Source organism: Dryobates pubescens, chromosome 12, assembly GCF_014839835.1.
Source record: "Dryobates pubescens isolate bDryPub1 chromosome 12, bDryPub1.pri, whole genome shotgun sequence".
In the NCBI taxonomy this organism is placed as follows: domain Eukaryota; kingdom Metazoa; phylum Chordata; class Aves; order Piciformes; family Picidae; genus Dryobates; species Dryobates pubescens.
In genome coordinates this window covers 22,796,028-22,914,857 of record NC_071623.1, presented here as the reverse complement: position 1 = coordinate 22,914,857, position 118,830 = coordinate 22,796,028, and the positions used below count along the sequence as shown (strand labels likewise).

The following is a 118,830-nucleotide window of genomic DNA, read 5'->3' as shown; positions in this document are numbered from 1 at the left end:
ACAGGAGGCTGGAGTTTTTCTAGTACTGTGCTGGCTGGGGTTGCGTGGGCCTGAGTCGGCTACCTGGAGGCAGCGGGCGAGGAAGGGTGCCTGAGCCCGGGAGTTTCCGCGGACTGGGGTGAAAGCGATGCCCACTTCCATCTTCACACTAAAAAAATCGCCTTTCTTTTTTCGGTACCCCGTAATCGTGTCGCGGGTGGCACAGGGCACACGCTAAGCCCGGCTCTGAATGGAGCAAAAGACCGGCAGTCGGGCGTGTTTGACCCCTGACAATGACCAATACATTCATGGTGGATGCACCCGCACTGTTTCCTTAAAGCTGCAAAACTGTTCTCAAAGTCAAGCGTTTTCCACCCGTGAAGAAGATAGTTAATCAGTGACTGCATTCGTGCTCACAATAGGAGCTAATGGTCATGAGAAAACTGCATGCGTGCTGCAAAGTGTCATTTCAAAGATATTAGCTAGCTATTGGCGGCTGTTTAAGGGCACATTTGTCAAGTACGCTGTTAAGTGCTGTAATCATGTGTTGGTATTAGTGTTAGATTGTGGCGGTTCGAGGTTCGCGGGCTCTTGCACGATGTGACATTTTCAACATGCTGGTTTTTAAGCTCACCTTTAATTGTTTAGCCCGGTGCAGCAGCAAGGGTGAAAAATCAGAAAGAAGTCTCAATGTCAGAGAAATCTCCCGGAAAGTGTATTTGGTTTTATTTCGTGTTTAGCTATTAAAATGTTCGTCGTGTTTGAGTAAACTAAGTACAGATTACTTCAGGAGTCTCTTCTTCCTGTCATCAATATATGGCTGTCCAGTGATAAACCTGTGTTAAAAGAATGTTTAAAGAGTAACAAGAACTCTTGTGCCACTCAGATTATGAAACATGTAAGGACGAGTTTCTGTGCAGTTATATGGCTGGTTTTTAGAGGAAGTGTTAAAATAAGTTCTGGTGGCAAAAGGAAATTTTCCAGATAGCCTTGTTTTCTATAGGTTAATATTTGATCAGAAACAGAACAAAGCTGAAAACCCAACAAAAATCACACACACACACACACACACACAAAAATTACCCATACACACAGAAACCCCAAAAGTCTACCTTTCACAATTTGCTTTAAAGAAAGCTGTTAAGCTAGAGAAGGGAAAGAGAGAATATCTATCTATCTAGTGCCAGTGTTTTGGCTTCCACCCCCCTCCACCCCCACCCAGTTTCAAGACGGTGAAGGACTTCATTTATAGCTTTTACTACTGTTCTTTTTCATGCAACTGTCAAAAGCATTTGCAAAAGGGTAGTTTGTTCAGCCATCTGAAAAATATTAATAGCAAAAATAGAATGAGTATGTGGTGAGAGGTTGAAAAAATGCAAATTGTCCGCTTCTTGCATCAGCTATAAAGCCTCCTGAGAAGCAAAAATTATTTCTTTAAGGGCTCTTGGCTTAGTGATAATGTGGGTTAGCATGGACTTCCTGCATTGGTGATTTAATTTTCATGTTTGAAACCTTGGTGTGAAATCGTGACAGCTGTTTCTATTGATGTTGAATACCTGACATGTTCCTTTTGGTATATACTTGATAATACGAATGCACCTCTCAGGGAACTGTTAATAATCTATACAGAGTACACAAAAATACCTTCCCAGGGCAGGGAAGGCTGCCAGTAATTGTGGAAATTGTTGTTAAACTTGGGTGTTGTTGCCTGTGAAAACTTTTATTTGTACTATATATTTACCTTTCTAGCATGTCACTACAGATTCTAGAGATGACTCATCTGCAAATTGAGTGTTAAATACTCTAGGTTTTCCTCTTTGCTGTTTATATATTCAATACTGCTTTATTAGATTTTGTAGCATGCTTGTGATGAGGCATTGTGAATAACTGGATTTTATGTGACCTATAGGTGTATCCCAGTGTGCTTCAGAATTGTCCAGTACAAGTGCTGGTAGCTGCAGTGCCTTGGTGCTCAATGGAATTTCTGTATTAGTGCTTTCCTTGCTGTATGAAGCCCCTTGCCCATTGACCTGCCAAACTAAAGTCTGGTGTAGTTGTCTCTGTTATAATATGGTCCTGGGTTTACCTGCAGTATAGATGTCATTAGGGTCTGTAGAAATATCCCTGCAAACATTTTGTTCATTGAGAACTAAATTCTGATTCCTCATGGACTGAATCATAGGATTTGGGGGTGGGAAAGGGTGAAGTAAATTAATTATTGCAGCTTTAGACCTAAGTCTTTTTTTTACTACGCCATGGCTTTGCAATTCAAAGGGAATCTGCTTTATCAAGATAGTATGCTCAGTAACTGAAGTAAAGTTTGCCACTGCTTGTATTGCATGGTGACTACCTATAGAGAGAAGAGGCAATCCTATAGCTTCTTAACCATAGAATCACGGAATGATAGAGATTGGAAGTGACCTCCAGAGATCATAAAGTCCAACTCTCCTGTGAAGAGCAGCATCACCTAGGGTAGTCTAGCACAGGAATGGATCCAGGTGGACTTTGAGGGTCTCCAGAGAAGGAGACTCCACAACCCCCTTGGCAGCCTGTTCCCTCACTTAATGAAAAGTATGTACTTGAGCTTGCAGTTGGTTTATTATTAAAGCTGCTTTTATAGCACCAGTGGAGATGATCAGAGGGCTGGAGCAACTCTCCTTACAAGTTCTGTTTGGCCTGGAGAAGAGAAGGCTTCAGGAAGACCTTACAGTGGCCTTCAAGTATCAAGGGGGCCTATAAGAAAGCTGGAGAGGAACTATTTACAAAGGTATGTAGCAATAGGGCAAGGAGCAATGGTTTTAAACTAAAGCAAGGTAGATTTAGATTAGACATAAGGAAGAAGCTCTTCACTAGGAGGGTGGTGAGGCTCTGGAACAGGTTGCCAAGAGAAATTGTGGATGCCTCATCCATGGAAGTGTTTAAGAGCAGGCTGGATGAAGCTTTGAGCGAGTAGAAGATGCCTCTACCCATGGTAAAGGGGTTGAAACTAGATGATCCTTAAACTCCTTTCCAATTCAAGCCATTCTTTGATAAATCTATAATGTACAATGTCCAGCATTCTTACATATTTGTATCAAGGATGGTCCTTGTCTCAAAGACCATGCCAGTCAATGTGGCTCATGGAGCATTTAATACCATTCTTATTGTTCATGCAATATGTATTTTAAAATACAGTTTCATATCATTTCATATGTCTTATGTTTAACAGTTTTGACTTAAGTTGCTACATGAGTTTAGTCTTTCAGCTTGCTTACTTTTGTTTCTGACAGACGGGCAATGCTTGGGCACACCAGTGAATGGAAATTGCTGTTGAGTACAAATGATGGCTACTTGATGTAATAATTCCTTTTGTCTTTCTAGCTGCTGATGAAATACATGTGCAAGTATTACTCAAGTTTGTTGAAATCTGAAATGCTTTTTAATTCAGTACAGTCATTGTCACTTTATACATAATGAAATAAGAGTTTAACTGAGTATGTTAGCTTAAGCAACTTTAAGAAGTTTTACATAATGATTTATCTGTCATTTTTTTCTTGTAGTAAGTCTTGATCTCTGAAGATGTTAAAAATCCTAAATTTCAGTCACTCTCCTAGGTTATTATTAGCACTGTGCATTGTGATTTCTAACAATGATCCATAACAATGTCATAGTCCCTGTTCTTTGATTATCTGTGACAACCTATCGTGTTTCTCTGACTCATTCCGTAAGGATTAGTTATCACTTGCACATTATCACTCTCTAATTTACTGGTGTAATTTTACTTATGGGGTGACTTTTTTAAACTAGAATTTCCTGGAATCCCGTGTCTATGGAAAGCAAAACTGGTTTTCCTGCTATGTACAGTATGTGGCTGTGACTTTATGTTCTTTGGTGAAATAATACTGTGTATGTTTACCAGGATTTGTAAGTATTTGGATTGTAATTGGCACTCCAGGTAGCTCTTCCTCACATCAAGAGGAGGAATTTACTTATTGTTCTCTGAGTGTTGGCATCAAATACAAGAGACACTAAAATCAGACTCCTGAAATCAATAGATCTTTGAAGGAAGTTTGCCTTTCACTGACTGTTTGTACTGTAGCAGGATTAAACTTGTATGCCTCACACCGTGTTCTGTACTTGAGAGTTAAACTGATGCCTAGAGATTCTGATTTGTTCTTCTACTTTTTGTATACTCAATAATTACAGGCAGGCCATAGTGAAACGCTGCCTGGAAAGACTTTTGGAACCTTCATTAGATGGGGAGTGTTTTACCTGCCTGCTTAGTGGAGTCAGTGTGCAGAAGCTTTGGACAGGTCTGGCTTTCAGTTTGATTTTACATCCACTGCAAGTACGCAGGCATAGTTGTAGGTTCTAGGTTCTAACCTTAAAAACTTTGTGAAGTTTAATGGCAGGTCACCATAAAGGTTCTCTCTTCCTGTCTCTCATGTGATAGATGTGACCAAAGTAAAACAAGGTGAATCTGCAGGCAGCCTTCTGATGCAGACAGCTGGATCTGATGTTTGCTGTCAGATGTTCGAGTTGTGGGGCTGTCTTTTGTGTTATTAATGAATGCCAAGATTTTGGCCTGCTGTAAAATCCTTTTTTTTTTTTTTCTGGCCAGAGGGTTTTGAGGCAAGTTGGAGCAGGGGAATGCATGGATTTTTGTCTTTTCTGGTGTTGAAAAGAAAGAAACAAAACCCCCAAACAAACTACCTTTTTCTTTCTGATACTGATGAAACAATATCTAAAGCTGTTGCTGATTGTTATCTAGCCACTGAGTGTGTGGCTTGTCTATGTCTGATGCTTAGTTTTATCACTTATTTTGATATTTTCCAGACAGGAGGAATCCTCTGCCTTTAATAAAGTATCTTGGACAGCTGTATGGAAATGGGATTATGCACTAATCCCTTGCCTCCAGTGGATCTTGACTATTACCCTGGTATTTACAGAGATTCCAAATCATGCTATAGCAAGATAATAAAATAAAAGATCAATTTGCAAGATTTCTCTACAACTTAAGTGAACAAAGGTTTTAGACTTGAAAGTTTATGGGATAGAATATTAACTTGGTAGAAGGCAAACTGCTATTTAGGTTTTCTGTGCAGTCTAGATTTGCTTTTGCCAGGAGGTGCATGAGAGCAGTCTTCCCACTTTGCTCCTCCATAGTTATTTCACCAGCCTCTTCTGGCCTGATGTGAGGCTGGCAAGATTACAACACTAGTCAAGGCTTTTCTTCTAAATGCAAGACTAAGATCAAAGTACGTTAGCATTCGCTTCCTCCTCTGGCAATCCAATACTACAGTACTGCTGTTCCTGCTAGCAGGAACAAACAGGAGTGAAAAATACCTTTTCTTCAAAAAATTCAGTATTCAGCTGTGACCTAAGGGAGTATGTGAACATGTGGAATTTAGGACACAGAGCAAGGAAACTGATAGAGGAAAGGTGCTGTATGTGATGGCTAATTGTCTAGGACATTATGTAGTGCATAAGAACAACTGCAACACATGCTTTCTCATTGTCACTTGACAGCTCAGTGCACAATAGGAAGGAAGTTGTTAGTTTTTGTAATAAGGAATCACAAAGCACTCTTCTGTTCTTCTTTTTTTTTCTTTTCTTTTTTTTTTTTTTTTTTTCAGTGAATCATGCATTTGGAAAAACCCTACAGTGCCAAGGCAGTGGCCATTCTGAGTTTGGCTCAATTTCTACACATGTAAGCCAATAGCAACATCTTGTCTCGTTCTGATCACTTTGTGGAACTTTGTTCTTTATCCCCTTCCTTGTTAGGTACTCTATAACAGTATTTGATACTGAATTCAATGAAGTTTTACTTCCAGTGGTTTTTTCCCAACCCTTCCATAATGGAGTATGAAGCAAAACACTGCCCCTGATGAGCTGAACAGGGATTCTGCTTCTTGTCTTGTTTGCTTACTTAGAAGAAAAATCAAATTACACAGTCAATAGAAGCAGAAAATGCTGTGTTTAGGAAACCAGCCTTCCGCTTACTGTTTGTTGTGACTAAAGCCTGGAATATTCACCTTTTCCAGTGCTAGGATCTATCTTGCTAAATCAGTTCTAAATAAGAGCAAACACTGATGTCCTTATCTCAGTTCTGTGCTTCTGAATTTCACTGAGATAAAGCTCTGGCAGGTTCCAATGGGTTTTGGTGATACATACATTATCGCGGTTCCTTTGCACTCTGTTCCTTGACTCTGTCTTAGCCTCCTACTGAAAGAAGCACCAGGGACTTTATCCTTTGTGATTATCATTAGACCCATCAAGCTCACTTTAGGTCTCAAAAGAGTTTGTGCCAAACATCTTGCAGGGTACCAACAAATAGCTGCCTATTGTTAGAATCCCTCTTCCATGTTTTCTAGGGTAAAAGGGGTTTTGGATTTTAAAGTGATTTCTGTGTGAGGATAATCTGTTTGCAGTATATTGTATAGTCTGTGTTTACTGTAACTCATTCTGTGTTACTGTCCTTGAACCTGTGCTCAAGTGCCTTATATTTTCTCTGTCAAGCATTCAAAAATGTGTTCAGTCTTTTTTACTTCCTCTGTAATGAGAGAGAGGTTTAACCAGCCAGAACAGTAGACTTGTTTTGTAATTATTTGCTTTTTAGCTTTTGGAAGTTGCCCTTTGTTGTTGTTGTTGCTTCTTCCTCATGCTGATGAGAAAGTCAGGATTTTTTTTTTAACATCAAGGTATTTGTGTGGTCATGTAGGCACTACTTCAGAAGATGGGATTTTAAGGCAACTGAAAGTCATGGGGTGCAATAAAATCCTGTGTACTAGCAGGAATACTTGATTTACCATGGGGTGTGACCACAGAGTATTTCAAACCAAGAGGGAATCTAACTAATAAAAGTTGAAGCATTTTTTGTTTTGCAATGTAGTGGTAAAAATTTCTTGTCAGGTTACACTTGAGGGGGGACAAAGAAATTCTGTGCAAGCAACGATTCCTAGACCTAAGTTTGTGGCAATAGGTCACTGTCTGTATAGGAGATGTGTGAACAGATTGCTGAGGTTCACTTGATTCAGGAGCACGTTTTCAATAGGTTTCTGTGTTGCTGCATCAGCCCGACAGTACAAATGTCAGATTCTCTGTGATTCTATTGAAGGGCTCTAAGAAAGGCTTGAACATTTTTCTTTGATATTGTTAAGTTCTGGTGGCACAATCCTTCTTTGTGGCATGTATTTAGCTTTCCAGATTTCGTCATGCTGAGCTTGGAAACATAGTATAAGGAGGACTTCCTGGACCACTGGCTGCAGCTGCTTCCGACTGAGGTGAATGACTTTATCTGGTTAAAATGCATCTTAAAGTATAGCTTTGTGTCTGTCCTTCCCCACTTTGCCAGCATTAGAAGGGTGTTAACAGTTGTGATGGCTCTGAAGTTTAGGAAGCAGGTTTCACCTTCCAGATGAAATTTCTTCAAGTTAAATGCATAGGCACTTGGATTTTGTTTGCTACTGTCTCTGGAGCGAATAAGTCTGCACAGTTTTTACTCTTTAGGTTTTAAAACGTGCTTTAGTTGGGGGGTGTTTTGTTTTACTTCTTTTACAGTTCCTGTCATAGCCAGAAGATGGCACTTATGTATGCACTAAGAAAGAGTCAATGAAGCTAATTTTATCCCTGCTGATACTGTGTTTGTAGAATGGCAGTAAATATCCTGGGTAAATGATAACTCACAGGATAAAAGATCACTTTGATCTTGTAGCACATGAAGGGCACAGATTCAAGAACAAAGTGCAGGAACTTGTTACTCCACATAAAAACTCCTTTAATATTCCTTATACAGTAATAAAGATCTGATATGCCCCGAGTTCAGAAGACAACAATCAAACAAAAATCCTGTGTGTTTTTTTTATTGGGTCTTTCTTTGTGGGTTTTTTTTGTAAGGAGAATAATGTGAAAGCAGTTTCTAGCACCTTTTTTTTCTCCTTTCTTCCATTCCAGATGAGATTTTGTGCTACACATTAAAGCCTGTTCTAAAGATGATTTCCCACTGATTCAGCTTTATCGCCTATGTTTTTTTTTGTACTTCTACTTGCCTTCCTTCCCAAACCTATGCTATTTATATCCTTCATGGATACCAAGTTGTAGTTTTCTCCATCATAACTAACCTCCATACCCATTTGTCATAAGCCATTCCAACCTGAACTGTTTTATGCCAGTATAATATTGTTAAACATCAGGAGCATTGCTCTAAACTAGTCTTGTTAAACAGTACAACAAATAAACCAACACAGCTCTTCTGTGCACTCAAGTTTGAAGGGATGGAGTTCTGAATTTGCACATAAGAGGATGCAGGGAAGGAGAACATAAAGTGGCTGCAATTCATCTAAGCAGTTTCCCAAGGCTGTCAGCATGTTTTCTTGCAGATCACGGGGCCCATCTAGATCGGAGCAGAAACAGGAGTGGTTTGTCTGGCCTGGTGTGCATGGGGTAGTGCTGCACTAAAAAAATCCCTGCACTTGTGCCTCTGGTGTTCTCACAAGGTCAGGATCCAGGCACTGCCAGAGTTTTGATGATACCAGTTGTCTGTTCATCACACTAACAGCCACAGAGACTGATCTCTCATGCCCTCTCCCTTTCACCTGCTGTTCCCCACAGCCTTCTTCCCACTACCACTTTTTATCACTGTTTTGTTTTGGGGGATTTACTTCCAGACCTTTTACTTTGGACTCTCTAAAAGCCATAAGCATTGTAGTGGAGAGTGCAAGCTTGCATACAAACTTTCCCAGATCATGAGTTGTTTCAGTTAGAAAAATAAGTGTGAAAACAACTTGAAAACCCGTTTCATTTGTATTTTCATTAGATGTCTTTTGGTAAGAAAATAATTATATATATACACATTCATACTGCACAATGGCCACTAACAACCAGATTTTCTACATTGCATGCAGAAGGATTCTTGCAGAGGATGGTTCATCCCCTGGCTCTGGTGGTACTCTTTGAGATTCAAGACAAAATTAAGCCATATCAAACCACCATCCCAGTCTTTTAAGATCCATATCCAAGTGCTAAGTTCCTAAACAATCAAAAGGACTCCTGGGCTTTGTGACTGCAATCAACAGTCTGGGAAGGGAAACCCGTTGGAAAATACCTCTGGTGTCAATTGTATGCCAGTGTCAAATAGCTCGCCACTAGCAGGAGATAAAAGTCTATGAGCTGTGAAAGGCAGGACTGCAAGGAGCACTAGGGGTGGCCTGGCTAGCTGCATCCAAACTGGCCTTAGGCAGGCTGCAGTGTATGTGCTGGAGTCCTGCCATGCCAGGTCCAGAGCAGGGTGTTGGCTCCAAGAAGACAGAGTTGTTATCCAGACTGCATGCTTGCTTTTTTTTTCTCCCAGGTCTCAGCAGTTCATTGATTGGATAGCTGCAGGTGCTTGGCCGTTGGGTGTGAGCCTTCTGCTGCTAGGTAATGTTTGACTGCTTGGGCCATAGGCTTCAAGCAGCTCTTGGCAGCGTGAGCGTACCTGCTACTAAACACACATCCAGCTGTGCCTTCTTTGAGCATGGACCGTTAGCTGAACTATTGCAGGCTTCATCTGCAGAACTCACTTGGTGTTTTGGCAAAGCAGAAATACAGTCATTTCTAATATAAATAATTATCAAAACAGGCTCTGCCAAGATAAACGTTATTCTGCATGTGTGAATCTTCCACTACTTAAACAAGTTATATGATGGCTACATTGTTGCATATGCTACTCTTAAAAAATCATTACTAAGAAGGGAGGGGTGGTGTGAGAGCCTGAGTTACATATAACTGAGATGTGAATGTAAGGTACTGTGAGAGTTGGGAGACCTGGCTTCTGTTTGTTTGTCCTACAGCATCCTTGTGCTGCTCTCAGCCACTTGGCTGTGGCACCTCTTCTGTCAGGTGTGGGTGATGGTCCCTCTCAGAAAAAGTCATTGCTCACTTTGAAGCCCCAGGCAGATTAGCTTTTATGAAGCAAGTAAAGGACTTTACACAGTCTGTTGCAAAATAAGAGGACAGGAAACCTCAATGCATATCAGTTTGTATTTGACTGCTTAATATATCATGAGATGTGTTTACATTTCATTGGGTAGAGAAAAAAACAGCTTTTGAACCCATTAACTGAAATTGAGTCTATCAAAATAGCAATATACTTGTTGAGATGAAATTTCCAGCTAATTGCTTAGCTGCCTACAAAGCATATGTGGGTTGTTTTAACTCACACAAAAAATCCTGGTGTGTGCATGTGAAGTTAGCATTCACTCATGCTGCGTGCTCATCAATCAGGTCTGGAGGTGGAAGCCCTGTGTTTTTCTGCAGAAAAGCAGTAGACTGTTTGGTGTCAGCATAAATTCTTTCCTGTGTGTCACATAGCACACCTAAGTGTCCTGTCACCATGGCTGAGGAGGAAGTGCTGCCTATGTACTTTACTGGGACAACCAGAAGGTTCTAGCTAGGGAGGTGCTGTTTTGCCTTTTTTGTTGTTGCTGAAGCTCTTAAAATCCTACTGTGAATGTAGAGTTATCCTTGGTTAGTTAGTGAAGGTACTGCAGGCAGCTGGCCCAGGCCTGAGTGGTAGCACATTAAGCTCTCAAGCATGATAAAGCCCTGCAGGGTGCTGGAAACTGGAGAATGTCCTTCAGCTCTGCTTGCTGTTCACAGATATGGGAGGCTTCACTTTTGTGGCAGTTCTAAAGTTCTCATCAAAAGACAACACAGAGTTGGAAATGAAAAGTCATTTCCCAGAGCTGTGAAAGCACTCAGAAGACTGTCCCACAGAAGTCCAAAGGCACAAGTTATGCCCTTGTGTCTGTGCCCAGGTTTGTATATGGGGAGGCAAGATGAGTGTCCAGGGGAAGGGACTTCTGTCAGAATACACCCACCTGCAAATTCCACCAGCAGATCCATGTGCAGCAGGGAAGTGAGAGAGCAGCTGCAGGTCCCTCCATCACCCTCCTGGCCCGTGCAGCCATTGCAGCCTGACCCATCCCATGGTCGTGAGTGCATGTAGTGTTTAGCCCCAAACCTTCCCACTTCTCATGGAAGCAGAGAAGTCATTTGGGTTTTTCAGTATTTTAATTTCTTGTTTAAAAAGGCAGTGTTCCTATGTTTTGCCCTGTGCTTTGTCCTAGTCCTCTGCAGACTTATATATTTGTACTGTCTTGCCTTGTGAGAGTTTGCTGTGGCTCTATAGTCCGGCAATATTTGGGTTTCTGCACTTGCTCTGCTGTTGCTATGTGACCAGCCACCACCAGCAATTTGCATGACCCTTTCTTTGGATGGTATTAATAAGGAGGAATTGGTGCCAGCTGTAGTTGGCGATGTGGCCATTTACAACCAGTCTTTTCCTCCTTGCCTGCCTCTTTCCTCTGGTATTGCTTGAAATGAATTATTGTATCTTGTTTCCTGTTGGGCAGCAGGTAAGAATTGAATATTGACAGAACCTAAGTGCCATGAGGTCATCGGAAACTATGAAAACGTGGTCAGAAAATAAGAGTTTGACCAAAGGTCTCTGTGACAAGCCCTTATACACAACTGAAAGTTGGAAGGCTCCATTAAACCAACCACCACAAAACAAATAAAAAAAAAAAAAACAGTCTTCAGGAAGCTAGATGGGCAGTTTAGATGCTTGTGAAATCTAACTGTGGTTTTGTGGCTTGCAAGGAACCCTTTCTATGGAAAGGTTAAACCTGATCATCCTTTGGGTAATAGCACAGTCCTCAAGGTGGATTTTCAGAGGTAGAAGTAGCACTTAGGTAGGTGATTTCTATTGTCTGTCAATGGCAATTTAGTACCTGATGGCAGTAGCTGCCCTTGAAAAGTCTCTTTCATAGCAGAGGAGCTTCTTTTTCTGTTTGTATGTTTTTCTGAATTTGAGCAGTGTCATTGGGAAGCTACTGAATTGTAGTGTGCTCTCCCCTCCCCAGCACTGCCACACGTCTCCTTCAGCAAAGTGTCTGGGATGCCATTTCCTTGTGGCCTCTGGCATGGGTCATCTCTTTCCAGGCCATCCTGTCCTGAAAGGTCAAACCCCAAAACATGCCTTAACCCAGACAATGGGTTAAGCACCTGTGAGTGTGCAAACCTGGACACTTCCTGGGGTCCAGATAAACATGCAGCATGTGTAATTGACTTTGTAACACACCTGTGAACTGTGTGTGCCCCTGGGCATGTTTGGATATGCCCCATCCTATAGGTTCAGTTATCATGTTTCTCTGCTACTAAAGGGCATTAATTGTCTTGGGACAGTATTTAAACCAGACAAAAAGGTAGGCAGTTTGCTTTGTTCTCACCCAGACAGCAACAAGAGCTGAATGCCAGAGTAGCAGCTGAAGAGCTTGTCCTAACAGGCAACAACTGCACCCGGGCCTTGCACCTGGACCAAGGCAGAAAGGGGAAAAGCTCCAAGAGAACTGATTCCCAGAAGAGCCACAGAAAGACTACAGCCCAGCAACAGAGCACACAAGAGAGGACCCCTAGCACTCTCTGAGCCAAGGAAAAGCTCCAGATCAGGAACTGGGCACAAGAGGAGAGAGGCCCTCTAGACCTCTCTGAGCCAAGGGCTGCCCGAATTATAGCTACAGCATCTGGGAGGACACCGGACAGAGGAGCAAGCCGTGAGTCCCCAGCTAATTTGCTACAGAATCCCATTTGTGGGAAACCACAGATTGTGGCACCTCTATTTCCAATTTGAATTGCTGTATTGGAAATTCTTAGATCTGTGCTTAAATTGTTTAACTGTCTCCATATGTGAAATGTAATAACCACAACCAAATAACAGAACCTGTAAATATACTTTGTAAATAAGTTGTGGCAGTGCTTGGCACCAGGAAATATTAAATACAAAATACATTAAAAAATTGCATTTTATTACACATCCTCAATATCCTTTACGCTTCTAGAGGTGTGATTTGTATTCTAGAGGATCAGTAGAATAGAATAGAACTAACCAGTTTGGCAAAGACCTTCGCGATCGCCAAGTTCAACCTATCACCCAACACTGTCTAATCAACTAAACCATGGCACCAAGCACCACATTCAGTCTCTTCTTAAACACTTCCAGTGATGGTGACTCCACCACCTCCCTGGGCAGCCCATTCCAATGGCCAGTCACTCTTTCTGTGAAGAACTTCTTCCTAACAACCAGCCTAAACTTCCCCTGGTGCAGCCTGAGACTGTGTCCTCTTGTTCTGGTGCTGGTTGCCTGGGAGAAGAGACCACCCCCCACCTGGCTACAACCTCCCTCAGGTAAGGGGGTTTTGGTAAGCAGCATTCTCAATATATTATATTAGTGCATTGTTTTCTGTTGACACACCATGAAGTTTGTTAACATTTTATTTAGAATACTAAGAAAGTGAAGCTTGTGTGATTTTGCTTTTGGTGCCCATTTTTGCATCTCAGAAACCTGGCTGTAATCTGGCACAGGATGACATTTATATTTGTTGTTACTGCTTAACCAGTTGGGTAAAACCTCAGCTATTGGAAGTCAAAACCTTTAACTTGCTCAAGGAGAAAGCCTTATATACAAAAATCCTCCTGTTACATCAGTCAGGTTACTTCTGAAAAGACCCTTTTGTAAGGAAGGACTTTAGTGATACTGTGTTTTAAATATATTTATGTATGGCTTAAATCCTCTTAAAACTACTCATTCTATTTGTTCAAAGATAAAGAGCTAGCTTTTAAATCCATCTTTTTTTTTCTTATCCTATATTACCATATTTTAGGGGACAAACTAAAGGAGTAATTATATCATAACTGTAAGTGATTCAGAATGCTGCAGTGCCCTTAATAACTATGTGCTTCGTTCTAATCTTGCTACGTAATCTTCCCTGTCAGTCAGTTGATTGGGTTTTTTCATATCCACTTTGACTGGCTGGCACAGTAAAACTGCTATTTATGTGAGGGGCTTGCAGGATTATTGGCATCAGAAGCAAGCTGATGAGAAGAATGATTGGACAGTCAATCACACTTGCTATTTCTGATCCATCTCTGGTCCTTCAGGGGCCAACAATTGCCCTGGGTCCCGCAATTGAATGTTCCTGCAAAATCAAGCTTGTTAGTGATGGCTCATACCAGAGCAGCAATTTTAAGCTGTGATCATCTCCATTCTGAAGGGTCAGGAATTTCACATAATATAACAAGGGTACAGGAAAGTCTGCCTCAGGAAAAATAGGATGTGCTTTATGTTGTATGAAGCCATCCGTAGTTTTGTCTTTGTAAATCATTTATCTCTCTGCTGCATATTCAGCTAATGTCTTTCCATGCTCTGATGGTTTGTTTTACAGAAGTCACTGCACCTAAGGATTTGTGAAATTTCAATTACTTGATTAAGAGGGTAAGCAGCTGATTGCCAGGCTCCTCCTGATGCCTTACAAAACATCTGTAAGTAATGAGAAGAGCAGCACAAGGTCATCAGAAGTTAGACGTCTTATTTTCCATGAATGAGATGGATATCCCTAACTGAAAGGCAGATGAAGCAATTGAGCCCTTGTCACTTTTCTAATGTTTTGTGCCAAATTCCGTGCACACTTGTAATGAGTAAACAAAGTTTCTGCATTTTGACTGCCTGCCTAATCACTAGGTATTTAAATATATCTCTAGGTTCATCACACAAGCACACCTTTGTCCCATTTCTCCTTCACCCTTCCACGTTTTGCAGCGGATCATCTTCACTGTAAGTCTGTGTCTCTCTCCCTTTCATTTCCTAACAACAAACTTGTGATCTTTGATGACAAGTGAAGCTAGGTTTGTCAGAAGATAGAAATATTTTATTAGATGAATGGGTATATCTGGAAGAAACTCCAGACAAGCTAGCAAAAGCTGATCAAACTCTATCTACTGATCGAATAAAAGATTCCAACAGCATTCACTTCCAATTCCGATGGCAGAACTTTCTCTTGACTCTCCCGTGGAGAATCTGATTCATTACAAAAGTATAATTCTAGTTTATAGTTTGTAATGCCAGATGGGCTACTGTGATGCTCTAGCCTGCCTTCCTGTTTGACACACATCATCAGGCTTCTTCCTGTTTGAAATACAATGTCTTTTAGAAGAAAACATCTGATTTCGATTTGAAGAATTCCAAAGAGGGAGACTTTGCTGTAATGCCTTACTGGGTTGGTTGCTGTGGTGGTTAATTACCCTTACTGTTAAAAATGTGTCTTATTTTATAGCTTGAATTTGTCTAGATTCAGCTCCCAACTGCTGGATCTCATTACAGTGTTGTCTGTGAGCCTGTGTTCATACTTAGGCATACAGACTCGGAGCCTTCACACCCTCCCTTTGCTAATCTTAAAAGGACCAAGTTCTTCCACTGTAAACTGTTTTATTTAGGTCTTTCTTCAGTCTCATAGCTCTTTTCTGAATTTTCTTCAGTTTACCAATTTACTCCTTGAATTGTGGAGAGCAGAAACAGATGCAGTTTTCCAGATGGGTTTACAGGACCACAGAGCACTAGTAGTTTATTTGTTTAGTCCTAGTTTTTCCTTTGTGCATGTACTGTTGGGCTGTTTCTAAGGTGGACTAAGCTGTTACTTTTGATAGGCAGAATACCCACCCAATGCCTCAGTCATGTTATTTCTTCTGGTCATTTAAGACCAGACAGGAAGTAGCAGGGTCTGAAACTGATACCAAAGCCAAAGTTTTCATGATTAATTCCCCTTCCCTGCCCAATCTCTCACATTCATCAGTAAGGTGAATAAATCAGTGCTGAATCAAGGGAGAAAGTCTGCTTGCTATATAAACAGGTGCAGAAATTAATAGCCTACTGGGTTTTGTAATAATCAACCTGATATCCTGACACATTCAACCACATCTCTGAGTATGCTGTAATCATGCAAATATACAAACCCAGAACCATCTCTGGGGTATTTTGTATTTTGGGAGGGCTTTTTTGGGGGGTTGGGGTCTGGGGGCTCTTTGGTGGAATTTTTTTTTAACCTGTAATTTTTTTTTCTCCATTTTTCTAACAGTCTACCAGTAAAAAACATAAAAGCTTTATTTGGACCTAGCAGGAGCTGCTTTCCACTTTTCCCTTGGAGGACTTACAAGGATATATTCACTGGAGCCTCTCTGAAGAAAATTTGTGAATAGCACTTTCTACACCCAAAATGGATTTGATTATCCCATATAAATTTAGGGCCAAATGTGTAAAACATCCTCACTAGGACTAGTCTGATTTTGTTGAACAGGAGTGTTCATTTGAGCACGGATTACCTATGTCAACAAATGTTTCAGAGCCCACATATGCTTTAGGGCTAGACTAAATGACCCCTACAGCACTAATCTAAAGAAGTCAGAAACCAGAAGGGAAAGACAAAAAAAGCTAAGAGTTATTTTCAAGCCAGCTTCCTGATTTTTGGAGGCAGGAGTAATGATTTTTAGGTGCTCAGATGAGTGTTACTGAATGGGGGCCTCCTTAGTGCTGGCTCTGCAGGTGAGCTGGCCCAGGAACCAGACAGGAGTGCAAAAAGCCAGCTGCCCCCCTGCCGGTGGGGTTAGGAGGTGGGTTTTAGTCTGCAGCTTCAGGATATTCATGTGGAGTCATGGCTGAAGCCAAACAAAACTCACTCCAAAAATATTCTCTCAGTATACTTGAGGTTCAGGAGTTCAGGACTACAGCAGGGGTGCCCAGGATTATGAAGATGGTTTGGACATCCCTTGTCTGATGGTGGAGTCAGCTGCCTGTTGTTTGAGGTTTGAAAAGGTGCATCTGGTGGTAGTGCCAGATCTAGGATGTCCAGACACTTTATCCAGATCCTGGAGTTGCAGCAAGGAAGTGCAGTGCCAGCTGCTGAGCACTGTGTCCTGCTGAACTGTGGTAACCTGCTTGTGGTTATGGCTGCCAGGATAGGCACTGTTGAAGAAGCTGCTGGTTTCTGTGAGGCTTAGTAGCCTGCCAGCCACTTTAACAGTCTGCATATTTTTCCTTCTGCTAGCACTGGCTAACTCCTATCTTCTCTCTCTAAGAATTTGATGCAGATCCTTCCCTAGCATCAGCAGGACCAAGAGACTGTGTGCCACAGCAGCAGGCAAGTTGAGACCTGGGGGCAAGAAACCTGTCTTTGCACTGAGGACATCAGTGATAGAAAGGGCAAGAAGATCTTGTGAGAAAGATAAATTCACCAACAATTCTTTCTTTGCCTCCCCCACCTCATCCCTGTTGAAGGGGAGAACATGGGAGTCCTTGTGGACAAGTTAACCACAAGCCAACAATGTGCCCTTGTGGCCAAGAAAGCCAATGGTATCTTCAGGTGCATTAAGAAAAGTGTGGTCAGCAGGTCAAGGGAGGTTCTCTTCCCCCTCTGCTCTGCCCTGGTGAGGCCACATCTGTAGTATTGTGCCCTGATCTGGGCTCCCTGTTTCAAGAGATTCAACAAAATACTGGAGAGAGCTATGATTCTATGATTAGGTGATGGGAGCATCTCTATTATAAAGAAGGGCCAGTTCTATTTAGTCCTGAAGAGGAGAAGACAGGGGATCTTCTCAATGCTTGTCAGGTCAGGTGGCAAGAGCCTGGGTCCAGTCTTATTTCAGTGGTGCTCAGTGATGGGACAGGGATCAGTGAACACAAACTGGAGCACAGTAAGTTCCATCTCAACATGAGGAAAAAGTAACTTGCTTCGAGGGTGACAGAGCACTGGGACAGGCTGCCTAGAGAGGTTACAGAGTCTCCTTCTCTGGAGATACCCAAAATCTGCCCAGCCATGCTGCTGTGCAACCTTCTCTAGGTGAACCTGCTTTAGCTAGGGTTTTGGACTAGATCTTGAGAGGTCCCTTCCAACCCCTGCTATTTTGTGATTCTGTTTGATAAATGGAGATATGGATAAATAGTCTAAACCAGGAGTCTTCCCAGAGCTCATACTGGTTTGTGCTCTGTGAAAAAATGTGACAGCACACTTGGGGTTGTTGATAATACTTCTAAGACTGAAAAATAAGCAAGAAAGTAACCTGGGGAGAACCAGATAATAAATGGGAGCAAGCATGGTTCAGATAAGCAGGCTTTGGCCAAGTTCACTGAGAGAGAGTTGGGGGTGTCTTCTGGAGGAGTTGCTGCTTGCTGCCATGGCTTTGAGGGTGATGTGTAGCTGTGCAGAAAGGGAACCATACAACATGGAGAGATTCAGATGTGGACTTAAACAAAGGTAGGTGGCAAATGAACTTTGGAAGGGAGGCTTTGCACAGTGCATCCTCAAGTTTTTTGAAAGGGAAACCAAAACAGGATGATAGAGCAAAAGAAATAAATTCGTGCTGCAGGAGTCTTTGAGGCAATATATGAAATGATTACAGAAGAATATCATGTGAGAGTTATGCTGTTGAGGTAGAGGTTCCTGATGAAATAACACAGTCCCTGCATACTGTATTTGTTTCCAGGCATTGGTTCCTGCAGTGATTCTGATGCTGTGAATTAGAGACCACCAGTTTGGACCAGTGAAACAGCATAGCTTGGACTGCAGATGCCTGAGGAATTTCCTCTTCTCTAAGTGCTATCTTGACAGCTGAGACCAGCCAGAGAGCTTTCGCTGACACACCCTGAATATGAACATCTGGAGAGCATAAGCTTTGCTTTCCTTATGAAACATCCTCAGCTCAGGAATTTACTTCTCCCAGTGGCCTAGTAGAGCCCATGTCCATTGACCTTCAGGGCACAATGTAAGGCCCATCTGTTTTTTCAGGGTTTTTTGCCTAAGGGTCTGGCAAGGAGAGTTATGGCTAACTTGTCCTGTGGGAGTGTGTGCAAGATGAACAGTGACCAGCCTGGTATGTATCTGTTCTTTTGGTTTTTAAACAATGTATATGTGTGCAGACTTTTAAAAGGAAATTAAACAATCATTTTACCTTACAAGCATTTTACAATAAATTTATTGAAATGAATAAACATCTCAGATTTTAACTGTGCTATGAAGGTTTTTAATGCTTCACTGAGAAAGTTTTCTCTCCCAGGCCAGCTGTTCTTGATCCTGCAAAGAAGGTGCATCACAGCTACCCCCATGACAACAGGCTGGCACGTACTGTATGTTCAGGATTAAACCAACACTGAATCATTAAATAGAAAAAGCCCATTTAACACTCCTTGTTAATAGCAAAAGAATTTCAAAGTAATGAAGAAACACTTATCTCTTGTTTTTGTTTGTTGTTTTTCAAACTCAGTCCAGCTACTCTTCCTTTAAAGTATGCAAAGGAAGAAAATGCAAGGCTGGCATCAGGCTGAGATACCTATTGACTGAAATATCTATGGACTAAAGGGAGGGTTGTAAAGTACACAGGTACTAATTAACTCTTGGAGGCTTTTGCCATAGGTGTAAAGTCTGGTGAGAACCAGAAGATGTCAAAAAAACTGTTAGAAGGTACCCTAGATCACAAAGGCATCATACTGTGTCTCAACCAAAAAGTTCTGACTCTGCATAATCATCTGTTTCCATTTGAAATTGGATGCATTCCTCTAAGTCATGCCTCTGTTTACCTACACTCAGCACGGCCGCCTGCTTCCTCCACAGCAGCATCACATCCTTCCTTATGTTGTTTCTGCTTCCACTACTCATCCTCTGCACCTGCTTCAGCTTTTCAGTGTTTGCAAAGCTCTAGAAGCAATAATCAGAAGTCACATCTCTGCCTGCTTACTTGCACATGCGGTTCTATTAGAACATGGTTCTCATAAATAAACAAACTGGGACCTGGTTGCATACTCATTCCCACACTTGCAGACAGCTGTGCTACCCCTTTCTTTTTGGCAAGTTAAGAATAATCCCATACAGATTTTTATGATAATCATGAATGTTTAGAGATTTCAGACACTGAATCCCATTTAGGTAAGATCATATGAACAGAATATGTATAACTAGCTTTATCATTAAGCTAATATCACTTGGGAAATGTTTCAGGGCTAGGCCAGGTCCTGAATGTATGCCATTCACCTGTAAAAAAATTGTGCACTTCATATTTGGCTTTCCCAGCTCTGAATTTTTGATGTGGTTTCACGAGTTAGGGAAGTTGTGTACAGAGACATGACTGCAGCAAGTTAAGCATGATTTGTGAATGAGATTTGCAATTATCACGTAGCAACTCTATCCACATACAAAATAAGGCACTTGGAAGATTAATGCTTTCAGCTGCAAAGTGCCAAGCTGATTTTTTTCTTTTGTAGCTTAGTAGAGGCCTGCACTCATTTCAAAATTTTTAATCTGATTAAATGTATGAGGGTTCCAAAATTCTAATTAACACTAATTATCCTAACAAAACTTGTATTTAGCAGTTTTGTAACAGGATTTGCATGCCACAGTCAGAATGACAGCTGGCTCAACTTTTTTATTGTTTTTCTCTGCCACACCTTGCAACTGGGAAGATGAATCACTCCTTTTATTCTTTTCATGGGTGAAATGTTCCCCAAGTTAACAGCTACTCTATTATGAGCCTATGGGAACCTGTTCATAGACAGTCTGAAGTGCACTTGTTACTCTGCATCTGTTAAGCACCAAGGAAGCCTAGGCCCAAGCTGAGATGTGCAGACCTGCTGTAATGGCCAAGTATCTCAAGCTAAAGCCAGCTTGAGCTTGATCTGTAAGCAGGTATTCAACCACATGTCACTGGCTGTGACCTGTGTTTCCACTCCTGTGGTACACCACTGCACAGTAGTTCTTACATACCTTAAAGGAACTCGGCTTGTCAGGCAAGAAGCAGGAAAGAACACAACTGACTTAGTCCTTGCATGTGTCTGGCTCGTGAGCACAGAGATCTTGCTGCTGTTGTCCTTGGAGAGGAAGTTTGCAGCAGGGCTACAGCAGAGCTAGCAAAGGCCACGAATGGTATGACCCAAGCACTTCAGATTCTGTCCTTAAGTAGGCAGCCTTCCCTAGCCCATATGTATCCCTGACAGTTTTGTGCTAGTGTAATGTGTACTTTTATCGCTGTCAAACTGTTTTCCAACAATTCATTCAGTCACTGAAAAAAAAACACGCTTCAGGCTTAAACAAAACACAGAAATCTTAGTTCAGGAGTGAATCACTGGTTTGTTCACATTTTAGAATGGATGTAAACAAGGTGTATGAAACCTTGCTTGCAAGAAAGCATTTGAACATCTGACTCTTCAACAGAAAAAACAGCGATTACGTTAGGTGCAAGTACACCCCAAACAAGGGCGGATGGTGCTCGGACTGCAGCAACAAAGGGAAACCCATCAGTCCTGTGTTTTACTCTGTGGTACTGGGATACTGATTTACTGCCAAGTAAAAGGAGAAGAGGTATAATCTTATGGCTTGAGGACATTCTGAATTTCCATTGTGGGATGTTACTTGCTTGAATGTTGTCTGGCATGACGTTGGCAAAATGTTTAGACTTGCACCAGGCCCATCTCAAATGTAAGGCTTTCTTTCAGATACATACTTATTTTCACTCCCATTATGCATTTAAATCAGTCTTGGAGCAGAATAACAGCGTGCCAGTGTAATGCCATAGAGTGAACCAGGAAGTCCACTAAAGGGATTTTGTCAGCATTTGTGATACCTCACATGATTTTCTGCATGATACACCAATCCCAGAGGTGCATAAAAGTCTGGTTTCCTCCTCCTTCACGTCATCCGTCACTGATATCTAAAAGCCTTTGAAGACACAAAGTATTTCACAGGCATAGTTGCACAATACTCTTGTGTTCTCTTTTATGTAAATAAAAGAGAAATTCAAGGTCTTAAATTTTATGACAGCATGCACTGTGAGGAGGGTTTCACAGCAGTTTAATTTCAGTTCAGATTTTTAACTTCTTAGTTAATGAAACGTGAAAAAGAGAACAACATCGATACAGCATCTCCCTGCTGTTTACTTTGATATTAAATTCACCTTGGTTTATGGTAACTCTGAGTCATCACACACACTCAGTTTTTATATTGGCTGTAGAGAACTATGTTACAGAAGCCACAAGACAGAGAGCAAACTGAAGATTTTGATGGAAGCACAGGAGAAGCAAAGCTTTTGATACTCAACAGTGACACACCACCGTTGCCAACGTATTTCTGTAAGTCAGCAAATCTTTTTAATGCTTATTTACATACTTTCCCATGTGTGTATATTCTGGAGATTTTTGAGGACAATATTTGTGCAACATATTTCAAATGCAAGTTTTAAGCTTGTGAAAGCTTAACTGTAGATGTCTTCTTTCTGCAGCCATTGACAAGTGAACTACATTCATTCTCTGTACCACTGTCACTGTCAGCTGAACAATACCTGCACTAGCCATAGGTAGGCACACAGGTCATAACAATATCATTTGTTGCTGCACATCATTGTCCTGCTGAAAGTGTTTTCTTCACTACTACTCATGTTGAGCATAAGGGAGAAAGGGCACTTTTTCTGAACCAGGTACATCAGCTGTTATTGTGGAAGTGCAAGTGAACTTAGGTTCTTACCGGTCTGAACTCAGGGATTTAAACACTGTAAGAAAACATGTCTTATAAATTCTTTCAGAACAAATACAAATACATTCTTACTTTAAAAAAAATCCAAGTGGTTTAAATTAATATCCCTGTAATAGCTGAAATCCAAACATTGCATTCAAGATCAGACTCAGTGTGACCCTGGGTAGCCTGATCTAGTTGGAGGTGTCCCTGCTCACTGCAGGGGGGTTGGACCTTTGAGGGTTCCTTCCAACCCAGTGCAGTCTGTTGATCTGTGATTTCATTGTTCTTTCATTCAAGGACCTCAGATCTTTTCAGAAGGATGAGTGAAAGCAATTAACATGAATTGCATATGCAAGTGAGCTGTAAGGAGGATTTGAGCATTCTAGGTAACAGCCCTATCCTTCCTCAAAAAGTGCTTGCAAAGCTGCCACCAGCCAGCTGTGCCAGAAGAGGCAATAGCATGGCAAGGTGAAGCACTTGTCTGATGGGCTCTCAGGCTTACAGTCGTTTCCTTTGCAGTGCCGTGTTCTGCCACTGGACTAGCATTTTCCAGTTCTGTCCCCAGCCACAGGGGACACAGTACTGTAGCCAGGAGACTTGGCTGTAGCATTTGACCCCTTGAAAGATTCAGCCAAGGTAGACACTGGGAGTTGGGCTCAGAAGGCTCAGTGTTCTATGTGGCTGTAAAGCTCCCAGTCTGAAAGCTGATAATAGGTTTTACTACAATATTTTAAAATGCTGAAGACATCAAAGGACAATACTGTCAGGGTAACTCTGAATTTCTTTGCTTTCATGGTTTTAAATCAAGCTCTAAATTATTTTTAGTAGCTTGTTATTACAGCTTTTGCAACCTGAAGACAGACCACTGCCTTTAATTCATTAGTAATTTCAACAGTTAATCAGAAAATGTCATTACCTAAAAAGACTGCAGCTCAAAATAAAGCACACTGGAGTTAAATTTAAATTAAAGCATGGCCAGAAATGAATGCAGCCTTTGATCCCCTTTCCATCCAGACTGCACCCTGATGGGCACAGCTGGACAGGATAGAAATTGTGAGAAGGCAGCAGTCTCGCCTGTTTAAAAGGATACTGTCAACTCATTAAGTCCTAAAGTTGAGTCAATTAAAAAAAATGTTCACTGGGTTCTTTCAGAGCTCTCCTAATGTTTGCTGCAATGGCCATTTCTTGCCAGTTTTATTTTTACAAGATGTTGATTTTCAGGTGTTTGACTGAAAAACATACCATTAACATCTGTTTAACCATCACAGTGGCCAAAACCATGTTTCTGTTAGCTGAGTGGGAGCTGTGAGCCTAAACAAAGGCACATACCTCTGTCTGTCTGAAAGTGTATTCCTTTGGGTAAGGGAAGGAAAGGGTCCAGTTTGTTTAGCAGTGGGTGAGGTTCCTCCCTTCCTCAGGTGGCACTATCAGGGAAGCAAACAAGGCACATGGTCTTAGCTCACCTCTCCTATGCCAGTAAGGATTTACTGACACTGAAGTGCACCCCTTTTCAGGCAGCCATACTTACAGACATGGAGGCCAGCGTGGGGTGGCTGAGGTGACTTCTATAGACAGGGAGTGAAGGACGTGGGTCTGTGTACACTAAGCATTGCTTGCTGTGCAGCACATCTTGCCATTTAAACTGTGAGCTGGCCTCCTGTTGTCAGTGAACATGTTCTTTACCTTACATCTCTTCCTGCCCAAGTGCACGCTGTCACTGTTGAGAAGGGCTACGCCTTTCCTCTGCACTCCAGCGCTGTGTATAAGGATTAGCCAGAAGCTGCATCCAGGCGTGTCTTACAGCATTCTATTGGGCAGCCATGTTTCCTATTTCCTTGTTTCAGTTCCCTGCATAAGACACACATGGGAATTCTTGCATTGTCTCTCTGAAACATGTAGTTTGTCCATTACAAGAACAGCTACACAATAAATACAGTTGCAAACTCTTGTTAGCATAATTATATCTTTAAATAATATAGACTATAACCTCTCCACAACTAGAAACTAATACATACTTTTTATTCTTCCAATGTAGCTGCAGTATGGCCTTCCCTTCCCTTCCCTTCCCTTCCCTTCCCTTCCCTTCCCTTCCCTTCCCTTCCCTTCCCTTCCCTTCCCTTCCCTTCCCTTCCCTTCCCTTCCCTTCCCTTCCCTTCCCTTCCCTTCCCTTCCCTTCCCTTCCCTTCCCTTCCCTTCCCTTCCCTTCCCTTCCCTTCCCTTCCCTTCCCTTCCCTTCCCTTCCCTTCCCTTCCCTTCCCTTCCCTTCCCTTCCCTTCCCTTCCCTTCCCTTCCCTTCCCTTCCCTTCCCTTCCCTTCCCTTCCCTTCCCATCTGTCATGCTGACCAGAGAAACCTGTGATGTACACTCAGGCTCACCACTGAACTATCCTGCCCTGCCACTGTCCTAACCTGTGCAAGGATTGAGTCGTCTGCCTTACAGACTGGTAAGGTATGTGACTGGCAGCTTCCCACTTCCAGCTTAAGTTCTCTCCTGGGCCACTCACATTTGTTGGGAGCCAGATTTATCAATCCCAGTTGATTCAGGAATGTGAGGGAGGTCTGATAACAGGGGTAATTTGTCTGAGGATGACAATGTCATGGCACAGTGTGGTACAAGGCTCCCCGCAGTGCCTCATTGTGCACTTCAACTTACATTTCTCTGGTGGCCAGGTCAGTAGAGGAGTTGTCTTAAACTTTTTGGCACTTTTACAAAGCCTGAATTGTCTCATCAACCCTGTTTTATTGCACAGCAGCACAAGCATGCTGCCACAGCCTTGCACCATGGGGGAGAGCTGGGGCAGACCAGTTGCCGTTAGGTGTGTGTCACATCAAAGGGCACTCTAGCTACAAGGAGCACAACTTCAGCACAGTTCAGCCAGAGTGTCATGGTTCTGTGTCCCTGCACCTTCCCACAGGGCACCAAACTTCTCCCAGGATAGTGGTAGGTCAGAAAATGTGCAGATTTTTTGCTTAAGTGACTGTGTAGTATAATATTTATAAATGTATCCAGAGCACAGGATGAGTGTGTATTTTAAAACCAAAATATTATTTATTGTCTTTGGAGCTTTTGTTTCTCCAGTTTCTGCCTACTGGAACAGTGCTGGATTTCTCTTTTGTTCTCAGCAATGGAAACATGCAGTATTTAGCCCTGGGGAATACATTTTGGAGGGGTCACTAAAAGTTTCAGGGAACCCAGAGAGGGATAATGGAAGATGGCCAGCTGGGCTCCAGAAATCTGTAGTGCAAATTGGCTTCTCTAGTTCTCCTTCCCCACATTCTGCCTTGCAGTAAGGGCCTTCAGCCCACACAGCTGTCAGCCACCACCTCCATGCAGTGTGGGCACCTGCTCCCTCTATTGCCACTTCTCTCTTCCCAACAGATTAGACACTTACCCCTACAAGGAAAGAGAAGGGGTCTGGGTAAGGACTACTCCCAAATGTGAGACAAGATTGGCATGACACCTGACATGGCCGGGCCAAAATGGCTGACAAAGAGTGTTTGGCTTGCTGCTGTGTGCTGGGTGGAGAGGGCTCATACCCCAACTGCATCCTGACCAGCCCTAAAGCCAGACCAGAGTATGTTTTAATCTGATCAAACGCAGCTTGGGAAGCCTGGACTGATACAGGAGGAGACTACAAATTGCTATCCATTATGACTGATGTGGTAAAATGATGACATTGCTCAGCTCTGGCTTAAATAGGCAAGTTTTACAAAAGCAGTGATGTCAAGGAAAGGTGGTGTGGAAGTAGCACATGCCAGCCAAAATCCGATTAGTGATGCAGCTAGACTTACTCCAGCAGAAGGGACCAGAGAGGAGTATGGGTCTCACAGTGAATGGATGGAAACAGAGCCGAGACAAAAGCAAAAGCTTATGGACAGCAGCATGGTGTAAAATTGGCTTGACATTTTTAAGGAGTAAAAGAAGGGCTCAAAAAATGGCATCAGGGTGTGTGAAGGTAGAGTTGTGCCAGCCAGCCCTCTAGTGGGAACAGCAGTTTCACATGGGGTGGGAGTGTGTTTGCAGCAAAGCTCTAAGCCGATTTTTATCAGGTACAGCTGCATCTTTCCAGGAGGTTTTGCTGACATAGCTTGCATCTGCTAGGGTGCCTGTGAGTTCTTTTTCCCCCCAAGTATTAGCTCACACAACTACACGGGAAAAACTTGAAAGCATAGATTAAGTTTAAAGATAAATCAGGGCTCCTTGAATACTTTCTTGCCGATAGCATGCTAAAGATAGGTTTTAAGTTAGAAGTCTTTCATGTCGTGAGGCATTTCTAAGAATTAACTGTTTTATTAGATCATTCACAGCATGAGCTGAAGGTTACTGGCATCACTGACCATCGGAAGCCCAAAGCAGGGCAGATGTGCCAGCTCTTTCTCATCTCCTATTGCTGCTCTCCCTTCTCCATGAGCCTCCCTTTGGCCACTGCAACCTCCAGCTAGGTGGAAGGGGGCTGGGCAGTGAAAATGGCAATAAACCCGTTTCTTCCTCCTTCCCACGAGGTGGGGAGGCTCAGTAAGAAAATGACAGTCCCCTGGACGCAGCCGGCGGCAGATGAGTGCCCAGGTCACCCCCTTTCTCCCGGTCCACCAGGCCTCGGAGGGCGTTTGGGGGGGATGCGTGGCGGGGAGGTCTGTGCTCGATACCAAACAGGAGGAGGACGCCGCCGGCAGAGGAGAGCAGGGGGCCGGGAGGCATAAAATGGAGAAGCGGGTGGTGAACGGGGAGAGGCGGGGGGTGGGGGGGGTGGCAGTGTGTGGCAGAAGCGGAGCCCGCCGGCGCCTCGGGAGCGACGGGCGGGGCTGTCACGATCGTGTCACCGGTAGCACGTTTTCCCGACACGGGGATGAGGAGAACTCGGGGCGTGCTTGGGAAGGAAGGTGGGGAAAAGCAGCACAAAAGATATTCCCGGGCAACAATAAAACAGTCACACGCAGACAGTCACGGCCCTGCCAGGTCCCTTGTTTCAATTCCATAGAGGGATGAGCTGCCACCCCCGGTTTAGGGTGCCGGGATTGCGGGGAGGAGGAGGGGCCAGTCGGATTTGAAAACACTCGAGCTGCGGAGTTCGGCTCTCATCTGCTCCCGCCGCGTGCGAGCGGCTTAAATTACCGCAAATTCAAACTGAATGAGTCCTCTCCCCCTCCCTCCGCCGGTCCCTCCCTTCCCCGGTCCCCTCCTCCCCGCTCGGCGCGGCAGCCTCACGCCTGGAGCCTCTGCCGGCGCGGGGCAGAGCCGCGACGGGCGGGCAGGAGGGAGGAGGGGAGGCGCCGGATCCAATGAGGGGCGGCAGCCCGGGGCACCGCGCCGCCGGCTCGCCCCAGCCCCGGCCCCCTTCCATTCCCGCTCCGCCCGCCGGCCCCTCCGCTCCAGCCTGGCCGGCGGCGCTCTCCCTGCAGCAACTTTCTCGCACGCCCGGTGACCGCCCCGCGGGCCGGGGACAGACGGCGCGGCAGAAGCAGCGGCAGAGCTAGGACTAGGCATGCCGGCGGCGGCGGGCGACGGGCTCCTGAGCGAGCCACCGGCGGTGGCGGGAAGCGGCAGCGGGGAGGCGCGGCGGGCGGCGGCGGGCGCGGAGTGCAGTTTCCTGGCCGCCTGGTTAAGCGCGGCGGCGGCGGCGCCGCGGGAGCGACTCCGCGACTTCCAGCACACCAAACGGGTCGGCAACTATCTAATCGGCAGGAAGCTGGGAGAGGGGTCCTTCGCCAAGGTCCGGGAAGGGCTCCATGTGCTCACCGGAGAGAAGGTACCGCACGGGACCGGGGTTGCCGGGCACCCCTCAAGTGGCTGCCGGTACCCTGGGGAGTTGCTGGGGCCGGGGGAGGTGTGGATTGGCGGGGTGTGAGATGAGCTTGGTGGGTCCCTGCCGGCCAGGGGAATAAGACTCCCTGAAGGAGACCCTCTGGAGGGGGCGGTGCGGGGCCCCCAGCTCATCCGCGATACCGCTGCACGCCTCAGGCTTGGAAGCGATTTCCCTCTTCGTACGGGGCGTTCTGTGGCTGCAGTGCTACATGCCTTGAAATACTTAGGTTGCCTTGATCTGGCTCTTTTGTTATTTCCCTTGTTGCATATTTTCTTGGTCTGGAATGTGTTTTTAATGGTGAGAATTGTATTGCTGACCGCCAATCACGGTGTTGCAGCCTAGTCGCGACAGTTCGGAGTGTAGGTACACAGAGGTACTTCCCGTTCGTCAAAGCGATGGGAGATACTGTGCGTGTCTGGGGACGGGATACATTTCGGCGGGTAGTTGCTGATGTCGCTGCGCGGCAAAAGACACGAGATGTAGCCTGGATGTTTGGTTTCTTTCCCCACGGTGCTGATAAAAGTCCGCGGAGGGTCTCAGCTTATTATTTATTGTCCAGAACCCCTCAGTGGGGGGTTTTACTCATCAATCAGGACTTGTCACAACGTTATGAAGAGTGGTAGGGGCTTGACTGGGTGGTAAACAGAGCAAGGATAACTCACCTAGAGCGCCCTGATGAAGAGTTATTTGAGCTGTCTGACTTCTGCCTCTGTTTTTAGCAGGAGCTTGACAGAGGGCTACCCCAAAGCAGGAAACCTTGTTACTGAAAGCTCCTTGGACCGGTGGAGCCAAGTGCAGTGTGATTTCCTCCAGCTCCAGCCGCGCTGGATGTGTGCTGCTGTTACAGTTGCATCTTGGCAGCTTGCATTCCTGCAGGCTTTGATTATTTTTTTTTCTTTTTTTTTTTTTTTTTCATTCCAGTAAATATGTCATGGAATAAAATTTAACGTAGGGCTCTGAATTTCATCATGAGAAAAATGATAAGGTTAGTGGTTATTAGCATACAGGAATGCAAAAAAAATAAATAAATTTTGCTCTCTTCTGTTACCAAGCATGTGCTTCTCCTTGGTAACAGATACATCCAATGATTCTCCAGTTGATAAAAAGCACATGCACATGCACACACACGTCCTTCCCACCTCCAGATTTTTGGATTGCTACATTTATCTCAGTCTGTTAAGAGGGGTGGAAAAAAAAAAGGACCCACCACACGGACTTCTGTCTCAGATGCCAGGTCTGCCTTTTTTTTTCTCTTTTTTTTTCCCTGTCTTCTCCCTTATTGTCTTGAATAACACATACTGAGACCAAGTGACAAGTGGAAACTCTTGGAGAATCACACTACCTTCCTGCTGACCCACCGTGTCCATCTTTGTGGACAGACATGATGATCTCTGAGCTCCTTCTGACCTGATCTTATACCATGAGATCAAAGGAACCTCTTGTTGTCTACTTCAGTAGGTGAAAGATCAGTTATGTCGTTTGAAATTGACTAATCAAAGGTACATCTTCCCAGCAAATCCATCTATTTAATTCTGGGTATTTATGGATAAGCAATTTTAGTTAAGAGATAAGAATAATTAATGATTTGCTTCAGGTTATGTCCTATCTCAGTGAGGTTCCTCCCTCTAACCAGAGGGTGAATGCTTTCTATCCTACACATGACCCCACATCAGAATTTCACCTCGAGTAGAAAGCTGATGGACACTCAGCATATTCTGGGCATATTCCTCTGCTGAGCTTTTGTGTGGCCTGCAGCCAAAGGCAGCTGAAATGTGCCCAAACTGGCTCTGCCTCACAGCTGCTGCTAGCTCTGCCTACATGGAGCCCACCATGGGTGACTGAGCTCTGCCTGTGATAAGAAGAGAAGAAAAACATCTGCTTACCCAGGCTCCTTTCTTCTGGAGTGTAAGGCTGTGTTGGAGAGGAGGCTTAGGCTGGCAAGGGTGGGAATGGAATTGAGAGCAAAAGCACAGGCAATGTGAGAGTGGGGACCAGTGGCAGCAGCTCATGGAAGGAGGTTTTGTGAGAAGATGACATTTTACATAAGAAATAGTTTATCTCCATAGCAAAATACCTCCAGAAGAGCATCCTGGTACATGAAGGACCAGATTTCGTTGATTAAGCTATATGTGTGCCCTCTGAGAATAGAATTGGTTTTTTAGAATAGAATAGAATAAAAACAGGCTGGAAGAGACCTTCAAGATCAGCACATCCAACCCATCATTCAACCCACCTAATCAACTAAACCAAGCACCCTATCAGGTCTCCTCCTAAACACCTCCAATGATGGTGACTCCACCACCTCCCCGGGCAGCCCATTCCAATGGGCAATCACTCTTTCTGTGTAGAATTTCTTCCTAACCTCCAGCCTGAGCCTCCCCTGGTGCAGCCTGAGACTGTGTCCTCTTGTTCTGGTGCTGGTTGCCTGGGAGAAGAGACCAACCTCTGCCTATCTACAACCTCCCACCTGTAGTTGTAGAGAGCAAGAAGGTCTCCTCTGAGCCTCCTCCTCGCCAGGCTAAGCAACTCCAGCTCCCTCAGCCTCTCCTCACAGGGCTTGTGTTCCAAACCCCTCACCAACTTTGTTGCTCTTCTCTGGACATGTTCCAGCAAGTCAACATCTTTCCTAAACTGAGGGGCCCAGAACTGGACACAGTACTCGAGGTGTGGCCTAACCAGTGCAGTGTACAGGGGCAGAATGACCTCCCTGCTCCTGCTGGCCATACTGTTCCTGATACAGGCCAGGATGCCATTGGCCCTCTTGGCTGCCTGGGCACACTGCAGGCTCATGTTCAGCCTACCATCGACCAGCACCCCCAGGTCCCTCTCTGCCTGGCCACTCTCCAGCCACTCTGACCCCAGCCTGTAGCACTGAATGGGGTTGCTGTGGCCAATGTGCAGAACCCGGCACTTGGATGTGTTCAATCTCATGCCGTTGGACTCTGCCCATCTGTCCAGCCTGTCGAGGTCCCTCTGCAGAGCCTCTCTACCCTCCAGCAGATCAACACCTGCCCCCAAATCTTGGTAAACAGCAGAGCAGGTGCTGGAGGGTTAGGTATAACAGTGCCAGCATCTGAGTCCAGTTGACACTAAATGCTTAGCACAGACTTCCCCCTCCAGACATCAGATGGCCAAAGTCTGGCTGGAGTTAATGGAGCTCTCTAATACATGACATCAGTAGCTGCATGTCACAGTTACCTTTTCTCATCTAGCTCTGCCTGCCTCTGTGGTGGGTTGAAATTTCCCCCCCAGCATTAACTTTGCCAGACCAACTCAGTTAGAAGCAAAGGAAAGCTGTATTTACAAGCAAAAACTGCACTCTACAATGGAATGCAATGAATATGTACAAAATATACAGTATTTACAACATTATACAGATACTTACAATTAGCAAACAACACGAAAATCCCCCTGGTCAGAGACCAGGGAAGCCCCCCCCTCTAATCCCAAGAGTGAAAGGAGCAGAGAGAAAGCAATGGGTTAGACTTAACTAAACAACGCAGCCAAGCCAAGGTCAGCCAGAAGCAGATTAATCTTTCCCAGGTGAAGCAAGCGGAGAGAGATCAGAAAAGAGAAAGAATTGCTTTGGTACAGCCTGGTTTATGGCAGATAGTCCTCCAATGAATTTGTTTAGAACAATCTTTCGTTTTCCTTTTTACACCCAATAGTGATTTATTTATATTTTTTCCTACTTTTCTGCTCAAAATCTGTAACTAAATTTTAAAGACATAGCCTAAAACCACCACAACCTCCGTCCTTAAACTTTTCTTGTCTTGTGGGAAAATCCCCCCAAAATGACACCGTGCTCTTCTAGAGGCTGGAAGAGAAGATAGTTCTCTGTTAGGGCCTGATGCTGTTTCTTCTTCCATGGGGTGACCCAGAAATTGGCTGTGTATCGTCTTCCAGTCTGCTTACTTGCAGAGGAAAAGTTAATCTGCAGGAGTGTGTACTTAATCTGCTCGCAAGTGGAGTTCAATAAAGCAAAGTGTGGAAACAAAGCCATCTCCTGTGGACAGCTCGCTGGATCAGTGTAATTACTGCATTCTTCCAAGATGATGTTTTATGAGCCTATTATTCCAGGATTAGTGCCTCCATGTATTTTGAAAAAAAAACAAACAACAACAACGAAAAGACATCTGATTTTTGTCTTGTAAACCTGCTGCTGAGCAAAGGCATTGCCTAATTTTCAATAAAATGGCCATAACAGTGTGAAGTAGGGGTGTTGCTAACATCTGGGAGCTCTTTTGGTTGAGCCCGGGTCCTTATGGCCACTGAGATATCTGACTTCAGTAACGGGGGCCCAAACAGGTTTTGATTTGCAGCAGACTTTAGCAACTGGAGAGGAGTTAATGCGCATTATTGTTTCAGAAAATGGTGTGTTTAGAAATGAAATCTGTGGATTAATGAGTCCCCAGCTAGGCTTGGATCCATCGTGCTGACACAATGCATTGTACAGAATCAAGGCAATGCGAAGCGTGTGCCAAAAATCTGCCATTACCTCACCCTGAAATTGCTAGAAGCTAAAGAGGTCTTCAAGAGAGCATGAGATGTTATATGCTTTGGGCCAAATGCTAGTTACTTTACCAGCTGGTTTTGGGGCAGCTTGATGGATGATGCCTTGTGAGTGACCTTTGTGGGACATGGGAATCAGCAGCTCCCATGAGCAGCTATGCGCGAGGGGGTGAGCTAAGGTGAGACTTTTAAACCTTCGCTATGAATGTCTTTAGCATTGGACTTGAAGTCAAGTCTCTTTATGGTACTTCTTGTGCTTTATGTTGCCATAATGTCAGGCATTTTAGTATTTTCTGGGCTTGAAAAATGTTTGGTAGTGCTTGATGCAATTAAATGTATTTTAGCTGAGTGCAGGAGAATGTTGAACAGATTATTCTTTCCATTGCTTTTGAGTAAAATTATCACAGTCTATAATCTGGCATTTTTTGGGGTAAAAGGCTGATTTGTCAGATCAGCTCAGGCAGTCTTTATTGCTAATGTTCAGAAAACATAGTCCCTCTATGAAGAGCAAGCCAATCTAGCTTTAAATTGTGACTCTGAAACCCCACTGAGTTAGCTGTATTCAGCTAACTTTGGGAGCCTGTGCCCAATATACTCTCCGATTGTTTCAAGTCTTCTGCTTGGGGCTCAGAAGGGTCAATCCCTGGGTAACAGAAGTTGGGCAAAGGCAGATATCTCATGATGATGACTTTTTACCTTTTTAGACAGCTGAGAATGCATTGCCATCACTGCAGTGGGGGTGATATGAGGCCCTGTTAGTAGACCAAATAGGTTATGTTGTCTGCTGTGGACTCCAAGGAAGTGCTCAAATAACTCCATATGCTGTTGCAGAGTGACAATATATCGAGCCAAAGTTCCTACAAACAAACTTGAACTGAGATAACATTAAACTGCTTTTAGGTGTAGTCTTTGGCACTACAAAAAAGAATCAGTTGATTTCTCATCCACCAAAAAAGCTGTTTGTTGTTTTCCTCAGTGCTATTATTAATCTCAAAAAAGGTACATTTTTAGTTGCAGTTAGTCAAGTGGCTTTCAGCAACAATGTTATTTAGTGGGAAGCAGCTGCTAAAAATACAGTTTACCAGCTTCTTCTGTGAGGGCAAAGCAATTAATATTAAACCCAGCCTTTTCACATGAGGGTTCATGTTCAGAATGCTTTTCTGTATGAAAAGGGTAGAAATATGAAAGTGTATTTGGGCACCCTGGAGGTGCTGGGGTGGGTGGGCTGAACAGCTTCCCTGCGGAGAGCTGGAAATGCCTCTTTCACTCCAGCAGGCCCTCCTCAAAAGGGAGAGGTGTTTCCAAAGGGCACCTGCACAGCTCTCACCTGCTAGCAGCATGTTATGCCATGTGTGTTAACCAAAATTATATGCTGTCTTAGCAGGTTCATTTGTGTGCATCTTGTGCTCTGCCTTCACTGTCCAAAGTGCTATTCGATGGGTGCAGTGAGAGCGGTGCAGCTCCCGGCCTTTTTGGTAGTTGTAGAGTGACCTGGGGCTGCCTGCCAGGGAGTCCATGTGAGAAGCAAACCATGCAGGTTACATGACTGCTCTGTATCAGCCAAGTAGCTGTCCTCTAAAATGCTCCCCATGACTAGGCACAAGCAGCATTTACATAAATGAGAGTATAGAGAAGTCTGTGTATGGTGATATCTGTCCCTGATCCTGCCCCTCACCTTTCCCACTGCACCTCCTTCCTTCTGAAGACCCCTTTGTCCTCTTCTTGGTTAGGACAGAGAAGGCTGCTCTCATCTGAGTTGGTCAGGAGCTCTTAACCTGAGGCAAAGGCTGGAATGACTATTTTCACACAGTTCTGTCATCTAGCAAGCATTTAAGAGTATATAGGCAGGTGGATGCAGAGAAGAATGGACAAAAACGGTTCCAGCAGACAGCAGCAGATGTCATGATACCATGTGCAGATTCACATGTCATGGTGTTTATTTTGCCCTTAGCTTTCTTGTGTTTTCCACCATAGACTTCAGGGAACGGAGACTTGACTTGGTGGCCAATGGCTTTTGGGTGTGTTGGAAAGTGACATTTTGCCCTGTTAATGCCCTTGATAACTGTGTCTTTCCCTGCAGCGTTGACACTCTTCATCAGAAGCCCTGATGGAGGGCTTCTGCTCTAGGACCTGTCATTGTCAGCCATGTCTGCATCTCAAGATCCAGGGTTGCCCAAGTAGTAGCACTGTCTTAAAATCTGGAAAATTTGTTTTGCACTCAACATAGTTCTAGGATCTTTGCTTTTGTCTGACTGCAGAATTCTGGGAGCTCTGCGTGTGTGTGGGCACTTTCAAACCACCTTGCCAACCAAATAAGCCAGGAAGTTAATTCATTGCAAGCACGAGTTTCTGAGGTGATCGCTCATCATTCACTTCAAGCCTTTCCTTTTTCTCTCTCCTCCAAATATTGTGAAGCTGTAGGTAAAACTGTGCAACTTTGAATGGCTGCATTGCTTTCAGAGGGCAAAGCCACAGGATCTTAATTTGAAATTTGATCTGTTATTTTGCATTCTTCCTTGAAAGAGACTTTGATAGCAGTTTCCTAGATGCTTTTGTTCTCTCAAAGTAATTAGTAGTTCTCTTCTTGCTGGCTTCTCTACATATTTTTAAATTTTATGTCTATCCAAAAAGTTTCTTTTGGAAATTGCTTAGTGAAAATCTCCACAGTAGCTTTCTCCCAGGATGCTGTTCACTTTTATTAACAGCTGCCAACTGTTGCACCTGGATGATAGGCTGCTCTTTATTATATGCACTTCAGGGAATGAAATGAGGTTGCTTCTGCAGCCTGGATTTTGCCATTTGCTTGCATCTAAGTGTTTGCTTTCACAGCTTTGACACTATTCTTTTCAGAAGGTGTCTGTGTTTGTGTGCAGATGCATAATTTGTGTTGAAACTCCTAAACATATTCTTTTGTTAACATATGATACTTCAGAAAATTACATGAAGGACAGTGCCATAGTTGCAGTGGCATCAGTACGAACTTGGCTGGAAGCAGGACCAGACAGTTGGTTGCTGTGTCAGCAATGGACTGTAACAGAATAAACCCAAACAGCTGATGTGCATCTACCTGCTCAGTTTGTTGTATGATCATCTGCTAAGAGTTTATCCACCTGGAGGACAGCTAGACGCATCAGGCACTTGTTACAAAGCCACACTCTTCTCTCTAATGCTTCTCTGTGTTGCATACTTGACATAAGCAGGAATAGGCTTTAATAGGCAAGAGAGCCTGTTCATTAGTGCAGTCTGTCTTCCAGGAAGATTGCTTTAATATTTTTCAGCTGTAGCTTGCGACGTGCACTGCAGTGAACTGAACTGATGCATATGTGGCAATTGCTTATCCTCTTGAGGTAATCTGCTTTCAAGTTTATATTCAGCAGTTTTAAGGATGTCACTAACAGTGCATGTCAGCAATGTGCTGCTTTTCGTGTATACTGTTATGATTTTAGTAATGTATGCAGTATTGGGAAGCCAAGTGTTTAGGTTGAATTGACACAAGGTGTAGTTCTTATGTGATGCTTACAGAATCACAGAAGCAGTCAGGTTGGAAAAGACCGTCAGGATCACCAAGTCCAACCGATCACCCTACTATACAAAGTTCACCCCTAAACCATAGCCCCAAGCACCACATCCAAACAACCTTTAAACACATCCAGGATTGGTGACTCAACCACCTCCCTGGGCAGCACATTCCAACATCTGACCACTCTTGCTGTGAAAAACTTCTTCCTAATGTCCAGTCTAAACCTACCCAGTCGTATCTTGAGGCTGTTCCCTCTTGTTCCATCACTAATCACCTATGCAAAGACACCAGCACCAGCCTCTCCACAGTGTCCTTTCAGGTAGTTGTAGAGAGCAATGAGGTCTCCCCCCAGCCTCCTCTTCTCCAGACTAAACAGCCCCAGCTCCCTCAGTCATTCCTCATAAGATTTATTCTCCAGGCCCTTCACCATCTTAGTTACCCTCCTCTGCACTTGCTCCAGCACCTCCACATCTCTCCTATAATGATGTGCCCAAAATGACACAATACTCGAGGTGTGTCTTCACCAGCACCGAGTACGAGGGGACAATCACCTCCCTGCTCGTGCTGGACGTGTCTGGATCCTTCTAGTTGTTCTTGCAAGTCTTGTATTTTTAACATATTTAATGTGTAAAGTTGTGTTCCTGTTTCTGTAGGCCTGTGTTACCTGTAAATGTCTTGGTAGCTACATCTTGCTTTCTACAGCTTGCAGTTTGCTATTTCTCCTTTTCCAGCAATGAAGTGGAGCATGCTACTGTAGCTTCATGCACTTCAGTGCATATAACACACTAGGCATCTTTGCTCCTCTGCCCTCCTGAGCTGTCTGCCTGCAGTTGGGAAAATGGAGATTATTAAGGGGCAGCATTTTTCACAAGGATATAACCCTAGAAGGAAAGCAGTTGTGAGATGGTGCAGCAGACTTTCTGGCGACTGAATTGTAATAGTCTGTCTAAAACCCAGGCTGTTGTGTTGTATGAACAATAATATAAAATGAGCTGAGAGTTTACTTGCTGACTTTGCTATTCTTCAAGTTTATTAGAGAAGCATCTAAAACTGTCCAAAGCTGGGGAGGTATCAGCCAGAAGAAGAATTGCAGGGATTGTTATGTTGGTGCTCATCTAGCAGGATGGGATACAACCGAACCAAAGCAAGCCCGTACTGGCTAAATTCAGATCATCTTGAGTACTCTGCTGCTTGCCATAAGGCCACACATTTAATTACTTCAGCTCCAGATTATCTCAGCTGTTATTTTCGGATAAGCTGAAGAGCGAAGAACCCCAGCCTCTGGATTCTGTGGCTTGTGCTGTGCTTTCCCAGTGTGTTGTCTGGTGGCTGATCTTCTTGACTTGGTGGTGAACTTGGTGATTTTGGTGGACTGATGGATGTCATGCTAATGAAGAGAACTGGGTAGGTTTTTCCAGTAAGCTTTGCTGGAGTAAGAGAGAAGTCACCATCAAGGGCTTGGCTGTGGGGCCCACACTAGGGCAGAGGTACCTATTTCTAAACTGACACGGTGACTCCCTGCAGTGTTGATCTGCTTTTAGGATTGATGAGCAGGATCAAACCTCATCTTTATGGAAAGAGTCTGGGAGGAGTTACCATGGTCCCCCTGCGAGACCACCTACAAAAAGTGAACGGAAAGCTGGTGCTACCCTGAACAGTTTTCTTTTCTGCCAGTGTTTTGCTCTACTCTTGCACTGCTGAGCTGAGTCCAACACCTTTAACACTAGGCCCAGCAAGGCTCTTCTCATCTGCAGTGCTAGATCAGTGCTGCTAGTGCTATGAGAAGAATCATTGCCACAAAGAGAACTAAAAAAAGATAAGTTATATATAATAAAATTCCTTTGCTCTCTGCCTGTTGTGGAAGATTGTCATGGAAACATTTTTTTTTTAGAGAATAAATTTATTTTCTGTGAATAATGTCCACAGAGTTAAGCATGAGCACACATTATTCATGTATAAAAACTTTATTGAAGACACCTTTTTCTTGGCACCCAGCAGTTGCAAATGTTTTATCTGCTGTGGTTTAAACCACCACAAAGGAAGTTGTTACCTGGACCTCAAAAGCAGTGGCTCTTGGGTTGTTATTTGTTGGCTTTTTTTTTCCTCTCCTAAAAGCTGTATTGCTGTTAAAGTGCTTTAAATCAGCGACACTTAGTCTTCCATTAGTCCAGTTATGCATTTGAAACAGGAACTATTTACTATGACATGCATTATGACTCCACGATCAGGAGAATGGGAAATGGCACGAGCAGCAAGGTTTCTTCTGTAAGGATCTGCGTTGGAGGAATGCAGTTTGGTATCACTCTTTCACTCCTCTGCCTTTGTTTCCCCACATGTAACTTGAGATCACCATCCATCTCACTGTGAAAGAAGTTTTCAGCCTTAGGAAGGCAAGTTACGGTTTATCAGAAACAGCTGCATGGGATACAGTTTGCTTGTGATCAAGGCATCAACTGTGCTTTGCTGTGCCTCAGCTCTGGAGGCTGCTTCTTGTCCTGACAGCCACACCTGTCTTGACAGGACCTCTCTTTTTCAGCAGTTGTCATGCTGGCCTCCTCTGTGAGTAGCCATCAGCTTCTGTTGATATGAAATAAGGACCTTGCTGGTCTGAACGTGTTTTCCATCTGCTGCGGTGATTGCACGTTAGGCTCCCTTTGCGTTTGTGTGGCAGGCCCTGAAGAATGTCTTTCCCATTAAGCTCAAAGAGTTTTCACATGAAGTGCTGGGTGGTGTTTCAGCATGTCAGTCTTACCTTATGAATGAAGGTCAAAAAAACTTTCTGAAAAACAGCTAATATTTGGAAAGTGATACTTGATGAATATTTTACTTGTCAATGGCAAGGCAAAATTAGCTGTCCCAGGCAAAGCAGAGATATGCTTTCTCCTTGTAGGGGATGTCTCTGTCCTGGAGGCTGGTTTTGACAAGCTCACAAGGATTTTTTTTTTTTGGAACCTCTTTAGTGCATCCTCATGTATCTCTGGGTCTGGCATTCTGCCACCACTACTTCTGTCAGTCTCTGTGTAATCTCTCTTGACTTGTCTAGATATCTTTAGAGGCCAGCGAGGTAAAAATGTGCTGCTTTCCCTCAGGGGATGCAGTTATGGCTACCCCATTAATTAGCTGAGCAGGAGAGCGGTGAAAGGTCACTGGAATTGGTTTCTGTCTGCCAGAGGCGAGATAGATCCCCTCCATGACCCACTCAAGACAAGTCATGTGTTCCTTCCCGTGAATGTGGCTGTGCTGTAGCCATACAGATTCCTGCTTCCCAGGCTCCTGAACTGTGCTGACCTGGTTGCATGTGTGCTGTATAAATTCTGCTTTGGACTTAGCAGCACCAAGAAAAAATGTAATTCATGGAAGTTTCTGCTCAGAGCAGCTGGCTAGGGGCAGACTTAAGGCATCCTCCTTGCCTTGAGACCATCTCCTGCAGGCTGCTGTGTGCTGAAGGTCTGGCCATTTAAGGTGGCAGAGATGCTACAAATATGTCTTTCTTTCACTTGTTTGAAAAGGGAGTGAAGCAGAAGATGAGAGGGAAGGGGACTGCTGGCTATATGGAAGCAGTGGTGCAGAAACATGTCCAGGAGAGGATAAGAATAGTTGTCCATGAAGTATGGCACAAGTATGACATGAAGTAAAAAGCACATTGAAGAGAAATATGGCTTAGAATGGCTCTGCATGTTGAAGTTGAGCTGCTCTGTGGAAATGGATGGTATCAGACATGGCAGTAGTCATGTGTTAAATCAGCAGTTGCTTGTGCTCTGTTTCCTTCTTGACTGACTGAAGCAAGAGGAAAAGCAAGGAAGAGCTGCAGAAGTACAGGGGTTGCTGTCCTGCGTGGAAGGGCACTAAGGTAGAGCATGAGGAAACCCTGAGGAGTTCATGCACACAGCCTTGGCATATTGACAGTCTTAAAGCCTTCGTGTAGTCTGTCCTTGCTCTTAGCATAGCAGGAGCAACTGTGTAGTAGATCCTTACAAACAGCAGTGCCTCAACACAGCAAGACTCCATCTACCTGTGGAAATATTCATCTGACTGTGCTGATTCAGTCAGCAGCAGAGCTGTGGGTGAATTGGGCTGTCTGCAGCAGCATCAATATTTGCATGACTCCTCACGACACTTCATGTCTTCTGCTCTGGGGAGCTCCAGCAAGGATGTCAGAGAGAGCTTGCAAAATGTACATCCCTTGATGTGTCTGCTGACGGCTCCCAGACTGTCTTGCCTGAGTCAGCCCTCATCCTTCTGTGTCATGCCTTGTCCCTGACACTCTCTGCACTGACCAGAGACTTCACAGGCACTGAAGCCCTCTGGGATCACAGCAGTTATACAGCCTGACTTGCTATAGAAGACAAGCCTTAGTATTCTCTTCAGGAGTATCTGTATCAATGTTTTGTTGAGCTGTTGCATACTTTTAAGGGGAGGGGGAAGGAGGGCAATTAAGATCTACATTAATGTCTGTAAGATAAGATGTTTCTATCATTACTTCGCTGTGTCTTAAAAAGGGATCATGTTTATAGCCCGAGTTTGTCCAATTTACCTTTTAGGAAGTTAATTCTTATTTTATTAAAGAGCTTTCTGTTATCAGAAATCTTTTCCTCATGTAGGTACTTGAAGGAAAATCATCAAGTCAGTGTTTAACATTCTCCTAATTAAATACTTTGAGCTTCACTGACTTGCTATGGCAAACAGTTCTTGGACCTCAGACTGTTCCTGAAGCTCTTTTTCAGAACTCTTTCCAAATTTTTACCATTTTAAAATTACTGGCACCAGAACTGGATACAGTAATCTGAGTGTCCTCAGTGCCTTGAACAGGTGTAATTAATACCTTTTCTTACTTTAATAAGCATATCCTGCTTATGCTTTTAGGGATTATGCTTAAGTTGGCTGTGGCATCAAGAGGGCTTATGTTCATTTGCTTATCTAAAGCATCCTGAATCCTTTCCTGCACTGCTGGATGCTGTTGTCTCTGACTTGTAGGTAATTTTCTTTTTATTCTCCGGCGATTTGATTCTTTCTGTTAGAGCCATCCTGAATCCAAAGTATTTGAGTGAGCATACTCAGAACCACTTTCTTATTTGGAAGAGTTTATATTTCTTCAGGGGCCGATTTCAGGCTTTCCTGGCTGTATCTAGTCTGCCAACACAGAGAGTAGCCTCCTGCCTAGAATAGTACATTTAGCCTATACTTGTCTCTATAGCAGCTGGTTTTGTGTATTGCTAAGCTCAAAACTCTTGGCTTATGCTGTCAGAGACTCAGAAGAAAACAGAATACTTGAACAGAAGTGACTCTACCTTTTTAGGTTGCTGATTTTACTAATATCAGGGCAAATACAAAAGAAAAGCTATCTATTCATCTGTCAGACTGAATGTTGTCACTCAAGTGTGAAGCAGAGATAATATTGCTTAATATAAAACCTGAATGCATCTCTCAACTGTGTAGATACTAAGCAGTCTTTTCACGGTGCATGTATGTGCACATCATGCACATGATTAACTTAGCCTCTATTCCCCATATTCCATTTGTAGCAAGTGTACAAGGCAAACATAAGAGATATCAGATGACTATCATGGCATGACTATCATTTTCTACCTTTCATAGGGTAGGTTCACAAGCTCACAGGATGTTAGGGGTTGGAAGGGACTTTTGAAGATCATCAAGTCCACCCCCTTTGCCAGAGCAGGACCATAGAATCCAGCACAGGTCACACAGGAACACATCCAGATGGGCCTTGAAATTCTCCAGAGAAGGAGACTCCACAACTTCTCCAGGCAGCCTGTTCCAGTGCTCTGTGACCCTCACAGCGAAGAAGTTTCCCCCCCATGCTGAGGTGGAATCTCCTGTGCTGTAGTCTACATCCATCACCCCTTGTTCCATCACAAGGTGCACCCAAGCAGAGCCTGTCCCCTCGCTCTTGACATCCAACCCTCAAATATTTACAGACATTCACTCAATCCCCTCTCAGTCCTCTCCTCTCCAGACCAAAAAGCCCCAGGGCTCTGCCTCTCCTCACAGGGCAGTGCTTCAGTCCCTTCATAATCCTGGTGTTGTCTGCTGGTATCCAGGGACAAAATTCCCTCTTGGAGAACTTCTTGTTGTTAAAATTTGTTATTTTGGTCTGAAAAGCACAGATTTTCCCACCAAGCAAAATGATAAATATGGAAAGGTTTCATTGTCATAGCCACCATGGTGCTTTGTTTTATGAAGTACTGATGGGTTTGGTTTTTTTGCATGGAGGCAAAGCCAACCAGGAACTGCAGTTGTGCATCATGGAAGATTTATGGAAAATACAGTGATTTTAAAATCCCCTTCTTTCGCCACCACCTCTCCTTTCCCACCATATCTGCCCCTTTCCACCCCCCCTCCCCCTTCTCCCCCTCAAACCCAGAGCACCTGGGCTCCGTTGGAGTCTCCTCCCACCCCAGGTGTGGCCACTTGGCCCTCCCCACCCACTCCCCTATTTAATCCCCACCAGAAAAGGCAGAAGCCCCAAACTGAGCCCTTCTGGGCTGGAGGATCCTCCTCTCATCGCTGGTGAGTGCCCCTGGGTGCACACTGGGTGATGGTGGTGGTGACAACAAAGGCCGGGGGGCCTGGTGGCCCCCCGGTTAGCTAGGAAGACTACTCCAATATCATCCATGGGTGTTGGCTGTCCTTACTGAGGCTGAGTTTCTCCATGTGGTAACTTGGCTGGTTGTGAGAGCCTTGCCCCTGGCTCTGGGATGGCTGCAAAAATGGTGGTGGTGGCAATCAATTTGTAACAAATTATTCATTTTGTTTGTTTCTGCTTCCCTTTATTTTGGTGACACTAAAGAGGATTTTGTCTAACAGAGCAGAAGAACAGGTAGCCCTGATGAGCTGATTTGAGCAGCCCTGGTGAAGAGGCAGGAAGCACTAAATAATTGGTTGGAAGCACTAAATAATTGGTTAAAACTCTTGGCTTCCCAGAAAAGAGTATAAACAATGTTGTCAGGCAACTGACAGAGATTCTGACACCAGGGAGTTAATTTTGAGGCTGTGTTTTCTCTAGCATGGATCTTTTTGCCTAGGTTTCTGATGCAGGTTTGCAAATACAGCCTTCCTCCTCCAGCAAGACAGCCCCAAGGAGATGACTGCATGTTTGTACCACATCCCAAAGCCCCTGCTTCCAGCACAACCAATGGACACTGCAGGGGATGTTCTTGAAGGGAGCACAGAATGTACCAGCTTGGAAGAAGCATTGAGTGTGTTGATGCTGGACCAGTTTTGTTCTGTGGCTGGGCTGAACTGCTGCAAGGCAAATCATCTAACAACGGTTTGATGTTCTCTGTGGCTCAGTGACAGCTGCCTGTTTGGTGCAAACAAGAGCAGGAAGTTGGTATTCCAGGCTGGTTCTGTGTGAGTTAGAACATGACACGACATCAGTTTATTTCTGAAGGGTTACACCTGTGTCCAGATGGAATAAAAAAACATGAAACAGAATAAACTAAAATGAGCAAAATGTAGCTCTAACAGAGCTACAAAGTCTGGCTTATCACTGTCACCCCTTCCAGCCAGCTGTGGCTAATGTGGTCACAGGTTCAGGGGAGGGAGAGGACACCAGGAATGAAATCTGGAACAAGAAACATCACCTTCAGGCCTCTTCTCAGCTGGTAAAAAGGCAGTGGCTGGCTGCATCTACAGGGCAGAGGGATTGCTGGTCACAAGGGTGGCAATTAGAGAATGACTCTAATAATGAGCAAGGATTTCTCTAGGGGTGGGCACTAGGCTGGTGAAGCCTGCTGTGAGAATAGGTCAGGGTTTCAAACCCTGGATTAGACAGAGATAGCTTTTCTAATCTTTTCTTTCTAACTAGAGCTTGACATCAACAGGGCAGATTCCTGACAGGCAAAGCTAAAATCCAACATACTACAAAACCATGAGTTTAATAGGGAGCTACCATAACAACACAGAATGCTTGCTTGCTTTTTGTTTTGTTTTCTTCACTATCAAAGCTGCCAGTTTCTTGATGTGTCAGGGAAAGGAGACGTCTGCCAATAGTTTACAAGCATGAAAAGCACACACACACCCCCCACCCCAATAAACCCACAATGATTTCTCAAAGTACCCAGAACATCCCACGAGGAACAATAATCAGCTCTGAAAAAAAGGAGGCTTTGGACAATACAGTTCCAGATATAGTTATATCAGGTTTTAAATGCATTAAACCTTGGTTAGTGGCTGAGCACAGACCCCCACCTCACTTAGCAGTGTTTCTGTTCTGCTCAACCAAGAAGATTTATAAGCAGGGGCAGCTTCCCTTCCTAATATGGGACAAGACTGTGGCTATTCAAATATAAACCTAATGTTGAAGACCTCAACTTGTTGGTTTTGACTGTTAAAGCCTTTCCTGAAAACTCACATTTTAAAGCCTAAGAAAGTGCTTTTCAAACATTTGTGAGAGCAACTCTTGGTTGCAAGCTTCACAGAATGTTAGAGGCTGAAGAGAACTCCAGAGGTCATTGAGGTCTTCCTATTACTAAAGAGTCTGCCTTTACACATTGCTGTGGATTTGGACAATTCCTGGCTTCTTTGAAGTGAATGGCTAAGATGTAAGCAGAATGGTTAGCAAGTGGTTACCTTCACATGATACTTGCAGAAATGCTCTGTGGTTTTCCTTGAAAGCAGTTCTTAGGAGTTCAATAGGATGCTAATGTTTGTTAAGGAATGGGAAAGTCAATCGGGATAGCCAGAGTCCCATCACCAAAAATGCCACCCTGGGCACCTCCTCATACAGTTTCTCTGAATTGGGTGGTATAGGCTGTAGGGTAATTTGGCAAAAGCTTGACATCAAGTATGTTATCTTCTGTAGTTTTATTGTGTTTAGTCCCAAGGTGAAAGTTAAGTTTGTAGTTTTGTGGTGGTGTCTGGACTTACATGTGTCTGATAGTCCTGAGAGAAGAGCTGTGCTTTCTGTCTGTCATGAGTGAGATGTGTGACTCTTTCTGAGGGTTTACAGTCTATTGATTTCTGGTACACGTTTGCCTGGATGATCCTTTTCTTCAGTGCTTTCTTTCTTAAGATATTGGAACTTCCTGTGTAACAAAAAAAGCACAACAACAACAAAAAATTCCTTTGCTGTACTGCAAAATTTGCTAAGCTGTAACAGCTAAAGGAAAGAATAAATGATGTCCAGTGAATGAAGCTGGCATTTTCTAATGCTTGGATTCAGTTGTATAAAACCCTAACTGAGATACCCTTGAAGAGATTGTCTTCAGGACTGTGTTGACAACTGTGCAGGCTTCAAAGTTAGGTCTGTTTAATATGATTTGAATTGACCACCCAAAATCACCAGCTGGTTTTGAAAACTAAGCTAAAGTTTTTGGGGATGAGAACAGTGGTAAATACAAGGCAAGCTGCAAGTGATGCCCAGACATCTATCACTGAAAGGAAGGAAGAAAACAAAATTAATTAATTGCATAAGCCTTCTTGGGCACTTCAAAAAAAGAGCTGGAAATGGGCTTGCACTAACAATGATGTTAAACACATACATGGTCTGGCCATTTGTCTCATTACCCAGACTAAGCTTAACCAGACAGTAAAAGGTTTATGGATTAGAATAGAATAGGATAGAATAAACCAGGTTGGAAGAGACCTCCAAGATCATCACGTCCAACCCATCAACCAATCCAACACCACCTAAACAACTAAACCATGGCACCGAGCACCCCATCAAGTCTCCTCCTGAACACCTCCAATGATGGTGACTCCACCACCTCCCTGGGCAGCCCATTCCAATGGGCAATCACTCTCTCTGTATAGAACTTCTTCCTAACATCCAGCCTAAACCTCCCCTGGTGCAGCCTGAGACTGTGTCCTCTTGTTCTGGTGCTGGCTGCCTGGGAGATGAGACCAACCCCCACCTGTCTACAACCTCCCTTCAGGTAGTTGTAGAGAGCAATAAGGCCACCCCTGAGTCTCCTCCTCTCCAGGCTAAGCAACCCCAGCTCCCTCAGCCTCTCATCATAGGGCTTGTGTTCCAAATCCCTCACCAACTTCGTTGCCCTTCTCTGGACACGCTCCAGCAAGTCAACCTCCTTCCTAAACTGAGGGGCCCAGAACTGGACACAGTACTGGAGGTGTGGCCTAACCAGTGCAGTGTACAGGGGCAGAATGACCTCCCTGTTCCTGCTGGCCACACTGTTCCTGATGCAGGCCAGGATGCCATTGGCCCTCTTGGCTGCCTGGGCACACTGCAGGCTCATGTTCAGCCTACCACTGACCAGTACCCCCAGGTCCTTCTCTGCCTGGCTGCTCTCCAGCCACTCTGACCCCAGCAGGTTTAGGCGTGGAAGTCAAAGTCTCAGGTCTTCATTTTGACTGTCTCTTCAGAATTCCCTCCACCCTGTATTCTGCAGCTCTGAACTTCATCTAGAATGGTCAGGGTGCACCAGACCTCCCGTGGCCCAGGACTGTGCTGAGAGTCAGAACTGCAGCCTGGCTTGGCATCATCTGCATCAGATCTGCCAGAGCAGACTCTCCAAAAAAAGAGGATGGGGGAATGAAAAAAGGCACATGGGGTTGTTCCAGTAGTTGAATAGTCTCTCTGATAGTTGAAGTTGCTTCTCTTGTGCTATGTTGGTCTCTTGGCCAAATCCCACAGTGCTTGCTGGATTCTTATTCAAACCAGTTTCCTCTCAATTCAGCCTGGATCTCCCTTTGGCAGAGGTCTGCAGGAACTGCCTTCCTCTTATTTAAAGTTAGAACAGAATTTGCAGAAGTAAACAATTCAAATAGTTGGGTGAGTGCAGCAAAAAGGTCCTCATAATGCCATGCCCTGAATTTGCAAGGTCACGTGGCATTTTCTGTTCTCTGTAAAGTTAAACATGTTATAACATTGTTTGCTAAGCTGAGGCCATTATTATGAAACTGTTCTTCTAGTTGTTATTGAAAGAATCTGACATGAGTATTACTCAGGACTGCTTGACTTTAAACTCAGTCAACAGGCCATTGAGAAAATCCATTTTCCAGCAGAGGGGAAGGCTTGCTGCTCTTGAGGTGCATCCTTCTGCCAAGAGGCAGCCTATGCAAACACATCTGATCTGGCAAGCAGGAAACCCAAGGCTGAACTCAGACCTGGGTTCCCCAACTGCTAATGTACTGTGTGGCTGAAGTCACTGCCAGTCATATGGTTACTTGCTTTTTGTTCAGGTGGAATACAGCCTAGCTGACCCAAGCTCAGATTCACCAGGGGAGGCTAGGCAGAGGGATAGATGTCTTTACTGTAAAACTGTGGCTTTGCAGCATGAAGTGGTGGGGAACGACCAACCAAAAAGTGGAAACCTTCTCAATTTTGTGTGTAGTTGAAAATAGATTGTATGGCAGACTTGGATCCACCTTCATCCACAGTATTATTGTTTTTGTGTTCAACCTCCTCTCTTTATACAACATTGGGTTTCCCATCAGCAGTAGATTGCTGGCATACTATGCCTTGAAATTCTTATTGAAGCACAACAGAAGTTGAAAAATAGGAAGCTTTCAAAATAGACTTCACCTACCATGAAGTATTAGTGAAGAGCTGGTCTGAAGGGGAAAAAAAATCTCTTAGTAAGACTGTGCTGCACTTTGACAAAACAAACACTGCTGCAGAGCAGTCAGGCAATGATCTAAATAAACCTTTGCACGTCCACTGAGTAAGCAGACATTGTTCCCTCACCAGCAGAAGTACTGCTTCCTGACCTGTGATTTTCCCAGGTGTTGCACGGGGGTTATAAATAGCCAGCAGAAGGGAACAGGGAAAGATGGCTTTAACTTCTGCCCACTGAGCACCTGGATGTTTCTCCTGCCTGGCAAAGCAGGTCCATCACTGACTCTGCAGGCTCAGAGTGCTGTCAGGCCACAAATAATGGGGTGCTGCTTAATGTGAAATGTGCCTCTTGCGTGGGTGTATGGATACTCTGGCTCCCAGCTTTCTCTAGGCAACATCTGGTCCTTTAAACCGTCTCTTGCTTTTCTTCAGGGCCTTGCTGTGACTGTTTTTGTGCAGTTTAGTGCCAGTCAGCTCCACCCCACCTCCTCACTCTTGCAGATTCCCAAACTGTCCTAAAACACTAGCTGGCAAAAATCTTCCGCCCATGTGTGTCGAACATGTGCCTTTGTTTGGGTGATGACACGTGCCTGTATTTGCTGATGGTGCTTTAGCCGCTTGGTTCTGTAAGCAGTATCACCAACTCCTCCGAGGAGCTGTGGAAGTGCTTGCACTTCCCCCTCACCTCCGCTTCAGTATGCTTTAGCCCAACCTGAACTATTTTAGTGAGAAGACTGAGATAAGCAGCAATTGCTCATATGATGTGTCACACCATAAACTTCAGGAAATTAATTCATTCCAACAGTGCAATTTCAGGACCTAGGAACCAAAACTACAGCCTGTTACCATAACATAAACCATTTATGTGTTTACACCACAAAGGTTTAACCAAAAGCAAAGTACTGAATGGCAAGAGCCACTGTTGCTACATATTCAGACTAACTGCTTGCTTTATAATTAACTTTATCATTATTATTTCTGTGCAAATCCCAGTCAAGAATTCAAGTCAGGAGATAGGCATGATGCAGGGAACAAAGAGCTCTTACTTGAAACTTGGGAGAGGAAAACTGAATAATTGGCATGTCTTGGGTGGGCTGTGGAAACTTGAAAGTATTTATTATGGTTATCTAACATCTATAGTATTCTCTTTACTGAATGCTTTTTTCCTCCTGCATGAATTGATATTTTCAGGTCTACATGCATACAATCTACACTGTACCAGGAGAGTGTGAAAATTAAATGTGTCATGGCACATTTGGTCTTAACTTTGGTTAAGCATAACTTAACTTTTAAGGTTATCTTAACCTTAACTTTACCTTGAATTAACTCTGAATGAACTCAGAATTGGGGTTGCTTAGCTAAGCCAGCCCTGGAGTAACTGAGTACAGAGTTTGATCCCTAGAATTCCTCTGTATGCTTCAAAGTTAATCGTAAATCAGACAAAAATCCAAGAAACCCAAACAAGAAAAAAATCCATAGGAGCTCTGCCTGACACTGCTGACCCCTTTGCACAAGCCTTGTACAATGGAATGCATTTCATTTAGCATAGCAAAGTGATCCTACAAGAGACCAAAGGAAATAGAGCTGCAGTGCGAGGGAAAGAGCATTGACTTAGGAGGACAGAAAAAGGAGTGAAAGGGGTAGCAAGGAAGAAGACCCAGGTGCAACAGAGAGGCACAAAAGCTAGAAGCTGTTGTGCAGAACATCCAGATGAAAGTTAATAGGCTGCTTGTGTGTTTGAGTCAACTACATTGTTTTTAATTCAGATATATAGAGGTTTCTTTAAAGACCCTGGCCTTTGAATAGCCCCTGAGACTGAGAGGGGGTGAATCTGTCTGATGTATTTTTGGGGCATCCTGTGCTGCAAGACAGACCTAGGAGAGGATGCAAGGTCTCATGCCTATCCTAAGAGCAAGCAATATCACACCACAGCTAGTTTTCTGCCTGCTGTGGGAGATACAAGTCTGCCATAGCCTTTCCTGGTATTTTACTTTTCTCTCTCCCTTCTGCAATGCTTTGCCAAAGCAAAACTGTTGTTTCCACCTTTGTCAGCTCCATCTGCTCTGTTCATGGTGCAAGAAGCCTTGAAGTGAGAATGGTATCTTGGAATCAAGGGTAGATCTGAAAGCAGCTTTGCTCGTCTGCTGGGATAGGTAGAGTAGCTGACCAAGTATCTGTCAAAATCTAAGACAAAATTTACCCTTAAGGCCCAGAAAGCTGATTCTTTGTGACAGCAAAATAGTCATCAAGTAGTCACATATCTGGCTCTGTCTCCTGGGTTCTGGTGGTTGTCCCTGTCTCCACAGCCATGCTCAGCCTGGACAGCAGATGTGCACACGTGGAGTAATGTGCTTTTTTGAGTCAATGAAATGGGGATAACTTACCAATGCAAGTAACAGATTACTGCTTTACACTATTCATACTCCATGGTTTGTATCCTGCAGCTGTGGAAAATGCCACCTTTTTTTTTTCTTTTCTTTTTTTAAACATGTTTGCAGAGATTGTGTTGTGCTGCCAGCAAACAATCTGGCATTTTGTGCCTCTATAACCCATGAATTTGTTTGTCCTTACCAGAATAATTTCTGTGGTTTGCTGTCTACATAATCCATGCAAGTCTTTCTGTGTTCTATCTCATTATATGGGAGAATGTACTAATTTAAGACTGTTTCCTTGGTGAATCACCTAAGGCTTTAAAAAATGGTGAAGTTAAGCTCTGATTTACTGGTGTTTTATCTTGTAACTAAATGAACTTTAATGTGGCTAGTCAGGAATGTAGCTTCCAGTTGTTTATGGTCCTGATGCTGCTCTGGGCTTCACCCAGGCAGCTGTCTTGTGTGGTATTCAGCCTTACCTCTTTATCAATGGTATTTCATCAGAATGATCTTTTAGCAGTAGAAGGGTATGCAGACAATAACATACTGAATGATACTGACTTCTGGCTCTTAGGACAGACTATAAACCCCCCATTCCTGTAGTTTAATTCTTCTATTCCTCTTCTAATAAAACCTGACTTAGGTTCTAGGTGTTCATGTCAAAAGGTTTGGATCTATTTTTGTTGTCATATTGCCAGACCATACTGTTTTGCAGCTTTTGTTCTTGCAAGGAAAACCAAAATGTTTGCTAACTTAACCTTTCCTTCACTTGCAGCAAAAGTAAAGGTAAAGTTGGTCAGACTGAGAGCTCTCATGTGCTTGTGTGCTTGGCACTTTCTCAAGCCAGGAGGGCACTGGTGCTGAAGCGCACTACCCCTCAGCGCTGTGGATTGTCACAATGTAGTTTGCCGTAGTTGAGAGTTAGTTTGCAACGAGTAGTTTTGTCAGCCCTGACGGGGGATGCTTTGTACAAACTGGAGATGGAGGGAAGCTGTTTGGGCTTGTGTCTGGGTGTCAAGGCTAGGATAAATAAAACTCTAAGGTTTTCCCCACATTTGTTATTTCTTCTCGTTGTGGAAGTAAGGTTATGCAGGAGATCCTATAAGGACAAATCAGGGCAGACAGTGGAGATGCGGATGCAGCATCTTTGTGCTTCCATCTGGCAGGGCAGATGTGGCATTTTCTGTGTGTTTTGTTGGACCTGTACCCACACAAACAAGGGTCTTTAACATCCTGTAAAATTTGTTGTCACACAGGAATACCAAGTACTGTGTTTCTCCGCTCTCATCCTCACAAACAAGCAGCTGTCACTTGGGTAATGATGGGCAAACTGCAGGGCCCGGGGGCGTGTGGTGAAGAGCTTCCTTTGTTGCTGAGCTCTGAGAAAATGCCCAGGAGGAGGATTTTGTGGTGCCTTTTGTTGCTCAGCTTGGCACAAGCTGTTAAATCTTTGTCTGGTGCAGATGACCTGGAAGTCTGCAGCACCCAATCTAAATAAGAAATGTCAATAAATAAGTGTCTCTAAATTTCAGGCAGAAAAAGGCAGATACTTTTATTGCAGCTATTTAGTGACTCCATTACGACAACAAAAGGAAGCAAATTCTTCCTGTATAGAACAGAGCAATATCCTAGATATCCTAGCCAGTCTCATCCTTTTGTTCTCATGTGGTGTTCTGAACCAGCAATGAGAAGGAGAGCACTTGGGTAGGTGCCGTAAGTTTCCATGCCATAGATTGTTGTATAGAGTCTCCTTGGTTTTATTATGTACCTTCATGATGGACTTCAGTTGACTTGGACATCTGTGAGGAGGTGTGTCACTGAAAAGTCACAGTTTGCCCTCTTGGATTTTGCAGAGTTGCTTGTTTCCAGGAGTCACAAGACAATCGTCTTTCATACATATTTTAAAAGAGAAAAAAAGTGCCAAGAGAGCAGGTCCCAAATTATTTTGGTTTTCATAGCATGTTTTCATTCTGTTTAATCATGCAAAATTAACACTTGGTTATAGTTGAATAACTTGTTATGGGAACATATCATCTGAAGTCATATATCCAAAGCCAGGAAAAGCCAAAAATGACACTTAAAGCTTGTCAACACCAGCCTGAAGACTGTGGGAAAAGAGAAAAGAAATGCCCATCATTAAGTGTGCTGAGTGTTTGGATGTGGTTAATGAGAGTGTCTCCTCTCCTTTGCTGCCTTTTTCCTTGCAGTACCTTTTGTCTGTCATCGTACAAGGAAACAAAGAAATTGTCAGTGGGGTTGGAAAAACAGCTGTCTCTCTGACCTGGGCAGTTGTGCACCAGCTGAGACTGACATGCTTTTTCTTTTCTCATTTTGTAAACATTTTGTTTTTCTTTAATATAAAATAGTGAATAATTGGTGTGACTGCTAGCAACCTCTTGTTTTTTCTTTAGGTGGCAGTGAAAGTAATTGACAAGAAAAGAGCCAAAAAGGACACCTATGTCACCAAGAATCTGCGACGGGAAGGGCAGATCCAGCAAATGATTCGCCACCCAAATATTGCTCAGCTGCTGGATATACTAGAAACTGAAAACAGCTACTATCTTGTCATGGAGCTGTGCCCTGGTGGCAACTTGATGCACAAGATCTATGAGAAAAAAAGACTCGAGGAGCACGAAGCGCGCAAATACATCCGTCAGCTTATCCTGGCAGTTGAACACCTTCACCGGGCAGGAGTAGTTCACAGGTAAGCTTAAAAACCCTCTCTGGCAAAATTTACCTCAGAGCCTCTAAGTGGTATTTTGGTATTTATTTGTAGAATAGAATAGAATAGAATTAACCAGGTTGGAAAAAACCTTTGAGATCATCCAGTCCAACCTATCATCCAACAATATCTAACCAACTAAACCATGGCACCACGTGCCCCATCCAGTCTCTTCCTAAGCACCTCCAGTGATGGTGACTCCACCACCTCCCTGGGCAGCCCATTCCAATGGCAAATCACTCGTTCTGGGAAGAAGTTCCTAACATCCAGCCTAAACTTCCCCTGGCGCAGCTTGAGACTGTGTCCTCTTGTTCTGGTGCTGGTTGCCTGGGAGAAGAGACCAACCCCCACCTGGCTACAGCCTCCCTTCAGGTAGTTGTAAAGAACAATAAGGTCTCCCCTGAGCCTTCTCTTCTCCAGGCTAAGCAACCCCAGCTCCCTCAGCCTCTCCTCATAGGGTTTGTGCTCCAAACCCCTCACCAACTTTGTTGCCCTTCTCTGGACACCTTCCAGCAACAGTGAAGAGATGTCCTTATAAAAATGTGTTTGTGATGGTTTTTTTTTGCTAGTCTTCATAATATTGTTTAGATGTTCATATTTTAGACATTAGAAAGTATCTGCATATCTTCCTTTTGAGCCACGAGCCACAGGTATTTTACCCCCAAGGGAGAAAGATAAAAGCACTTGCACAGAATTGGAGGTTAAATATGAATGCCATTTACAAATATATACAGAAATACAACAGGTAGTCAGAGAAAAGGAATATATACACAAACACAATCAGTTCAGGTTTTACTGCCCAACCAGGCCTCTCTGGGCCAAAACCCTCCAAAATCTGCCCCCACATCAGCCTCAGCCAGCCCAGCAGTAAGCCAAACTGCCTCCCCATGCTAGGCCAGAATTGCACAGCTAGAAATTAGCTTGCCTGCCCAACGCCACCGAAGGCAAAATACTCCCCCATGAACCCCAAGAGATAAGCTGCCATGCCCGGAGCAGAGAGATGGGAGGAAAGAAAGAGAACAGACTATGATGTCTGTTTATATAAAGATTGCAAGAGGATGGGCTGGGATAACAAAATTTGCAATATCCTGTGTCCACCCCCTGGACTTTCTAGCCCATGGAGGACTTTTTAACTCTATGGTCTTAAGCCCATAACACTGCAGATAGCATTTAAGAGTGTCGCTTCAGGTGAGCACACAGAAGCTATGCTTGTGCTTTGCACAAGCAGGGGTCTTTCCTTGCAAGGAGCACTACCTTGCCTTTTCAAAGCTCTGTACCAACATCACTTAATGAATCTTTTCATTATTTCTTTGAAGAGGTGGTTGTGTCTGTTATTTTACTAGTAGCAATACAGTAGTACTGGGAGATGAACTGATTTGCCCAAAGCCTCACAGTGACACAGCTGGGACGAAACCTGAGTGGGACCATAAAATTTGCTTGCTTCTCATTTCTGCTCTTTCCATTTGTAATATTGCCTCAACAGAACCTCAAAAGTTTGAACATGTGAAGTGTAATGCAGAGTATGCATCCATTCAGTTTCTCACATGTCTTAGAAAAGATCCAGAGCTGTTGCAATACATGATTTTATTTTTGTAGGACCTTCATTCAATCAGTGCATAAGCAGGATGTGGATATACTTGCAGGAGTATGCTATGGCATTAAAAGTTTACCTGGGCTTCAGAGTAAGTTCATCAGAGTGAAGTCTGTCCAGGTTTGCTGTTTAAGGAGTAGCTGCCTCTGCCTGAAGTCCCTGAGCAGCAAATGGTAGAGGCTGGAAGATTGCAGGTGGAGGTAATACATGTGATTGCCTGTGCCTGTACCTTTCTCTGCTTGTGTAATCTTGGCTGCTATGGAGACAGGGGGATGGTGGGCTGGGTGGACTTTTGGTCTGAGGCAGTATGTTTCCTCTTCTGCTCTTAGGTGTGTGTATTTACAGGGTATTGTCTAAGAAGGAGGCTCTGCTTTCTAACTTTGGGATAACTGGTGTTAAGTCCAGACTCCCACATACTTCCCCTGTGATACTGAGCAAGTTGTGTAGGCTTCATCCTCATAGGTTATGTGTGCCTGTCATTAAAGCTAGACACCTGAGTACTTTTGAGGATCTGAGTCTCAACTTCCTTGGCTGCACTGACTCTGTAGAAGATAGAGAGCTGTTGCCCACTGGGTTGCTGTGCAGGCAGCTAGCAAACTGCCTAAGGGCAGCCCACAGCTCAGCTATATGCTGAGATGCCTACCACTGTGCAGTGCTGTTGGGTGCATTTGGCTTGGTGGAACTCCATGTGCTCTGAAAACTGCTTTTATTTTTGTCTTGAATCTTTGTGTTCCCTGTGATTCATAAGTGATAGGTGCTATGTGCACATTAAACCTAGGGTGTACTGAGGTCTTAGCATGAGCTAAATTTGCTAACATAAATACTTGAGGAGCCACTGGGTCTATTCTGCAGGTTCTGTATTAGCAGCTGTACTGCTAACTTCTTTAAATTATTAACCCCACAATTTGGGGCATGGAAAAAGAAGTAGTCTGCTTATTGCTTTAAGGGATTAATTAGTATGTGGTATGTACAGAGAGAGGGGAATGAAAAAGGTCAAAGTTTCTGAGATGAGCAGAAGAAAACCCAGCAGGAACAGATGAATATGTTTAGCTTTCAACAGCAGTATTGAGTCCAGCAGCAGCAGTTCCTCTGCCTGAAAAATTTGCCTTCTGCATAATGGCCAGAGCACTTAGGGGGACTTTGTAGGCTTGGCTTTGACTGGTGTGTTTTTTAGAGAGGATTCAAACCCAAATTTAGTTAAAAAATAGCTTATTCACTAGGTACAACCTAGGATCAACAGGCTACTGTGGTGGGAAGAAGACAAGGCTTTGGGGTCCAGAGGGGACAGAAGCCCGAGGATTCCAAGTTCCCTTATGGATGCTGCTTGCTAGCATCATTTTTTCTCCTCACCCCTTCTTTGTCTCTGCTTTCTCCACATAAGTAAGCATAGCCCATTAAGACAGGAGTGTGAGGGACCTTTGTGAGTGGAAGGCAGAAGCAGTCCTGGAAATACTGACATGCTCTGCTGCGTCTGGCAGCTGAGCTCTGTCTGTCCATCCCTGTAACATTGGATTAATCCTTACCCCAAAGGCAGCATACTCCATCCACTCTATTTCTCAAATTATAGCATGGCACAGAGCTTGTTCTTGGGAGTCTGCCTCCTAGGTGATGAGCAGGTCCAATTCTGCTTAAACTGATAAAATCTGACAGAATCACAGGCAGTGTATTAGCAAGTGTTGTCTGTAGCTTAACCATTGTCTTGACCTCTTCTGCAAACAGAGTATGTAGAGCAGTGTGGAGATGCAAGAAAAACACTAGTGACATGATCCAGTTTTATTCTCCTGGCTGTCTTCAAGCAAGAGAAGGAGAAAGAACAATAGTTACCCCAGAAGTTGTCCTTCAGCATCCTGGGATTTTGACCGTGACAACACTAAAAACAGACTACTCAACTGAAGAGGGGGGAAAAAATAGTGCAGAAGGCTGATTCATGCTCACCCTGGATGCAATGGCAGTGTTCTGTTGTTGTTATTTTTAAAGCAGGTAAAAATAACAGCACTTTCATCTGCGTGGTGAACTGTGGGCGTTCTCATTCACTGCATGTGAAACAAAACATGGCATCCTAGGCCGGAAAGCGGTCCGCTCTCTCCAAATGCTTTCATCCTTCACATTGAAAGGGGCATGACATCGAAAAGTGTTCATTGACTATTTTATTATGACAAATGATTGGTGTCGTCTGCATTATTCAGAGAATATTATAGATGATTTACACTGTTCTATAACTCAGGATAAGAAAAAGCCGCATGAAATGTTTCAAGTTGCATGAAATGCACTTACGCTGTTTGAAGAATTGTTATTCAGTAAGCTTCATGACTTAGAATCAAGACTTGGCCTGGCAGAAAACCACTCTGGTCTTTGGACAAGAGCTGGCACCCAGAACTCAATGGAAATACTTCTGTTAAGAGGCACTGATGTGTGAACTGCCTGAACCTGAAAACCTTCAAGAAACATCATTTTATTTAGAGAGGTTACCAAAAAACCCCAAGCAAACCTCCTGTTTGTATAGGTGTGTATTAAATTGTGAATATTTCATCTGCTATGATGGATGAAGACTTCAAGGTCCTGAGTGCAGGAGCTATGTCTTCAGTGAGGGGTATCCAAGGTTCAAATTTGTTGGCTGAAAAAGAAATGATGCTGTTCTAAATATAATTTCATGTAGTCATTTGTGTTGCATTCCTTCTATCAGAAGAGGTGGTTGGTTGCTAAAAATAAGCTAGCAGCAAGCTCAGCTGTGAATCAGGTAGGCATATTTATCTTTCCCTCTGACATTGGAAAACAAACCCAACTGGCAGTATCTGGTGAAGCTTTCTTTTTTCAGAGGGTGTTTACATAGGCCTTCATGCTGTCAAAAAGCAAGATGAATACTTACATCTCTTGGGAGTGTAAGGACAACAGAAAAATGAAGTGAAAGCTTTGCTGCTTGCCACTGCATCCCACAGGAAATTCTCAGCAACCCTTTTAAAGTAATTTTAACAAAATTCAAGCCCATTCAGTGCAATTACTGTCAGGATGTCAAAAAAAAATTTATTACTGTATTGGTAGCAGATAGCTTTCTCTATTCTCCCTTTTTCTGTCTTCAAAGCAGCGTATTTGTACCTTCCACTGCCATTCTGTAATTAAAAGCAGGATTTTGAATGGCACACACAAAAAAGCCCCTGTGTTTTTGAGCAGAGATTGTTTCTATGATCTCTTTCCTTAGAGTAAGGTGGTGCTGCATGATCCAGTTGCCCAGGGTGCTACGGGATTCCTGCCATGGCACCCATTAACTTGACGTTTTGGCTTTGATAACTTCCATGCTGCTAATTTTAAGTGCCAGTAGTCTGGTTGCTGATGCAATATTTATGATGAATCCTGCACTACAGGCCAAAGTCTCATTTTGAAATGCAAAGCTGGTTTGTCTATTTTCTGTCAGGTTCAAAATTACCTCTGGGCTTTCTTTCTTGAAATACTCTGCTGTAAACAAACTAAATATTGTTTTAGTGAAGACAATAGACTGAATTCCTCCTTTGCAGAGGTGAACACATTGAATTCACTGGCATTGTGACTGATAGAGGATTTTGATTACAAAGCCTTTGAAATGTATATTGACATGATGATGAACCAAAATGTCTGCAACTTTTGCAGCTCGTCTCCAGCCCTTGCATGGGGCTAGAAAGTGGTTTTGTAGTGTGGTAGTTAAGGACAGATTTGTCATGGTGCTGTTCTGGTTAAAAATAAGATGCAGGAGACAGCAGCCAACCACTGCTTGCTTTGCAGCTGCTTGCTGGTAAAACCTTCCTTCTCATCCCCCAGACAAGAAATAAAGTGTGAAATGCAAAAAACTTTAATTTTCTTGTCTGATGCCTGCAATAGCACTGAATAAGCTTCTTTCAAAAGCAGGCTGAGCTGACAGCTGAAGCTCTGAGCAAATCCGGAGATAAATCAACATCAGAACAAACTCCCAAACAAACCATTCCATGAAGAAGGCATATTTTCAAATACAAGGAGCACATAAATATGTGCTGATTATCCACACTGTTGTAATGCAGCTTGGTCTTTCCTGAGTGTCTTCATTCTTCATGGGTTTGGCTAACTTGCACCATAGTTAGACACGTGATGGAACTAACATCTCAGGAAAAAAAGTAAACATTTTTGATCCTTTAGTACTTAATCACTGAGGGTATTTTGAAGTTTTTCAGCAATGAATGCTGAAAATTTGGTGGGGGGAAATAAATGCCTTAGTTGTATTTTTTGAGCAGCTGTAACAGTAAGAAACAGTACTGAATTTACTTCAGGGAAGGAAACTGAAGGTCTTCAGCAGCAGCATTTCTCCTCCCCACTTCAACTCTGCACAGCATGGCACTTGCTGCTGGCATAAGAAAGTGCTTGCCTAGCCCTTCCTATAGCAAAGCAGGCGTGTCCAGCTCTAGGAACCCACCAAGAGTGCAAGCCACATGCAAAACTGTTGAGGACCTTTGAGTCTGCAGAAACTAGCGTGTGTTCCTGATGTTCAGTGTTCTGGGTGTTCCCACTGACTTCAGTGAGGACTGCAATTGCTGCGTGTGTGTCATAGGTGGTAGCTCACATTCTCCCTTGCAGTGTGCAGCTATTAAAAACATGCTGCATGGTTTTTGAACCTCTGCTGACTGAAATAAATAAGGTGATACGTTTGCCTTCTCCTCTAGATTGCTTAGTCTGGGGATTTTTAGTTTGGTTTTGTACAGCTTTTGCTTTGTGTTTCTCGGGCTGATTTGCACTGGATCTTCTCGTTGGGTTGTATCAAGGAGTAAAAACCTGTTGTACTAGTCCTCAGTGTCACACCAAAAAAAAGGTGCTTTCATATTGACAAGAGTTGACAAAAGTGTGTTGCATATGGACTGTTACATCAGTTACCACTTACCAGCAAATCTGAGAACAGACATATGGGCAAACATCTTTAATTAGCCACGTCTGATGGCACTCTATATTGAGGCTGTATTTAATTATTATTTTTTTCTCTGATAGCATTGAAATGCCCTGTAATAGTTACCTTTAATTTTAGTTTTTTAGCTTTTAATAATTTAAAATACATTTTCTTGTGTTTGTTTATAGTCTTCCTGTCACTCGTTTGTTATTCTAATTGCCTGTGTGCCTTTTCTTCTCAGCTTACAGCTTTCATCCTTCTGTTAACTTACCATTATTCTTAAAGCTTTGCCTCTTCTTAGCTAATGTTTAATATACTCAGAGTTTCCAAATGGTCTTTCTGCTTGCTTTGAGCATTGCAGTGTATGACCCAAAGCTCTGTGTGCTTCCGTTGATTTCAGTGTAGTTTGTTGTTTTTTTTCTTGTTTTGGGTTTTTTGTTTGCTTTGGAGTTTTTTGGTTTGGGTTTCCTTTTTTCCTCTTTTCAATACTATTTGTTGGGGTTTTTTCCCTTTTGCCAGTCTTTCCTGTTAAATTCCCAGCCCTGATATCTTGCTAGAGGTTAATCACACAGTCTATGGAAACCTGCACCTGCAAGCAATAAAGATGTGAGACATGAAGAAATAAGCCCTTTTTTGGCAGTAGAGGAAAGCAGAACTGGGTTGTTCCATATCCATCTGGCAGGGCATGTTCCCCTTGTATCAAGCAATTTCTCAGCAACAGCAGCTGCCCTACTTGGAGGACACAGGGCGGTGGGTCTGCAGCACTGTCACAGCACATGGAGTCTCCCGAGGATGAGGAGAGGGATGCTGTGGATACCATCTGGGATTATGTGGTAGATAGCTTGGAGCTGGTGCTCACTCTTGGAGTGGGAGCAGGGCTGGATCTTGCTTAAAGCAAATGTGGCTGCATCTCTGTGACAGTGTTTGAAATGACCTGTCACTTTTGACATAGCTGGTTTCCTGAAGTTAACATGCTGGGTAACTGCCAGTGGAGGGAACATGATCCTCTCGGCCTCTGCCACACCGGTGCTTTATTGACTCAGTTGTTACGTTGCTTCTCCAAGATAAGGACTGATGCAGAGGGCAGTCCACTCCTTATAGAGTGTTCATCTGGACACACTAGAAAAGCCTGGATGTTGCCCCTGAACACCTGAAATTTGCAAATACTCTCCTCCTGTAGATTCATACAGTATGTCTCCTGCTTCTTTTCGCACGTGAAGCAAGGAAAATCTGCAAGAAGCACTCACTGGGATGTAGAAACATCTGTTTGGAGAAAGCCCTTGTGGTTGTATTGATGAAGTGAGTGGCATCCTACTTGCAAGTACTTTTCTCCCTCAGGTTTATTTGAAACACAACGTGGGCATAACATGAAATGGAGGGGTACATTTTTTAAAAGGCTTGGAGTTGGTCACAGCTAGTTTTCTTTCTTTTCCACATCCTTTCTTGTGGAAGTGCTTTGTTTGGTTTGGTTGGTTTACTTGTCTTATTTTATTAAGCCTTGGATCTTCATCTGTAATAGAGGCATCCTTCCTTTATTACTCCTTTTGCCTTACAAAAGCAAAATACCATGCATGTCACTGACTTCCCATAATTACAGCTGATGGCTTTATTATCCAGATTTTTCTGAAGCATGCTGGGAGAAGCATCACTGCCCATCTAAGCATCCTGGCATGCTGAATGTTAGAAGGATTTAGTATTTTATATCTCAGTGGGGGGAATTTTTGGGGGATGAAAACACAACCACCTATTAGAAGTTGTGGACAAATTATCTAGCAACCTCAATACTTTTTTCATATTCTGCTTAATGCTTAGTCTGTACAGTTTGGGGATTTGGGATGCTTTTGGGAGTATTTTTTTCCTAAGTTGCATATGGCTTAGGAAAGTGCAGCCACATTCTTAAATGATGGAAGGGCACATAAAATGAGCAGTATGCTGACATGTATGAAAAGAACAGAAGGCGGCCACTTTCATTTTATCCTCTCTCTCCCAAAACTGGTCCAGGCCCTGACCTGTGCAGTGGGTGTGTAGGGTCACGCAGGGTGGCATGGTGAAGAAAGCACTAATGTGGCACTCAGAAACCCCGTGTGGCTTCTTCTCTTGGTATTATTACTGGTTTTCTGTATGGCATTGGGCAAGTCATTTCAATCTCTGTCTCAGTTTTCATCTCTAGCACATGGGAGTACCAGTGCTGACCACCTCTGTAATGAGTTTTGATGCTTCATGCCCAGGGAAGGTTGATTGGTCTCTCTTGTGGACAGTAGCATAGGACAGGTGTTTGACTCCTCAAATCTCTGCAGAAGCTTGACTCTTCAGCTGTGACTAATGAAGAGCCTTTGGTTGTGAAGAGTAATGCAAAAGTGACTTCCAACTCCAGAAACATGTATGTGAAGCATTCCCAGTGTATAAGATTGATGCAAACTCTTAAGTAGGTGAGAAATGTGAAGAACCTGATTCATTACAGGATGATTATAAATGACAAAGTAACCTTTTACCTGTAGGAAATGTGTTAAACTGTGTGTGAAAGCACTGGTAATTTTAGAAAGGAGACAATGGATGGAGTTTTCTGCTTTAAAGGTGGAACTATGTGCACTGATGCAACTATACACTTTCTGTATATGAATCACTTTATGAGAGAAATGGGAAGCTGCTTCATTATTTTGGATGCTCACTCAAAATATTTTATTTCTTTCAGGGACTTGAAGATAGAAAATCTGTTGCTAGATGAAGACAACAATATCAAGCTTATTGGTATGAAACCAGTTTGGCAATTCCAGTAATTGATAGCTTTATAGAGAGAGTTTTTGAGACTTCATAATCTTCCATGTGACAACTACTTATGTGGCTGCAAGAGAGGAGCTGAGAGAGTATAGATAGCAATCAAGCTGTTCCTGACTATATCTTGTGAAAAAAATGTTCCAAATAATTCAGCTTTAACTGGGTATGGGAATAATCCTACATCTTTTAACCAACAGCTTTCATATTCAAATTGGGATTTTTGGTAAAGAATTAAAGAATTGACACCACAGAAGTAATTTATTTTATTATCTTTATAATTTTATATTTACTGAGGATTGGGTTCTGCCCCCATATGCATGTGCTTCCTTTGAAGTCAGTGGGAGTTCCACACATTTTTAGCAGCTGGCAAAATTCGATCCTATATTTATGTGTGTTAAATTTGCTTCCAGCACCCAATGTGAATTTGGTTGAGAGGGCTGTTTAAAAATAGAGCAAAAAAAGATCAATGATAGAGCCGTGATTATATTCAGTTATTAGTTGTATGCAGCACTTGATTCATTCAAGTTGTGCAGACATTTTAGATTAATGGGTACAGTCCCTCACTGCCTTTGCATAACTCCCATTAATATGAACGTGGGCACTGGAGGAAAAAAAAAAACCCTTCATAAAATAAACCCCAAACATCTGTTTGTATTTATCTCCACGCCTACCCTTTTGCCAACAGCAATGTCTGTGGTCTCAGGCTTAAAAATTTGACTGACTTTCTTTCTTCAAAAGCTTTCATGATCTGAACAGCGATGAAAAACACTTAGCACTCAGGTCAGAGCGATGTTCACTGTAACATACAAAGCGCGTCATCTCCAAACAAACAAGAGAAAGATGGTTGCTGAAATCTGAAATATTAGACATTTACTTAGGGAATTTAGTCTTTGGAAACACAACCAAGACCTTCAGTCCTTGCTCTGTAGAGAATCAACTGACTCTGGGAAAATAATAGCAAAAGAGAACTCTGCATTACCTCAGCTACAGGTCAAGAGGATACTGATACGTTACCATGAATCATTCATCAGTAATGATAGAAACCACCCATTATCTTGATTTAGTAGATAAGTAAGACCAGATGGTTTGCAACAGTGCTGTATGAACATGTGATAGATTGGAAGAATTTCTATGACATCCCTGGTTTAGGGTGTTTGATTACACAATAGTACATGAACTTGACATTCAATCCCAGACCTAATCAGATGATACATGTTCAATTAATACTTACATGCCAAAAATTACTTCAGAACTGTTCTGCAGTTTCATTTGTTTTGGTTACATAGAAAGGTCTCCTCACAGTGGGTGGTGTGGGAAGAATAGAGAAGAGTTCGATCTTTGTAGCCTCACTAGCATTGAAATGAATTGTCCTCAGGTCTGCAGCCTGATGTTTTTAAGCAAAGCAGATTGTACACAGTATGTACTTTAAAACAAAACAATTAAGTCCCACTGTCCAGCTGGGTATGTTGCAGAAAAAGGAAAGTTGTTTTATTAGTGATTGTTTTGCTGTAAGTAAAACTAGATTTAATACCACAGTTAAGGTCATGCTGTATCTTGATCACTATGCTGGTGCTCTCTGTTGTTGACCTTGAAGAAACAGTGCCTCTGTTCTTCATGCTCTGTCTTCTGTGCTTGTGGGGAAAGCTGAAGTGGAAGTTGCAGAAACTAGCTTTGTGTCCCTGGGCAACCTCTCCTTACCAACACCTCTTTTCCAGGTGGTAGCAGAAGTAGTGCTTGAGCTGCTGCACAGCTCTCCATTGCCACCAGGTTTTTCCAGGACAAGGAAAATTTTCCAGCACCCATCTGTGGCTGACAAAATAAACAGATAATTTATAGACCAAATAATTTACTACTCTTCCTCCTCCATGCCTGTTCCCTCACTTACCTCATTTGGTGCGTAGTACAGTATTTTGTGTAGCCTGCCTTTCTAGGAATGCGTTTGGATCTGTTGTGTTATTCTATAGTTCTGCCCAAGAACTCATCAGGAATTTCATCCAGGAAGGTTTGTCAGGAGTGAAGAATGTGTTTTGAGGTATCATGTGGTGCTTTTCATGCTTGATTGAAGAGACTTTAAACTACACAACCAGCTCACATTAACTGCTTTGAGGTGGGAGCTTGGTCATCGTGTCTTGTGCAGCAGCAAACTCACTAGTACCTAATAAAAGTGTTGCTCTTGTAATGACTGTGAAATGAAGAAAACTCACCATAAAGAAGACAGAAAAAGTGAAAATAAGATTTAAAAAGTACCAGGAAGCTACATTGACAGTCCCTGCTTGTTTCTGCATTTCAGTGAGAACTGAATCCCTTGAGCCCCTCTCTTCACCTAGCTGCTTCATGGCACCTTGCTTTTGTTACCTTTTTTCGTTCCATGACAAGGAGGCTTGTCATATATTCTTATAGCATTATTAGAAAAAATTCCTTGGCTGTGTTAAGTGGACTTAGTTTTAGCTGTCTGTGAAGCCTCAAATCTGCAATCATCGAGATTGAACACAAAGAAAATAAGTCACTTGTCTTCATCCATCAGTCCATGATGGTAGATGTCTGATCAAGATGCCATGAAAAGCCACTCACAGGCCCTATGAAGTCCCTGATGTCCTGCTCAAGGACCTATGGCAGCAAACCGACCCTGCCGATATGTATTTTTGCTGAGCTCTGTGGAGCTCTGCTGGTCAAACTTGTCCACCAGCTTGGTGCTAAGGCTTCTGGCATTTAGTAACTCCTATTCCAACTGTCACAGCTTCAGAGATAGCTATATATCCATAGCTTAATGTGGATTTCCTGAAGGTGTTAAAGACTGGTAGTGTAATGCGATACTTTGATAGTACAAACAGCAGAGGTGGTGGAGCTCCCATGTCATAATATTTACTTTAAAAAAACCACATGGCCTTTGATCTGAATGCTGTAATGAGCTCAGCTTGTTGAAAGGAAGCCCAAGCAAGAGTCAGGAATGACAGTGAACTTATCAGTGCTGGTGGTAATACTCTTATTATCAAGATCAGCAGTGCATCCTTAATAAAAATCACACTGCAATCACATTGTGCTGTCACAGTGTTAATAACAATATTCCTGTTTCTTCTGTGATGAAATCCCTGCCCTCACTATGTTAGCCTGCATTCTGAATTTCAGCAGGCCCTAGAAAAAGGAGTATACCAGCCTCGATTAATGAGTGAGCTGAACAAAGTACCTAAGGTGGTTATATTTTAAGCCAATAAGATAATGAAAGCATCCAGTGAAGTATACCTACATTGGTAATGATAAAGGGGTGCTGATTTGCACTATCTCAGAATATAGCCCTAAGATGTTTGAGTTGCAGTATCACAGTACATGAGAGTTTGGAAGGGACCTCGAGAAATCATCAGATCCAATCCCCCTGCCAAAGCAGGATCACTTAGGGTGGTCCGCACAGGAATGCGTCCAGGTGGGTTTGGACAGTCTCCAGAGAAGGAGACTCCATAACCCTTCTGGGCAGCCTGTTCCAGTGTTCCATCACCCTCACCATAAAGAAGTTTCTCCTCATGTTGAGGTGAAATCTTCTATGTTCAAGTTTCAACCCACTGTTTCTGGTCTTGTTACTGCACACTACCGAAAAAAGCTTGGCCCCCTCCACTTGCCACCCACCCCTCAGATATTTATACACATTGATGAGATTCCCTCTCAGTCTTCTTTTCTCAAGACTAAGCAGCCCCAGGGATCTCTCCAGCAGGTCTCCGTCTTTCGAACGGAGGAGCCCCAAACTGGACACAGTATTCCAAGTGTGGTCTCACAGAGTAGAGAGGTAGAAGAACCTCCCTAGACCTGCTGGACATACTTTTCTTGATGCACCCCAGAGTTGTAAAACATTGTATTACAGTGAGATCATTTTGAGCTGGTGTGATGCAGTCTGTGAGAGACCACAGGTAATACTGTGTAGAGATTTAGTAGTATCTCTCCACTCTCAGAACTTTAAAAAGTCTTTTATAGCTGGCATAACCCCTCTACTCCGCTCTGGTGAGACTCCACCTGGAGTACTGCGTCCAGTTCTGGAGCCCTTGTTGCAAGAAAGATATGGATGTGCAGGAAGGTGTCCAGAGAAGGGCCACAAGGGCTGGAGCACCTTTCCTATGAGGACAGACTGAGAGAGTTGGGGCTGTTCAGTCTGGAGGAGAGAAGGCTCCAAGGAGACCTTATTGTGGCCTTTCAATATCTGAAGGGGGCCTACAAGAAAGCTGTGGAGGGACTTTTTAGGTTGTCAGGTAATGATAGGACTAGGGGGAATGGAACAAAAAATAGAAATGGGTAGATTCAGATTGGGTGTTAGGAAGAAGTTTTTTACCATGAGGGTGGTGAGACACTGAAAGAGGTTGCCCAGGGAGGTGGTGGAAGCCTCACCCCTGGAGGGTTTTAAGGCCAGGCTGGATGTGGCTCTGAGCAACCTGATCTAGTGTGAGGTGTCCCTGCCCATGGCAGGGGGATTGAAACTAGAGGATCCTTGAGGTCCCTTCCAACCCTAACAGTTCTGTGAATCTGTGATTGTATCTTGGGCCATAACTAATAAATTCATTAATTAAGTAAACGAATCCTTAGAAGTATTTGATTAAGCACCAAGGATAATACATATATAGCAAAGATGATTAAGCAGTGTCCAGAGACAATTGTTTTCCATCAGAGGCAAGGAAATTGTCTTGACCCTTTGATTTTGACAATGTTTTCCAGCAAACCATTTTGACCCCCTGTTAAATATGGCAGTTCTTGTCTTGCTTGTGGTTGTCTTGCTCTCAGAGGTACAGCCAGCCAAGTGGGAAGCCTTGTGCAGTCACTTGGACACTCCAACTCACATAGTCATCTTTATAATTATTTGAGGTTTTTTTTAAACATTATTATTTTTTGCCTGGTTTTGTAAGGAAACAAGGCTCATGTGCCTTCTGATCCTGATTTCAAAGGGGTTTAATGTAGAGTGAAAACTAAAGGACAGACTTCTACTTCACCCTTTATGCAAATAAGCAGGCAGATAAGGAGAGGGACCCAAATTAATGACTGTGGAGAGGGGAGTATTGCATGGGCTCAGCAGTTGCCTGCTACATTTGGCCTGTAAGAGGCTGTGACAGTTTTAGGCTGTGCCTTTAAGAAAGGTAGCTGCAGAGTTCTCTAGCTGAATATTTTAGTGTAAAAAGGGAAAACAAAGGGAAGATAAGTCTAAACAAATTTCATTGGTCAGATGTGAGACTACCATAGCAATATATCCCTCACATTCCTTTCTCCAGTGTCATTCTGTCTCTTCCTTTTCTTGGCCAGAGTGCATGCCGCTGACCCTGGGCTGGAAAAGATAAGATAATTCTTTTAGCTCAGAGAAAGAGGTGGGTGGCACACCTAGAAAGCTGCTGCCTTACAAGATGTGGATGCAAGACGCAAACTTACAGGAAGAGGATTCAGCAGTCTGCTTCTCCTGGTGGCCTCGTTTTATGTATAAGGCAGTTTTCATTTAGAACACAGATGCGTTCTGGGAATTTTTAAGAAGACTGGATGAAAGAAACCTGACACATGCCAGCCTCCTTAATAGCAGTATTTTTGTGGTTGCAGCTGTCATCGGTAACAAGTTATTAATAAATGTGAACCTCTTTCTTTGATCGTGACCTCTCTAGATCCTCTGCTCCTTGATATGTTGCCCTGCAGCGAAGGCTGTTCTCCCAGCCTGTCAGCTTTGCCCACATCATTCACCTCCTTGCAATCTTGTCTTCTTCCCCATATCACATCAAATTCTTTGACTTCACTTCCAAGACTCTGCAACTTCTTCTCTCGTTCTCGTGCCGTCTATTAGGCTGTGATTTCGTAATCACTTTCTCCTAAGCCAGGCAATGGGCTCTCACTGGACAGGATGGGCTTTCATGTTACCCTCAGCTCCTGGTGCAACTCTACTTTTCTTTCCTTGCTTAGTGGTTTAATTTTTAAGACCTTTTCTTAAACCCAGCTCACCTGGAGCACACAAGGGAGACTGCAGGAACACTCATCAGCACTAGCCTGCGCTTGTGATGACTGAGAGCACTTGGGAAACTGCAGCTTCCTTTTGGTGAGGAGAGGCTGCCTCTTGTCTCCAGTCAGCTCATGGTGCTGGCCTTTGCTGGTCCCATGTTATTACTGCCAGCAAAAGAGCATCAAGCTACACTCAGGGACTAGAAGTACAGTAATTCAAGGCAGCAGACTGGGAGAGAGAAGCCAAATCAACACATTCTTCTTCTTGCTCCAAGATCTCCCTGTGTTATTTCCAAGCTGAAATGCTGACTCTGCAACTCTGTGCATTTGTGCATCTCAACAGTAGTCCCAGGCAGCAGCCCCTGCTGCCTTGCATCTGATAGCTCATTTACACAATTTAGAGGGAAATGTTGAAGAAGTCCCACTTAAACTTGACCTCACATAACATAACTGCAGCAGTATGGAACCCATGACAGCCCTGAGTGGCTTTCTGCCTCATGCTCTGGGACCAGCTCAGTTCTGGTTGCTGTCATCCAGTTCCCAGTGAAATGTAGTTGCTTTGTATATAAAATTGATAATTGTGTGGATTCCATGACTTTTTAATTGTTTGTAGGAATCTCTGTTTATTGAACACCTCAGAGAAAAAGAATATATAAAATGTTTGCATGTGGATGATACTTAGGCAGTTCATTGCTTAGCTTTTGGGAGAAAATGTGGGGTTTTTCCCTCCTTGTGTTCTAGTGTGGTTTTAGTGTATCTGTCTCTTTCATAACTGTCTCTGTGCCTTTCACAGACTTTGGATTGAGCAACTGCGCAGGCATCTTGGGTTATTCTGATCCATTCAGCACCCAGTGTGGGAGCCCAGCATATGCAGCCCCTGAACTTCTGGCAAGGAAAAAATACGGCCCCAAAATAGATGTTTGGTCCATGTGAGTTACTTCTGGTTTATAATTGTTCTTACTGTCATCGCTACCCATTGCTCAAATGAGAAACATTATGCATATATTTGGCTGCTCTGAGCAAGAAGATCTGTTTAATGAGTGTGACTCTGTGAACTAAATTGAACAGTTGTCTTCTTTCAGAATAGATCTTTGTGTAGATCGCTGGAATGCGTAGCATGGAGAGTTGTGCAGTAAAGCACAACTGGGTTTTTTTTGATGTTCAGACCTAGTACAAGACCTATGGCACAAGAGGACCAACAACTTTTCTTGTTTTCCCCAAAGGATCCTCCAGCATTCATGCATTATCCATGGTCAAGTCTGACCCAGAACTATGAAATAGGGTCAGATCATTGCTTTGAAAGGATGGTTGTTAAAAAAGCTATAAAAACATCCAAAAGTCTTGTGAGCCTTTGTGAGCTTACTAGTAGTGTTCAGGCAAAAGAACAGAAAGAAGTCCCTGGTGCTAGAGGAAGCCAGAAGGATGCTTTGGAGTCAGTAAATTAGTCTGCAGTACTGTTTTAAACCATACAACTCCCACTACCCTTGTGCTGGCCATGGATATGGTGTTGACTATCCGTGTCAGTCCTGGAGAGAAATTAGTTGAATTCAGTTGAGTTTTAGCTTTTTATTTAGCATCAATGGATTTTCCCTCACTGAGCTGTCATAATAACATTTGAATAAATTAAAATGAAATAACAGAATTAGGACAATTTCCAAGGTGAAATATTTGGAATGCTTGGAAAATGCAAAGTACAATATAAGTACTTCTGCTGCTAAGAAAGATTGGCATAGTTTATACATGAGACTAGGACCTGGGTCAAATTCGTCTCTCAGTTTGATCCAGCATGTGCTCCTCAAGGCTCTTTAGAACTTCCCCTGCTGAAACTTAATTTGCAGTCTGTCCTCCAAGGAGATCCACAGGTAAGTGATTGTATGACTACTGAATTTCTCACTCCAGCAGTGGGCCATCTGTCCACATCATGGTTGAGATTACCTGCCCTGAGGAATGCAGGCAAACAGAGCACAGTCATTCTTGTAAGCTATTTAAAATTCTCCAGTAATAATGCCCTGCTCTTTTAAATGCAACAAAATAATATGGTTAACTCCTACCCTTCCTCACAGCGGAACAAATGGTGTCTGTCATCACAGTTGGTGATATCACACCAGTTTAGTTTCTTTCTGCTCACATATATGTATTTGACAGACTGGAAAACAAATTCCCAAAAGGGAGGAATTCCACTTGAGTTTGAAGTCCTTTTAAGAGGAAGAAGAACAAGAGTGCCCAGCCTGGTTTTTTTATTGCTGACTTTTGCTGGGCATAGACAAGCAGTAAGTTTTCTGTCCTGAAAAATGTGGTTGTTCACACCTGATCTTAAGGGCAGCACTAGAGACCATGGAGGTCACTTTTGGGTGCTAAACCAAGACCTGCAAAGGCCTCTTTGATTCAGACAATCATTCCATACTTAGGGCAGCACCAGGACAAGACCTCCAAACCCAGCATCTTTATGCAACCTGAGGAGAGAGTTAATTATGGTGTGCCGTTTAGCTAAGGAGTTGCCTAAGAGCTAGGTTCAGTTCTGTGGCTCTCAGCTTGTGTCCTACACATTGTGTGACCCTCCATGGGAATTCTTGCTTGAATCATTCTGTGCAACAGGAGAGCTTTTTTTTTGGTCTTTTCAAATAGCTGTCAGATATTAAAAATGAAGTATAGTCACAAACCCCTAAGCCTAAGTTTCTCCTTCTTCCCGATAATTTTGGTTTCTTTTTCTGTTTTATTTTAGTGGGGTGAACATGTATGCAATGTTGACTGGAACATTACCTTTTACTGTGGAGCCATTCAGCTTGAGAGCTTTATACCAGAAAATGGTGGACAAAGAAATGAACCCTTTTCCCACCCAACTCTCTACAGGTAATCAAGGGGGTGTGGTGAGACCTGTTCAGATCCAGTCAGTCAGAACCGCTGCATTGGATTCTGGATTGTGAGTCATGCCACCGACATGGCAAGCTGATTGTGAGAAATACTCTATTTCTTCTTTCTTTCTTTCTTTCTTTTTTCTTTCCATTTTAGCCTGCAAAAGATCTGCAGGAGTTACTGCATTATAATTCCTCTTGCTTTAACTTTTCTGTGTAAGCTGGAGAAGTGCCAGGTTGTGCTGAATATGTGAGGGGAACGAACCTGTGAAATTCTGTGACATTGCTTTTATAGAGTAGTTGGTCAGTTTTGCACATTCATAGAACTTTAGCTTAGGGTAGGGATACATAGAATTGTTTTGGTTGAGAAAGGCCTTCAAGATCATCAAGTTCAATCATTATCTAACTGTACCAAGTCTGATGCTAAACCATGTCACTTAGCACCACATCTATGCATCTTTAAACACCTCCAAGCATGGTGACTTAACCACCTCCCGGGGGAGCCTGTTCCAGTCTTTGATAACCTCTGCAGTGAAAAGGTTTCTTCTAATATCCAATCTAAACCTTCCCCTGTGCAACTTGAGGCCACTTCCTTTTGTCCCAGTGAACACATTTGTTTAGAACAACTGATTCCTGGGCATTATCATGGCCAGGATTGAGTGCTAAGCTACCTTGAATGACCTCACATTAATTATGGAATAATGACATGCGCACAGAAGGTTATTTTGGGACAGTGACTTGTGATAACCTTTCTGTGTTCACTAAATGCAAAATTGTTGGTGTATTAATACTAGAAATACTAATTCCTGCTTCAAAGCCATGTCACTAGGCAACAGAATCAGTTTCCAGCTTATAGCAAGACCGTTGTCAATGTTTGGAACAAACTCTGTTTTGTAGTTTTATTTTTGTATGCTGAATTTGTTGTTCATGGACAACTTCTGTTCTCCTTATTTGGCAGCCAGTTTGCAAGGGACATTCAATAAAATTAAAAGATGGCAAACAGAAAAAAAGTAGCAGAGCATACATTTTCACACAGTACACTGAGGATGGCAACCATCGGTACAGGGTGTAAGAAAAAGCCCTTGGAAGTTGTGTCGCAGGATGAATTCTCCAAGTACAGATTTACCTGCATAGGGAAGAGACAGGCAGTTAAGGTTTTCTCACACAGATTATGCATGAACCAAGTGGAGTGTATTGTTCCTTTTTCACTCAGCATGTGTTTGAAGTACACTTTTCCTGCCAGCAGTTCATGTTGCTGGCATGTGGTAAAGTGGTATGTTGATGAGTGAGCTGGGATGCTCCAAGTCTTGCTGTCTATTTGACCGTATTGGTGTGTTTGGTATTTCCATTCTGGAGACTTCCCATTAGGATTCAGTTGCATGAAATGGCTATTTTAATGCTCTAGCACATGCTCTAAAGCCCCACTGAGTAAATTAAAAGAAAGATTAAACTGACTGCTTCTTGCTGTACTGAGCTAGATGCCAAAGCCTTCATCAACTGCAAAATTGTTCTTGAATTGAGGGACTTGCATGTTGTGGTCAACATTTTCCAGGTTTGGCAAAAAAAATGTGCCAAACTTTCCTCCCATAGTGAGGCTTTTAGCAGTAGTGAGCACTTTTATGATGGCTGTGTAGCGTCTCCAAACCAAAGGACTGTTTGCCTGATCTTTGTTTTCTTTAAGTGGAATATTTCACCAACTTCACTGGGACAGCTTGTATGTTAAAAGGCTGAATCATCTACAAAAGGACCAGACCTTGGGTAACAAAGAACATTTGACAGGTTTCATTTTACTATTTCATTCATTGCACCATTTTATAGTGGAGGTCAAATTTTCTTGCAAATGCATCTCTCTGGCATTTGCAGCTTACTGACACCATGATCTCCACTGTAAATAGTGTTTTGTTTATCCTGTGAGAACAACAGCAACTTGAACTTTCAGAGATGATGGCAAATTAATGGATTAGATTTAAATATATTAACCTTTGCAAGCAAAGAAATGTATTGGTTCTTCATCTTAGCCAGCAGCCTTGCACATTCACTGACATGGCAAACTGATTTAAGATGACCTTTGTTCTCGCCACAGTTAGGCTTTGGGTCAGTAGGTAGAAACTTTGCACCTCTGGCCTGGAAATTAGTATGCTTGTTAACTTCTTAGGTGTCATGGGTCAGGTTGAATATTTGCTGCTGTTATTCATACCATGCTGCCATCGTGCCAGCTTCAAAATGAAAGTGCTGGCTGGAGCAAAGTATTAGGGGGCTTGAAGTTCAGATGGCAACATGAGAGGCTTCTTTTTCTAGTTGCTGCTTTTGGGTTCTGGGGTTTTGGGTGTTGGCTCTCTTCCACTGAGACGACCGTGGGACAAAGAGGGATGAGGGAGTAGCTCCTGGCTTGGGCTTTTAGTTCACTTGATTCTGCTTGCTGCTGCTTTCTGCTGGGCTTTTTCTGCAAATAAGCTAAGGTAATTGTGCATATTATTATTATTATTGTCTCATTTATTCAGTAAACTCTTACCTTATCTCAACTCTTCATCTCAACCCAGAATTTTTGTGCCTGTTACTTTCCCCCTACAACTTTGCTGTTGTAGGGAAAAGGCCAATTAACCCGTTTAGGTTCACTTTAACCTGTTAGGTTTATGGATCTTTCTTCTTTAGTTGGATTTTCTTTTCCTATAAATTCACATATTGAGACTTTTTGGAGGAGTCTATTCTGCTTGTTCAGTATGTTGTTTTCAATATTTAGTTTCACAGTTACTGAACACACAGTCCCATTGTAAAAGTAGCCATTCTTATCACTAAACAAGAGTATGCTTTATTTGTGTTAGTTAAAATATTGCCTGATTATGAGATCCCAAAGCAACTCTGTAGCAACAGGGAAAATGTGGAGTTAGTGTTTGGTTTTCCCATTTAGGGAACTGTTTTTCATTAAGCTTCTTAAACAACACAGCTGGTTATTGATTCTAGGTGAGCAGAGTTCAGTTGTACAGGAAGTTGGTGTTCACCTTGCACACATTCTTTTTTTCTTTCTTTTTGTTCCATTCTCCACTTCTGCAAGCTGATGGTCTTTCTTCTGGAACAGAAATGAAGTGAGGATGAGTAGAAAAGCCATCATATATCCATGCCTGTAGTTTGAAGGAAGGATTTTATTACGTGTAATTGGCTTGTGGCTTGTGAAATGACCTCACTGCATTTTCTCTGGCCAGTTTCATAAGTGATACCTGTCTACCTAATTACAGCCAGGCACACCCTCACAGTGTGAACAAGGCACTGTGCTGATTTCATTCATGGCAAGGCACATGAAGACAGGAGAGGTCTTCCAATCCCCACCTGAAGTGTAAACATCTCATGTAATTAGGCCCTGGTGGAGTTGTTCACAGCATGCTTTGTTCATCAGCCTACTTGATGCAGCAGAAAAAATGGGTCCAAAAATAGACTGGGCAGCATCATATTTGTTCCCTGGGGGACTAATTTTCCTGTTCCACAGCCACATGGCTAACTGGAAAAGGCTTCAACCAAGCTGTTGTTACTCATCTCCTCTGTGTCACCTGGGTCTGGCTAGCCATGGAGGCCCCCAGGGTGGATCTTCTCTCTAGGATTAGTTTCTCCTGGTCTGACTCTGTTGATCTCTTTGGTGCTTCATAAGCTTCATTTAACAAGCCTGCCTTTTGACAAGGGGGAAACATTAGTAAGATTTTTAAGGAGTCATTAGCTGATTTGGTGATCAAGAGTGGTGGTGATGGAGCCAGGAGGGTGCCAGTTTGGGGAGGAGTTATTTATTTTTCTTTGTACCCATTGGATGCATGTGGTTTCTAGAACAGAGATTCTGGATAAAGATGAGGTGAAATAGAAGAAGTGGTTTGTTGTTTGCTATAAAGGGGGACACTCAGGGCACATGGAGAGTAACCATAGCATCACCTTCCACCAGGTTTATGAACTTATATGTAGCCTTTTCCTGCTGCTTCTGCAATATTGCTGTTGCAGAAAAATAATAAAGATAGTGGGAGAAAAATAAGTAAAGTATCTCACATAAACAGTTGGTGAAGAGAAAGCTTAGAAAAAGCCCAGACAATGCCCAGCTGAACCAGTAAATTGTAACCCTCTCTCTTCCACATACATCCCTTATAGTAGGTCTGTGTTGAAATGGATAGCTTCTCAGGGCCCTCTCCAGCTGCTACTTAATGTTTGCAGGATGTCGAAAATTGAGATTACCCAAGCTGTTAGGAGTTGGAACCTATCTGGTCCATCCCTGATTTGTTTGAGGAAAAATCCTCCCTTCATCTGCCTTGCGCTGGTGTGTCAGCACAGACATCCTGTCCTGTAGTGCGGATGGAGGGATGGCATGGGTGGGCTCAGAGAGGTAAGCATGCTCCTTGTGAGGACAGCTAGACAAGTGTGGAGGAGAGCAGCAGTCTTACAGAGGACAACTTGTGAAGGGCAGCAGCAGTGTGCCTTGAATAACGTTTATGTATTTTTCAGATGAGGTCATTGTGGCCTTAGCAGCAGGCATATAATTCTCCTTAAATTGCCTATGGGAACAGGGATTCATGGAGGGTGTCCTGGGTTAACACAGCCAGATCTCACATGCTCCCTTCCCCACCCAGACAGGAGGGAAAGTAACCAAGAAAACCCTGTGGGTTGAGATAAGGAGTTTAATGAGATCATACACTATACAATTACCTTAGCAAAAGCAGCAGCAGAAGCCAGTGATAAAACTGTTCCTCCCACTCAAGCATACAGCAGCCAGCCCAGTGGAAAAGATCAACACCCCAAAACCAGAAGCAAGAACCAGAACAGGAAGCCTCTCGTGCTACAATCTGAACTTCAAGTCCCATGATGCTTTGCTCCAGCTGGTACTTTCATTTTGAAGATGGCTTGACAGCAGCATGGTATTGCATATATTCATCAGCAGACTTAGCCCATGACATTATCCACCCCGTATTCTATACCATCTACATCATGCCCAGCAGCAATTAACATCATACAATACACATTATACATCATCCACTGTCCTTTCTCACTCAAAATGAGATTGCCTTGCAGTATGCAGAAGACTTCTCACTGCTGATGCTCTGGAGCTCCACCCTCATCCAGTGCAGCCTGGATCAGACCACTATCAGTCCAAATGGTGGGGCTGCATTTCCACCCCTGGGGCAGTCAATTCAAATGAGTCCTTCTGCCCCTCCAAGTGAATGCAAATTGTGGCTTGCATTTGATGCTCTGCTTCCAACACATCCAGCTGTTGAGATCCCTCTGTCACACCAGAAATACAGATGGGTTCCACCCCTCATAGTTTTGATGACATCAGAGCACACTGTGCACCTGTATCTACTAAAGTTTTACACTCCTGTGGGTTTAACTTGACAAGCCATTAGATCTATACAGTCCAATAAACCCAGCTGTCCCTCTCCTCCATCTGGTTGGAGGCAGGGCCACTCAGATTCTGACTGGAATCACTTGTGAAGATGCTTTGAGAGTCCCTTCAGGAGAGTCAGAAGCAGTATCAGTTTGCCCTTTTTGGGTGCTTTTCCACTGGAAACTGTAGTAGCATTCTTCAGGGGAAAATTCCCTTGTAACTCTCAGACTCGTGCAGCTAAGACTGAAGTGGGTTTTCCATCCCACTTTCTTGTATCCTCCCCGTGGTCATGTAAGAAAAAACTTGGGGTTCCTTGGAGAGGGAAGTGCCTGCTCTTCATGGCTGAAACACAGGACCATACAGGTGTGGAATGGAACATGTTCTCTTGGATTCTCTTGATCTTCTGGGACAGTTCCTTCACAGGTGAAACACAGACCTGTACAGAGGGAGAGAGACTTCCCTCACATTGCCAGAGCTTGTTCTTGGCCAAAGATAAAGCTGCATGACCATCCCTGGCTGTTCCTTTTGTTTCCACGATGACCTTGATTCATCCTCATCCTTTCATTTTGAAGATGGCATGATGGGAGCATGGTATTGAATATATACCTCAGCAGATTCAACTCAACCCATGACACAGTTTCTGTGTATTGGTGATGGAAAAGACACATCATGGATGCTCTGCTTCAGAGTAGGGGGGTAGTGTGGTGCCAAGTGAGCATGCTGTGGCAGTGAGACCAAACACCTGTAAAGCCAAATGGAAGACTGACTCAAAAGGTTGCAGTTTTCTAGCACTGAGGTATTAGTGTATCCATTTTGATCTGCTTTCTAGCACAAGCCTTTTAAGGGGTTTGGTTTGCCTGTGCTATGTGGGCAGGACTTACACAAAAGGCACATCACAGAGGACATCATCCCATGACACAGTGGTCCTCTGCTGTCACTGCTAAGGGTGCCTGCACTAGTAAGGAGATGAGTAGACACAACACACTGAGGTGAGCATAGGAGGGAATCTGCAGACCTGTTGTAGAAGAAGGTAGAAAAAAAGCCCCCAGGGTCCTCCTAGCCATCTGACCCAGGGAAAGTTGTGCCACAGCCATCACTTCTGCCTCTTGATTGCCATTTTCTTCATTTAGGACTCATTTGGCATCATCTTGCTGGACTGTATCACCTCTACAAAGTCATTCCAATCATGGTTTTCCCAGAAATAGATTTCTTCTATCTTCTGTGCAAGGAATTGTAGAGAATGTCGTTAACTCTTCACTAACTTGTAGCCGACAAACTGAATCTAGCCTTGATAACTTGTGGAGTAAAGACCACATCTAATTAAACAGGATTTATTTTTGGCTCAGGCACATCTTGTGAGTCTTCAAGCAGATCACTTGATTCTGTTGCTTCTAACCACATAAGAGGTACATGACTTAAAAATATCAGACAAGAACTTTTGAGGTTTTTTTGCAAGAAACTCCCGAGGGATGGTTGAATGTCACTGAAATTTGCAGGTTCAGTATCTGAGAACAGAATGAAGCTTGTTAATTTTACTGTAGTCTTCCAATTTGGCTAAAACCTCCTGCAACTGATTGTAGGTTGGATGGAAGCCGGGAGAGAATTTGTCCTTATAATGTCAATGGAAGCCAGACTCTCTATGTCTTCCCTCCTAGCTCTGCATCCCTCCCCTCCACTCACTCCCAGTCCATCTCCTTCTGCTTTAAGCAAAATCGAGCAATTTGCCCCTGACCTGCCTCCAGCCTCTTGTCCTCACACAAAAATTAAGTTTGGGCTAACCTGCTTGGAAACTTCAAACAAGCTCTGAAACAAAAGGTGCTTTTTCTCCACTCCTTTATGACTCTATAAATCATTGTTACTGGAAGTCATTGTTTATTTCACTTACTAATCCCTTATCAGTTTTTCCTCTTTCTCAAGGCCATTAGAGCATACCGTAAGGAAAATGGTCTTTTGTGGTATACTCTTGGGTCAGGCTACACACCTGTAGTTAACTTCTGTATTAAGTCATAGAGCTGATGATACAGCTTTTTTCTTTCTCATTCTTGCTTTCTTCACAGCGGCTGTAAACTTTCTGCGGTCTCTACTAGAGCCAGATCCCGCAAAGAGACCAAACATCCAGCAGGCACTTGCAAACCGATGGCTTAACGAGAATTACCCAGGACGAGCACCACCTAATGTCACATACCCCAACAGGTACTGTGTGAAAGAGTACAGAAAGCCTGGCAGGGTGTATGTACATTATATATGTTAAAATGTGATCAACTCTGGTGTTTCAGCTCCACTCCTGTGATGTGATCCCAGTGCATTATCTGGGAGTGCTTTTGTGACTCCATCCTGAAGGCCGTTAGGATTGGCTGTTGAACAGGCGTTGCTTGAAATGCTCAAAACCAACACCTTAAATCAGAAGCTGGCATACAATGCATAATTTGCAGGATGGTCTGGGGTGCAGGGCTTATGACTCCAGGCCTTGGAATGGATATGTGAGACAGGCAGTTCTGATGTTCTTGCTTGTCATTGAAAACCAAGCCAATTTTCCGGTGGAGGCTATGCAACTCAAGGTACTTTTTTCAGTAGAGGCTATGCTGATTTGTGATGCCTCTGTGAGGCTCTGTGGATTAGGTAAATATGGAAACTGGTGAGAAAGATCACAGGTAAATGATAGTGTTCTGTTGGTTTTGATCTTGTGACTGCCTGTGTAGTGCTGAATATGGAACTAAATACAAACAGAGAGCAAATGTTGCGGCCAGTCATGCATCCATCGAGGGGAAGAAAGAAAAAGTAAGAAAGATAGCTTGGGGTCCTCTTTGGTTCGAAATAGTCTTACTTGACTTTAAATGTCTGAGGTGTAGAGTTGACACGTGGGCCAACTAGCTTTGTTGCAGTCAGTGGAGAGAAGTAAGGGCACTTTTCACAGAATGATTTGTTTGGGCTCTTGATTCTGCAGTAGGATGACTTTGTGCCCAGGAGATCCAAGCTCCTCTGCAGTGACTACAGGCAACTCACTTACAAATGCACATCTATGTTTATTCATGTAAAACCTCCTTCCTGTGTCAAAGCCCTCCAGCTGTGTCTCATACAAAATCTGGTATCTGCAGAGGATTCACTGCAGGAGTTGCTACCTTGCAGGCCAGGATACTAAGTAACACTGAGATAGACAGCAGCTTCAAGCCTAATGTTAGCGCTTAAAATTTGATGGTGCCCCAAAATTTCTGTCCTAACTTGCCAAGAGGAGAGTCCCTAAGTGAAAATCGTAGCTTCTCCCCTGGTACCCTCCCCTGGTTGCCTGGTACCAGATACAATATATGCTTAAGGGCGTGACAGCTTCGTTTTGTCTGAACATCTGAGCAACTGTCCTCCACCCCAAAACTATTTTTTTTACCAACCAAGACATCTCTTTGTGTCAGTGCCCTGATGGACTCGGTCCAGTAGGCGTGCTCAAGCCATGCATAGTCAGCCTTCAGCATTCAGCCCAGCTTTGCTGGTAAGAGTGCCTCCCACCCATTTTTACCTCTGCTCCACCTTCTGCTCCTCCAGGTGAACAGGGCATGTTTCAGAGCCATGGGTCCAACCCCTGTGGAGCTAAGAGGCACCCGCACAGCCCTCTCTTACTGCTGAAGCAGGTAACAAGCGCTGCCGCTGATCATGCTGAGACCTGGGCACAGAATATCGGTTTGAGCCCTGAATCTCAGGACAGCCTTTAGGAATTTTTGGAGACTTTTCCCTTTAACATTGCTGTTGACTAACAAATTGCAGCCTGCACAGTGCAAGCTCCTACCTGAGTCACTCCCCTTGTACCTCTGAATTGATAGGGGAACGGAGGTGCCATGATTTAGCAGCAAGCATTTCCCTTCTAGGGGTAGTGTCTTAACTTTCAAGTACTGCATCACGAAGAATCACTGTGGCTATGCCATTCATTGACCTGAGGAGGAAAACAGGCCTCCTGCATTCAAAATATTGTTGGATAGATGTGATGTAGCTTGGATGCCTGGAGGCATCACTGGAGCCATCTATTGAAACAAGGGGGACAAATGTGAGGCCGGCTGCCTGCAATCCCCAGACAGTGGACAGAGTATGAAGATGGTCCCTGTGAACAATTGTATCACAAGGAATAAGAATGAGAACAGGCAGACTCAGTATCTCAACATTACTGTCTCAGATTTAAGGGCAGTTGAGTTGTGTAGTATGCTGTCCAGCAAAAGGGAATCTGAGTGTCTGTGGTGCATTGGACTGTACTGAAGCATGGCACATATGCAGACTGTATGGTAAAGAAAGGGAAGACAAAGTGCAAACTGAATGAGTCGTTAAGCTAACGAAATTACTGGCATAATGAGCCTAATGAATCTACAAAATGTGACATCTGTTAAGGGAATGTAAGTATAACTGAGAGCTATATAGATAATTTAATTCTTTTCTGTGTGTGATTTTATCTACAGAAAAGTGGAGGAAGAAAAAGACAGAAATAGGGCTTGAATGTGCTTTCACAATTCTTTTGCATTTGTAGGCATATTTTCTTGCCTCTGTTTTTTAATTTCTAGCTTGCAGTTGTCAGGCTTTACTCAGGGTTTGGTGGAAGCATCCCTTCTAGAGTTTGCCCATTGCTGCAGTTAGGTAGGTGACTTACAGGAGAGGCCAGCCTCTATTAGATAAAATAGCTATGCAGTGGTTTTTATTTATGGAATGCCCATTAATCATTCCCTTCTAAAGGCAAACAAATCAGATGGTGGAACAGAAAAAAGCGCAGTGCTGAACTATAGAGAGGGCATGTATTTGATTGGGTATATGGTGATGAGAATAATCTTTCCCTATTATAAGCACTTTTCAAGGGAACATCAATGTAGAATGCTTTGCTTTGCTGCTGAAAAAAACAAGTTAGTTTGCTTCCTCCCTCCCTCCCTCCTCCCCTCCCTTCCTCCCTCTCTCCCTTCCTCCCTTCTGAATTCCTTTCTATGAATTCCTTCCTTCCTTCTGAATTCCTTTGCAATTCCTTCCTTCCTTCCTCCCTGCTCCCCTCCCTTCCCTTCCTTTCCCTCCTTCCTTCCTCATTGTTCTGCTCTTCTCGCCACTCCATCAGAGATCAAAACCAATGTAGACAGTCCTTCTATCTGAACCCAGATTTTATGTGAAGCTGTAAAAGATAAAAGCCATACAGATTCTCTCATTCACATCAGTTTTTGTATAATATTTCTTTAGTTTAATTAGTTGGTACCCCAAGCTTGACTGACCTAGGCTCTGTCATCCTGGAGCCTTATAGGGAAAGTACTCCATAAAATTTGAACTATTCACAGACGTGGCCTGACTCATTTCGAGCTTGCCTCAGAAAGTGCCACTAGAGTTAGCTTTGACAGAGTTTCCTCCAAGTTTTTGTTAGTGTGCAGATGTGGGTAAGGTGTATTGAAATAGTTCTGAAAAATCTGCTCCTGAATTTTCAGAGAATCATTTCCTCTCTTAATCAACTCAGGCAAGCAGCTGTGCTGTGTTCTTGCAGTGCTCTTCCACCATTTTGAGGGTAACACACGTTGTTCCCAAAATAGGATCATGTTAGGAAAAGGGAGAGCACAGAGATAAGTTGGGGGAATAGCAAAAACTGCATTTCCAGGAACATACTCTCCCAGGCTTTTTATACACTTGCTTTTATTAAATAAACTCCCCAAAGGCAAGCAAAATTTTCCCATTTTGTTGAGCACTTCAAGTGGAAATTGCCTGAATTTCTTTTGCTGTCCAGATGCTTTCATGTGCAACGGCCAAGATGAGTTTTGCTTTTGAACTTAAAAAAAACTCCAACCCCAAGCATTCCTTAGCTTCAGATGAATGTTAATAAGCATGCTGAATAAAGGAAAAGAGTTATCTGAGATTTTCCAGACTACGTTTTGTATCTTGTCTAAGTCCTTCGTGTCAGACCCAACCTGCAGTCTGGGCATTTCTCGCATCATAGGTGCACAGCACAGAGGGACAGCAGGGCAGGAGTGGTACAGCAGGTGGAGAATGGTCTGTTTGAAGGGGAAGGGCAGGTTATAAAAAAGCTCACAACCTAAGCTCCCCCAGGTTGCCTTAGCCAGATGTTAGGCTTGATATTATAGAATCATAGAATTGTTCTGTTTGGAGAAAAGCTCCAAGATCTTGAAGTCCTACCATCAACCTAACACTACCATTGCCATTAAGCCATGTCCCAAAGTGTCATGTCCATGTGTTCTTTGAGCATCCCCACGGATGATGACTCCACCATCTCCCTGGGCAGCCCATTCCAATGTCTGACCACTCTTTCAGTAAAGAAATCTTTCCTGATGTCCTATCTAAACCTCTTTTGGCACAATTTCAGTCTGTTTCATCTAATTTTATCACTTGATACTAGGGAAAGAGACCAACCCCTACCTCATTACAACCTCTTTTGAGGCAGTTGTAGAGAGCAGTAATGTCTCCCTTCAGTCTCCTCTTCTTGACACTAAACCACCCCAGTTCCCTCAGCCATTCTTCCCCAAACCTATAGCACTGCATGGGGTCGTTGTGACCCAAGTGCATGACCTGGCATTTGACCTTGTTAAACCTCATACAACTGACCTCTGCTCATTGATCCACTCTGTCCAGATAACTCTGCAGAGCCATTCTAACTTCAAGCAGATCAAGACTCCCACCCACTTTAGTGTAATCTACAAACTTACTGAGGGTGCACTCAATTCTCTCATCCAGATAGGTAAGGGCTGAAACTGGATGCAGTGGTGTGTGATTACAAGGCACGTTTTAGAAAGTCAGGTGTAGCTACCTGAGTTGGATTTTGCCTCTTTTCCTTCAAAACCAGCAGGATGATCTTGACAGTGTTCACTGGTCAGAAGTAGGGTAACAAACAGCAGTATTCTGAGCATCATGGTTCCATTTCACGTCAGGACATGGTGGGACAAGTGCTATTTGTTTAGCTATCACGACTTCCCGTTCCTGGTTCCTGAATAGCCTACCCCTTTCATGCCTCCTCCTGGGAGGAGTGAGCTAATCGCTCCCATCTTACTGGGCCTTTCAGGTCTCCTCTTTACACTCTGCCATGTCCCTTGTGGCTGGCAAGGCTCTGCTGCTGGGAGGACAATGCAAATGGCATGCTCTGCTTCTCCCTTTGTACAGGATTCACCTTGAGGACCTCAGCCAAAGCGTGCTGCTCCATATGACTGAGAAGCTTGGCTACAAGAACAGCGATGTCATCAACACCGTGCTCTCCAACAGGGCAAGTCACACGCTTGCAATCTACTTTCTACTTAATAAGAAGCTGGAGCGCTACTTGGCAAGCCTTAGGGTAAGTACTGCTTTGATGCTGATTCTTTGGACAAGTGGGTGAGGAGGGTGAAAAAAGTGCTCAAAGTTTCCCTGATTGCTGGCGTTTGATCTCAAGGCTTTACCTGAGGGGGTTTTCTCTTTCTAAATGTGTAAGCAGTAACCATGAAGGAGAAGTATTCCTTGCAAACTAATATAGTTTCAGTTAAGAATTCCCCAGGTTGCAGAAATAATTGCTGGTAGGCTTTATGTCTCATGAGTCCCTTTTCCCATAGGAGATCCCCTCCAGCTAGGCAGTTATCCTGTAGACAGCAAACTGTTGCTATGCAGGACCTTAATTGTGACTTGTGGTGTACTGTGTCCGTATGTTGTGATAATTCTGCCACTTCAGATATGAATAAGACAGTGTAATTTGATTCAGGGAATCTTAACAGCTATTAAGATTGTATTTAGTTTTTAAGTGGAAACATAGCTGAAGGTTTTAGGTGAGAGAGAACGTGAATTTAAAGTCTCCTTCTGCCAACCTTCCTGGCTCCGGACTATGGCTTGGGGGTCAAACTGCTGATGGGTTTTGCACAGCAGTTTGCTGCTGCTACACATCACCCTTTGTACAACCTGGGGAGCTGAGGTCTGAGGCCACATTTTGTGTGTTACTTGCTGAACTGCTAGTATGGGTGCGGCACACAGAGACAAGCTACGTGCTCTCTTCCCTTGGCCTCTCCGCACAGCTGTCTGTGGTCTGGCGAGCATGGGATGTGCAGGCTTCTATGTGACTGCACAGGCAAGAGGGTGGTGGGTTGTGTGGAGTTTTCTTCTTAAGGTGTTTACTTCTTAAAGAAATTACCCCAAACAGCCTTCCAATCTGACAACTACTTCTTAGGTTTTGTTCTTTTCTCGGTTCTTTCAGCAAACTTGTGTTAGTGATGATGCCGTCAATAAAATCCACCATCTCTGTAAGGTGATGCTTTTGCACTGAATGCCAAGTGGATATGGTCCAGTAAACAGAAACTGAAAAATAGTTTTGTCTAACCATCTTGCACTATTTTGCTGTGCTTTTCTCTTCACAGAAGTCTGAAGGCCAGGACAGTATTTGCCACAAGAACCAGATATACCAGATAGAAAAATACAAGGCAAATAAAGACTCCTATGAGGTAAAGCTCATGAAAGCTCTTTAAGGTACTTTGAAAGCAGACTGCATTTGAGGATCTTTGGCAATGGGTTGCTGGACCTGGGGAGTCAAAAAAAGGCCTGTGGTCTTGCCTGTGCAGGACAAATAATACTTTCAATTTCCTTGTGAAAGAGCAAACAGCAGGTCCCTACAGTGGAAGTGTAAAAGTGACTTTCAGTTTTCATGAAGAAAATGAAAGGTTTAAATGTTCTATTTGGCAAAATAATGCAAACTTCTTCAATGGGCTCCGTAGTTTCATTCTGGGGTGTGAGTTGCTGGTGTTGTAAAATGACCATAACTGTGTTGCCTTGACTCTCAAGACCTTGGTGGTACAAGACAGCTCTCTGCTCAGTGTGACCCTCCCCAGTCACCTGGCACTGCTGGTGTGCTGGCCCAACCCTGGCTTGACTACTAGAAACAGTGAAACTGTATTAGCACAAAACTCCGTCCAGGTTAGGATTTTTTTGCTTCTTAGCAGAAATGGTGCAGAGCTAGCCCACTGGACTTTCCTTGGCCAGAGGAAAGATATAACCAGGTTACCTTTTGATCTGTTGGTCTCCAGTCTTTTTGTCTGCAAACAGAGAAGGTAGTTTGCATTAAAAGAATATATGTAAGGTACTAAGAGTCTTCTCACAGGTGGATTTTTCTTCCCTGGCTGATCCTTTGCAAGCTCTTGAATTAGAAGAGTAATAATACAAGCTGTCTAAGTCTTACCTACCAACACAAAAGACAATATTCTGGACGAGTCCACCTGTTTCAAATGCTATTCTTCAGCACTGGATTGGTGATCTAATTACAGAACCAATTTATATCATGTCTGGCTTTGTTTATTTTAAAGGCTGTCTGCAAGACAAATTGAACTGTAAGACAGATGGAAATATCAGGGCAAAGTACTCACCATTCTTTACTGACATAAATCAACAAGCAGCACCTTCCTTAAACTGCATCAGAAGTGGGTAGACTCAATTAATATATTTCAAAATGCTCTTTGAGGGCTTACTTCAAGCTGTTGCAGGGCACCCTTCCCCTGGAACCACAGGCAAGTACTTGGAGGTGAATGCTGCAGATGTTGCATAGTGCATCCTCATGCTCTCTGGGCCAGCTTACACCAGCTGCTGGTGTCGCTTCTCTGTGCAGATACAGAAAGCCACAGACAGCTTTGCCTGCTGTGAAAGCATTAGCTTACAGCTTCTGTGTACCTGCCCCGTGCAGGGCAGGTAGTTGAGAGAGAAATGCATGGTCTGGTTTGGTTGTGGGCCCTGAAATTTCTGCAGCCCTAGAGGGAACCCAGTGTTTGACTTCCCTAAAGATAACTGGAAACTAATAGTAGGTCCACCGGGTGACCCGAGTTCAATTTGTACACATGCTTAGGGATAAAGGCTCCCTCCAAAGCCTTTCTTGCACTCAGAGTTAGGCCCAGTGTAGCTATTTAGAGGATGAGGGGGTGTAGTTTTTTTCTTGAAATAGTTACCTTGCTGCAATCACAGTTCAGACACTGCAACTATGATACAGTATGTTCTCTTGCTGCACAAGCATAGCTGAGTATAGAGCATGTTTTATATCACTTTATCTATATTTACACAATGGGATTACATTGCCCTCAGTGTACCAGGACGGTTACAGCAGCACACATGGGTGAATACAGACCCATGGATGCTGCTGTTTGTAACTGTGATAGACACTTCTCCTAAAATGCCTTCGTGTGGACAGAGACACAGCCCTGGTAGTATATAGCTTGTGCTGCTGGAATCATGGAGTACCACCAGGACTCAGGAATGCAGGCTTCATAATCTTAGGCAGATTCATGAGCTGTGGATAGAGTCCCTTTTTCACATCCCATTTCCAAGGGGAAACTGGGCAGCACTGATTCCTAGGCGGACACTACATAGAGAATGTGGCTGTGCTGTGTGTTGCCATGGGAATAGCAAGGAGAGAGTTGGTCAGCTTCAGCTGCATCAGCCAGATGAATTTCTTCCACCTCACTACTGTTATGTGAAATAAGGACTGCCTCATGCTGGGGCTGCTTGCCTGCAGCACTGCCTGCTGCTGGGACTGGCAGTAGGGCACATGAGCAGTGGTCATGCCCAGCCCTTCTTCTCCATTAAGTTTCCTAACCTGAGATGGTGGGATCACTGTGGCAAGGCTGAGGGTGCCAGGGGCTGCTGTTTGCAGGCTGTTTTGCAGACTGATTTCATTTTAGAGCTCAGGGTGGATTGGCAGTGCAGGGAGGAGGGACAAAGGCAACAGTCTATCTCTCTCTCCATCCCTCTGTTTTTGTGAAGAGGCCTCAGGTGATGAGTAGCTGTCTCTCCAGCTAATCCAGAGAGCCAGCACTGGTGATATGTTCCTCCCACAGGGCAGCTAGTGGGCTCAAACTCAGGGAATTTGCAATTTTTAGGAACTTGTGTTGTTGTCCTACCACCATTTCAGACATGGCCAAGGCAAATATCCTTTATCTTCCTTCCAGATCCACATCTGGGACTCAGAGTAGGTTTTAGGGTTGAGGTCAGGACAGGAAATAGCAGATGATGATGTAATGCCAAACCTATTCGAGTGTAACATACTGGTACAAGTCCAGCATTGTGTGACAGCATGCCATTACATGGCTGTACATGGTACACTGAAGAGCAAACTTTTAAAACTCCCTGTTGGGAGTTAGGATTTTAGTCATTTCCCCTCTCACAGCCGTAGCCTACGAGACACAATGTTAATAGGTTTTAAAAATACTTAGGAGACTATTTGCAATGTTGTTCCAGGGTAAACTAATTAATTGCTAACACTGGATATGTAATCTTTCTTTTTCATGGGTGCTTTAATTATATAGAATGACTCTGTTGCTGTTTCTTAGAAAACATAACAGCAGTATGAAGGCAAAGTCAGGAGCACTCAACAGGTGAGCTCTGGCTTGACTCTTCCACCATTAGGCTAAAAATATTGCAGCGTTGGAATGTCCTGCATTCTGACAGATGCTGCAGCAACCAACATGCAAAGTCTTTCCTCACCTATCCAAAATAGCAGAAAGCTGCTAACAATCTTGATCAGCTCCTTTAGGCTTAATATAGTCACCACTGAGTCTCATCCTCACAAGTACCTTTAAAATAAGATACTCGGTAGAGCCCAATCTCTGCTGAACTTGGCAGCAGAGTTTCAGAGCCTTGAGAAGAAATGTAGTGTGGTAGGACCAAAATTAACTGTACAGCTGCAATGACTCTTGTCACAGGATGTTATTCACACAGCATTATTATCATCATCATCATCACTACTGCTATTGTTGCTGTTACTCTTCTTCCTCATTGTCGGTAGTGACTGCTCACCAAGACAGTGCCCAGTACTGATCAGATGTTCTGTTGTTCCAAGTACAGCATGTGCAGGGAGGAATAAATGCTCAGTTCCAGCGGTATTTACAGCCTCTAAAGGCAAAGACATCAGGTGGACAAAGAGGTATCACCCCCCACCAAAGTGATGAGGGCTTCTTAATGCATTAGTTTGTTTCTATGGAAGCTAGCTAAAGCCAGCTGAAGGAGGGGACTGGAGGGGCTAAGGTATGGATGGAGACAAGGCCAAAGGGAGACTGAGGTGAACATGAGGTGAAAAGCTCAGAGAGGGTCTTTGCTTCTCACTCTTCCACGTCACCTAATCACTTCTGTAATAGAACTAAAAATCCTAGTTCACAACTCACTGGAGCTCTTCCTTCCAACTCCATAACTTCTGAAAAGTCAAAGTTTAATGAACCTAGCACTGCCCACACACCCTCTGTGTGGGGGGCTGGATTCTGTCTGAGCTGGGAGTGATCATAACAAGCGTGGTCCAGTTATTTTCCTCTCAGGTGTCTTATGTTTCTAGAGCTGCGTAGTGGCCCAAGAGAACCCAAGTTATCTCCTGTCTTTCTCTCCCCTTCTCATATATATATGCATGTTACTTTGCTTTTTAGGGATTTGCTAGACTTCATGGCAATGAACTATCAATAGAAAATCATCAAAATTGTGTCCTTTGACATTGCCCTTTGGCAATGCATAATCAGACAAAATGTGGGCCTCAGCACATAACTGGATGAAAGAAACCTCCCTGCATTGAAAAAAAAAGACTTGCAGTGTGAGACACAGTGAAACATGTTGCTTAAATGAGAATTAAAACCACACACAGAATGTCACATATATGCCCCTCTCAAGAAACTACCCTAAAGCAACCAAAACAAAAGCCTCTCTTCTTCGAGACTGACATCTAAAACTAGGCAATGCAGGTTAGTTCCAGAAAGGTGAGAGATTCTTGAAGTCTTTGAGGGATAGCAAAACATGGGCCACAAATCTGATACCTGAAAAAAATAAGACTTTTGGTTGCCCCTGAAATCTGTGGCTGGTGAAGAGTGTTAGGAAGCTTGAAGAATCTAGGGCTTCATGTTGAAAAAAGATACCATAAATTTGCACTGTGAAACTGTGCTTTGAAAATCGGCTATCCTCTCTTGGATACCACTCCCAGGTTGTGTTTTACCTCTGTCCTCACTGGAGATCCAGCCTGTCTCTTAGGATGTATGTACTTGTAATCCCACCTTCAGCTGCCTTCCCTGTCACAGAAAGGAGTTTGGGTTCAGTGAAGGATTGAGTTCTCACCCTCCACAACTTGTGCCGTTGCAGAGATGCCATAAAAGTGAGAGCCATATTCCTCCAGATCTTGTTTGGACAGAACAGGAATGACTCAAAGAGCTTAAACTTCTTTAAATCTCTTTTTTTTTCCCCCCCAAATGCCAGAGGAAGTGTAATAAAGGGAAATCAAAGACCTTTTTTCAATGTCTAAACAGGGAGGCAAGTTTCAGATATGAAGTAACATGAACCTGCATCTACTTGCTCCAGCGAGGCCTCCTAGCACAAATGGCCCCAGAGGAGGAAGCTTTCCTTTTCCTTAAATTTTCCAAAACCAGCTTTCACACTGCCTGAGTGTCAAAGCAGATGGGAGCCATGAAATCATGTCAGACAGATCAGGGGAAAATGAGACATGGAAGATTTAGTTACTTTTTATTCCTTGTAAATGTATAGTTTTTAATTTGGCTCCGGTAAGCGGTGTGCTTGTAAGTCTGGGGGTCATTTAAACCTCCCTTAAGTAAACCAAATTGTTCTTGTTTGTTTTACAACTTAAAGGACAAAAAACTCAAAGAGCAAGAAAAGAAAGGGGAGATTCTTCACCGTCAGCTCCCAAAGAAAACTGAGAAAAGTCCAGTTTCATATAGACAGCCTTCTTCCTGTCTTATCTCACAGATACAGAACACCAAGGCTCTGCTGAAAGACCGGAAAGTCACCAAGGCTGGAGGTCCAGAGAAAGGTCAGTGGGAGCAATTACCAGTGGTGTGTCCTGTGTGCATGTGCATGTTTGGGCATGTGCAGCATTAATGAGAGCGTCCGCTGTGCTTTGTGTGTGTTGGTAAATAGTCGTGGGCTTGCGTTCAGTGTCTGCTCTGGAGGTGGCGTGTGAAAGAGGACTGGGTAATGTAGTCAAACATTGAATGAAACGTTGTGAGGAAACCATGATGATGTTCAGCAGTCATGAAGCCTCGCTTCTACTTCGCTTTTTATTTGACAGAATCCCCACTGTTTTAAAAAAAGCTTTCTTTCCCTATTTATATGTACTTATACAAAATCATCTGCACTTCACACTGGTGCTTTGAAAGCATCAACACCCACCCCAGATCACTGACAAACCAAAGCTGGTAGTAGACAAGCTTCTTCCTACCAACAATTCTGTGATCTGCGAACGAATGTGTTTTCCTAGGAGGGAACTAAGGGGCAGCACAGGAGGAAATCCCTGACCCTGAGTTGAGTGCTGGTAATGGTGGCATCCCTGGGAGGAGCAGTGGGCAGCAACTGATGAGGGAGTGTGGTGGGTTGAAATTAGCCCCCAACTGATTTGAAAGAGTTACCCCCCAAAATAAAATTGCCAGACTGGCTCAGTGGGATGGAAGCAAATGAAGCTATATTTACAAGCAAAACTACAATCCAGAAATATGAAATGCAATGAATATGTACAAAATACACAATATTTACATGTATTTACATTTTATAAACAACACAAGAACCCTCCTGGACAAAACCAGGGGTTTACCAACAACTTCCCCCTCCCCCTGCCATCTGCCCCATACGAGGGAAAAGAGAAAGAGAAGAGCAGAGAGTAACTTGTTAGTACTTAGCCACAAGAAGAATGCAGCCAAGGTCAGCAACAGCCAAGCAGAAGGCACCAGCTAGTATCAGCTAAAGCAAAGAGCTGAAAAAGAGACAGAAATAGTTTATACAACTAACTTTATGTTAGTTATCAGCCTGATGCAATTATGTAGATCTTACAGTTACTTTTCTTTTGCATCCAGTGGTAATTTATTTACATTCTACCACTTTCTACTCAAGATCTGTGGAAAATTTCCTGGGCATCAGCCTAAAACTGCCACAGGGAGTAAGGGGAAGTAGGCAACCAAGAGGGAAATGCAGATAGGACTGTCAACCTCAACAAATTATAGGCAGCAAAAGGAGGAGGAAAAGCATTAACAGGGAAAGGAAAAGACAGAACAGCTAGAGGAGAGCAGAGCAGGAGGCAGCCTGGGAGGAGTGGGAGAGAGGTGCTCTCAAAAGGAGGCAGAGGAAAGGAATGGAGGAAAAGGGGAGTCAGTGGGGAAAACAGGGCATCAGTGGTGCACAAGAAGACAGAATATATTGAGGAGCAGGAAGGCGATGCAACCAGCTGTTTAATGAAGGAAGTAAATGAGAGGAGTTGACTATGGAGCAGGGGGAGGAAATGTGATAATGTCAAATGTTTACTGTTTTCTGACAGATGTGAGCGAGTTGTTTGGAACGTGGGTTTATGCTCTTTCTTGTGACTTGATAATTTATCATTTGATGTTTTCTGCTTTAAAAAAAAAAAGTCAAAATGGTGTCCAAAAATGTCAAGCACAGGCACCTCTGCTGCAATGTAGCAGTAGTCTACTGGTCAGAAATGGGCCATAGTTTTTGGTAAAAATGATGTTTAAATGCTCATTTTGTTCAGATTTGTTGTTACTTTGGGGAGGGAGGCACAAGGGGAATGAAACCTAGTTAGGTTTTTTCCCTGTTTAGGTTTCTCCCTGCCTTTTTGAGCTGAAATGTGAAAATAATTCACGTCTCAGCGAAAGCATTTCTGGAAACCATGTTTTGACACTTCTTAAAGGAAGTGCTCACGTGATTTTGACCAGTGTTAGAAAGAAACTAGTCAGATTAAACCCGGTCTCCTTTTCCCAGGCAACTCTGTCTGCAAGTGAGTTTATCTTATATATCCATTCAGGTTTCAACCCCTGCTGAGACCATCCCTTTCAAAAGAAGCCCATGTGAGATTTGTGGCTGTGACCCGAAGGCTGGCAGACCTAAATTATTTTACATCCCTTTCAGATGGTTTGAGGCTGAGGGAACGTGGGGACAGTGATTAACTGCTGGTCTACTACGCTTTCTATTAAGGCGAACCTAGCAAAGAAGGCTTTCCATAAAGGCAGCAAAGCGTGTTTTCCTGAGACTAGCTTGGTATAAGCAAGTGCCAGCATCCTGTAGAAATCAAAGGCACAAGCTGGTTTGGTTTACTGGGACAAATCCTGCAAAGATTGTTCCATTTATATTCGGTTCTGGTGGGGAGGGAAGATGCTCACTAAAGTCAATCCAACTGTAACAGCCTGAATCTGGCTGGTGCAGCTACTCCCTATTTACATGTGTGAAACCAAGAACGGGTTTTGTTCCAAAATGCAAGTAAAGCTATTAGGGACTAGCTCACTGCCGTCCCCTGCATCTCTAGGTATGTCAGTGTATACAGTACACAAACCCAGGTAAAACCATGCAAGGTTGTGCTAGGAAAGGAGGGATGTGAGATTTCTCAGATACAGCCTTAGAGGATATAATTAATACAAACAGCTGAAGACATCTATGGTTTTCCATTTCATGTATTGTCTAACTCACTTTAAGCACTCTTCCTGCCTTTGGTGAAAGTGGCAGATGAATTACCCCTGAAACAACAATGTAAGTATCAAATGAGTGTCAGGGAATTAGGTTCTGAGTGTATCTCCAAAGCCATTTGTTTTACTTAGTGCATTTATTATGGTCTTCTAAAATCTTTTAAGGTGATGTTGGAGGTTGTCTGCTGTAAGCCGTAGAAGGCTTACAGTGCTATTAACTGCAGTCTGCTCTTCTGGTTCCTTTTCTGATTGCTTTGCAGACTCTAGCGGTGGGGTAAGCCCTTTCCATGAACCCCTGGCGACCAAGACGGGCTGCGTCACTTCCAGCTCCCTGGAGTACCTTGAAGTCCAACAGCCGCCCCCTAGAACCCCTCGGCTCCTCAAGAGGCAGGAGTCTCCACAGCAGGAGCCAGCCCGGATTGGGGGCCGGGGAAAGGACTCTCCTCTCATCCTGAATATTGTGCACTCCTTTGAGTCGGTTGACAGAGAGGACCAGATAGACCAGGTTTCCCCCTCTCACCAGTACAGAATTTTAGGCTCACCAATGAATTTCCCTTACAAAAGCTCAAGTGAAAGGACACTGTCCCCACTTTTTCAGCCAGGAAGTGCGTCCCCCGTCCACCCCAACCAAGTCTCTTTCACATACGAAGAAAAAGCATATCCGGCGAAAGAAGAAGCAGTGTCCCCTACTCAGCTGGTTTCCAACAACCCCTTGGGCAGCCCTAACTGTGTTAAAAGCAGAGGCAGATTCCCCATGATGGGGATCGGACAGATGCTGCGGAAGAGGAACCAGACAATGCAGTCGGCGAGTGACAAGCCGCTGGAAGCCAGGATGCCTCAGCTGCAGCAGATGAGCCCCACGCAGATTTCCTTCAATGCAGCAGATGCTGTCAGCGGCCAGTGTTAGTCTGACGTCCTGGGATTTGCACTGCTGTTCTCTCGAACCTGACCTTTTTACTTCTAACAAAAAGGGAAAGCCACAGGCATGTTACTGTCACAATGTAATATGCTACAATCGTCCAACATAGAAAGTCAGAGGTCTGCTTGTAAGGAAGGCATTGTCCTACATATTACAGTAGAAAGGGAAGGGCTCTACTTGTGCTTTTAAGAAACACTAGCATCCGGCATCGTAACTGTACACTAAAACATGTCTTGGCAGAGCTATGTGAATATGTATTTTCACTGTTCTCATCTAGTATTGCAGTAAGGTTGATTGGGAGAGCAGTGGGCATTAATGGCTTGATTCATCAAGGTAATCTGTGTGGTGCCATGGATGCCAATCTCATCCAGGATCTGTGGTAAGACTGCCTGTGCTCCATCTGCCTCTGCCACACGGTACTGTGGTGTTGCTACAGGCATTGTTCACGTGGCTAGACAAGTGGAAAAATTCAAGATACTGCCTCCAAAGTCTACTTGCTAAGAAGTACTGCCAAGAAGATGAAGCTGGCAGAAGCTTGAACAAAGACATGAGGGTTCTAAACATTCGGAAAAAGTGGGAGGATTGGAAGTCAAAGCAGATTTTACAGTTAATTACATAAAGTAGCTAATAATGGAATTTTTCTTTCCTAAAGAAAATTATGATTTAATGATGTCACTCAGAAGAAACACGATTATTTAAAAGCAAGTTTCATCACGTGGAAATCCACTGCACTAGAGGCCTGTTCCTTTCATATGATAGATCTGCAAGCAGATGCTTCAAACACTGATCCAGACTGCAACATGCCATGTTTAAACAATCCACTCACCGGTGATGTTCGCAGCCATACCAGTTTCATGGCACACCTACGTGCAGGATGGCATTAACCTGTTACAGCAAGGCAGCACTGGGTGCACCTGAAGGCTTTTCTGAGAGACTACAGTGAATTTAAAAGACTGCAGTGAACTGAAAAAAAATACTAAAGGACACCTGAACCTGTACCAGTGCCGTTTTATACTGCAAGAGTGGTGATGCAGTGGTTACCAAAAATTCAGTATTGTTATGAGGGGTAAAGATTAACTTTCTTAAAAGGCACCATGATCAGCATACCTGTTTTGTTTTTCTATGTAAATGACACATCTGAGAGGTTGGCAACATCTTTTTGGTTCTGTTTTTGAGTTCAAACTATTTCCTATAAATTAGAATGTTTATCTAAAGGCTTCTCTTTTCCTTTTTGTCTGGATGGCGCTTGCATGTGTGTTTGTGTGTATGGGGCACCTCAACAAAGCTTCTGCCAGTCTGGCTCCAAAGCAGGCAGCCCTGACCCCCGTGTGCCTCGCTGCTACTTCATGTCATTTCAAAATCCAGGCAGCAGAAACACTGTCATCTCCTTCTTGTCACAAGATGGGTGTCGTTCCTCAAAACCATCAGTAAGAATCCGAGCCCTATTCTCATCAAGGTTTTTGCAAACAGTTCTATGGCCCCATTGATTTGGTGTCTGTGGAGATGTTGAGAGTTACCCCTGTTTTAGAAGCTTTCCTTCCACTTTCATGAGAGATGTACACAGGGATGTGGGGAGGTGAGCCAGCAGAGGCAGGAGAGAAGGCTTCCATCGGAGCCCTTAGCTGGATGCATGTTCCTGATTCTCAGCACAGCACAGACCTCACCTCAGAAATTGAACATTAATCCAAATACTGACAGAACAGGTAACTGGGCTGTCCAGGATTTTGAATATTTGCAGGCAAAACCAACAGAGTGTGAATGCCCAGAGTGCCCTTCTCATCCTTCACCTCAGCACTGAAGCTGCCCATCAGTTCAGTACAGAGGAGTTCTTAATGCGTCTCTTTGGTTTATTGAGGACACCTCCCTCTGGGGTAGTTAAGCTACCTGTAAAATAATATACATAAAAATCCCAATATTATAAGGAAAACAGCCTTGAAATAGTTGTACTCATTTTTGGATTGAAAAACATCATCTCTTGTCTGTATAGAGCAGCTGTGCATCCCAGGGGCCCATGTTAGCTGTTCCTTTTGTTTAGAAACATTGAAGCCTTTTCTTTTTCTTCATGCTAAGAACATGTTTGCACTGCAACGGTAGGGAGCGGGGACCGCTGAAATCTCATCTTTGCGTGCAGTGTACCTGAACAGATGGCAGATACTGACTTGAATTACAAACTCAGGTTTACCTGGAACCCAATAAAAGGTTGGAGGAGGCAGGAAAGAGACATGTTTTTGGGTTTTTTTTTTTGTGAAAACCCAGTAACTAGGTGTAAGGATCAGAATGAAAGCAGAAATGTTGGTTAAATCTTTTATTATATTTATAGAGGACATATGAGTACAACAATGCTAAAACATAAACATGTGCCCAGCTTAGACAGTAGCTATGTACAAACTGCAATGACCATAAAAGGGACTTTCTGAAACACAGTAGCGACAATTCTGGGGTGAAAAGGTTGTGTTTGTTATAATTATTAAATACATGTACTTTTTGAACAAGATTGCCATGAATTGCTGACTTTGCCAGGTCTCTATGTAGCAAGGATTATCTAAGTACAAAAACACCCAGCAAGAGGGTGAGGTGACAAGACAATTACCAGCACCTTCACCTTTACCCATTAAAGATTATCCCTTTGAATCTGGCTGCTGACTTTGCCTATAAACTCTGAGTGAGCTAAAAGGTAGAAGGTGGGATTTCCCTTGCTTAATATTAGCCTACTGCAAGTTGTGCCTCTAGTCTCTGGTCATTACCCAACCTCTGTTTGGCACCCATGAAGGCTGATAGGGATCTCCAGTTTATCCCACCTTAAAACAGAGGTCCAAAATGAGGGTAATTAGTTGCTCCTCAGCAAGGCATAGCTGTATCCAGATACAAGGGAGGGAATAGGGTTGGCTGGTTTAGATGAGAACCCAGCTTTTAGGCAGCCATAGGAAGTCAGCCTGATACAAACAAAAAGCATTTGCTGATCAGCTTTCTGAATCTCTGGAGTTAATGTCTTCAAGTTGCAGGGACTTGCAGGGACTAATCTTACCTTTGCTAAGCTTAGCACTGCCATGCAAACTCCTAGGCAGCCTTGCAGCTTCAGTTGGACCATTCTTGGTGATCCCAGTCTTAGAAGTACTGTTCCTTCTTCCTCTTGCCTTTGTCTAAAGGTGTTTCCTAGATCAGCTGATCCAGAGACCTCTAAAATCAGCTGAGGTCTTTTTCTGGAGTTTGCAGTAGTCTTGGCATTAAGCCTATAATGAACCTCTTTGATTTGAAAATACACCTTATGCTTCAGATTGGGTACTGCAGAAAAAGTGCTGCTGTGCCTTGGGTGCAGGAGGGAAGCACCATGGCTCTATGGGGCTTTTCTGAGCTACTGTTTATCACAGTATCACCAAGGTTGGAAGAGACCCCCAAAGATCACCGAGTCCAACCTGTCACCACAGACTTCATGACTAGACCATGGCACCAAGTGCCATGTCCAATCCCCTCTTGAACACCTCCAGGGACGGTGACTCCACCACCTCCCTGGGCAGCCCATTCCAGAGCCTGGAGGAGTGCAGTCAGTGGAGGAACAGTGAAGCACTTAAAGAGGGTTTAGCAAATGAAGTGGTCACTGGACCTCAGTTCTGGAGCCACAGTGATAAAGTGATTTTGTTTAGGCTCTTCTACCTGTAAAAGAATAGGTGCCAAATTTATTTAGCAAGACAAGGTATACATACCAGCTTCTGTTGTTAAAGGTGTTGGTTGGTTTACTTGTCCTGTAAATATGCTGATAAATACTAAATATCCAGGTTTACAAATCCTAGAAGTAGTGGTTGCTCTCATGCTTAACATCAGTTGATCTTTGCAGCAAAATCCTTTGGTGTGTAGCTACAAGAAGGTTGGGTCACATTTGCAGGAGACTTTCGAGTCCCCAGTGTACCAGTTAAGATGGTTTATCAACCACTCCCTGGAGACAGCCCAGCACAAATCTGCCCAGGCCAACAATATGGCTCTGGTTAATGTATGGAAGAAAGGAAAGATGAGGAGGGACGACTCAGTGGGCATTATAGCTTTGCTGTATATCTGCCAAGTAGACTGTGTCAGTGGCAGAGTGTGATGTTGGTGGGTAAACTTTCCGTGTATTGTTGGGTCTAGGGCTGCTTCTTGTAGTAAGAGAGTTTTAGGGTGGTACAGAAACACCCCTTCCACAACTGGTGTGAGGAACAGCTCCAACCCAAGAGAAAAGTGACCCTTTATTTGCTCATTTGTAATTAAACTTTACTGTCTGAAGCACCCCGAGCTCATAACAGCTTTGCTTATCAAGAAGCAAGCAGAAAATGGAGGGACAGTGCTGCTGTGTGCAGTAGTTTAAAGTTTGCCTGCCTTTCCCCTGTTTTTTTTTTTAATGTTTGGTGGTCAGGTTTCTTTTTTTGTTTCTCCCTTCACATAGCTTCCCTGGAGCATAAGAAAACTGCTGGATACAGCATTGGGGCCTGTTTTTCCTATTAAAAAGTTATCATAGCTCTGTGAACTGAGCGCTGCAAATCACTCGGGTGCAGAAACGCAGCCCTGTGGAAAATTCATTATTAAGTGTGACTCCTACAGCCTTTCAGCAAGCTCCATGCCTCCTGCTTATGTGACTCGTTTGCATCAGAGGTGGTCTCAAGCAGGAATAGCATAGGGAATACCAGAACTGGGTTCAACTTCAAGACATCCCTTTTCATTGAGAGAAATGTGCAGAAGTGAGTGAGTGTCTTATTTGCAGCAGGTTTTCTGCCACGGAAGCTGCTTTACCATTGGATTCCTAAGCCACATGCACTGGCATCTGCTTGATGATACCAGGGCTTGAGAGAGAAAAAGTAAGAAGAGGTTTACAGGTTAAGGATGAGATGCTAAACTTGTTTTAAATTTTTGGTTAATATCCAAAATGAACACTCCTGCATTGCTGAGATACAGAACTTAAGTAATGTATTTATTAATGTGTGTATGAATAGCAGTCTTCTACCTAGCAATGTAAAAACTCCCCAATTCCTTGTATCTCCTACAGCCCACACACTCAATCTACAACAAAAGAAAGGCCACCAGAGGCTTTATATCAAAAGAGCTTTCCTCTTTCTCTTTCACAGAAGGAAACAGAAGGATTATCCAGTGCTTATAGGATAGGGAAGGCTGTTAGATAAAATGGGGGGGGGGGGGGGGGGTTCCTCTCATCTCTACCTTCCCCTAATCAATTAGTTTCTGACTTGCCCACATATGGACTTGGACCTGTGTTTCCTGAAGTCATCTGAGTTTCTTCTGCCTGGTCACTGATCAGCATAAAATCTGTGAAAATTTCAGATTTCAGAGACCTCTTTGGTTGAAAGCAGCCAGAAGGGCTCACACATTGTTCATGAGACTGGCAGATGGATGGGCAGACTGACCTTGGATCCACAGCAGAAAGATCTTTCTCACCCCACATGTATGTTATTGCAGGGCAGTATATATGTAGGGCATATAGCCCAGAAATTACATGGTTGCTTGTGCAGCAAAGCTCTCTTCCATGTGCCAAGCTTCTGGGCAGGCCTGACACTGAGATTGCTCAGTCAACCACACAGGCGTGCTAGCCGCTGGAAATTATGGGCTGGGGCTTGGTGCCTGTTGCCAAGCTCCACTTCTAATGCACTGTTTTAATGCAGCTCAAATGTTTCTGTCACTTATGTGGACAGGGCTTGAGGGTGTAATACTGATTTGTAATTGACAGGTTCACAAGTTCTTACAGCTTCTGCCTTTGAGCAGCTCTCTGAGTACAAACCCCCAGAAAGTCTTCAAAGCACGTGCAGGTGGTCTTTGTGCTGGAAAGTGGTCTGTTCATCCTGGTGAGAGCCACCCACATTGGACCAGACCATAAGTCTTTGAAAAACTGCAGCAGGCAGATTTTTAAGAGGAGGCTGGGTTGTTTTAATAGCTCAGTTCCCCTAAGACTCTGCCCTGAGGGCTCTGGTGCTGCAGAAGCAAGGAATTTTGTTTGACAAGTGGCAGAGACACCCCTCCCAAAATGGCTTAGCAAAAGCTGAGGGTGGCATTTGGACCTGCTAAAGGTTTTGAAGGGTAAGATAAGTTTTTGACATTATCTTACTGCATGTAATCATCACCCAGCAGTGGGAAGTCCTCCAAGCAGCACCTGCAGGCACTGAAGACACCACTGCAGTTTGGGAGGAAATTGGAAGCTATCCTCAACGGTAATACAGAGCAGAAGTTGTGTGTTGTGTCCTCCTCTCCCCCAAAGGTGTTTGTAAAACTGGGAGGATCTCTTGCCCTAATATTTCAGTTGGGGCATTGGCTGTAACTCCCCCAGTAAAAATGTCTCTCACACATTTACTGATTGTGACTTTCCAAAGAGCAAAAAAGTAAAATGTTAGTGCAAAACAATTTTAGAGGGATGTAAAAGTCCATTTTCACAGCATGCCTTCTAAATGGAGGAGTTAGCTATCCCAACAGAAAATGTCTTAAATCAGTGCTTAACTCTCCAGTCTCTGTGGAGGCCACCAATCTGTGATGGTTTATGGATTAATTACATTCTACTTTGAATCCAAGGACTATTAGTAAAAAAACCCCAGGCTTTTACTTATGGGTTTAAGGCTTACCTTCTTAACACCCATGCACAATGCAAACCTTCTTATTTAGTTACTTAAGCACATGGCAAAATCACAAGTTATAAAACCAGCTTTTATGTATGAAAACAGCAGTGAAGTGGGTGTTGCAACCAACATTTTAATGTGCACAGCTGTTTTGACAAACATCTTTGAAGAGGAGAGCAAGGAAAGAGAGCAAGCTTCTGTCCTGCCACATCAGGCAGCTGCTACAGGGGAAGGTGGCTTTTGGGATGGATCTTTCAGGTGTCAGCTCTAGGAACTGGCTGAGTATGAGAGGGAAGGTGGAGGAGACTTGACTGGCAGGGGTTGGGGGACGTAGAGAAGCAGACTGACAGCACAAGCCTAGGAGGGCAGTTCCTCAATGGGACTCTCCTGCTCTTTGCCACAACTGAAATAGTTGGAGCAAGCAGGTTTCTGGCACATTTTTCTGCAACTTCCATGGGGCAATATTTACCATTTTCCCCCACCACTGGCAGCTTGTCATTGCCACAGGACACCAAACCACATTGTTCCTGTGGAGAAGTTAATGTGAGCTCCATGAAGCTTCCCCTTCCCTCATGCCTTACCTGTAGAGGTTTTCCTTCTCCCAGTTACTGGTCTGAGCCCACAAGCAAGAGGACACATCAGATATGCTTCAGCAAATGTAATTTGCAGGTTCAATGGGAATAAAACACAGCAGCAGCTTAGACCATTGAGGTTGGTATGACTTGGGATATGCAAAGGAGGATATCTCCTTGATGGGAAGGAGCTGCTGCTGCCAGCTGATGTTGAGGGTGGTGGGTGGTGCATGGTGGCTAGTTGGGCTGTGCACAGGGTGTGTGAACTGTTTAGCTGGGCTTAACTGAGGTGTGGAGATACTTTGGGCTGCCCCCAGGGTAACTGCGGGCAAACAGAGCCCAGGTAATGCTGAAGGAAAAGTTGCTAAGTGAGATGGGTGTCTTAAGTGGGAAGGAGGAAAGATTGCTGAGCATAAACCATCTCAGGATAAAATCTGTGGCTCTGAATGTACTGCTGGATGGTTCCCTCATTTGGGCTTGTTTTTTGTGTTGGATTGGGAAATACAACTTTAGTCTGTACTCTGCTATGTACATTCATGGGTAAACCCTATGCCTCTACTTGCTGTTGTGTGCAGCAACAGCATGGCAGAAACCATCTCAGCGTGGCAGAAACCATCTCAGCATGGCAGAAACCATCTCAGCATGGCAGAAACCATCTCAGCAAAAGATGGCCATGTTTTGCTTTCTCCAAGAGTCAACACACTAATTATTAACTCAGAAAAGCAAAACCAGAGAGCAGACAGAGGGCAGACAAAGGAGCAGATGAGAGTCAGCTCTCCCACATCTCAAACCTTGCAAAACCAAGGCTGTGGCTGGGCCATCTATCCCTTTCTTCTCACAACCACCCTCCTCCAGCTCTGCTGACCTCTTTCTGCCCTTTTGCACCATGGGGCTTGTTTATTGACCCTTCCCAAGGAGTGACTTCAGAAGGTGACTCAACTGAAAAATAATTAACTTATTTACTGGGGTAATTTTCAGGTCCCCTGAGCCCACATACTTTCTTTCATCAGGGAGGGGGCAGGAGCACATGGATAGGGTTGAGGGTTTGTCATGCAGCAGGCCAGAGCAGCTCCTGTGACCAGTCCAAGACCCTACAGAACTGCATGCTCAGGTGCTCTGCTCCCAGGTGGGACCATTTCTGACAGCTCATAAGCAGAAATCAAAGGCCTGTTTCATTCTTTAAATGTGAAGGCAGATTTCAGATGTGAAAGAGCACCAAGCTGCATGTACTGGCTTCCACAAAGGGCCTGCCTCCACCATCACGGTAATACCTACACAACTTTTCACATCCACGACTTCAGAGGCAGGAAAATCTCTGTTTCTCCTGTGTGAGAGAAGGAGGACACGGCAAGTTTGTGCTAAGGTGTCATTACAGTTGTCAGGAATGGGGCCATGCTCCCCCAGCATGTGGTCAGAAGTGTGACAAGACAACGAAGCTTGTAGCCCAAACCTCCCACAAATTAATCTGAACAAATGTAATCTGCACAAATTTAATCTGCTGTTTACATTCCTGTGGCCTGGAGACTCTGCCAGAGGCTGTGCAGCATCTAGGCTAGACAGCTGGGTGCAAAGCCCCGGGTGAAAAGACTGATGCTGAAGCAGTGAAAGTGTTTAAGAACATAAAGCTGCCATAACAATGTGTCCAGCATGATGCCTTCTAGAATAGAATAAAACCAGGTTGGAAGAGACCTTCAAGATCATTGTGTCCAACCCATCATCCAACACCACCTAATCAACTAAACCAAGCACCCTATCAAGTCTCCTCCTAAACACCTCCAGTGATGGTGACTCCACCACCTCCCCAGGCAGCACATTCCAATGGGCAATCACTCTTTCTATGTAGAACTTCTTCCTAACATCCAGTCTGAAGCTCCCCTGGCACAGCTTGAGACTGTGTCCTCTTGTTGTGGTGCTGGTTGCCTGGGAGAAGAGACCAGCCCCTGCCTGTCTACAACCTCCCTTCAGGTAGCTGTAGAGAGCAATAAGGTCTGCCCTGAGCCTCCTCTTCTCCAGGCTAAGCAACCCCATCTCCCTCAGCCTCTCTTCATAGGGCTTGTGTTCCAAACCCCTCACCAACTTCATTGCCCTTCTCTGGAGAGCATCACGTGCAAAAATAAGACTAAATAATTTGAGTTTATTTTTATCTCCTAATGAAGCAGTGCAAGCTCTTTTTTTTTTTTTTTAATTATTAGAAACTGCTCAGAAATAAGAAAATCAGAGGGGATTTCCTGATTGCAGCATTAAAGACAGGCGATTCCTGCTTCACCAGTGGCTCGTGCTGTCCCAGACCTCCGTTAAGCCAGTTTTGATAGGTGCATAACTCTTTTATTTTCAAGGGACATGTAACAAGGCAAAACCACCATGGTCTTCTGGGACATCGAGACACTTGAACGTGTCCAGAGAAGGGCAACAAGGCTGGTGAGAAGCCTTGAGCACAAGCCCTATGAGGAGAGGCTGAGGGAGCTGGGATTGTTTAGCCTGGAGAAGAGAAGGATCAGGGGTGACCTCATTGCCCTCTACAACTACCTGAAAGGTGGTTGTAGACAGGAGGGGGTTGGTCTCTTCTCCCAGGCAACCAGCACCAGAACAAGGGGACACAGTCTCAAGCTGTGCCAGGGGAGGAAAAAGTTCTTCACTGGGCAAGTCATTCGTCATTGGAATGGGCTGCCCAGGGAGGTGGTGGAGTCGCCGTCCCTGGAGGTGTTCAAGGGGAGATTGGACGTGGCACTTGGTGCCATGGTCTAGTTGTGAGGTCTGTTGGAACAGGTTGGACTTGATGATCCTTGGGGTCTCTTCCAACCTTAGTTACTATGATACTGTGATACTGTGACAACCACACCGCTGGTGACAGATGGCCCAAGTTTGAGAGCATGGGTTTAGATAAAATGAGAATATGCCTGGTACTTTTCCTAAAGCTGAAGCTAGTTATAACCTTTCCTCTTCCAGAGCTTGGAAAACAGCTAGAACTGATGCTTTTAAGAGCATGCCATATCCTTTCCAGCAGCTGTGTTTTGAGTTTCTCTGCTGAACCAGCAAAACTTTGAGAAGTTGCTTCACCACGCTCAGTTCAGCTGGAATATCCACGTTGCAGTTTCAGGGGGTGATGCAACATATGAAGGGTAGACAGTGAGCAGAAATAGAAGGTCCTTGCCAAGTAGGACTGCCTAGAGACTGGCTCAGGCCTAGCCCAGGCAGTGCAGCTGCAGAGCTGCTTTAAATCACATGTAGACATGTGTGTCCTTAAGGGCTTAGGTGCCTCTGGATACAAGGAGAGGGTGGGCTCTGCAGCATCTCCTCTGGGAGGTATTCTTCAAATATGGTACATTTCATAGCCAAAACTGCACTGTGGCATTGTGGACAGCTATTTCAGCACCTCTGTCCTATCAGGAAACCACTGCAAAATGGAAGGGAGGCAATTATTCAGGGTCTACATCAGGTGTCTTTACATCTACAGTAATAGAACAGGGACAAAGTAGAGCCCTAGAACAGGGTGGATTGCATTGTGTGTTACAAAACCTGTATATGATCATGCCCCAAGGGCCCCTTTCACTGCATTTCATTTAAAAATTTCATCCATGGATGCATCTGGATGTGACCCCTCTGTCCTTTCCCAGTGACTGGGTGAGGATGTGAAGCTTCAGCTGTGCTGGGAGTTTCACATGGAGCTGCACTGATGACTTTGCATCGGCAGAACCTGGTTAAAAAATTCTTACTTTGCCCTCCTGGAATGCCTCTGGATGCAGATACTCATCACTGCCATTCCACAGTGTGCCTGTCAGGCTCTAGACTCAGCCCCACCAAGCCTGCTGAAATGCACAGAGCATTCCCTGCATAAATCTGTGCAGTTGTTAACCACAATTGTCATTCCCCTTCTCTGCTGACTTGCTGAGGGGGCAGGAATGGGGCAGAGTCATCTGTTGAGTTCAGCAAGGAGCTGCCAGTGCTTCAGTGCAGTTTGTTTCTGTTCTGGCAAATCTCATGGATGCTGCAAATTTCCTTTTTTTTTTTTTAACACAGAGCTGTGCTCTCTTTTCCAAATGGACAGGATGACATATTTAGGTCTGCTCTGCAGAAGGACACTTTAAACTACCTACAGCTGAGTGCAGTCTCTAAGTGTACTGAGGCACCAGCAAAGGATTCACGTGTCTAAGGTATGTGGTAGCCCCAGCTTCAAGATGTGTTCATGCAAGGCTTAGCAGAGTGATGTCTGACTGTCATACTGCTCCCACCCACAGTGATATGTAGAGGGATGAGAGATGCTGGTGCTCCAGCCTCTGAGTGAGGAGCTGGCCTGGCACATGGCCTGGGGCTGTGATTAGAGCATGTAACTCGCTTACTGTGTCTGTAAGTGACAACTGAATGCTCCCACCCCAGTGTGTTTTCTTCAATCATGGTCTTGCATTTCAGATTGTGTGCTGGCACCAGGGAGGACTTGCTGCTTCCTAGGGGCTGCACACCCAGACATGCTGTAGCTGCTGAAAGACACAGTGTTTGGTTCAGCAGAGTTTGTCTTTCTGGACCATTACAGCTGTCCAGCCTCTGGTCCAGGCCTGACTGGCAGCCCTAACGTGGAAACTTGAGATCTGCCTGCACCTACCCCCACAGACCTACCTTGGAACTCTCTCCCCCGACAAGCCATTGTGAGGATTTGCATATACTGCAGAGTTTCTGTGGGGTTAAAATCCTATGTAGTGTGAAAAATGGGGGACCCTCCAAACAATTCCAAATCCAACCATTCCTTTGATGAATGAGCCCTGACTCTAACCACCTCCATCAGCGACAGGGGCTTGATCCATGTCACATAGACTCCTGTGCTTCGGGAAATCCCTCCTACACGCCTGCCTGTGCACTTATGTTAGCTGGGAAGGAAAAACCTCCCTTTGCCTTCAGGCACTGCACACCAGCATGAAAAAAAAGATCCTTCTAAAAAGCTGCCCAGCACCTCTTGTCTAGTGCTCAGCTGAAACACTAAGCTCAAACTGGTGACTTTGCAACAGTCTCCATAGTGATTAATTGTACCTTCACAGATAGGGTATCGTGACTTGGCAGGGGAAATTGGATGCAGAAGCAGAAGGCCTCCTCTTGTTTGTAATAAGCTGAACAGCGACATGTTTGATTCAGTGGACCTACTCTGTGTTACTGCTGCTGCTCTTCAGCCTCTCTGGGTCTGTGGAAGGTGCTCAGGTGGCAGCAAGGAGCTGAGATGGAGATGGAGAATTCCTTCTGTAACCCAAACGAGTGATTTCATGGAAGATGGCATTTCCTTGCCTACTGCACCATAAGAGATGAGAAGGAGCAGGCTGACAGCACTGGAGGATGAAAATTCTTGTGGTGCTCACTGATGCATGTGCTGAACAATTCTTCCAGGACATGGGGATGTGGCATCCACCTGAGCCCATTCATTGCCTGTTCTGTGGGATACTTGGGTGGAATTCTGATGAGAATGATTTAAGGATGGCCAAACCTTACACGGAAGAAAGGATGTTATAAAACAAATATCTTCCACTTTTTCTGTCTCTAGAGAACCTAGCATCTGTGTACTCAGGCAACTGCTCCTCTTTCCAGCCCACCCTTTTCTCTGAATATTTTCTGCCTCTCAAATTGTGGTTGCCAAGAGAGCAGTTTGCATGGACAGTGTCATCTTCAGGGAGTCCTGTCTCATCTTTATTCGGTTACCTTCAATCCTCTTTTAATGAGGACACCAAATCGCTATCTCACAGCCAAATTAGAAAACTGATTAGCTACCTGGGCATCCCATGTTAGAAGGATAGAATTACGTGGCAATTGCAGAAGATCAGACTCAGCCTATCTAAAGGGATGCTGACATCTTGGAAACATTGTTTTACAAGCATTTTACACTGAGTATCCTTACTTAAAAATCCTTTCAGACATGTTAAATGAAATCCTAAAAGCCAGTTCCTTAAAACCATTGTGATTTGTATTTTGTACTCAGGTGGTTAGGGACAAGAAAGGCAAACTGCTGGCAATTACCCTTGTCAGTCCCAGTCTCAAGTGCCAAGCAGCACCAAGGTGATGGCTCTGCTTAGGCCCAGGTACTGACCTGGAAACATGACAGAGCTTTTTCATCTCTGAAAGAAAAAGTGATCAAAGCATTAGAGTTGCTGCTGTGCCTTCAGAGTTTTAAAGGGATACAGACTATACAGTATTTTTAATAGCTAATAATATAATCTGAGGTTACAGTCAGGTATTCATGCATTTTTACTATCCATGAATATTATTGTATATGAACATGTAACTCACAAGGGAGTGTTCCCAGATTCACACACAAAGTAAATAGGAGCAGGCAGGCTTATGACATTATCAGTTGTTTTCTGTCTCTCTGTGTATCTGTCTTCCCTGGTCATTTCTGCACTGTTGGCCAAGCTCAGCTGCAGTTCACAGGGATGCAACCCTGTCAGAAATCTCATTGTTTCCCTAAGCTTCATGAAAATACATGGGGAAGCAAAGAAAGAAACCATTGCATGTTTCCTTGCAGAAGAGGGGCTGCAGGTTACGCTGAGCTCAAACAAAAACCAGGGTACCTGCTCAGGATGTAGCTGCTGTGACCACCACAGCCATGAGAAAGTTTCAGTCAAAGTCTGTGTCCTCTACAAACCTCAGACATGGGAATGATCCTTGTGATGCTTGGCTTAATTACTCCCTCCACTTAATGCAACTCCTCTTTTTTGTCATGCAGTAGTGCCCCACTCCCTCCTCTGTTAAAATGGTACCTGCTATTTCCAGCTGGCTATTGAGTTTGTCACCTCAAACCTTCTCAAATCCCCAGCAAGCACAAAGGAGTGGGTTTTTTTTCTCTTTCTTTGTTTGTTTTGGGTTTTTTTGCTTGGTTTTTTTTGGGGGGGAGGGTTGTTTGGGGTTTTTGGTTGCCTTTTTTTTGGTGGTGGTGTCTGGTTGTGTTGGTTTTGTTTGGGTGTGTTTGGGTTTTTTGGTTGGTTGGTTGGTTTGGTTTGGTTTTAATTTAGGCTCTAAAACCCCTTGTGTACAACTTCCCCATATTTCTTCCTACTCTACATTAATTTTATAAGCTGTGAGGCTATAAAATACATACTAGGGAGGTGTTTTTTCCAGTGAGGGAGAGCCATGCTTCTGACAGCCAAGGAAAGGGAGATAAGGACAAATCTAACTAATGCCTCCTCTATTGCTCATCGGTCTGTAGCTGAAATGCATATGCTGATGTTGACCAGCACAGGCTGTGGGAGACATTCATAACTCCTGCAACTGAGGCCCTCCTACAATTAGGCAGGGAAGCTTCCTTCCCAGACAATGGGGAGAGCCAGGCTGCTGCTCTGAGTCAGCCAGCAGAGAGCAACTGAATGATCTGTGTTTGCCCTGAGAAGGAGCCACTCTGCCTTTGCTGACTGAGGCAAGTGTCTGATTAGCTCTGTATCTATACCTTCAGAGAAGCTGCAGCTTCTAGTGAAATCTGTGCACTCAGGCTTCCATTCAAAAGGCCTGATCTCCTGTGGGTTTAGTCCTCCCTCATTTCTGAGTGTTCTGCTGCATAAACAGTATGAAAATAGCTCGCCTTCCAATGAGGAGCCTGTCCAAAGCTGGCATGCTAGAACAAAGGGCAATGGGAAGGAGTGGAAGGAAGAAGTTGTTTATTTCACATTTACTTTTCTTCCTGTCTTGTTTTTTTTTCCTCACTTCTTTTGGAATTGAGAAAGGGGAGAAAGTTTCCAGGGCTTGGAAAAGCTGCTGTGAGAAGCAACTTGCAGAGTTTGGAGAAAGCCAACTGAGACATCAAACTCACCATTTCTTTTCATGTGTTTGAGACCAGAGGACCTTTAAGAAAGAAACACACACAAAAAAACTCACTTGGATGCACAAACACTATGGAAAAAGCAATGGTCCTAATGAGTTCTCTCTAAAAGGAAACCTAATGATGATGGATGTGTCAGCCCCATGAGTGAACATCTGTGTTCCTCCTGATAGCCATTTTCTCAGGCAGAAAGGGTGGGTTTCTCCCACACACTGGTGCCCAGAAACATCTGAAACTCGGACTCTATCCTGTCCCTAGCCCTAGAAGGGAGCTGCATATGCACTGAATGCCAGGAATCACTCTGCCTTAAAGCAACAACCTAAGGGAACAGCATGGGGTTTACTGGGTAATAAATGTCCTGCTGGCACATTATCCTCCTGTGAAGTGTCAGAGTGGGTTTATAGCAGTCATTCCCAAGGGGAGAAGCCAAATCTACCAGATCTCTCACCTTCAAAGGGCAGTGGGGTGCCAGTCCTTGAAGTATCTTGCAGTAAAAGCAGGACTGGTGCATCTTCAAGTTTTTGGCTCTCAAATCAGAGAGATGGACATTTTTAAAAAGTGAGAGCTGCAAGATAGCCAACAATAATGTTAGCCAACATCCCCAGCTGAAGGATGTCATTGAGGCTTCATTTAATTCAGTGGAGGTAACTCAACTTGCCACAGTAACGAACCAACAGACCTGGTCTTGGCTTCAGGTTCTGCCCCAGACTCAAGCACTGGAGGTCTTGGTTGTGGGGTTTTTTAAAACCCTACTTCCCTTAGGTGATGATACAAAAACCAGCTTACACAAATAGTAAGTACCAGGAATGGCTTTTCTGGATAAAGAAGGACTTTTTCTATTCTTCTTTCTCCCTTTGATCCTCTCTCCAATTTGCTGCTGATGCTAATGGTTTTAGTGGTTTAGGCTGGTCTACATATCACTTGAGAGTGGAAGGACTGCTCCTGTCACACATCTAAAGGCATCACAGGACTTGGCAGGACTCCTGATCTTCAGTGAGTGGTGTTATTTATGTACATGTGTCATTATCCTTGAAACTGATGCCTGGAATGTCTGTGAGGCTTCTGCAAAATTTTAGCTTTCCTGATCACCACTTTTTCCCCTGAAATTTGTGCAAACCTGATAAATACTTGTATTTTAAAGGTTACATAAAGTTTATATTTATACTTGCATTTTAAAGTTCAAGACTTCTGCTGGGGTGCATTAGCTAAGAGAAGAAAATGGTTGTTGTGTAGCTGATGGTGATACTTTTCACCACTCACACGTACAGCAGGGTCCAGGAAGAGGTAAAAGTGGGGTGTGAAAGGTGGCAGGGGCAACCTGGGACAGAGCAGCTGTGTTTGTCTGTAGCAGGCAATTCCCTTCTTCTTAAGGGAAGAACAGCCACAGGTTGTAAGGTCTCTCCAAATGAAAAGCAGGCTGCTAGAAAGCCAAAATTCAACGAAAATACATGTGCAACCAGAGCAGGGAGAGCTGCTGCTCTGTTGCTAGGTGATAGATCTGTTATCGTGCTAATGACAATGAAGGATGATACTGGTACCAATAAAGCATCTTTCATCTGAGAATTACCAAGCGTTCTCCAGACATCAAGACTGTATTATTCCCATTTACCAGAGGCACAGACAGGGATGAATTGCTTTGCCAAAGGTCACTCAAAGCAGCACTGACAGATTTCAGAATAAGTAATTGTCCTATTTTTGTTCTATTAGGCCAATGATTGCCATAAAACATTTCTTTGCAATAAAGCCCTACCCACCCCATAAATCACCCCCCTGTCCCTGGCTCCTGAGAGGACATATTCCTGTCTTCATGGTTTTTTCTTATCCTGTTTAGATTACAAGATCTTCTGGCCTCAGAATGTAGTTTACAAGGGATTGTGAAGGGCAGGACAAATACATGGACCAAGCTGTGCTGTTTTGGGACTGCATGAACAAGAAGAAGGTACAATGCTCAGCTGGATATAGCAAACAGGTGTGCAGTACGGTATGGGGTATCATTATGAACCCCAGGGTGGCCATAAGTGGGCTGTGGCTCCTTCAGCAGAAGCCTGGGGCATAGGCTACCTAAGTCCCTAGTCTGTTGTGATCTTTCCTTGTAATGCATGAATTGGCATCTGCTGGTTGTAGGTCTGGTATTTGCCAAGATGTCGAGCTGCCTCAAGACCATGATTGCTTTTGCTTGGGATATAGGGTGAGGAGTCCTTTGCATCTGGCACTTTCCTGCCATCTTGCACTTGGAAGCAGGAACATGATAGGCCTGAAAGATCCATGTAAGGTGATATCAGCTTTTTGATCCTTGATTGCTGACCTATGACCAAAAAAAATTGTGCTAAGCACTTACTAATCCCAGATACTCTGACAAGGAAAATCCAAGGGCCTCCTCACTGTCAGCAGCCGTGTGGCTTCATGGTGAGAAGTTTCTTGGTGATCACCTATCACTTCATGTTAAATACAGCCCATGAAACGCCGAGCAGCTGCGTGAAAAGAAATGTAAATACTTTTCAACCCACTGCATAACAGCTCTCCCCGACTATCTGCATGGCTCTTCCCAATCCTGGAGTTCCTCGGGCATGAATCAGTAAAGGCATGAGTCAGGCGTAATTTTTGCTGTCATTGTTTCCCGTTGGAGATCGTGAGGGAAACAAAAGTGAGCCTAAATTCTAGCTTGTCGGAAAATAGCACTTCTGATTTCCGCTGGAGGAACAGTTTCCATGATGACGAGGAGCAGCCTGCAATTTCTTGATGAGCTGATGTAGTCTAGCGAGGACAGCAGGATGGGAACACAGCGGGAATGCCTATGTGAGAGGTTTTGCTCTGAGTCACTGTTCCCTCAGGGGTCTGGGCTGGATGTATATCCCCACCAGGTGTTTCCTATGGAGCTTCCAAAGGCAGAAACCCTGCAGCTCCTGCTATCTCTAAGGGGAGTACAGGGCCCCTCATAGGTATGAAAACTGGGCTTTTACAGTCTTTATTTCCTGGTTTTTATGTGTAAAATGGGGACACGTGTCAGTTATACCTGAGTGTTGCTGTGAAAATGGAGCTAGTTTTTCTGTAATACAGCAGAGAGGAAAATTACATTTGTGGTGGGTGCTAAGGGTTTTAATGCCTCTTCTCTCCTGTTTTTCCTACCTCTCAATCTTGGCAAGTTTCCTCAGCCTCATGTTTTCAGTGCAGGGGACACATCCCCAAAATAACTTAGGTACAGAAGCCATCCAGCAGCTTCGTTGGCTTTGTTAAAATTATGTAAAAGACCAAGACAATTGATGTCTGCAAATTAGATCCTACATCTACCACTCTACTCTGCTCTGATGAGACCTCACTTGGAGTACTGTGTCCTGCTATGCGATCCCCAACAGAACAGACACATAGACTGATGGAGCAGGCCCAGAGGAGGGCCACAAAGAGGAGGGCTGGAGCACCCACTCTACAAAGACAGGCTGAAAGAATTGGGGCTGTTCAGCCTGGAGAAGAGAATGATCCAAAGAGACCATACACCTACGTTTCAATATCTGAAGGGGACCTGCAAGAAAGTTGGGGAAAGACTGTCTATTCTATTCTATTCTATTCTATTCTATTCTATTCTATTCTATTCTGTTCTGTTCTGTTCTGTTCTGTTCTGTTCTGTTCTGTTCTATAGGATGAGGGGCAATGGCTTTAAACTGGAGCAGGATAGATTTAGGCTGGACATAAGAAGGAAGTTCTTTACAATGGGAGTGGTAAAATACCAGAACAGGTTGCTGAGGGATGCGGTTTTGGCCCCATTCCTCAAGATTTTCAAGATCAGACTTGATGTGGCCCTGGGCAGCCTGATGTAGTTGGACATGTCCCTGCTGACTGCAGGGAGGTTGAACAAGGTGAATCTATGGACTGCTACATCCTCCTAACTGAAGTAAGGCTGCTTCTTACTAAGAAAATGCCTGTCTTAGCCCTGATCCTTCAAAACATGTGTTAGAGACATGAATTTAAGGTTAGCATGTGCTTTGCTGCACTGGGACTGTTTTCTCTTTCCATGGGGAATAAAAAAGTAAGCAAGCCCAAAACCCCAAAAATGTGAGCTGGCACCTTTTTAGGTAAATGCACACCCTGGGCAAGCAAGGATGGTAGGAGCAGTGGAGGGAGGTAAAGCCAGCCAAGGAAAACCCTGCTGGCAGCCTCACAGCACTTACACTGTAAGCACTGCTCTTAAACTTCATGTCATGATGGCTTGCAGGAAGCTCTGCACATGGTTAACTCCTTCCAAAAAGTGGAGATGCTGGGTGCATGGGTAAAGCTAGTACTCTGGAATGTCCCCTGTGCTGCTTCTCTACAGGAGACAGCTACATTCTGCAGAGAGCAGCTGCCAACAGCTGTGGTGAGCTGCATTCTCTCTTTCTCCTCTAAGCTTCAGGCACTTGTGCCCATGGACATCCTGCTGATAGTAAGGCATAAGTAGGCAGTGCTGTAATCAATTAATTTGGTAATTTCTCCCAGCAGCTCTCTTGACTCTTGTGTTTCCATTTCTGTTGCACACCAGTGCATCTCAAAATCCACTTGGGCCCAGAGAGTGCAGTGAGAAAGAAGTCACTTCTCAAACCATAGCTGGGAAAAAAACAACTTCTCGTAAGGTTCCTCTTGCACTGTCTCCAGACAGGCTTGTGCTCCCAGCAGCAGTGCTATGCTGGGACCCCATGACCATGTTTCATGGGCCATGCCCAGACCCTGAGCACTCCCGTGAGCTCTCAGAAGGCACAGGGCCAAATAGCCTGCAAAGGAGCTGGATGCAGGGACAGGGAAGAGCAGGAGGGAGGCAGAATGAGCTGATCTTAGACAGAGTTGTTTAAACCTTGGCAGCTGGGCCATTCTGTGTTAATAAACTCCCACAACTTCACTCCCAAATCATAGCCAAGAGAAAGAATGTTTATTTTCAAGCCAGCCCAGCAATCCAGATAAGGGCTCTGTGCAATGCACAGAAACAAATTTATATTTGGGGCACTAGGGGGAGGTCAAGCAGGAAAAATAACCTTTTCTCCACATATGGACAAAAGACAGTAGACCCAAACTGGCCCAGAACTGCTTTGGGTTTACCTCAGTTGCTCAGTGTGGGTCTGGACTATGCTGCAGTCAAGAAGGGTGCACCTGAATAGGAGGGCCTGAAATATGCACCTTTGACTTGCAGCCAAGACTTTCCTCATATGTCTTCTCAAAATGCAGCACCAGGCTTTCTCTCAGCTACAGCCCTGGTGGAAGGCAGGCTGCTACACAAGTTCCTGCAGATAGATCCCAGATAAATCTATTTCACAGACAAGTTCACTCCACAGCCCACCCTTCCCTTCCATAGTTCTCAGAGTCTCTCTTAAGCAGCAACCCCAAGCTCTCTGAACCCTAAGTCTACTCCTAACCTCACCTAAACAATAATGGATGGCAGACCTTTGGAGAGGGCAGCCAGACCAAATATGACTCACTGCCAAACTGTCTCAGCAACCAGCACTTCCCTTTCCATCCTGATGTCAAACACAGCCCTAGCACTAATGCTGACTGACAATTGCCTTATGGGCACAGAGATCCAGGCATTGTTTAAAAAGATAAACACCTTGCATCCAAGCTTTCTTGACAGACCACACTTCTCTTTCATGGCTGCCTTCCCTACCCCAAGACAATAGCAACTCCAGCCATCTCCCTTTCTTAACCCAAACCCAAATTCCAAACCTAACACTAACCAAGGATCAATGTTTGGACAAGGTGTTCTAGACATTGCCCAAACTGAAAAAAGCCTCATAGCCAAGCTCTCTTGGCACACTTCTTCCTGGGCAGTCCCTTTCCACCCCCAAGTCAGCTGCAACTCCAGGCTGCCTTCTTCAATCCTAGCTCTGCCCCTAAACTTTTGCTTGAGGCCTTTGAACACAGCCCAGCCTCTTTCCATTCTAATTCCAGCTGCAAGTCTTTGATTTCTTCCTCTCTCAATATAGTCCCAAGTGACAAACTCTAGACAAGGGTTTTGCCCCAAATGAAATGTATCTCACAGTCAACTCCTTCGGTCAACCCACACTTTCCTTTCCATCCATGTCCTAACTGTACCTCCAGTCTTTGTCAGCCTCTCTAAACCCAAACCCCTACCCTAACTCTAGTGCTAATTGGCAGACAGCCTTTGTGCAAGGGACTGAAGACATAGCCCAAGCTCTCTTTGCAGCCCAGATTTCCCTTCCTTTCTCACCAACTGCACTTCCAGGCTTTCTTTGTCTCTCCAGCTTTAGTATGCTTGATTTACTCCCTGACCCCTCTTGCTTTCTCTGTACAGCATACTGCAGTGATGGCTTTGGGAACTTTTACTCCTCACATTCATTTTTTAGATATTGAGCACTGTCTCACAGGAAGATTAAACCCTCTGCTTGCCTTCCTGAACCCTCAGGTAGGGTTTGGTGTTCCATACCACTGAGGATCTGGACACCTTGGCCCAGCCCATCCTTTCCCATCCTGTGTTTCCATTCTTTTGTCTGAAATGTGTGTCAACCACCAGATGCCCATGAAGTTTTGTGCTATAATTTTCCAAGGCAAAGCTATAAATTGTAAGGTGAAATTGCTGAACTGAAAGGATCTCAGGGATCTCAGTTTCTCTTCATAGGGGAGATGCTCAAGTCCCCTAATCATCCTCATGGATCCCTGTTGGATTCTCTCCAGCAGTTCTCTGTCTTTCTTGAACTGGGAGCCCAAAACTGGACACAGTATTCCAGGTGTGGTCTCAGTAGGGCAGAGTAGAGAGGTAGAAGAACTTCCCCAGACCTGCTGAACACACCTTTCTTGATGCACCCCAGGATACCATTGGCTCTCTTGGCCACAAGGGCACATTGCTGTTCCATGGAGAACTTGACCACCAGCACTCCAAAGTCTTTCACCGTGGAGCTGCTTTTGAGCAGGGCAGCCCCTAACCTGTACTGGTGCATGTTGTTATTCCTCCACAGATGCAGGACCCTGCACTTGTCCTTGTTAAAGTTCATGAAGCTTGCCTGAACCCAGCTCTACAAACTGTCCAGGTCACATTGGATGGTTGCACAGCCTGATGGGGTGTCAGCCAACCTCCCAGTTTCGTATCATCAGCAAACTTGCTGAGGGTACTCTCAATCCCCTCATCCAGGTAATTGTTAAAGATGTTGAGCAAAACTGGACCCAATACCAATCCCTGGGGAACACCACTGGACACAGCCCTCCAAGTTGACACACCAGGGAGGTGTGGAAACCCCATCCCTGGAGGTTTTTAAGGCCAGGCTGGATGCAGTTCTGGGCAAGCTGGTCTAGTGGAGGGTGTCCCTGCCAACGGCAGGGGGGTTGGAACTGAATGATCCTCAGGGTCCCTTCCAACCCTGCCAATTCTGTGATTCTGTGAATTTATGCTAAGTACTATACAAATACCCATGATGGATATGGGTCCTTCCAAGAATACTGCAGCAGGCAAATGGAAAAGGATAGGGTAACAAGGAGTTAATTTTGGTTAGTGTCATAAACTGTCTTCTGTAGTTGTGTCTATAATTTGCAGGCCCACAAAGAGGATCATTCATGTGGGGGGTAAGAGGAAAAGTCTAAATTAGTTTTACAGATGCTTAAAGGGAATTTCACCTTAGGTACCATGGGGAAATCACACAGGCCCTATTTACTAATGCAGTTCATATAGCTTTCATCAGAGGCCCCTCAGAGGTGGGAGATGACCTACCATCACCAAAGTGAGGTGGGATGCTAGGTAAGGGCTGCTGGGCACCTTGCATGTGACATGGTGAAGATGGGCAGCCAGAGGGTGGGCTAGACAGTGTTTTCATCTCTCTTAGATCCCCACAGGGACTGTGTAATATATCAGTCTGCTTTGCATCAAACAGCTGTCTGACAACTGCCTTCCTGAAGCAAGGGGGGAGGGAAGGGAAGGAGGGAAGCAGAGTCTCCTTAAAATTCAGGCACTGGCTCTTGCTTTTGTCTACTGCTCTTGTCAAAGTCCATTTGTCAGAGTCTCTGCAGGCTGTCGCATCACGTGGTTTGGCACCCTTGGCTCCTCTGCTGTCCCACAATAACCTTCACAGCAGATGAAAGACTGAGCCATTCTTCCTCCTCATCTCCTTAGTGTTTGTTCTTTATCAACAAATGTTCATTTATGAAACAGTAATCCATACACTAAAAAATTCCTAAGATCAGATGAATGCACTGGATTTGTAGATGATGAGGCAGTAGGTCCAGGTCCACCTTAGTACATAAGAGTCTGCAACAATAATATAGCAACAAAGGATCTGCTAGAAAAACCGTTTCAGTGTTTGCAATGATTATAAACTGCTGCCACTTGTTTCATTAGCTTGCCATGCACAGCCACACGCACCAGGCTGCCTTGAAAGCAAACTGAAAGGCTTCATGGACTCAGCTTTTCCAGCCCAGCAATAGCCCCCAGCAAGTGTTTCTGAATCCAAATGTCTTCTGTCACCAAAGCCTGAAAGATCCCTCCATGGTGCATCATGTCTGTATGTGCCTCTGGGTGATTTCTCCTATCTGTTTATTATTTCTGCTTCAGGTCCTCATGTTTCCCTGGAGTTTGACAGGTATAATAGAGGCATAATTATATCTTCTGTGAATTCAGCACTTGACAAGAACTTGCAATATTACTCTGTGTTGGGTTGGTTTGTTTGTTTGGTGGTGGTAACTCTTTCCTTGGAAAAAGAAGGATGGCAGTTCCAATGACTTGCTATAATTCTTGTTGTTTGCTTTTAAAAAAAGTCATAAAGGAAGGGGGTGGGGTGGGGAGTGTGGTTGTTCTGATACTGTCTGATACATCCTACTTCCAGAGGCCAAGTTCCTAATAATTTGCAGTTTTGTCTGTGGAGCAGCCTAACACTAATGTTTAAACTTACTGAAGCTTTCCTGATCTGGCAACAGTGGATAATGGGAAATCTTGATGGAGAAACCTGCAATGTGCCATGGTCAGGTTAAAATCACTATGAGGCATGTGTAAAGACTGAGAACCAGACCCAAGACTGATAGAAACCTCCTCAGCAGAGTCAATGTGGTTGACATCAAGTAGGAACATGTCTCAAGTGCCAGGTGGCCCTAGTAAGACTCTCAGTCTGCAAGATGCTTATCTGTTGAGCCTGTGGGTGTTCCATACTTCCCATTTGGCCCATGAGAGCAGGTTTCTCTCTGCAAGCAAATGTATGAATAACCATGAGGGGGTCTAGCTGCAGAGATGTGTCTGGCAGATCTCCCATGAGCTAGGCTAAATTAATTTACTGCCTCATCTTACAGCCTTGTTTGCCTACCAAACCTCTCAGAGCAAAGGTGGTGGGCTGGGTGGTGTGCCATCAGACCCAATGGCACATGACCTCTTCAGTTACCCTGCAAAGGGAGCAACAACTTCCAGCAACAGCCAGACCAAGAGCAATAAACTTTTAGATAGCTTCAGTGCAAATCACAAGGGCCTGGCCAGAGGCAGCCCTCTTTAACGATAGTTAATGCTGATAAAGGTTTCTTTCCCAAAGCCTCTGTGCAGAAGACTTTCTGTGTTCTGCAAGGTGTGACCTTCACAACAAGGAGGCATTAAACTGCTGCATGAAGAGGGAGAATGTTATTTTAGGCAGCACAATATGGCAGCAAAATGGATAGAAGCTTGCTTAGCAGCTGATTTCATGGTGTTCCCCTTCTAAGCATCAGGTGTGGAGAAGCCGATCACTTGGTGCTTAGCACAGAGATTTTTATACCATATATAGCTATGTCATGGTGATTGTAGGACATATTGGCATTAAACATCCCACTTGACATGCCCTATGAATGTGGGCTGAGTAATCTCAGGTTGTATCTAAATAAAAGTGACTATATTTTTCCTGCAAACACAAGTCAGTTAAAAATACCCTGTGGTTACTGCCTTGAAAATGCCTTAAACTCAGCTTAATCTGGTCATGGAGGCAGTCACACAAAAATACTCAGCTGTAAAGCATGCCCACACAGATGTCGGTCCTCACATGTCACTGTAAGAGATCTTGCCATCCAGAAAGGTGAGCTGCCTTTCTGTGGCCATCACAGCCACCCAGCTAACCTCATGAGCTGCCCCTGCTGCCTCCTGGGCTGCTGGCAAAGAGGCAGCTGCTGAAGCCTCACGGAGGCATGCCCAATGCCACCAGAGACTAAGCGCAAGGCAGAAAAGTTTCTGCCTTTTGACTCCTGAAGCATATGTTTGAACTAAGAGATTTTTTTTGCTCATCTCCAGGTCCAGCCCAAGTGTCTTAGGCTCCCCAGGGATATACATGTCCCTTTGGAGGCTCAGGCTGCATGTTTGCAATGTCTTCCATGGTCTCCTAGCCTTTGACTCTCCTTGTTACAAAAGCCAACTCAGCCATAACTGGGGCCCTGATTATGCAGTCCTGGATGGCCCTAAGCAGCCTTGCTCAGGACTCCTGTGGGCACCCCTGTTGCTGAGAGCCTCATTAGAAT

At 44.0% G+C, this 118,830-nt stretch overlaps 1 protein-coding gene across 2 annotated transcripts; it reads left to right on the top strand.

The window, feature by feature from the left end:
- The first annotated feature begins 27,572 nt into the window (after positions 1-27,572).
- On the top strand, positions 27,573-94,839 carry HUNK (hormonally up-regulated Neu-associated kinase). 2 transcript variants are annotated; one of them, XM_054165981.1, is made up of 10 exons: positions 27,573-28,065; positions 52,477-52,769; positions 61,950-62,005; positions 68,772-68,907; positions 70,701-70,828; positions 78,238-78,373; positions 83,288-83,456; positions 84,502-84,585; positions 89,852-89,915; positions 92,811-94,839. In XM_054165981.1, the coding sequence occupies exons 1-10, from the start codon at positions 27,802-27,804 to the stop codon at positions 93,455-93,457; spliced, it is 1,977 nt and encodes a 658-aa protein (XP_054021956.1). In that variant the 5' UTR covers positions 27,573-27,801; the 3' UTR covers positions 93,458-94,839. The 2 variants fall into 2 exon arrangements, with proteins under 2 accessions (XP_054021956.1, XP_054021955.1); XM_054165980.1 differs by having other exon boundaries at positions 89,735-89,915.
- The last annotated feature ends 23,991 nt before the right edge of the window (positions 94,840-118,830 follow it).

What these genes read in the sequence shown, in the direction of transcription:
- HUNK (XM_054165980.1), top strand. Translation starts at nt 27,802, where the DNA reads ATGCCGGCGGCGGCGGGCGACGGGCTCCTGAGCGAGCCACCGGCGGTG. An exon ending in GCTACTTGGCAAGCCTTAGG is followed by an intron (nt 83,457 to 84,501) that starts GTAAGTACTGCT and finishes TTCTCTTCACAG; the next exon opens with AAGTCTGAAGGCCAGGACAG. An exon ending in CAAATAAAGACTCCTATGAG is followed by an intron (nt 84,586 to 89,734) that starts GTAAAGCTCATG and finishes TACAACTTAAAG; the next exon opens with GACAAAAAACTCAAAGAGCA.